General features: G+C 43.8%; 2 protein-coding genes across 8 annotated transcripts in view; both read right to left on the bottom strand.

Annotated features, from left to right (window-relative positions):
- LOC133883182 (WRKY transcription factor 22-like) overlaps positions 1-1,568 on the bottom strand; it is a 1,634-nt gene extending 66 nt beyond the window's left edge. Inside the window, exons 1-2 of the mRNA XM_062322414.1 lie at positions 1,130-1,568; positions 1-1,017 (exon numbers count right to left, since the gene is read on the bottom strand). The exon at positions 1-1,017 is cut by the window's left edge and continues 66 nt beyond it. Coding sequence (XP_062178398.1) covers positions 288-1,017; positions 1,130-1,479 — 1,080 coding nt within the window. The 5' untranslated portion in view covers positions 1,480-1,568 and the 3' untranslated portion in view covers positions 1-287. The remainder of the gene's footprint in view (positions 1,018-1,129) is intronic.
- Positions 1,569-77,957: 76,389 nt separating this feature from the next.
- On the bottom strand, positions 77,958-135,557 carry LOC133883688 (protein SWEETIE-like). Of its 7 annotated transcripts, none has more exons than XM_062323070.1 (48): positions 135,250-135,557; positions 134,628-134,835; positions 132,887-132,993; positions 131,722-131,958; positions 131,537-131,626; positions 131,385-131,472; positions 128,802-128,866; positions 128,230-128,334; positions 127,377-127,466; positions 127,212-127,292; positions 125,648-125,716; positions 124,190-124,315; positions 119,686-119,789; positions 113,935-114,067; positions 113,745-113,851; positions 113,314-113,430; positions 113,068-113,235; positions 106,351-106,437; positions 106,172-106,265; positions 105,464-105,532; positions 105,241-105,363; positions 105,089-105,160; positions 104,899-105,003; positions 101,749-101,837; positions 101,026-101,182; positions 100,411-100,560; positions 99,956-100,005; positions 99,732-99,831; positions 99,598-99,654; positions 97,482-97,549; positions 95,695-95,788; positions 94,901-95,124; positions 94,642-94,789; positions 94,480-94,548; positions 93,435-93,491; positions 93,104-93,190; positions 92,888-93,016; positions 92,572-92,772; positions 92,048-92,488; positions 82,956-83,009; positions 82,200-82,297; positions 81,943-82,036; positions 81,684-81,822; positions 80,450-80,760; positions 80,221-80,364; positions 79,971-80,135; positions 79,748-79,873; positions 77,958-79,543 (listed from the first exon to the last, which is right to left on the bottom strand). In XM_062323070.1, exons 1-48 carry the CDS (start codon positions 135,415-135,417, stop codon positions 78,722-78,724), a joined length of 6,687 nt encoding a protein of 2,228 aa, XP_062179054.1. In that variant the 5' UTR covers positions 135,418-135,557; the 3' UTR covers positions 77,958-78,721. The 7 variants fall into 7 exon arrangements, with proteins under 7 accessions (XP_062179054.1, XP_062179060.1, XP_062179056.1 ...); XM_062323076.1 differs by having other exon boundaries at positions 80,450-80,754; XM_062323072.1 differs by having other exon boundaries at positions 81,943-82,033.
- Between the last annotated feature and the right edge of the window lie 8,622 nt (positions 135,558-144,179).

Below are 144,179 nucleotides of genomic sequence, written 5' to 3'. Positions count from 1 at the left end.
ATAAAGATGCGGGAAACTAAAATAAATGTTTGATTAATTATACATTTTTCTATGAGGTGACACAAACTAGCTGACTAGCACTTAATTACATCACTAAGTAACACTAATGCTACTGCTGAGAATTAATGATGCATGGTTCTGCTGCAACACAAGCCAAGATTGATTAACAGCAAACTATGCATGGCGATGGAGATGTGTGCACAAGTGATCAGCAGTTCCACCTGCTCGCTGTCCCAGCCTCCCACGCCGAGAGGAACGATACAGAGAACTTCCCCTCGCGAGGATGTTCATGACCGGGCTGGCTCGGCGCCACCGTCCGTTCTGCTGCTGCTGCCCGTCGTGGGTGGGAGCTCATCGGGCTTCGGGAACATCATGGTGTCCTTGCAGTCGCCGCCGTTGCCCACACCCGGAGCGGGCTCATCGGTCTTAGGGAATAGCATGACCTCCTGGCTGCCGTCGCCATCGCCCTGACCGGGACCGGGTTCATCGGGATTGAGGAACAGCAGCGAGCCGTCCGCGGCCGTCATCTCCACGTGCTCGAGCAGCAGCCTGACGGCTGCGGAGTCGACGTCCTCCTCGTCCTCGTATTCCACAGACGGAGAACGCAGCGGAGTGATGGGCGACAGCCCGGCAGATGCGGACGGCGAGCCCTGCGGTTTGGTGTTGGTGTCCGACGCGGACGGTCGATCCAGCCGCTGTGGAGGTTCCTCAGCGGGGTAGGATGACGGCGGCTGCGGCTTGTTGCGCGTGGTGCCGGCGAGGGAGTTGCGGTGGAGCGGGATGGGGTGGCTGTGGTCGCCGGTGTAGGTGATTATGAGGGTGGCCGGGTCGTTGCGGCAGCGCTCCACCTGCTTCCGCGCCTTGCAATCCTTGTCGGTGCTGCACCGGTAGTAGCCGCGCGGGTAGGGGGACCCCTTGATCGGCTTCTGCCCATACTTGCGCCAAGCCCACAGGTCTGGCGCCGGCGCGCCCACCGGCACCCGCGTCACCTCCTTGTTCACCTGTCTCTTCTTGCTCCTAATTATATATACCAGGGTGATCAGCAGAAGAGCTAGCATAGGCACTTTCGGCACAAATATTTCCCAAGGAAATAATCAGTCGAGTACGTAGATGGTAGACATATACATACTTTCTCTTGGATCGAGTCGGCCCGGAATTCTTCGGCTTGCCCGGCGGCTCGTCGACTAGCGGCAGCTGGGGCAACACATCGTTTCTTGGCGACGATGGCTGCGGCGTCTCAGGCTTTGTCGCCGCGAAGAAGGCCTGGCAGAGGTCGTCGACGTCTGGGTCGACCCGAAGCGTCTGCGACGCGTCGCCGTCGATGAGCTCGTACTTCTGCGGCGTGGGGAGCCAGGAGGAGCCGTCTGAGTGTGTCGGCGGGGCGACGCGGCCACTGCCGCCGCATGCGAAGCGCACCACGGCGTGCAGGTCCCAGTTGTTGCTGCTGCTGCTGCAGCACCACCCCAGATCGCCCTCCATTAGCCCGGCTTCTCGAGTTCTTACGCTACGGAGGAGATAGGGTCGTTGACTTTCTGTCCCTTGCTGCGCGCTGCTGCAGTTTGGGGGCGGGGGGGGGGGGGGGGGATAGCTAGAGAGATATGCAAATGGAGCAGGTGGTGGCGGGGGCGGGATGGATCCGGCTTAAAAAGGACGACACAAGGAGCCAGGGCCAGGCTTGGGTTTGGTTTGACAGCCTCTGGGTGTTTGCGGTGGGTATAGTAAGCCAGGTCACTTTGCTGAAAATGTCAATGGGGCAAGAAAAAAAATCAAGGTAGAGAGAAATAGAGATTTATTCCTCTAGAAAAGTTATTCGACGGGAGCGGGATTTCTTCCTCACAAGTGATAGCATGATCCACAACCCAGACTGATCCCCTCCTTCCCGATCATATTTTCCTAGGAGCTCGTCCCTATATATTCATCAATACGATCACATCTAACCATGACCTAGAGAAATAATGTATCAGTCCAATGTTAAGGAAAGAAAGAAAATTCACATGTAACAAGAGGATGTCGCTCATCTAAGCATCAAACCAATCGCAAGTGTGGAGATAAGTTTTCCATAGATGCCGCAAATTAGCTAGGAAAACCCATTTTTGTTTAAGTTTTCTAAAGAAAAAAACGCAGCATTGGTGGAAGCTTTCAAAAATCGATATTTCTAAACTAATAACATGTGCGCTTTCTATGCTTAGCAATCAGTGTCTATTAATTCTATGAGTCTCTAAATTGTAGTTCGGAAAGGTTGGTTTCGCTTAGAGTACAGGAACAAATCAGTAAACTAATTTCTTTCTTAAATTTATCAGTTACAAAAAGGTGAAATGGAATAAAACAAGGATCTTATCACCAGGGAACAACGCACAGAACTTTTTTTTTCTGCAAGGAACACAAATCATGTACTTGGGAGAATTCAGACTTGGCTTTTATTTTGACAGTGAGATGGGTTGACCAGGTTTATGTAAATCATGTAAGTTTGAAAATAAGAAAGAAAATAAGTGTAACTCGTTCGAGCAAATAAGCAACTTTTTTTTAAATACGATAACCAGTTTCTCCAATTAAAGATTATGTGTCTTGATAACCTTTCAAAAAGAAGTACATTTTGACTAGATAAGTGGCCGTACTTCTCACCGTATGTCCACAGGGATCTTCCAACCCCCCCCCCCCGCCACAACCCTTGAGTAACACGCAGTAGATAATAATAATCAGTATTTTAGCTAATCCTCCCAAAAAAAACTCAGTAGATCTTCACTAGATTTTGTGTTCATGATTTGAAAGTTGTTTGCTTCAGCAACATGGGGCACGCACCGCAAAGAAAGTTACGTCAAACCACCAATTAACGAAACTAGCTACCTCAGGCCCCCCTCAAATTTACAATACTAGTCAAACAGAAACATCGAGAGTGACATATCTTATTGAACTTTAGCTGAAAAATTATTTTATGAACTTGGCTAGGACTCAAACGATCGTCAACAAACTATATGTGTCCTATAACTTGTCTTGTCTAGATCTTTTTATGTTTTGAACAGGCGCTGATTGATCCAACACGACCATTAATCTCTGAAATAAGCATTCTAGATCGTTAATTCTCATGCACAAGTTGGCATTAGCAATTGAGAGGGAGAGAAGCCATTTTTTTCCTTTCTCATGCATGTGCTTCAGGATACAACTTTAAGTAAGGTTATAGAAGACATCCGTATATATAAAGTTGAGGTGAGATATAGTGTTAACTTTTAGCATATATTTTAGGTGAAATGTGGCGTTAAGTGTAACTAAGCAAATAAACATATGTTAGGTGAAACAAGGTACAACCAATATTATGAATTATTACTCTCTCCGGTCATAAATACTTATCGTTTTAACTAAGATTCGATTAAATTTTTAAAATTTTGACCATCAATAACTATCAAAATATTTAGTTTAAAAATATAAAAATCACATATGTAGATTTATCGTAAAAAAATGTTCATAATATTATATTTTTATTAGATATTATAATTATATTCTAATAGAAAATTATGATCAAAATTATATGTCGAAGATTATGAAAAATTAAAACAATAAGTAGAGAGAGTAGTGTTGAACCGGGCGACAGCATGAGATTAAGAAAATACAGAGTGCACATCTCGATAAATAAAGTTCGAATCACTTTTATAGTTACCTTGACAAGATCAGTTGTCGTGCCTCTGTTTACTACCACAGACCATGGGATTAACTCTTTTGATAATCCAGTGGACGATAATGTACGGCATGTACTGTAACAGCTAGAGATTGGCATTTGATAACTGACATCATCTGTACGGCATCATGATAGAGGCCTAGCAAGATGCGTGGGAGCTTCTCCATCAACTTAGGGGTTTTTTTTTTCCGAAAGGATGGCACGAGCATTACAGATTTATTAAAGTAGGAATAAAGACGGAAAAATAAAGAATTTAAGACTTCAATAGAAAATTACAACCAGAGTGCCTTCTAGGCACCGCAACAATAGAGCTGGGAGGGCAGCCGAGGTCTCAGCTCCCAGGGGCAAATCGGCGCAGACTGCAGGAAGCAACAGAGATAAATCAACTAGACATTGTGTTTTGAAAAACTTTTATTTGTTCCTTGATCCTTTTAGCAACTTGCACCACAGTACTTTCGACATTTTGGAAGGTTCTGTTGTTCCTTTCCTTCTAAATGTTCCACCAAAAAGCAATTACCAAGTCATCAAAAGATCTTCAAAGATCTTTATCAATTCGGCGTGAAGCCGTGGCCCACCATCCTCTGATTGTATGAAAGGAAGAAAAATGGGGCAAGGGTGGAAGGTGTACCCATAGGGTCAGCTGCGTTCAAACCTACTAAGTGAAGACGCAATCTTTGCACAAGTGCGTAGGTGTTTCGTCTTCTTGATCACATAGGTGACAAGTTTGCTGTCGGGGCCACCCTCTTTTCGCCAGGTTGTCCATGGTTAGGATTTTATTTTGCAGGAGTACCCAGGAGAAGGACACTTTGGCTCAACTCTCGCCCTCCATACTGATTGCATCTTGTATTTGCTCACTTGGCCAACAAATTGGATCTTGTAAGCACTTTGGGTAGTATAGGTCCCATTGTTAGTCCATCGCCAAGAAATAGAATCCTGAGCTGTCGGTTGGAGCTGTTGGCTCCTTACCAAGCTCCAGAGGTGGGAGATTTGCATGAGCTCATGTTTCGTTTCAATCCAACTAATGTAGCGAAGCCATCTATGCTCCGGAAGCCCTTGTTTCACTGTGAAATTTTTTCTTGAGGACAGAGCATAGATGAGAGGTGTTATGTTCTTGGGCGCTTGACCATGTAACCAACTCGAGTGCCAGAAGGAGGTCTTCTCACTGTTGCCAATCACAACTGTTGTTGAGGCATTGGAAAGGGCAATGTCGGTTTGGTCACAAGGAACCGGGAACCCATTCCATGGTTTGTCATCCTTCCATTGGAACCACAGCCACCTGAGCCACAATGCTCTAGTAAAGAACTCAAGCTGCAGTATACCGAGGCCGCCCAGGTCTTTAGGCTTTGTCACAATTGTCTAATTGACCAGGTAGTGTCCCCCCAAGACTTTGTCTGGGTCATCCCCCTTCCAAAGGAAGCTTCGTCGAAACCTGTCAATCCTTTTGTGAAGCCATTTTTGCAAGGGGAGGACGGGTTAAGAGGTAAGTCAGCTGAGAGGAGAGGAGCAATTTGACGAGGGTTTCTCTGCCAGCCATGGAGAAAAAGTTTCCTTTCCATCCTGGGAGCCTATCTCCAATTTTGTCGATTAGTGGTTGGACGTCCACTCTTCTAACCCTTCTAGTATGGAGTGGAAGTCCCAAATACTTGCATGGAAGGGAAGCGACCTTGCCAGGGAATTCCTCTAGGATTTGATCCATCGGAAGATCATCACATTGAATCTTGTAGATCTCTGTTTTGGTGAGGTTTGTCACTAGACCTGAGCAGTCTCCAAAAGCCTTTGATAGCCTACAATGCTATTAGCTCCTCCTTGTCCGGGTTCACAAAAATTACTACATCATCCGCAAAAAGGGAGCATTTGAATTTTGCAGAACGAGCTAGAATGGGTTTGAGAATTCCTTGCCACTCAGCCTGGGAGATCATTCTCTGCAAAGGATCTATTGCAAGAATGAATAGCATAGGAGAGAGCGGATCTCCCTGTTCAAAACCTCTTGCATGTTTGAATGCAGGGCTCGACCGACCATTCAGGAGAATCTGTGAAGATGATGATGCAAGGACGCCCAAAGTTCAATCTCTCCATTTCTACCTGAAACCCAGCATTTCCATTACCTCTAGGAGATACGGCCAGCTGACAGAGTCAAAAGCTTTGGAGATATCTAGTTTGATGAAGAGCGTAGGCCGCTTGGCCTTGTGGAGGCAACGAATGACATTCTGCGTGTAGAGGAAGTTATCATGGATACTTATTTTCTTGATGAAGGTGCTTTGTCCTTTCGTAATGAGGTCATCAAGGAAGGGTGCCAGCCTATTGGCTAGCAACTTTGTGAAAATTTTAGATAGGCTGCCAATCAAGTTAATAGGTCTGTAGTCTGACACGAGCTACACATCTGTTTTCTTAGGGAGAAGAATGATGTTTGCATTATTAATAAGGTGCAGCTTGTCCGATCGAAGCCTAGAGAGGTTATTGATCACATCGATTAATCCTCTCTGATCATCTACCAGTAGTGTTTGAAGAACAGATCGATGTAACTATCAGGGTCTGGCGCCTTTTCTGGATGCATTCCCTTGATCGTGTTCCAGATCTCCTGCTCTTCAAATGGGGCTTCAAGAGCAGACAGGTCCTTTGGTCGATAGCCTAGAGCAGCCCAATTAGCACACCGCTATCATGAAGAAGGTGTGCCAAGCTACTGAACGAAGTGGCTAAAGATCGCCTTTTTGTTTCTCTTGATGTGTTGTGGCGAGACCGGTCTGGGTCTCAATGGACTGAATGAATTTGTTTCTTTTCCTTGCATTAGCCTTGATGTGGAAAAACTTTGTGTTTGTATCCAATTTCCAGATCCATGTGAGCCTCGAGTGTTGATGTGCGCGACTCTTCTCAATGGTAGCCAGACCCACTAATTTGCTTTTCAGGAAGCGACGTAGTTGAAGCTCATCCGTTGATAGGGACCTTGATTCTTGAGCGACATCAAGTCCGAGGATCACTTCTCTCGCAATTGCTATGCGCAGCTTGAGATCTCCAATATTCTTTTTTTTTCAGCACTTAATGGCCTTTGCGGTCCTATTGAGCTTGATGTGGAAACGTAGAATGGCGTCAGACACATAGACCGGTTGGGCCCAAGCATTTTGGACTGTCTCAAGGAAACCAGGAATGGAAGTCCAAAAAGACTTAAAACGGAAAGACAACACACGGTGTACCAACGCCTCTCCTGTTAGAAGAAGAGGCGCATGGTCAGAATCATTAGAGGAGAGAGCTTGTAGGTGAGCCTTAGAAAAGAGGAGGTCCCAACTCGCAGAGCATAGGAATCTGTCAATTTTGGTCATGGTTGACTGATCTTGCTCATTACTCCAAGTGAATCTACGGCCGTGTAGATCGATGTCCTTCAACTGTAGATCATCGATCGTTCTTTTGAAGTGCCGCATAAGGCGTAAGGTTAGCGTTTGATTATTTTTGTCATGTGCCGAGTAGATAATGTTGAAGTCACCCGCGATCAACCACTCATCTTTGAATGCCGGCGTCAGCTCATGCAGTTCCCTTAGGAAAACGAGTTTTTCCAGGTCTGATTGCGTCCCATAGTCCGATGTTAGAGACCAAGAGATGTTGTCAGCTAGCATCGTCAAGGCGATCGAGACAGTTTGTTCCGTGTGGTGCATGTGCGAGAGACTGAACAGATTTCTGTTGGCAGCAACGAGGATTCTACCGCTGGTACCGGTCGCAGGCAATTGGGCGAAATTGTCAATAAAAGCTGGACCTATGGTCTCATTAATCAAGCTATTGTTCCAAGCTTAGATTTTGGTTTCCTGGAAGCAGATGACCGTAGCCGCGGACGATGCGACAATATTTTTACACTGGAGCGTTTGGCTGGAGCGTTGAGCCCACAGAAATTCCAACATAAAATTTTGCAGTTACGTTGTGATATGATATTCACTGAAGGCAACATGTGATAGGATGACATAGCAGTAACAGAAGCACAAACACCTAAACAACATTGAGGGGCAGGACGCCTTTGGACAGGCCGGTGGCAAGGAGGCAAAAACAATAGAGTGCTTTGTAAAGTCCTCCCCTAGGCCAAAGCACATGCCAGACCAGTGGATGTTGGACTCAGGCGTAGCATGGCGCTTGCTGGGTAGTGTACTACGACCACATGAACACAGGATACACAGGTGCTTACCTAGGACACACAAGTGCATAGGTCTACAGATAACACCAACACAGACCACAAAGGAACAAGAACACGACCACAGGTTGGAGAAGAGGACACCACATAGCTTCTGGAAAGTAGGTAGTGAGCGTTCGTCGCTTCATGGCGAAGGTTAACGACGGCTAGGGTATTGGGTGAGGAAACATCACGCCGCATCACCCGCCTTCACGGCCAGCTCGATAGGTGCAACCTTGGTGGTTCCTTTCTTCTTTGGCTGTAGGTTTCCTTTCTCGACGAGTGTCTTGATGACTTCACAAGCCTCCTTGGTTAGTGGTTGCTAGAATTTCTGTATGTCAAAAATCATACGGTCAATATCAGATTTCTGAGCAGGTTCAAGGGTTCCAAGCCATTTGGCTAGGACTTCTTGAGCTAGCTGGAGGTGATATTTGCCCTGGTAGCCTTTGTGGCTAGCCTATTGCTACGTCTTGGGGTGATAGGTGTGCTTGGCTCTGTGCAGGTGGTAAGATCAGAGCGGGCAAGAGGAGCAAGACTGAGGATGGGGGCTTGTAGCGGAACTGTGACTAAAGCAATGAAGTCTGTTGCAGGGGTGATCACGGTTGGTACCTTAGGTAGGGTGCTTGAGTTTGCAACTTGGACCTGCTGGCCTTCATCTAGACCGGCCTCCATCTCATGGATGATGTATTCGTTGTATGCCCCATCTGTGTTGGCCAAACTCACATTGAAGGACCTTGGCAAAGGGGACGATGGAGGGGAAGATAGGGTGGCCGGTAGAGGGATGCAAGGGAGGCTGGCCAATTGATGAGACCTGCATAAGAGGAAGCCAAAGAGAACTCAACAAGCATTGGATCGTAAACCAAGGGAGGCGAGTTGTGAGCCGTGGTGGGGGAGACATCAAGTTGTGGCACATCACATCTAGGCGCAAGGACTCGGAGCTTCGGACGGCGCGAGGGGCAAACTGTGGCAACAGGTGATGCGAAAGTGACTTTTTTTGTGCCATTGTTTCTTCTGTACCCCTTTCTGAATATGGTGGACGGGGCTTCGCGGTGGTGATGTAAATAGCAGCTAAGCAGTGCCTTTCCTGTGACACCTGTACCTTTCACGGTGCTCTCCCACCTGGACAGTGCTGCCCTCATCGCGATAGGGCTGCGAGAGGGGCGAATAGAGGGAGTGGCTGCGATGCCGGAGGAGACTGCGCCGGTCTCGATCTTCGTCTGCATCACCATCATGATCACGGCGGTCGCTGCCATCGCGATGGCCAGGACGATGGGGGATGTGGTCTGCCTGCACGCCCCCATATGGAATGTCGTACTGCCAGTCCAAGGTCCTTTCCCAATGCCTGTTACTGTGGCGTGGGTCAGGGGACTGTCGATGAGGAAGGCCAAATCCTGGATGACCTCCAGGTGTAAGAAAAGCCTGTACCTTGGGGATGAGGCTTGGATTATTGCACCAGTCCCATAAGTTGTAGGTCCGAGTGCATTCCCTTCTCTTACACTGCTCCTCTACATAGTGTATAGAGCAGCACCTACTGATTGCCAGAGTAGCCACCTCTTCAAACCAAGCATGAGTCGGGAGTCCCTCTATGCGCAAACGAACGTGGAAGCCCCAGTTGGTGGATTCAGCACATCTTCTATCGCTCCATGCTGTAGCAAAACTCCCAGCCATGGTAGGGCAGTCGGTGGGCGTTGAAGACCGCGTCCCTTGCACGTCTGCTTCAGAAAAAGGTCAGGAAGTCCTCAGGGTGGTACTTGACAAGCTGGCACTCATGAACAGTGATGCCAATCTGTGGCAAGAGCATCGGACAGAATGTAAGGCTCTGTCTTTGGCTAAATTCTGGCTAGCTAGCTGACAGCGGCCCTATCTAGCAGCATCTCCTTTTGCCTTTCAATAATGCTTGTGGTAGCAATCGCAGTAGTCTCCTCCAGAGGCCTAGCCGCTGGGTCGCCCGGGAAGCTTGCCATTTTAGCGGTGGAAGAGGGTGGCGTGAGGTTGGAAGGCGAGGGGGTTGAAGAGATGGCCGGGGCTTTGAGGGATGGGGGTGGAGATTGGTGACTGTGAGTAGGTTGATGTAGCAGGTGGAGAAGTTTGGGGCATTTTAACCTGCAATCACTGGATTGATGACCCAAGCGTTTGCAAAGCCAGCATCTCGTTGGGTCACGGCAGGAAGCAAGCTTGTGATTCAGCAATAGGCAATTGAAGCATTTCCCTTGCATTCTTCTTAAATAGGAGGTTGACTTCAAGCTTTGCTTTGGCGTCACAGTAGATTTGCAGGCAAATGAGGGCTTTGAATGCACAGGATCCTTTCGCTACCAATATCTTGGCCTCACCATGCTCCATACCTCTGTTTCAATTGCGCTCTCCCGAGCCCAACGCCCTTCGTCAATGGTCGTAACATGAGAAGATCGTGCAAGAAGCTTCTGTCCACATCGCCGCAAGAGATTGGGCGTGTTGCTCTGAGGAAACTGAGACGAAGATTGGGTCCTGAGAGAGGAACTTTGATGGTGTGCCTAAACATCCGACTTTTGTCTGTTGACAAGTTGATTGCAAGCAAACTCTCCCCCCTTGTTGCTCCAGAGGAGATGAGCTGGCCGAACTGCTATAATTGCTCCACCATGCCACGGAGTGAAGACATGTGGCCTGGAAGTTGTTGCTGCTGCACTCGAGGGTAAAGCAAATGCGCCACTGAAGCTGGAAATCTTCATAGCAGTAGGATGCCTCACAGCCTCCGTGTCGGAGAAGCAAGCACCTCTAGGGGAGGGGGGATTTGACATAGTGGCTTGAAGGAGCGCATCCTCTAGATCTTGAATGAGGGTGCTCGAGAGAAGCAGATCTTGTTCGAGGATTGTGGCCGGAGGTGCCGGGGAGGTGGTACAAGCCTTTAACTAAATATGCATAACTGCAATGCCTCGGCGATGCAACACTTCGTTCCTGGCATGCCGAGATATGGGCGGCGGATCTACTAAAAAGGGGATCTTTGGCATGGTTCTGAATCTCGCTCGATCGGTGTGAATTGGATGAGGCGGAAGGAGCTCCAACGGCGACAAGAAGGGCTTCATCCAGCTGAGAGAGAACGAAAAGTGGGGAAAAAGGGGATCTAAGCGTTGGGAGGAGTGGATCTGAGCAATGGAAGGGGAGGACGGGGCGGATTCGATTGGGATTTGGGGATTTTGTGGATTTTTGGTGAAAAGCTTGGAGTTGGGGTGTCATCGCCAGAGCGGCGCTCAGGGGAGCCGATCCTCAGTTCTCTCTTCATCTCTCTCTCTCTCGCTGTGATCAACTAGGTTCTCTATTTCATTAGGGGATCAATTGACCCACTTTAAATAATTTAGGGAGTAAAACGGGCCATACTTTTGTTAACGGGTTGAGTGGACAAAGCGAAGTGTTCGGGATAGTACTTTTTATTTTACTACTCCCAAATATTTGGTTTGTCCGTTTAACCCCATATAAAATTTTGACTTATTTAACTCCTCTGAACTATTTAAATTACCTGATAACAAAATTTATCTTTTTTTCTTATTTTACATGTTATAATTTCAAATTTCGTGGGTGATATCTGACATCATACCCTATGTTACAAAAATATATCATATTTTTGTTATTTTCAAAGGTTGGAAGCATCTGAAACTGGTTTAATTGTCGAGATATGAAAGTGCATGAAAAATAATCACAAAATAATATTTAAGTATTGTTCTAGCAAAGGCTATAATGTCATCTATCATTGCACAAAATCTGAACGTAAAACTAAGCTTGTACAAGTTAAAACAAAAAAAAAATATGAATTTCATTATAGGGTGAATTGATCCAGTTAAAATAGCTTAGGGGAGTAAAACGATCCAAACTTTTGTTAAGCAGGTCAAGTAGACAAAGTGAATTACTCAACGTAGTAAAACAGACTATTTCTTTTATAATATAGCCGCATAAATGCTATACATATGGACCATAGGGCATTTTTGCCTTCAGGCCCATTAGTGCTAGCAAGTCTCATATTGCTCATCCAATTAATGTACTCAGGCCCCTCCTCCCCACGTATAAAGAGTGGAGGGTTCCCAAATTGTACACATAATTATCATAAAATGGAGCAATATATATTAGACTACATCTTGTATCCTTTATATGCTGTTGATTTAAACTCTTATTTAATTAGTGTGCGATAACGTGATCACCACAACATATTAGTATTAATTTTTTTGACTGAAATTTTAGGGCTGACAATGACAATTCATGGTGCCGCAGCTCGTAGCTGTACCTTCTCCTAGGGCCTCCACTCACCTTGGCAAACCGACAACCATGTTGTGTAGGTCGCATCTCGCTTTAGTGAGGCCATGCGCCACTACACCAGGACGACTAAAATCTCACATGACGAAGCATGCACACCATCGACAAGAGTCGCGCCTCGCACCATGGCATAGGAACATGCACACCACCGAGCATGCCGTCGTCTTTCGCACCTTGGTGCAAAAGACATCAAGTCGTGTGCCATCAAGGCCGACTGAAACTCCACCTTGGTGGAGCTACGCATCATCGACGAGCCACCACCATGTACGTACTCCACCGAGCTAACCACCGTCCAATGCTCCTTGGCGCACATACAGCATGTCGAGCGCCACCCCGACCATCACACCTCCTCAGACGTCGCTACGATCCAGTGAGTGGTGTCACTTGGTGTTGCCTGATTGTGATCTAGTGGATATGGGTGGACCGACGGTTGGCCAGAGCCGCCACCATGCCCTAGGGTAGGATAGCGCAAGCCGCACCGACATGCTGCACAATCATTCCCACCATGATATGAGACACTACCGCCGCACCGTGTTGCCTTGGTAGTTGGATGGACAGGCTGGGGAAGGCCACACCACCGTCACATCATCCCATCATTGCCAATGCCCGAGACAGGCAAGTGAGTAGCATATGTGCCTCCATGCTACACCATCCTAGCCTTTAAGCGCAATGAGAGGGAAGACAAGCTAGCCAAGTTGCACCACCATTCCCCATCTGTCGTCGAGCGGGATGGAGTAATGGGAGGGTGAGCTACCACCCTTTTGCGCATTTGGGCTGATGGGTGGACGGGCGGGCGAGTTGATAGCACTAGTCATTATGGTGCCTTCCTTTGGGATGGGCAGGCAAGCGAGAGGAATGACACCACCGCTACCACTGTGTTGCGGCATCCACCAGGACGGCCGAGCGGACAGGGCATCACCACCACCAAATCATGCCACCAAAGCCGACGAGCAGTCTACCACAGCTGCCACTGTGCTCAACCAAGCGAGTGCCTATGCGAAGCTGCCACGTCGCCATGCCTTTGTGCTGACAGGCAGGCAAGTCCCATAGTCGGCATGAGTCGTGCCCAAGGTTTACAAAATCGTTTGGCACCCAAAAATCGGGACCTAGCAATTTTTTAAAATTTGTGAATACCAAAAAATTCGGTGAGAATTCAGAAAATTCACTCGATCAAATTTGTAAATCAGAGATAAAAACCGATCAAATCAAGTCACCGAAAACCGACCGAATTCAACCAAAAATTGAGCAAATTCTCTAATTTACTGAGCGAATTTCCTACATTTCGAACTAATTCATCGAAAACCGGTCGAATTTGTCGATTTGCCAAGCGCATTTCTCGAATTTAAGTGAAGTTCAACAAAAAACCAAAAAATAGCTCAACCTTGTAAAATCAATAACTAATTCATCTGAGCGTCAAATCAAGTGAAACTTTATTGTTGGTTTCCTTGAAACAAGATCTACCTGATAAATTATTTATGGGAAAAATGCAAAAACCCCCCAAAAGTCACTTGAATTTTTACTTTCCCCCAGAAGTTGTTTTGTTGCAAAGGACCCCCAAAAGTTTGACTTTATTGCAACCCCCCCCCCCCCAAAAATTCAAAAAAAATAAGAAAAGATAAAAAAAATTCTAAAACAAAACTAGAGACAATTCTAAGATCTTCTATGAAATTTGTTTTTAAAAATAATGTCCTTTGCATCATATTCCATGCAGAGGAAGTTTGGAAAAAAAAAGAAAATGTGCAGCATATTTATTAACTCATGTTATTTTAACTTCATCATGTCTACCATTATTTTTTCTAAACAAATAATTGTTTAATTAAACTAATAAAAGTGGTTTCACTAATTTTGGGGGTGTTATGGACTAGTTATGAATTAATCTATCCGCAACACATTTACTCAATCCTGGACATTAAAATAACTATTTCAAGATTTCATGTATTTTTAGAAGATATAGGATCATGTAGGAAGACTAAAAAAATTGGTTTCATGATTTTTGGATTAGTAAATAATTAACTATGCATTTAACTCGAATTAATAAATGAGCTGCACGTTTTTCTTTTTTTTTTTTCCAAACTTCCTCTCCATAAAATATGATGCAAAGGATATTAGTTTTGAAAAAAAATTCACAAAAGGTCTTAGAATTATCTCTAGTTTTTTTTATTTTTTTAAAATTTGTTTGAATTTTTTGGGGTGTTTTTGCAACAAAACCAAACCTTTGGGGGGGTTTTTTTGCAACAAAATAACTTTTGGAGAGGAAATTAAAAATTCAAGTGACTTTTGGGAGGGTTGCAGTTTTCCCATTATTTATACTCATAAAAAGTTGAATATTTTCTGTGAGAAAATGTATTTGCTAAATCTAGTTAAAAGCATGGTTAATTCTTTGCTAATCCAAAAATCATGAAACTAATTTGATTAGTCTTCTTACATGATTCTATGTCTTTTAAAAATACATGAACTCATGAAATAGTTATTTAACATGCAAAATTAGTGAAAATGTTTTGCCACTAGATTAATTCATAACTAACCCATCACACCTCCAAAACTAGTGAAACCACTTTTATTAGTTTACTTATACTATGCTTTTTGTAGAAAAAATAATGATAGACATGAAAAAGTTAATTACAATATTGTTGCTTAACATGTTCGCTTTATGCTTGTGAACTTTGTAAATATCATGAAGAAATTAATGAACCTGTAAATGAAGTGAAACCAATTTTAAAGATCCTCTTAAGATACACCCTACATAAAAAATATGTGTTTGCATATTAAGCTTTTCCTTAAAATGATGTGTCAAATCATCATGTTCATACAATTTTAGCATTTTTCTTTTTTTTCAAACTTCCTCTCCATGAAATATGATGAAAATGACATTATTTTTGCAAAAAACAAAATTCGCACAAGGTCTTATGTCTCTAGTATTTTTAGAATTTTTTGTGATTTGTTTTTGAATTTTTGAATTTAAATTCGAAAACTAGTCGATTTCTAAATACGGTGCGGACCGAATTTGCCGATATTCGCGAATAGGGAGTGACTTTCAACAATTTTAAAACCCTGGCCGTGCCTCTAGGCAAACCACCTCTAGCATCTGGGGTTTGGGGAAACCCTAGCTGGCCGGTATAGGCCATGGTGGGCTGAACCACCACGTGTTGCAGCGTCCCACATGTAACACCCCAAATTTCAATTTTTGCAATAATTTAAAATTTTGCTAGAAATTAAATAGGTGGTTGCAATTTTGTTCAATAGGAAAAATTAATTTCTAAATTTAAATTGTCCTAGGATAATGTTTGATGCACTCATGCCGTTATAGATGCATATAGGTTTTTGCGCTTGAAAAATATTTGCAAAAGTTGGCTGGATTCAATGCCATAACTCCCCATCGAGTGATTCCGCCCGTTTCCCCCTTCTCTACCTCTCTCTATTGCCCAATCAAAGCAAGAAAACCGACACCATTGAACGCCATGGCTGCCGGCCGCTTCTCTTCAAATTCCGGCCGATGCTCTCCCTATCTCGCGTATTTAAGCCATCCATCATCTCCCTTGCGACGTTCCGCGCATTTTGCACCCATTGCCCCCTTCTTTTCCACCTGGATTCTTCCCCGACGCCGGCTTCTTCTTCACTGCCAGTGAGTGTGCGCCGCCGCCACCATTTTCGCGCCGCCATGTCATCTCCGGCCTCTCTAACTGCCTTCTCAGCTTCGCAGGAGAACGAGACGGCTTCTCCGCCGTCCCTTGGCGCCTCTCCACCGCCGTAGCCATCTCCCATCGAGCTACAACCCCGCCGGCCGCCCTCCTTCGTCGCCGGCCGCCACCAAGCTGTATCCAGCCACCGTGAAGCCTCGATGTGCACTCCCCGTGAGCTCCTCTTCCATTTGAAAATTGTCCCGTCGTATTTCGTGACCGTTTGCGTGATTCCGGCCATTCCGCTGCCACCGGCCAGCCGCCGCCGTGTCTGCGCCGCTGGTCCGAGCTCCCTCATTTTCCCACCGTCGGATCCGAGATGGATGGCCCAGATTAGATGCACCAATACCCCTTCGCCTAACCAATTCCGTTGCAACACGTGTGTTATGTAATCCCAGTCGGCAAAGAACCGCCACCTTATCGCCCACATAAGCCGGCCACCTCAGCCTTTTTGCCCGCGCAACAATGCCACATCATCATCCATTTACCCAGCCAGATTTATATTTGTTTTAATTCGGGAAAAGTGGTATTTTTGCACTTTAGCCCCTAGACTTCTCTGGAACCTTATAAAAGCCCTTGACTTTTTGCAGCCTAGTCCCTAAACTTCTCCATAATAACATTTAGGTCCCTCTGTTTTGCAAAAAGACCCCTAACCTCTCTATTTTTATTTAAATTAAATCATTTTCTCTTTATGATGTCATAAATCCACTTTTTCAGTATAAAATCAATTCGGTATTTCTCTGAAAAACGAGTAAAACTTGCAGTTTAGTCCCTAGAACTTCAAAAGCTTATATCTTTTTGCTCGTAGCTCCGATTTGGGCGATTTTTGCGCCCAAATGTTCGTAGCGACGTGTAGAATCTTTTTTTAGGGTTTTTGTCTAGTTTCAATACTGTTTCGTGTACTGTTCTTAGGTTTTGAGGACGTTGAGCAGCACCCTATCGAAGGCAAGTGTCCTTGAGCATTTTTATCCTGTTTTAGAATTTGCAGGTGTAGTTTTTAACCTTCAAAATGCATGCTTGTCTAAATATGAATCCTATGTTAGGGTTTACTAGTTTTGAATCAATATTTCCTTGTCGCTGTTGTTCATCATGTTATGAAAATGGGTAGTCTATGCTAGCGCAGTCTTGGTTGGGAAATCTTAATATTGATTAATAAACTATGCAACAATGTTGGGAGATGATAATTCTTTTTGTAGCAACATGGTATAGGTTTTCCCCAACAGAATGGATGGTTTGAGGTGGAGCCTATGGCATGTTTGTGTTTGTATCTGTGTGGGGTCCTAAGGACCGGTTCTTGGGCATGTAACCAAGTTTTGTCCGCACAACTATGAGGCCTATATGGGTACGGCCTGGCCAACTAATTAGTCACCTTCTAGCTTAGTGGGCACCATAGGTCGGTATAAGTGGCACAAGAGGGGGCTTCTGCAGCAATGTAATTGTCTGTTAGCGGTGAAACCTCAGTGGGTGCCTGCGGGTTAGAGGGAGCTTTGTAAAGGCCTTGTAGTGAGACCCCAACTCCACACCCCAGAAGTTTGGAGCAACAAGGGAATCATGACTCATGGGGAAAGCAGTGCAAACTCTGCAGAGTGTCAATCTGGTCGATCAGCCGTGCTCACGGATAAGAGTGAGCTTGGACTTCCTCAGCATTAGTTGGGGTCAGGGTTTGGTATGGTGAGTTAGGGTAGCCAGGTAATGGAATTATCTGGTGAGTCTTGGTAGTTGGATGGAATCCGATGAGTCAAACCTTTGGATATAGTCGTGTCTTTTCACTTAGTAAATAGGATGCCTGATGTTGGAGTCATAGGCAGATCATAGTTGCTTAGTGTTGTTAGCCAGTGTCAAAGTCCATTCCTTGACATAAGCCGCATATCATGTTTTCCCTACGCTTGCAGAGTACAATTGTTGTACTCACACTTGTTGTCCCCTACCCTGCATTGTACTGCTGTTCAGTAGCTGGTAATGAAGCTGGAGCTTTCGATGACGACTTTGACCCAGAGCTGCTGTTCTAGGCTGTGTTGCCCCCGATTGATGCCTGTGGAAGATGGAGCCGCTGGCGCTGAAGGCCCCTTTAGTTTCCCCGCTGTGTTTTCTTAAGACCCTCGGGTCCTTTTGTATTAAGTTAAATACGATGTTGTAATAAAAGCACTGTGATGATATTACTAATGATGTAAGCACATGTATGAAACTTGATCCTGGCATACATGTGTTGTGCCCGGTTTTGTTCGTTTAAAACTGGGTGTTACATCACATGTGCCTGGTTTTAGGTCCAAACCAATTAGATTGGGTATTTGCAATAAAACCCTTGGTTTTCTTTCCCCTAGCTAGCCAATACAGGCCATCCATAATGGGCCATGGTGGGCTGATCCGCCGCGTGCTTCACCGTCCCACATTTGCTTGGTTTTGGGCCAAACTGATCTGATTGGGTATTTGCAAAATTGCCATATTTTTTATGAGAATTTACACATAAATACCTAGAAATTATGAAGTAGGTCCTTTCAAACATTAAATTGCAAATGAGCCCTAGGAATTACAATATTAATTTTTTTATAGCTTTAAACACACTGTAAACTACAAGAAAAATGAGCTTTTGCTATGAAACATATTGTAAAAACACTTGAGAGAAGTTCTTGCCACCAAAGTTGAGTACATGATCAAGGCATTAGCAAAAGATAAAGGACTTGATCAGTGCTAATTTAGGCTATTGTGCACCTAGCTAGGTATATTAGTGATGCCCAACATGTGTACATGATCTTTGTAGCACTTTTCCCCAGGAGTAATTCCTAGGTTTATATAGAATCCACATGGAGCTTGCTATGTGGTGAATCATGTTTGGAGTCGTAGCATAGGGATGTGATGTAAAATAACAATAGAGATTGATAGATGTAAAATAAATAAATACAAAGATATAAACTTACCTAAAAACACGATGCGATTAAGAGAAAGACTTTATGCAAACAAAGGTTCCTCGGCTTTCGACTGATCAAGACATTTCATAGAGCAAGAAATAAGTGATTTAAACTATTACTGATATGAGGGTGAAGTCTAAATTGAGAGGGCCTTTTTCTGGCTTTTCCTTTTGAAAGTACTTGATGTCACCTAGAGGGGGGTAAATAGGCGTGTTCTGAAATTTAAACAGTACCCGAATACTCTGGTTCAATCCGGATACACCAGGGTCTAGAGTCTCCGAGTTTACCCGGATTATCCAGCCTATACAGGAACTTTGAAATCAAAGAGAACTTGAGCAAGTCTAGATATATCTATGTGTTACCACAAGTTCTAATAGAAGTCTAAAGGTCTTTTCTCCAATAACCTGCAACCACAAACTCACAAGCAAGTAGATCGGAGCAAATTGCTCAAAATCAACTAGAACAATGAAAAACAAGAAAGTAAAGGAGACAAAGATTTGTTCTCAAAGTTCAGCCACTCCACAAAGAAGTGCCTACGTCTCCGTTGAGGAGCTCACAAAGAACTGGGTTTCTTTCAACCATTTCCTCACTCAAGTGACCACAAAAATCGAGCCAGGGTTGCTTACTTCATTTGATGGGTAATACAAACTTCCAAGGCACTCCACAAGCTTGGGTGCTCTCCGGACGATGCCAACGGTCTAGGAGCTCAAGGCTCCAAGAATAAAAAATGCAAATCGAAAGCTTGGCGATGAACTCAAGTGCTCAAGGACGAGATTTAAGCTTTCTAGCACGTAATCTCACTCTCCCAATCCTAATCCCCAAATCTTGCAAGAATCAAAGCTCTAGAGGAGTTGGGAGAGCTATTGAATGACAATGAATGCTTTTGACCACGAGTTGTTCAGCAACAAATGAAGAGAGAGGTGAGGGGTATTTATACCCACCCTCTCAAAAACTAGCCGTTACTGGGCTTTTTGAACTGACCCGGAGTATCCGAGTTCACCCGGAGACTCCGTGTAACATTTAGCCCCACCCAAAAGCACAGTCAGAGCCTGTCCGGAGGGTCCGGATGCTCCAGGACACGGAGTATACGGACCAAACCGGAGATTTCGGGAAAAACACCAGAATCCATAGTATCCGGACTAACCTGGAGACTCCAGGTTCAGAAAACATTTTTCTTTTTCCATGTGTCCATGAGTGATTGCGTCTCTCATTTTTTGTTCTAAAAAGGATACTTTGAACACTAAGACATCATCAAGACTATCATTACACATCCCTTTTGATAGAATGGCATTTCTAAACTCAATTTCAAAAATAAAAGAATTAAACCCTATTGAGCAACCACATGCCGCTTCTCTATATTTTAGAGGTATGCCAACGTCATTTAACTTCTCCAAAGGGACTTAAAACCTATTCAAAACTTCAGTAAATTCATTAGTCCCTTAATCGTTTGTCATCAATTAGCCAAAACCCACATAGGGGGCCTAGATACACTTTCAATCTCCCCCTTTTTTGTGATTGATGACAACACGATTAAAGCTTACATAAAATAATTGAAATGAAGATTTTGAATTATAAGATATATGGTGAGCTCCCATAAATATGTGCATTGATTGAAATATGATTTAAAATCAAATGCACATATTTAAAAAGAATGTTTGCAAGAGCTCCCCCTATATCCTAGCATTTGTGGGGTGCAAGAGAGTGAACATGATGCATATGGAAAGATATATCACAAGACATAAGAAAGAGAGAAACAAACATTACAAGTCAAACAACTCATAGCATCAAACTAACACAAACATTGCCTTACAAATTTAAAAGTTTGACTAGAAATAGACGACCACATAGATCATCACAAATTATTACATAGGTCTTACATGTCCAAAAGGAATCGAAACGATAAAGGTTAAGACGAAACGAAAGGATATGCATTCTCTCCCCTTTTGGCATCAAGCACCAAAAAAGAAAGAGAATCATAAATGAAGCTCTACTCATCATCCCCATCATCATCATCAGAAACGTTATCTTCTTCCAGAGAGCTTTCCTCGGCTGCTCCCAAATTCTCTTCTTCTTCCTCTGTCTCATCATCATCAACCTCTTGAGCTTAGGAGGTTCCCTCTACAGCTGTTTGGGCCTTTTCACACCAAGCCTAGGGATTATCAAACACTTCCGGCTCGCTAGCTTCCTCTTCGGATACAATGGGAGAGCAAGGGGTTGAATCCCCAAATGAGTATGAATAGCCTTTTGCCTCTCCTCTATTTTCCTCAACCTCTCATTTGTCTTGTCTTTGTGCTCTTGGACCTTTATTGCATTGTGGGTGCAAACACAGAATATAGCTTTGAGAGCCGCCCTTTGAGCACTAGGAGCTGATGGAGGGGGTGATGGTGGAGGAGAGGATGATTTTATGCTTACAAGTCTCATCATGTAGGGCTCATGCTTTACTTCCTTAGAGAAATTCTTCTTTGTGACCGTTTCAATCATATGCATGATATACGGCGCATAGGCATAACTCTTGCTAGGGGTGTGAGATGTAGTGTGAATTTCTTCCCAAAGGAAATCCACAACACTAAAGGATTCACCTTCATTGGACATTCTAGCAAGAAGGTCTCTTGATATACCTTGAACCATTGTGGCGTCCCCACTTTTTGGAGCCAAAGAAAGACGGAACAAGTTTAGAGATTTGTAAAATGGTCTCACCCGTAATAGTGCCATGGGTCACCTTTCCATGATCCAAATACATGCAATCTGTATCTTCATCGGAGAGTTGATTTTCACTGTGAATCTTGGTCTTGTGGGTGTCACGGACATCAAAACTAATTAAATGACCAAAACTCTGATATGTGATCTTGTATTTTTCTCCCTCAATCATCCAAAACATAGATTGGTTATCCTCATGATCATACCAGATTGTTGCATAAGATTGAGCAATGACTTCCTCACTTCAGTCATACTTGAATGCTATGATGTCTTTGATCCTTTTATCCTCACAAGCTGAAATAACCTCATTGAAAGTTGGATCATCTTTTCTTGCCATGTAATCCCAATCTATCCACTGCATTGGGGTGACTGGCTTCTTTTTCTTTAGAATTATTTTTTCATAAAAGTCTGCTTGGAATTCGTTTCAAAAACGATGTTCAGGTGCACTCTTCTCATAAACAAAAGGATTTTCATATCTTTCCTTCTTCACCTTTCCGGCCCTTTTTCTATACACAACCATGTGTCTACCTAGTTTACCAAATCTTGCTCCTTTGTAGGGCATATGAAGCTTCAAAGGTTGCACAGTGGTTCTTTCTTCATCTTGCCTTGGAGCTCTAGGATTGGAGGCCACAGCCTTTCCTTTTCCTCTACCTCTCATGGCTGCCATCTTTGTTCTACCGCGAGGCACATTTGGGTTTTGAGTTGGCTCATTAATGTGAATGCCCCCTGATGAGATTGGCATCTTCCGAAAAACCATGCGAGCATGACCGTGTCCACTCCCTTTGCCACTTCCGTTACTACTGCCACTACTCTCAATTTGATGTGGAGAAATATCACCTTGGACAAACGGATCAAACTTGGCTTTAGTTCTCCTTTGATAAGCATGACCCTTGTCACGTCCCATCTCACCAAATTCTGAGAAAACACAAGAAAGATGTGCTTGAGAAAGAAGAAAGTTTGCACAAAAGAAAGGAATTGATGAACAAAAATCTGGCAGATACTAGACAGCCTGGAGTATCCGGGCCAATCCGGATATTCCTGGTTGCCCGACTTGGGCAACTTTTTAGGGTTTTGAAGATTTGATCAAGGCATTACAAAAACCCTAAAAATAGGTGGTTCTAGGATGGATAAGGAAAACATTTACTAAAGGAATCTGACTATAGAGAAAAATATTTAGAGATTGGGTGGATCGTTCTTGATGAGTACCATTAGGGCAAACGATGCACCGAAAGTTGATCCGGATGGAAGTTTAGAGAATCCGGGCAAGAGTTGTTGTTGATTTTATGAAGAACTCCCAAATCCCACGGTGGAAGAAGGAGATCGCTGGAGAGGAGCTCTTCCACGGTGAGAGGGAGTGAGAGGAGAGAAAGAATAGAAAGATGAGATGAAAACCCCACGGGAGAAAGGTATCCACTGGATGACTCGGAGTATCCGATCGGACCCGGAGACTTCGGGTTGAAAAATAATTTTAGCCGAGACGTTCTCCCTGGAGGGTGACCAGGACCCTCCGGGTTGAGTGACAGAACCAGCAGCACGCTAAGGATATCTAGGATCCAGATACTCTAGGCTAGGTCGGACTCTCCTGGTCCTGGAACTTTACAGGGACAAGATTATGAGCTATTTGACAAGAAATTTCAAGAGAATGATTGATGGACATATAAGACCTTTCTACCACTTGTGATCAGCCAACAAACAACAATACATAATTATGATCACAAGTAGCAAAGTATGATCCAAATATCAAAGAAACAAATATTTTTTGAAAAAGCACAAAAATGACATTTTTGTATACTTCTAGCTACTAAAACTATAAAGCTAAAAATACTCACTTCTCAACTCGCAAAACCTTTGCTCATGTAATGTCTTTGTGAGGGTATCGGCTAATTGTTTTGGTTCTCACATGACGAATATTGATATCCCCTTTTGTTGAGTGGTCTCTCAAGAAGTGATATCGGATGTCTATGTGTTTGGTTCTTGAGTGTTGAACGGGATTATTGGCTATTTTGATGGCACTCTCATTGTCACACAAAAGTAGGACTTGGGTCATGTTATAACCATAATCTTTCAAAGTTTGCCTCATCCAAAGTAGTTGAGCACAACAAGCACCCGTGGCGACATACTCGGCTTCGGCAATGGATAGGGCTATGGAATTTTGTTTCTTTGAGGACCAAGACACCAAAAACCTACCCAAGAATTGGTAAGTCCCTGAGGTGCTCTTCCTATCCATTTTGCAACCAGCATAATCGAAATCCGAATAGCCGATAAGGTCAAAAGATGAACCTTTATGGTACCATAAGCCAAGGTAAGGGGTATGAACCAAATATCTAAGAATTCTCTTAACAGCCACTAAATGACACTCTTTTGGAGCGACTTGAAATCTTGCACACATGAACACACTAAGCGTAATATCGGGCCTAGATGCACAAAGGTAAAGTAAGGAACCAATCATAGAACGATATACCTTTTGATCCACGCCCTTGTCATTTTCGTCGAGATCAAGATGTCCATTTGCTTGCATAGGTGTCTTGATGGGTTTGGCATTCTCCATGTCAAACTTTTTGAGCATATCTTTAATATACTTGGTTTAATATATAAATGTGCCTTCCTTGAGTTGTTTAATTTGAAATCTAAGAAAGAACTTCAACTCTCCCATCATTGACATCTCAAATCTTTTAGTCATGATCCTACTAAATTCCTCACAAAAAAGTTGATTAGTAGAACCAAATATAATATCATCGGCATATATTGGCAAACAAACAAATTATTATCAACTTTCTTAGTAAAAAGAGTAGTGTCGGCTTTGCCTATTTCAAAGCCCTTTTTGACAAGAAAATCCCTAAGGCATTCATACCATGCTTTAGGTGTTGTTTAAGCCCATAGAGCGCCTTATGGAGTTAATAAACATGTTGAGGATATTTGGGATCTTCAAATCCGGGTGGTTGCTCCACATACACCAATTCGGAGATTGGTCCATTGAGTAATGTGCTCTTCACATCCATTTGATATAGCTTAAAATCATGATGAGTAGCATAGGCAAGTAATATTCGAATTGACTCAAGCCTAGCTACAGGAGCATAAGTCTCACCAAAATCTAAACCTTTAATTTGTGTAAATCCTTTATCAACCAATCTTGCCTTGTTCCTTATCACGATCTCATTCTCATCTTGTTTGTTGCGGAAGACCCATTTGGTGCCAATCGCGTTTTGATTGGGCCTTTCCACCAATGACCATACTTTATTTCTCTTGAAATTGTTGAGTTCTTCTTACATGGCCATCACCCAATCCGGATCTCCAAGTGTATAATCTACCTTCAATGGTTACAAAGAGGAGACAAAAGAGTAATATTCACAAAAAATTACGATTCCAGAACGAGTGGTTACCCCCTTTTGAATGTCACCAATGATGTTATCAAAGGGGTGATCTCGTTGGACTCTTTGATGAACTCTTGGGTGTGACACTTAGGATTGGGATTGAGTGTCTTCCACTTTGTCATCATCAAGAAATTTGTTGGAGTCATCATGTTCTTGATATTGATTTTGCACTAGATTTTGACCTTGATCTTGAATTGATGTTGATGGCTCCACTTGAGTGGATGAAGATGGTTGAGTATGATCATTATTGGTCATTTGTTGCTCTTGAGATTCTTGAGGCTTTATTTCACATATTGCCATCTTCTTTATCACCTTGCTTGCAATTTCTTCATCTCCTAACACATTTGGATCAACTTGCTCCACTTGGGAGCCATTAGATTCATCAAATGTCACGTCACGCGCAATTTCAACACAACTGGTGGTTTTGTTGAAAACATGGTATGCGTAGGCATTTAATCCATAACCAAGCAAGAAATCCTCATCTACCTTAGGAGCAAATTTGAAACTTCTTACTTTCCTATTTAAAATAAAGCATTTACTATCAAAAACTCTAAAGTAGGATACATTAGGCTTGTTACCGGTTAGAAGCTCATCGGCGGTCTTCTTCAAGATCATGTGGTGATATAAACGATTGATGGCATGGCATGCAGTGTTGATCGCCTCCGCCCAAAATTGATCGTACATCTTATACTCACCCAGTATTGTCCTCGCTGACTCTATGATGGTCCTATTCTTCCTCTCGACAACCCCATTTTGTTGAGGGGAGTATGGTACCGAGAATTCATGCTTGATCCCTTTTTCATCAAGAAACTCTTCAACTTGTGTATTCTTGAACCCGCTTTCGTTGTCGCTCCTCACTCTTTTTATGTTCACATCAAAGTCATTTTGAGCTCTTCTCACGAATTTCTTGAATGTGACTTGCGTTTCACTCTTGTCATGCAAAAAGAATACCCAAGTAAAATAACAATAATAATTAACAATAACCAAACCATATTTGTTACCGTTAATACTCATGTAGGCGATTGGTCCGAATAAATCCATGTGAAGAAGTTCCAATGGCCTTGTGGTCGTCATCACATTTTTGACGGGGTGAGGAGCTCCAACTTGCTTTCCCGCTTGACATGCACTACAAATTCTATCTTTCTCAAAAAAAAAAACATTTGTTAATCCTAGGATATGCTCCCCCTTTAGAAGTTTGGAAAAATTTCTCATGCCAACATGGGCTAGTCGGCGATGTATAGGCAACCCATGCTAGACTTTGCAATTAAGCAAGTTTTAGGCCTCACTTCATCCGTTGAAAAATCAACAAGATAAAGTTAACCCTTCAACCGACCGGTGAAAGCTATTGAAGAGTCCTCCCTTCTTGAGACGGTTACACCCTCAAGAGTAAAAAGATAGTTGTAGCCCATCTCACAAAGTTGTGACACGGATAACAAATTGTAACTAAGAGATTTAACTAACAAGATATTTGAGATAGAATGATCATTTTAAATAGCAATTTTACCTAAACCAATTACCTCTTCTTTTCCATCATCACCAAACACAATGTTCTCATGTGATCCTCCATTTTCTTCAAATGATGAGAACATGCTCCTTTCTCCAGTCATATGATTTGTGCAACCGCTATCAATCACCCAACTTGATCCACCGGAGGAATAGGCCTACAAAACAAGTTTATGCTTTTGTTTTAGGTACCCAAATTTGTTTGGATCCTTTAAAGTTAGTCACAAGCACCTTTGGTACCCACACATTCCTTTTCACATCTTTATCTTTTGTGCGAGCACCAACATATAGAGCAACCACTTTACCAAGGAGGTTTCTCTTAAGAACAAAAGAATCATAAAAAGTGGATTGAGGTGCATGACCCTTGGATTGCTTCGCTTAAGCGGTGTGATCATCTTGCTTGCCTCCCTTGATGAACTTGAGGCACTCCTTTCCATTGATAATGACACGCTCACTAGCTTGCTTGCATACATATCAAATCCAAGACCTCTCTTTTGCTTGTTATCTTTGGCCTCAATGGTCTTGTATAGTGCATCTTTGGATTTGAAGGTTTTGATGCACCCATACTTAACCAAGGCATTTAGCATCTCATTTTCCTTTTATAATGCTTGCAAAGATTCAACATTAGTAGCACAAGCATTTATATCAATATTATAACACCGAGAGCAACGATTACTAGTGGAAGCATTAGAAAGTAAGATTGCATCATTAGAAGTAGGAATGCTATTCTTGAGGGTGTCAATTTGCACTTCAAGAGGTTTATGAATTTTATCTAAACATGAGAATTCCTCTTGAAGTATAGAATTGCTACTCTCAAGACTAGCAATTGAGAAATTTGCTAAATCAAGATCTTTGGACAATTTCTAAACTTTCTCCTTTTCTTTAGCAAGGAGCTCCTCGAGTTCAAGGTTTCTCTCATTTTTAAGGATGAGCAAATCCTCTTACTTCTCGAGAATCTCCTCTTGACTCTATTGTATCCATAAGCTCTTTCATTTTAGACATAGCATTTTTACTCAAACCTTTAAGCATGCTTTCACAACCATTATCACTATCACTATCTAGGAGTTTGGGTTGTGATTTTACCTTGCGACCTTTTGCCATAAGACACTTGGGAGTGTCGTCGTTGCTTATGTCACTAAAAAGTGACTTTATCAGTGTAGAGGTGCGAATGGCGATGGTGACCATCTTTAGAGTTAGAGTCGGAGTTGGAATCCCACTCTTCTCCAATATGAGCTTGGCCCAAATATTTCTTCTTGTTGGTCTTATACTTGTCCTTCTTGAAAAATTTGTTCTTTTTTTCTTCCTTGTTCTTGTTCTTCTTGTTAGGACATTCGGCGATGAAGTTACCAACTTCACCACACTCATAGAAAGCCCTCTTGGATGTTCTTCTTTTGGGTATATCCCTCTTGTACTTGCTATAGCTCCCGTTCTTCATGAATTTCTTGAATTTCCTTACAAAGAAGGCAATCTCCTCATCATCCGAGCTTTTCTCTTCACTTGAGCTTGATTCTACAGCTTGCTTGCTCTTACTTGTATTGAATACGACTTCTTTGTACTTGGAGGTGGAGCTTTGCTTGACAAGATTTTTGACTTCATTTGCTTCCTCCTCAATAAACTCAAGAGCAAGAATTCTCTCAAGTATATCACTTGGTGTGAGTCTCTTGTATGACCAGGGTGGGATTTCTTGGTGCAATGGCTCCAAGCAAACTTCTCACCACCTTGTGGTATTTAAGTTCTTCACTTCCAAGCCCTCTTATTTTGTTCACTATCATCATCATTCGGTCATACATGGCTTGGGGGGTTTCATCATCCTCCATCACAAATCTTCCTAACTTGCCTTCAAGCAATTCTATCTTGGACTCTCTCACACTCATGGTACCTTCATGTGAGACTTAGAGTGTGTCCCAAATTGCTTTAGCCTCCTCAAGCCCGTCCACTTTGTTGAATTCCTCGGAGCTCAAGGCACTAAGAAGAACACTCGTAGCTTGAGCGTTTTGATGGATGGCTTGTTCTTATTCCGGTGTGAGTTCAATGTCTTCCGCCGAAATATCAAGACCTACACACACAATCTTCTAAATGCTCGGATGGAGCGAGATTACATGTATCTTCATCTTGTGCCTCCAAGCAGCGTAATGTGTACCATCAAAGAACGGTGTACGTCCAAAGGCACGAAGATGAAATTTTAAAAGGAGAATTTAATTTACTATAATCAAAATCAACTTCAATTCCCCTTCTATCTTTGGAGCCAATTATTGTTGAAGCATCACCCAACTCAACGGGCCTCCTTGAGCCATCACTCGAAGTTTCATTCTTCGGATTCATTGAGCTCTTCTCCCCGGACGTCGACATCTTAAAATCCTCCAAGCAGTGAAGCCTTGTAGGAGCTTAGGCTCTGATACCAATTGAAAGTACTTGATGTCTCCTAGAGGGGATGAATAGGCGTTTCCTGAAATTTAAAACTTCGCAACGGATTAAACAGTACCCGGATGCTCCGGTTCAATCCGGATACTCCGGAGCCCAGAGTCTCTGACTTCACCTGGATTATCCGGCCTATACAAGAACATTGAAATCAAAGAGAACTTGAGCAAGTCTAGATATATCTATGTGTTACCACAAGTTCTAATAGAAGCCTAAAGGTCTTTTCTCCAACAACTTGCAGCCATAAACTCACAAGCAAGTAGATCGGAGCAAATCACTCAAAATCAACTAGAACAATGAAAACCAAGAAAGTAAAGAAGACAAAGATTTGTTTTCGAAGTTTGACCACTCCACAAAGAAGTGCCTATATCTCCGTTGAGGAGCTCACAAAGAGTCGAGTTTCTTTCAACCTTTTCCTCATGCAAGCGACCACAAAGATCAAGCTACGGTTGCTTACTTCAATTGATGGGTAATACAAACTTTACGTGGCACTCCACAAGTTTGAGTGCTCTCTGGGCGATGCCAACCGTTTAGGAGCTCAAAGCTTAAAGAATGCAAATCGAATGCTTGGCGATGAACTCAAGTGCTCAAGGATGGGATTTAAGCTTTCTAGCACTTAATCTCACTCTCCCAACCCTAATCCCCAAATCTTGCAAGAATCAAAGCACTAGTGGAGTTGGGAGGGCTATTGAATAGCAATGAATGCTTTTGACCATGAGTTGTTCAGCAGCAAATGAAGAGAGAGGTGAGGGGTATTTATACCCACTCTATCAAAAACTAGCCGTTACTATGCTTTTTGAACTGACCTGGTTTATCTGGGTTCACTCAGGGACTCTGGGTAGCATTTAGCCCCACCCGAAAGCACAGTCTGGAGCCTACCCGAAGGGATCGGATGCTCTAGGACCCAGAGTATCTGGACTAATTTGGAGACTCTGGGATTAAAAATAAATCTGAACTGAGAGCCCCCTCCCAGAGCTCTCCCCGGAGATTATGGAAAAACACCAGAATCCGGAGTATCCGAACTAACCAGGAGACTCTGGGTTCAGGAAACATTTTTCTTTTTTCCAGCGTCCGTGGGTGATTGTGTCCCTCATTTTTTGTTCTAAAAAGGATACTTTGAGCACTGAGACATCATCAATACTATCATTACACATCCCTCTTGATATAACAGCATTTCTAAACTCAATTTCAAAAATAAAAGAATTAAACCCTATTGAGCAACTGCATGCCGCTTCTCTATATTTTAGAGGTATGCCAACGTTGTTTAACTTCTCCAAAGGGACTTAAAACCTATTTATAACTTCAGTAAACTAATTAGCCCCTTATTCGTTTTTCATCAATTAGCCAAAACCCATATAAATGCACTTTCACCTTCGCCTTTCCTTATAGTCCTCTGTTCACAACCATAACCCAGTCGTGCAAACAAATTTAAGGGAAATATCATAATATAGCCTTAAGTGGGTGATACTTTATGATTCCCTAGTATGGATGATCTAAGAAGTCAAGGTTAGGCGACTATCACTTTGTTCACCTACTCCCATGACACCTACTCAGTCATCCCCTTATCGTTACCTAAATGTACATTTGCAACCACAACCCGGTGCTAAGTGGAACGATCTATATCAACAACTATTAAATAACCCTAATTCACATTCGGACAACCATGGAAAGATAAATAAAGATGCAACACATAGACATTTAGATCATACAAAGAGTCGTAGAATCTATTAGACAAACACAAGACACATTTTATGAATTATATAGATGCAACATAAGTGGTGTCCAGGAATCCATTGTTACAATGGAAGACTTGCTCACGATGGAGATGGTGATGGAGATCGATGTATAGGTAGAGACGTGGTGGAGATGGCGATCAAAGACCGCAATGATGGTGTGGAGATGGCGTAGCGGTGGTGTGGAGGTAGGGAAGGATGCGCCTAAGGGGAACTACCTCTGTGGGCGGGGGGAAGGGGGAGGCAATTTTAGTGGCTATGGTTTGGATATCCTTATATAGACATGTAGGTGCACTTCCAACCCTTCTGATGTGATTCTAATCTAATTCAATGGTTGATGGGTAGTTTTCTCCTTTAAAATTTCTTCCTTAAGTGCCAAGAAACCTCCATAACAAGTCACAGTTGAATTGGAGTTGAAATAGATAAGTTATGACTTAACCGAGTCTTCTTGCAGCCTCCCACATGGTGGTACAATCATCCAGTGCCGCACCCCTTCAAACTTGTTGTGTAAACCTCAATGAAGCTCGTCTTCAGAAAATCATAGAAAAATCACACAATCTCAGATGGAGACAACACTTATATGAAAATTGTAGCTCTCAGCAAGATCTACATCTTTGCTATTTTGACTTTTTTCATTTGAAGTAGTTTGATGTCTAAATAATCAAAAAATTCTTCAGGTAGTGTATTGGACACTCGTAACTCCTCCGGATCGACTCCAACTTTGGTCTTTTCAACATGGTTCATCCATGGGAGTTCAAGGACATCTTTATTCTGCATAAAAACAAGTAGTAATTTATTCATAGATGATAAAATGATAAATATGCAATGCTCAAGGTGTTAAACGTGTTTATCGATATTTACGCAATCACTATAAGAAATTTTTTATTCTATGACAAAAAAAACTTTATGGAAAAAACTCATAATGTCATGAATGATGAACCATTAGGGACGATCTTAATGTTTTTGTCATGACCCTAGGGTTGGCCGCCCTGAGCTTCTATTTCTGTGACAAAACATAGTTTGTCATCATTAAAGGTATATGATGATAATATATTTTCATCGCTAAAGGTGGAATATTTTATAATGATGTTATATTTTCATCATTAAAAGAAACAATATTTTATGACAATATTATATTTTTGTCACAAAAGATTCAACTATATACAAATATAATTTGTCATGAAAATTTTTGGCAGATTGTCCAAAGTTTTGGCGAACTATCGCCACCCTCTCTCACCCCTGCCTCCACTCTTCCCCTACATTCTTCCTCTAGCCACTATTGCAGTGTAATACTCCTCATTTAATAACATGATTTGGGCTAGACATGTAATTGGAATGACCTATAATGTTTTATAGTTGCTAAACTAACTTTATTTATCACTACACATATGCAAAATTGTAGAAAAAGATATCAATATTTTGGGACATGCCTTTTTGGAAAGATCTAGAGATGCATGACATTGCATCGATGTCATGCATGTAAAGAAGAATCTGTGTGATAGCGTTGTTGGTCTCTTATTGAACCTTCCTGGCAAAACAAAGGGTGAAATCAAAACATGGAAGGATTATGTAGATTTGAATATCGAGACAGAGCTACACCCTCAAGACAGTGGCAATGGCCTAAGTTACCTTCCCCCAACTTGCTACACTCCGAAGAAAGTTGAAAAAACTGAAGTTTGCTAGTGCTTGCACGGTTGAAAGTTTCGACAAGCCACTCAGCCAACTGGAAGAAAAAAGTTTCGATGAAGGATTTGAAGCTAAATGGCATGAAGTCTCATGATTGCCATGTATTAATGACATAGATATTTGCTATTCCAATAAGAAGTATTAAGCAAGAAAAGATCCAAGTGACAATCACATGTTTCTGTCACTTCTTTAACACAATTGCACAGAAGATCATTGATCCAGAAGGACTAGTTGCTATATAGGATTACGTATTGAGACTCTATGCTCCAAAGGAAGAAAGAAAGTTTCACTCTACTGAGATAAAATGGTCCATATGTTTCCCAAGAAATTCCAAGAGAAAGTTTCAAAGTTCCACCAGGAGTGAGAGGGAGAGGATGGTGGTGAAAGAGATAGCTTTAAGTTTAAAGTTAGCCGGTGGCACTCCATAAATTACTTCCTCGACATAAATGATATGCCTTCTCAGTGGACCGTATATTCTATTTCTACTCCTAGCACCAAACCTTGTGCCACACCAAGAGAACACTTGTGCCGTACTGCCAAATGCTAAGCACGCGTGAACAAAAAAATCACCCCAGTGCCACGCAAAAAGCTGTCTCACGCACGTGACTTGAGATTTTTCTTGCTACTGCTTAAGTACTGCACCAGACAAGTCCTGAAACTTCTCTTCCTATCCCTCTCCCTCCCGTACAACACATCCGCCTCTGTTCACATCTCCTCACCTTGCTACCTTCCATTCACCCCCACCTCCTTTTGCACGCAGCGCCCGAACCGCCTCGCCAGCTGCCCCTGCCGGCCTCCAAGGTCTGCCTCTATCAACGATCGATTCAGCTCGAGGACGAGCTGTATGCCATGGCAGGGGTGATAGATGTTATGAACCGACAAGCACTATAGCTGGTGCAACAAAGGTGGCTAATGGCACAATAGCAAGGGAGTCCAAATCAGTTTAGGTTCAGCTAGATGGAAATCCAGTCGAAATTAGGTTTTGGTGCAGTTGGCTAGGGATAAGATATAGGATATATTACTTAATATGAAAGCGCCATGGGTTCCCGGCCAGCCAGGGCGTCCACATTGGCTAGATTGTTCTCCGTCGTCCGATTTGCATCTTGCGGTCGTCCTTCCATCTGGTGTGGTCTTCATAGGAAGCTTCTAGTTCCAACGTGCATTGTGGTCAGCTGTGAAAGCGGCCCCTCTCTCCCCACCCCCCCCAGGTTGGCTCGCCACGTTGCGCTGCCTGCGGTCACCAGCGTGGGCTCCATTGAGCAAGCGTGTGCGACCCTCAAGCGGGTGGGGTATAGCTGAGGCGATGGAAACCAGGCTGATTGCTCATCTCCTTCCTTTTGCCTCTATGTTGTTTGTGAGGCGTGCTTCTTGACTGCTCAGTTTCCGCTGTTGGCTCCTCGCTCCTAACTGCTCTGGTCAGTGGTTGTGCTCGCACTTGCGGTTCCCATTGAACCCCGGTGGGCTAGGTGGTTTTGGTGGTTGCTTTTTGATTATCTACAATCGTATTCCTCGTGCTGGCTCCATTTTGATTTGTCACCCTTTTTGGGTGGTTGCTTTCCATGTCGATGAAATCGACAGGAGGTGTTGCTTGCTCTTTCACCCCCATCCTCCCTGGATCTCTTTGCGATGTTTTCTTGTGGTGGTTGGTTGTACCTATCGATTTTCCTTCCAAGGATTTTGAGGTTCCACATGGCCTTTTCAGAAAAGTCTTTGTTTTGGGTATTTGTCTCATGTGCCTTTTGTTCCATCCATCGCTTTCAGTTTCTTCATGGGGTTGGCCATTCTTCCTGTGACTGTTTATTTCTTTGTGTTCGTTTTGCCACGCATTTGTTTGTTCCTCCTTGTGATTGAACATGTGTGCCTTGATATTGCTCTTTTCTTAATGCTTGTTGGTTGGATATGCAGTTTTCCCTTTTTCAAAATTTGTTCGCATGTCCATGGAGCGGGAAAACGCTAGGCGATGGAGCACATACTGAACTCTCTCTCTCTCTCTCTCTCTCTCTCTCTCTCTCTCTCTCTCTCTCTCTCTCTCTCTTCCCCCCTTTGGTTGTGCCCCATTTCGTATTGCAACGAGGGAGTAGTTAAAGGAGATTTGTTCCGATCTGTTCTTCTTGTACCATCCTTTTTATATTTGTTTATTTCTTTGTGTTCATTTTGCTGTGAGTTTGTTCGTTCCCTTTTGCAATTGAATCTGGGTGACCTGATGCTACTCCTTCCTTACTATTTATTGGTTGGATATATAGTTTCCATTTTTTTTTGGTCTATTTGTGCACATAAAGGGGGGAAAACACAAGGGATGGAGCACAAAGTGAACTCATTTTTCTTTTCACTTTGTCTGTGGTTCCTTACCTATTGCAGCGACAGAGTGACGGAAGGGGATTCGTTGTGCTGTGCTCTTCCTCGCTGCCTGTGGTAAGCGTTGTTAGCTTAGAATCTTATTTCTTTTAAAAAATTTGTTCACAAGTACAGTTAGTGAAATCTGAGCCCTTTTTTCTCCCCCCTGCTTTCTGGGATGAGCTGTGCTTTAGTATCTATTGCAGCAAAAGGGAAGTGAAGGGAGATTTGTTGCAGTTTTCTCCTGTTTGTGCCTTCTGGTATGGCGCCGTTGAAACCTTATTTTTTCTTTGTTTTTGGGGATATAGGTAATTAAATAGCTCATCCCATTGGTGTTCTGTGTGCTTATTAGACTAATTGGTATTCTTCATTTCCATGCAAGTTTATTTCCATTGTAGTTGTTCGTATTGTTCTATCCGCAAGGAGTGTGCCAGAAGGTCGAGTTTGCTACTTTTGGTAAGATGTGGTTCTTCCTTTTAGTGTCCCTAAGCAATTCGTTCATCCCTATACTATTTGGAAATCTTATTGTTCATTACTTTATGCGTTAAATTATTACCTGTATTTTACTTGTTATCTATGTTGCACTATTATGTTATGCATACTATCGTGACTGATAGATTGTTCCCTCCTTTTTTTTTTACCTTCTTCTTGTCTCTTTTTCCTTCACTCTCTTTTCCTTTCTTCCCCTCTTGCCTATTTTTTGTATTACCCTCTCCCCCTTTTACTGGCTGGTGAAATAAAAAACCCTAGCCGGAGTAGCTTACGGTAACCACATGTTTGCCATTGGAGCCTCTTATATCTCCCTCTTGCTAGCTGTCATGGTTAGGTGCCACTTTCCATACACTTCATTACTCTGTGAAGTTGTTGATGATGGAAGTGTACTTTGTTGGGTAGAAATTGAGTTGCCCTTGTTGAACTTCCAAAGGAGCCCATGCAAACTTTTTTTCTAGTCATGCGCTGAAGTAGGATGTGCAGTTGCTTATGAGCACACCGCTCTTCAAGCTGCTGCATGTCTTCAGAGTATGTGGTTTCGTCGTGGTTGATTATAATTTTGAAAGGTTAGCTCTTTCCAAAGAAAAAAACAAAAAAAACAAAAAGAAAATGCTTGTGCTGCACTAAGTATAGTTGTTGAACCTTCATACTGTCAGGTGTGGCCGCAAGTGTTAGGGGCGGTGGTTCGTAGTGCTATGTTTAGCTAGAGACACAACCCCACTATTCCTTGAAGGACCTGTACTGCTTAAATCGTTTGCTTATTTTTCCCTTGCAATTCTGTCTCCCCCTGATTTGTTTACTATGTTGTACATAAGTTGCTTTTCTAAACATTCCACTATTTATAAATAGATACCAGCTTTACTATGCATAGCCATTGAAAAACATTCATTAATGTTTCTCCTTTGTATCATCGACTTAGGCTGCCACAACCTCTTTCCATTGCTTGTTTGTTCCCCTCACTCCCCCCCCACTCTCCTCCCCCTCCCTGATTGGTCCCTACGTGAACCTGTGTTTTCTCCATTGGTAGCTAATGGAGACACGTACGATCCAGCCGCATGATAACACTGATGCTGCGTCATGTGCGTTCGTCGATCTTGCTCTCTGATCCTATCTTTGTTTGGCATATTTAGTGAATGTTGCTTCTAAGCTTATCAACTCTACACCGTTACCCACCTTTTCTGTCTTTTCTTTCTTCGCCTCCCCCCTTCTCAACTAGCCTCCCATGGCTACTATCTCGGTAACGTCCAACATCTTCGTCTGTGCACCCCCACACGGTCTAGGAGTGGAACTCACAGAAGACAAAGTATGTTCCTTAACCATGTAATTTTTGATTTGCAAGGAAACAAATTTGCATCGTGCCTAGACATAACAGAGTGTTATTGGTCAATAGGTGATCTTGCACAGGACGCTGCACATCACTGCCCCTTAATTCTAAGCCCAGCTGAGTGCCACCGTAAACGGCAAAAATTAATAGATCAACAAAGATTGGCCATAGCAAGTGATCAGTATCAGTTTCTAGCATCATTAAGTTTCCCCTTGCCACTGGTAATAGTGTTTTCATAGCTATCTAAGCCATGTTTATTGACATGCTATTCTAGGACCATTAAATAGCAATTGACCATCATTAGAATGTGGACAGTTCAACCAAGATTACATTGACGCGTTGAAAAGTGTGTGCGTTTACCATGCTATGTTAGTGCTTCCCGTAATATCATTACATGTCCAGGTGCACCCTCCCCTTCCCCATTTCAGCTTTTTTCCCCACCTAATGCAAATAGATGCTTAATTACCTATATTAGCAGCATGCTCATTATCCAACTAATCATTTCTTTTCCTTCTTCGTGCCTTTCTATGGTGGTGCCGCACTATGTTACACCATGGCTTATACTCGAACGGAAATATATCACTATGTAGCTTCTTATCCGCTCCTATTTTGGCGGACCTGCAACAAGTGTAGATATTGACATGCTATATTTTGGCTCGGGGAGAGGGTGAAATATGATTTGTCCATAAGAAACAATAGAATAATTTACAATTCTTGCTGTAAAGGAGGCAAGATTTGTATACCGCCTTTTAGAAAGCGACCTGAACCCCTAAGTAGCTTGGCTAAATTCAGTGGTGATGCTCGTTCCAGAAAGTTTTTGAAAAATATACGCCAATAAAATTGTTTATTTGCCTTTACATAAATGGGAGCACACATAGAACGCTCTATGAACGATGGCTAGGGTCCACCTGTTTTCAAAATTAATGGTCAAGTCCACCACCGCATTGGGTCTCGACTTCCACATGACGGAAGCCCTCCTAAATTCATACAATTATACATTTATGATACTGCCAATGAAGTTAAGAATAGGTTGTATGCTTTAAATCCAGACAAAAGACCTGCTGAGCCTTTGGATGCAAAGATAATTGAAGATCTAACAAAAAAACTAGATAACCACAATCCATTTGTAAAGAAATTCAGGCTTGCAAGAGATAGGCTGATAGATTATGCCAATGAAGAATTCGTTATTAGGATCATAGGTGCGAAAGAAGGTGACCCTATACTATAACTTACCTTCGACTGATCAACTTGCCATGATTGTTGTTGGTGACTTTACATTAGACACATTCAAGTGAGACATAGTAATACAAACACATGTTGGCGAACTGCAACAAATATCTGTGTTGCATCCTGCTTACATGCCGCTTCAGTATCCCCTTCTCTTCCCATATGGTGAAGTGGTTTCCAAATTGTAGTACCCTATGCTGGTGTCAATCCCTCTCACACAAGAGTGCATGCTAAAATGACAATGCAAGATTAATTTCGCTATATATGTTACACTATAGAAAAAATCAACCAAATCCATATCTATGCTATGGTACTCTATCCAATCAGGCCAAAGTCGATGCTCATGCATGCATAGGTGAGTTGAGACTATGGTACATACTTAGAAACCAAGATAATCTTAGAGTAGAAAACTTGCAAGGCATAACTAACATCGTTAGTCATGGTTGTATATATGGCAAAGAGATTGGTAAAACTGTCTTACCAGCTTCACACACCAGCAATAGACGATACATGATCCAAAATTATCATGACAGTATAGCAATATGTAGAGTGTATGGCCCACCAGATTTCTTCACAACGTTTACATGCGATTCAAAATGGCCAAATATCTCTGAAGCATTGAGTTTTCAGCCAGGACAAAAGTCAACAGACGGAGCTGATATTATCGTGAGAGTATACAACATGAAAATCGAAGAACTTTTTGAAGACATAAAAATCAGTGTGGTGTTTGGCCCCATAACTGCAGGTGTGTGCTGCTGTTTACCATAGCATATTTTCAAATATTCTTCCTTGTTGATTCAAAATTCAAAAATACTTATATTGCTTTATCTTTACTAACACACCGAATTTATCCTCACATCTCCAATACTACAAACTATCGAATTCCCAAACGTGGGCTCCCACGCGCACACATTATTATATGGGTCTCCCATGACACCTCACAGCCAACACCTGCACTCATTGATCCATACATAAGCGTAGAAATTATAGACCGAAAGATTGATCCCCTAGGATACGCATCAGTTGTTGAACAACATGACATATGGTCCATGCGGTCAGAAGCATCAGGATAGTCCCTGCATGAAAAACAACAGATGTTCAAAAGGGTACCCTAAATCTTTCCAAGTTGAAACCACAGTTGATGAAAATGGCTTCACAGTCTACAAAAGACCTGATAATGACCAGTACATTTAGAAAGGAAATATAAGACTAGACAACCGATGGATAGTTCCCTACAATATGTACTTAACAAAAAAAATTCCAAGCACATATCAATGTGGAGTGGTGTAACAAAAGTTTTTTTTTATCAAATATCTATTCAAATATGTGACAAAAGGTCCAAATTTTGGTAAGATTTACATTGAGAGAATAAGAAATAGACATGATGCACCATACGATAGTGAAACTCAGACTATAAATGAAGTTAAAGAATACCTAGATTGCTGCTACATCTGTGAACAAGATGCATGCTGGCATATATTTGCATTCAATATCCATAGATATTTCCCATCTATTCAAAGACTACCTATTCACTTGCCAAATGAAAACAATATAACATATAATATTGATGCTAATTTAGCCAATGTCATTTATCAAGAGTTCTTGCGTAGAACCATGTTGACTGAATGGTTCATGGCAAATGAAACATACCCCCAAGGAAGAAATCTAACATACTGTGAATTTCCCTCAATGTGGCGATGGGATAAAACACTACGAATATGGAAAGCCAGGCAAATAGGGACAAGAATAGGTCGCTTATATTATGTACACCCATCTGTTGGCGAGCGTTATTACCTCAGAATGTTTCTAATGGTTGCTGAAGGCGCACAAAGCTATGATGATGTTAAGACATACAACGGTACTACACATGCGACATTTAAAGAAGCATGCAGTGCACGTGGACTCCTTAGTAATGACCAGGAATGGTACAATGCTTTCGACGAGGCAGCAACCTGGGCTACTTCTGAGCAGCTTAGACAATTATTTGTCACAATTCTTTTATTCTGCAAAGTCAATGACGAATACACATTCTTTGAAAAGGTTTGGCAAGCATTAGCAGATGATATCCAGTATAGGTTTAGAGAGGTTATCAGCAACCCAAATTACCGAATCTCTGACAAGCAATTGAAATATTACTTACTTGATGACCTTTCGACTTTGTTTGCAAAAAATGGAGGCAGAATTAGAGACTACAACTTACCAAATAAAACATATACCTTTGAAACAACATGTACCAATCGACTTATAGACGAAGAATTATCATACAACATCGAACAATTACTACTTGAATCTAATGACTTAGTCTCAAACCTTAATGATGAACAACATCATGCCTTCAAATCCATAACATGTACAGTTCTTAATAATACTCCTGCCTTCTTCTTTGTGTTCTAGTTATCAAGGTACTGGTAAAACCTATTTATGGAATGCCATAGTAACATACTTATGAGCGCGTAAAAAAAGTATACTCACAGTTGCTTCCTTTAGTGTCGCATCATTACTGTTGCTAGGTGGCAGAACAACTCATTCACGATTCAAAATTCCTTGTGACATAGATAATTGTACTATATGTGACATCAAACGAGGAACCATGCTTGCTGAACTTATAGAGGCAACATTGTTAGTGATTTGGGATGAGGCCCTTATGACACATAGAACCGCATTCGAAACACTAGATAGGACATTCCGTGATTTCTTATCATCTCAATCACCATACATACAACATATTCCCTTTGGTGGCAAGACCATTGTCCTAGGAGGCAATATTAGACAGATTCTACTAGTGGTTGAGGCCGGTACCAGGGCACAAATAATAAATGCAACAATAATAAACTCACCCCTTTGGAAACATGTTATGATTTTAACACTAAAATAATATGAGGCTCCTTTCTCCAGATTTAGATCCACAAGCTCGACAAGAAATCACTGAATTTAGTAAATGGGTATTAGACTGAGGAGAGGAAAAGCTAGAGACAACAGTGCAGGAAGATGACCACATGATCGGCTCCTTATGACCAATGGTGATAAAATTGCTTGTTTAGTAAATGCCATATACCCAAATTTAGAGACAAAATTCCTCGATGTTTCATATCTTCGTGCGAGGGCTATATTAACTCCAACTAATGAGTTAGCCAATCAGATAAATTCACATGTGATATCTCTTATTCCTGGTGAGGAAAAGGAATATCTAAGTTGCGACAAATATCCAAAGCACAAAACGTACATGACTCATACGATCTACTGTATCCTGTTGAATTTTTGAACTCATTAAATGGGAACAATTTCCCACATCATAAACTGATCCTTTAAAAGGGAGTTCCAATAATGTTACTTTGCAATTTGAATCAATCTGGTGGCTTGTGCAATGGACCAACTTAATAGTTACAACGATGGGTGATATGGTCATTGAAGCACAAATAATCGCTGGCACTCACGCAGGCCAAATTGTGTTTGTACTTGAACACCATCGATTCCCTATAAAAGTATGCTATGCTATGACCATTAATAAAAGTCAAAGTCAAACACTTGACAAAGTAGGTGTCTACCTAAAAAAACCTATCTTTAGCCATGGCCAATTGTATGATGCAATGTCCCGTGTTACTTCAAAACATGGACTCAAGATACTAATACTAGATGATCAAGGCAACTGCACAGATATGACACGCAACATAGTTTACAAAGAAGTATTGACACTAACCTTATCTTCACCTACTCAGGCATAGAATGAATTACCCCCCGCCCCCCCAACCAAAAAAAAGGAAAAAAAGAGCTATGTTCCTACTCTCCACATAAGAGAAACTTCAACGACGGCATCAAAGCATGGTAGAACTACTACCTGTAGCTGCATATTTTACTAGTACAAACTAAAAAAGCACACCAGTTTCCTTTTTTGCATATTATCTTTCAAGTAGTACAGATATGTTCAAACAGATGCTTACAAATTCCTGTGTTGCATCATTGCCTATTGTTTATACAATCTAACCACAAGTATTTTTCTTTTTTTATCAATCAATAAAATACAGCTGCTGTCACCTTACAGTTTCAATTGATATTTGATCTGCAGGTTTTAAAGATGGCATTTGATCTGCTGCCCACACTCCATCCAAAATCCAAGCACTGGGTAGTTTGTGTACGCATTTCACGCAAATGGGAATACCGTGGTGGAACCGACGATGGACAATAGCTCATTTAGATCTTGTTCTTGTTGATGAAAAGGTACTATCACACCCGTATTATACTGCTCCACCACTTTATATGGCTTCTAATTACGGTTGTGACTAAATTTGCACAAATGTTTCTATAATAGTTACTAGATAATTTAAGATACTTACCATTTGTTCTAAAAACACAAGGAGATGCTATCTATGCTGAGATACCAAACTTTGAGATAGACACTAAAATCCTTTGATACAAGAAGTGGCATCTATATAATCAGCCGTTTTAGAGTATCAAAGGCTAAGTCTCTCTACAGGCCAATTGATGCACCTTACAAGATCGAATTGACTTGCTATACCAAGATAACTTCTGGAAAAGATATGGCAGCAACATTCCCAAGATATGCTTATAAGCTCACACCTTTTGTTTAGCTCCCAAAATACGCTGGCGAAAAATAGACACTTCTTAGATAAGTATCATGACTATCTATAGTCCAATAACTTGCGTTTTTTTCTGCTGTACAAGAAATTTGACTAGGGCAAAAAAAAAAAATACACACTTGCTACAGATGTGCTTGGCATCATAACAGAAGTTTCTGACACAACCTCCCTTCAACTTCCAATCAGCCAGCTGCTACTCTAAGCAGAAATGTAATCCTCAAGGATCTCAGGTAACAAAATCATGTGTCTAAGATTATGTAACTAAAGATACAGTGCTTCATTGCAAGTACAACTTACAAAGCTATATTAAGAATTAATTGCTTTTATCTATAGCAATGTTCAAGTTAAGCTGACCCTATGGGGACAACAGGATTCTGAATTCAGCATCAATGAAATATATAATGAGGAAGAAGTTAAACCAATTGTTGTCCTCGTTGTAGGGAACCTTATGAAAACTTTCCAGGTAAATATAACATTACTCCAAACAAGTATCACTGCTTCACAATCACACGATATCACTTCTAATTCCCTGACTTAAACAGGTGAAGAATTCCTGAGTGAAAATACTACATGTCGCTAGTACTTCAATCCCACAATTCCAAAAGCTGAAGAGTTTTATAACAGGTATATAAATTTTTACCTGCTACATACCAGTACATAGTATGCATATGTAACTCTCCATACTACTTTTCCTTAGACCATTAGCACATATTTACACACAACATTCACAACCAGCAGACCACAATCAAATGTACCACTTCTCCTCCACATTAAGTAGCGCCGCAACAACAACCACTGCAACTCGAAGATAAGCATATGCATGATTTAGAAAGAATGGATCCATATGACTTCCCAGTATGTATAATGCACCTCATAACTGCTACTGTCTATTAAAATAGCTATTCTTCTTACAATAATTCTACCCCCTACATTAAAATAACACATTATAATTAGTTTTCTTTCCACCACTAACTGCATCTTTTGACAATAGATTAACAACTTCTGATCACAGCCATCTTGATGCCGTTGTATTGTTACTGTCAGAGGGTGAACTCCTATCGCAGGGATCCTGAGGGACCCCTTTTTGAGATTCGGCCGGGGGGATGATTATGAATATGTTTACGGGAGAAATAAATGGGTGTAAATGCAATGGCAGGTGGGCTGGAATGATCTTATGCAGAATGCAGTAAATGCAGTGGAGGGATTTTTAGACAGGTTCGGACCGCACTGAGCGTAATACCCTACTCCTGTGTGGATGCTATAAATGCCCTGAGAATGTCTCTCAGGAATGTTGCTGGTTACAAGAATATTTGTTTATCCTAGAGCTTTGGGCTCCTTGTTCTTCAGTGGTCTCAGCTTCTATGCTTGTACGAAGATGTTCTTCGAGTCTTGGTGTCTGTACACTCTGAGAGTCCTCCGAAAGTTTGAGCCCCCTCCAAGAATTGTCTTTGTCCGTGCCCGCCGACTCCCTTAAATACTCGCCGGCGGTAGTGTGCCCCGAAAGGGAGGGCACGAGTTCCAAGGCACCATAAATGGAAAGGCAGTCATCATGAGCTCGCTAGCGTGAAGTGAGGGGGGTGTTGAAAATGCGCCCCCGCCCTGTCTTCGGTCGTCATGATGGCGCTGGCAACGGGCGCCGTGGAGAGGGCCCACCGGGCAGCTGCAGAGCAGCCCGGCATGCCCGCCCGAACTTGTTCGTTTGACACAGCAGGGCGGCAGGCAGGGCGCCTCGGGCCTTGCAATGCTATCCCGAGGCGCGTCGGATGACGCGGGATGGGACCCGTGCATTAAATGTCCCCATGCCCTTTCTGCCAGAATGTGGCAGGGACTGACACCGAGCGTGGCAGGAGCAGTTGGAGGTGACAGGCCACGCGCCCTCTTAAATGCAGCATCGGGCCTTTCACAGGCTGACACCTCACCGCTGGACCCCTGTGGGGGCCACAAACGAAGGACTTCTTTGGCCGTCAGGGAACCGGGTGCTTAGGGGTCACTGTTGACCTCCCCGAGCACTCTCTCCCGGGGACGCCCTTTCTTGGTCCTCGGGGAACCGAGTGCTCGGAGGTCACTGTTCACGGCCCCGAGCACTCTCTTCCGGAATCGACTGTTCGGGTCCTCCGGGAACCGAGTGCTCGGGGGCCACTGTTCGCAGCCCCGAGCACTCTCTCCCGGAACTACCTTTCTTGGGTCCTCAGGGTACTCGGGTGCTCGGGGGCCACTGTTCGCAGCCCTGAGCACACCCTTCCCGGTACTTGACTTCTATGGTCTCGGGGGACTTGGGTGCTCGGGGGTCACTGTTCATGACCCCGAGCACTCTCTTCCTGGTCTCTTGGTCTTCGCAGATCATCGGGGAACCCGGGTACTCGGGGACCACTGTTCGTGGCCCCGAGCGCCCTCTCCCTGGACTTAGTCTTTTCGTACCTCGTGGAGATGATCCCCACGGGAGGGCACCACGTGGCGGTTTGCTAGCCTGGCCTCGGGATTCGGGGACCCCTGGTTCCTGATTCGCCGATAGTAGCTCCCGGGCCCATTGGCAGGCGATGGCCCAGAGACTGTGGATGGGGCCTCATCGTTATCGAAGCCGAACCCAGCACTAACGCCACATGGCGTGTTTTTAGGCGCTGGCCTCTCCGGCCTAGGCTTCTGGTACGGCCCAACGGGGAGCCGAACGGACGCGCATCCAACCGACTCCCGAGGCGCGTGATAACGAGGCAGGCGGTGCGTGATAATGAGGCAGGCGGCGTGCGTGGCAACCGCCCAGATTGAGGGTAGTGCGCCTGACGACTGCTGACATCTGCGCGGCCCGAGGGAGATTCGCATGGCATTTGCGTCGGCCGAGGAAGTTCGTCTCGCCGAGCGCACCGCGGTAGGCGTCGTTTGAAATCCCTGGGTTATAAAAGGAGGAGGGGAGCAAACCACCACCCCTTTACGCCATTTTCGTGATCGAACCATCTTCTTCTTCCTTGCGCTCCAGAGCTCTCGCCCTCCCTTAGGCGAACAGCGCACATTTCTTCCCCCACTGTCCCAGCACATCCCCCACCCTGACACAATGCCGAGAGCGGGAGGTAGTCGCCACGACAAGACACCCGACAACGTACTGCCGGAGTCACGATTTGTCAATGAGGAGGCGGCGGACAAGGTGCGGAAGATGATGATGCCCGAAGGCCAGCGGAAGGCCTCGGTGGTGAGGCCGGCAAGCTTCCCGTCGGTCACGGACCGGCCAGAGTGCATCATCATCTTCGTCTCCTTCGGCGGCCGGGCTGGTGCCGCCGTTCTCAACATTCTTCCTCCAGATCCTCGACACATTCGGGATCCAACTGGCGCACCTCAGCCCAAACTCGGTCGTCATCTTGGCTATCTTCACACATTATTGCGAGATGTTCATCGAGGTGCCACCGTCGGTGTCGCTGTTCCGCCATTTCTTCGTGCTGCGGCCGGGCGGGAAGAAGAGGGGTTTCTCCACCGCGGATGTCACCGGCTGCTGCAACTTCCGGCTGCGGGACGGTTTGGCAGAGCTGTACATCCCCCAAGTGCTGTGGAGCAAGTGGGACGACTGGCGGCGCGACTGGGTCTACGTCGACGTCAGTCCTCATGACCGCCTCACGTTGCTGGAGCTGGCGACGGAGCCCCAGAGGTCAATCTTGGAGGCGCCACCGCCGGAGGACAAGCGGATGCAGACGGTCCTGGACCGCTTTGAGTACCTGCGCCAGGCCAGCCTTACGTCAGTGATGGTGGTGGTGGACTACCTGCGCCGCCGCCTGGCGCCTCTGCGAGGGCGGGTCCACCCCAGCTGGATGTACACGGGCTCCCAGGACATCACCAGGACCCAGATCGGTGAGGACTGGGACCTGGACGAGGTGGCACTAGCGGGCCTGCTCCGGGTGGTGATCGGCGTGGAGGACCTTACCTGAAGTGCTCCCCTGGGAACAGCTGGCGCTCTGCTCCGACCCGAACCGAGTGGTGTTGCAAGCGACGCTGCCCGAGTTCGACGCTCAGGGCCTGGTCGACCAGCCAGGGCGCCGGAACCCCAGGACTATCCAGATTCCCGGGGTAGACGAGGCGACCGGCTGTGCTCCGAGGGCCTCCGGCGGGGACGCCGCCAGTGGCAGGCCGTAGGCGAGCGGCAGGGGGGCCGCGGGTGACCAGGCACAGACCAGTGGTGCGGGCGCCGCGGGCAACAGGCCTCAGGCCGAACGTGGGTCTACCGCAGGCAGCAGCCATCAGGCCGGCGGAGGATGCGGCGCCGACAGTGGAGCGGTGGCGGTGCTGGGGGACAAAGGAAAGCACCCGCGGATGTTCATGGCCCAGCCGACATCCTCATCGTCGTTGTCGCCTCCACGGCATCGGCCGTCGGTGGGTGACGCGAAGGAGGGAGGCCGGGGTAGCCAGTCGTCCAGCACGGAGTCCACGACGGAGGCAAGGTCCGGGGCTCGGGAACCCGGAGACCAAGGCCGGCGCTCGAGCGGGTCTACAGCGAGTGCCCAAGCCGGCCCACCGCCGGTGACGGGCTCCTCGGCGGAGGAGAGGCCACGGGCGCCGGAGCCCAGAGACCAAGGCCGGCACGAGAGCGCATCTACAGCGAGTGCCCAAGCCAGCCCGCCGCCAGAGACAGGCTCCACGGCGGCCCCGCAGAGCCCCTCACCGAAGAGAAGGAGGGAAGATTCCGGGCCGAAGCTGTCGGGCCCGGAGTTTGAGATCATGGAATCGCGATGGCAATACCGAAGACCAAAGACTGCGTAAGTTTCTTCTTTTCCCCGAGCATGTTTCGCCCAGAGTGAGTTGGGGACTAACCTATTTTTGCTTTCAGGCTGCCCAAGGACGCCGCCGGGGACCAAAGGCGACCGGAAGCGCCAAGGTCAGCTCCCGCCCAGAGCCGAGGGCGCCGGCTGAGCCGCAGCCACAGGCACCGCCAAGCCCTGAGCCGAGGGCAGCGGCCGCGCCCGAGCCGCCGGCGCCGGTGGAGCCCACCCCTAGTACTTCAAGGGTGGGGCAGATGGCCGCGGCGAGGGTGGCGTAGCCAAGGCAGCAGTCGGGGACCCCGAGTGCCTCTACAGAGAGGGCTCGCAGGGGACCCAGCGCCCGGTCGCCGTCCAATCAGGCCGCGAAACCCCTCCTGGACGTGCTAGGAAGCGCCCGGGAGGTGATCGAGCGGCTGGAGGCGGCCGTGGCAGGAGAACGAGCATAGCTCGAGGCCGAGCGAGCCGCCCTCATCGAGGAGAGGGGCGGCTCGAGGAGGTCGGCCATCTTTTGGAGGCCCGCATCGCCGAGTCCCGTGCCGCCCATGAGAAGGAGAGGCGCGCTATGGACACGGAGCGGGAGACCCTGGACAAAGTCCGCGAGGAGGCTATCGCCGCGCAAGAGGAAGCCACCCGCCTGGGTGAGATATCGCGGTGGAGGGCCGCAGAGCTGCTCGACAGGGAGCGGCTGGTGCGGGCTTGGGAGGATGCCATCCTGCCGCGTGAGAAGGCGGTGGAGGCCTCCCAGGCAGACTTAGCCTGCGAGAAGGACAAGCTCGAGCGGAGCCATGCCGAAGTCCACCGTTGGGAGGAGGACGTCGCGATCCGTGAGACCGATGTCAGCATTACAGCGACGGCTCTGGATGCCCAGGAGGAGCAGCTGACTCGCTGGGAAGCGAAGGCTGCCACGGCGTCGGCGGCTTTAACTGCTCAGGAAGAGCAGGCCGCCAAGTGGGAGTCGGAACTGACTGCCGGGAGCAGGCCCTCTCTGCCCTCGCCGAGCAGGTAAGCAGAAGCAAGCCGAAGCGGGCCAACGTGAAGCTGATGACCAGCGCGGCCGAGGAGCTAAGCCTTGAGGAGCGGCTGCAAATCGCGAAGGACGAGCTCGAGACCGTTACCGCCGAGCGGGCCAACGTGAAGCTGATGATGCCAGACATCCTTCGGCAAGCACGGAGGTCCGTGAGGGTGGCCGGGCTCGGGCGAGTCTATGTGGGCGAGAAGGGGATGGAGCAAGCAACCATCGGCCACATCGCCCTTGGCTTCGAAGAGATCAGCCGGCGACTGAAGGCGCTTTCTAGGGCCGTGCAGGAGTTAGCCGCCCGGGAAGGGCGTAGTCTAGCCCAAGTGGTGGCCGAGCACGTCCTGGCCTGTTACCGGAGCCGGGACCCGAACTTCTCGTTGGAGCCAGCCAGGGAAGGGGTGGTCGAGGCCGAAGAGGAGGCCGCCTGGGAGGCTATCCGGGGCGTCGCCGCCGAGGTGGCGGCTTGCTTCATATGGGAGCCACCGCCGGTGCCGAGTAGTGGCAGCAGCAGCGAGGACTCCTCGCCGCTTCCTGAGCCCGCTGACTTAGATTAGGCTTTTGTATTTTTCTTTTCTTTGACTTGATGCAAATATGGGAGTGATCCCTCTGAATAGCTGTCCTTTTTTGAATATAAAGGAAGCCTTTCCTTGGGATCGCAACTCCGTGTTCTCTTGATGCTTGATGAAGTCTCTGCTCTTTTCACTTGATGTCCCGAGGAGTACTTAGTCGGACCGAGCCCAACCTCCCCCCCCCCCCGAGAACGAAGTCGCCCCGACCACTCATCGCCCAAGTAGTGAGGCCTCTTCGCGCGTTCAGCCCCCGAGCCCTCGCGAGTCCGTAACGGCTAACTCAAGAAACAAAGGCACGAACTTCCTTACTCGGAAGATAGGTTGATCCAGCACGGGGCACGCCACGACCAGTGAACGCTTTCCCATTTTGTGACCACTCAAACAAGCAGACCGGAGACGCGTGCGGGCGAAAATGCGACCAAGAGTCCCCACGGTTTGGTGGTGCCCGGGCTAGGACGGACCAGACCGAGCACCGATAGCCCGCCCCCAGGGTCTAGGCTCCTGACCGCTCTTTGCTCGAGCGGTAGGATTACCTGAGAACCCAAGAGGCTCGGTAGTGCTCGTGGTACTTTTAAGCGGGTCGAGCACCACGACCACCATGAAGGACTTTGGTCAAAGATTGACGTTGGTACGGTACACCTTTCTACTGTCCGTTCTGTCGTTCCGTGAAAAGCGGACACGTGGGCAGGGTTTTATGCGTGAGGAGACCATCTCGCCGAACAGATTAGAATGCGAGGGTCCCGAGGATAACTCGGGAATAATAGATTGCTGAATGTAAATTCGTATGACCTTAACCACTCACCGAACAGCTGTCAGCCTTTCGACCGATCGATCAAGGAGAGGTATGCGCTCCGAGCTCGGGGTGCCCGGGAACTTGGTTCCTTCGATCGGAACACCCGAGCACTGGAAAGCATGATGGGGAGCCCGAGGCCAGACGATCCCGACCACTCATGCCCTAGCGGTAGGACCACCCGAGGACCCCCTAGGCCTGAGCAGCGACCTGGGTACTGAGGCCCTCGCGGTTGAGCTACTTTAATTCTTGGTTGTTGATCTGTAACTTAAGAAAATAGGAAAAGATTCTTTATTTGGCGCGCTCTGTTAGTGCTGTACTCATTATGGACTGCTCTTGTTTTCGACCTGAGAACTCTTGAATACCCGGACCGGCAAACTATGCAGACAGAGGCATAACCCAGAGGTCCTATGGCTTGGTGGCGCCCGGGAAGGACTGACCAGGCCGAGCACCGATAGCCCGCCCCCGGGGTCTAGGCTCCCGACCACTCTTTGCTAGAGCGGTAGGATTACCTGAGAACCTCAGAGGCTCGGTGATGCTCGGGGTACTGCCATGACACCGAACACCACAGCCTACCACAACAGACTTAGGTCAGGCGGCAACTGCCCACACGCATACCGATTGGGATTCTTTTATCAACGGGGAAAATGAGAGAGCATGTTTTTCTCGCACAGTCGAGCATCTCACCAGACAGATTAAACATATGGATTCCAGAAAAAATAAAATTTAAAATAAGACCTAGACAATGATAACACATATTGATAATTTTGTACAAGACTGGGTGACTTACATGGTTAGTGGTAGCCCCCGGCCAACTTGGGTGGGGGGGGGGAGCCCCCGGCCTGGTTGGCCCGAGCACATACATGCCACCTACGGATAGAACTTGCGCAGATGCTCGATGTTCCACGCATTGGGGAGCGGCTGCCCGTCCTCTGCAGCCAGCCGAAAAGAGCCTTCTCGCGGGACACCGGTCACGGTAAAGGGCCTTCCCACATAGGGGACAGTTTATTCCTTCCTTCGCGCGATTGAATGCGTCGGAGAATTAGATCCCCCACCTCAAAAGACTGGGCCCAGATGTGACGCTGATGATAGCGCCGCAGGCTTTGCTAGTAGCGGGCTGCTCGGACGGCGGCACGCCGCCGGTACTCTTCCAAGTAGTTGACGCCGTCGCGCCTTCGCTGCTCCTGTTCGCCTTCGGAGTAGGCACTCACCCGAGGGGAGCCCAGAGTGAGCTCATAGGGGAGGACCGCCTCAATGCCGTATACAAGGAAGAAAGGAGTCTCCCCGGTAGCGCGACTTGGCATGGTCCGATTGGCCCATAGCACAGCAGGCAGCTCATCGATCCACTCTTTCCCGTGCTTTGCGAGCATGTCATAGGTCCGGGTTTTGAGCCCCTTCAGTATCTCAGCATTGGCACGCTCAACCTGCCCATTGCTCCGAGGATGAGCGACAGAGGCGAAGCAGAGCTTGATGCCGAGGTCCTCGCAGTAGTCCCTGAATAGGGCACTTGTGAACTGAGTGCCATTGTCGGTGATGATCCTGTTCGGGACGCCGAAGCGACTGGTGATACCGTGGATGAACTGAAATGCCGTGTTCTTGGTCACCTTGACAACTGGAACCACCTCTGCCCACTTGGTAAACTTGTCGATGGGGACGTAAAGGTACTCATAGCCCTCGATTCCTCGGGGGAATGGACCGAGGATGTCCAGCCCCCAGACCGCGAAGGGCCATGACAGGGGGATGGTGTGGAGAGCCTGAGCTGGTTGGTGAATCTACTTTGCATGGAACTGGCACGCCCTGTAGCGCCGAACCAACTCAGAAGCATCTTGGAGAGCTGTAGGCCAGTAGAAACCTTACCGGAAGGCCTTCCCGACCAGCGTGCGGAACGATGCATGGCCACCATACTCGCCCTCGTGGATCTCAGCGAGAAGCTCGCCACCTTCTGCCCGGGTGATGCATTTAAGGAGTACACCGTCTGTGCCGCACCGGTAGGGACCCCCGTCTACTATGGCATAGCGTTTGGACTGACGCGCAATTCTTTCGGCAGAGGCATCATCCCCGGGGAGGAACTTTTCTTTCAAGTACCCTCGGATCTCGTCCATCCACGAGGCATCTTGAGAACTGCCAGCAAGCGCAGTGCACTCGCCGGGCGGTGACACCCTGACGAGGCTTCCCAGTGAGGTTACCACCGGGGTCCCCTGAACTAGGCTCGAGGGTTCCCCTTCGTCCTGGTCGGCAGGCAAGACGGAAGGCCGTGTGAGCCTTTCTTCAAAGACTCTGGAAGGGACGCGCACACGGGAAGAGGCCAGGCGAGAAAGGTCATCGGCCAGAGCGTTATCGTGGCGAGATATGTACCGCAGCTCTAGGCCGTCGAAGTGCCTCTCCAGCTTCCTGACTTCCGCCACGTACGCCGCCATTTGAGGATCCGTGCACTGGTCCTCTTTCGACACCTGGTTGACCACCAGCTGGGAGTCTCCTTTGACCAGGAGGCAATGAATCCCGAGGCCCACCACGGCCCGGAGGCCAGCGATGAGGCCCTCATATTCCTTCATGTTGTTGGTTGCTCGGAACTGCAGCTGCACGACGTACCGGAGTTCTTCACCCATTGGGGAGGTGAGAACCACTCCGGCCCCCGCGCCTTTCAGCGTGAGGGAACCGTCGAAGTGCATAATCTAGTACCCGCCCAGGTCACCGCCGATTCGGACGACCTGGGAAGCGTATTTTCCCACCACGACCTTCTTCGTAGGAACGGAGGCGTCGGTAGTGAGTCGGGGTTTGGATGAAGAGGGTCCTGGGCCCCCTGGACGACCTTCGACCTCGGCCCGTGCTGAGACCAAGGCCGAGTATAACTGCTCGGCGCAGGAGACGGCGCTGCCGGTCTCGGTGGACACGGAGATGGGGCCCGCTGGGCCCGGCATCTTGACCGTGAGGTACGCGTAGTGGGTGACCACCATGAACCGAGCAAGCACCGGGCGCCTGAGGATGGCGTTGTAGGGGAGGGGAAGCTCCACGACGTTGAAGATGATGTTCTCCATCCGGAAGTTATCCTGGCTCCCGAATTTCACGGGCAGCTCGACCTGCCCGAGAGGTAGAGAGTGCCCGGGCGTCACCCCGTAAAAGGGGAGCGACAGCTTTAGGCGCCTGGAGGGCACCTGCAGCTTCTCGAAGACCTCCCTGGAGAGGAGGTTCAGGCCTGCACCCCCGTCGATCAGCATCCTGTTGACCTTTACGTTGCAAATGGTGGGGGACACTACCAAGGGTAGCCGCCCCACACCTGCAGTACTGGCGGGATGGTCGGCCAGACTGAACGTGATCGGGGCATCCGACCACTTCAGGGGCCTTGCAGCCTCTTCGCTCGGGGTTGCTGAGCACACCTCGTGCCGCATGTTCTTGACGCTGTGGCAAGAGGAGGGCATGTACGCGCCTCCGTCGATGAAGGCGACGGTGTGCTTAGGCTCCTGGAAGCCGAGCTCTTGGTTGTCGGGGGCAGCTCTGTCGTCATGGTCCCTCTGGCGCTACTCGATGAGACCTTTGACTGTGCGGCACTCCGTGAGGTCATGCCACTTGGTCTGGTGTATCTGGCACCACTTCCCCGGCTCGGGCCTCGCGGGAGCAGGGGCCCTTGTGGGAGCGGGAGCTCTCGCAGGAGCCGGAGCCCTAGGAGGGGCTTGGGCCGGAGCCCTTGCGGGCGCGGACCTTCTGTCGGCGGCCGCCCAGCGAGCTAGCCGGTGGTCGGGTTCCTAGGTCGGCCCATGGGCGGGGCCCGAGGCCAGTTCGACAGGGACTGCCTCGCGCCTTCTTCTCTTTTTCTTTTCCTGCCTGTCAAAGCGGGAAGGAACTGGTTGGTCGGCGGTGGGATGCTCAGGGCACGGAACATGCCATGCCTGAGCCTTCGCCACCTTGGCGCACTTGTCGGCTAGCACGAAGAGTTCCGCGGTGGTTTTGACCTCGTGCGTGCCCAGCTTCTCGAGCATCCGCTCATCGCAGACACCCTGCCGGAACGCGACAATGATAGTGTGGGGGGTTATCCACGGAATGGTATTGCGGACCTGGCTGAAGCGCTGTATGAAGTGCCGCAGCGTCTCCCCCTTCCGCTGTTTGACGGCGTGGAGGTCGCACTCCAGGTCGAGGCGTGTGAATGTGCCCTGAAAGTTTGCCACAAACTAGTTGCAGAGATCATCCTAGGAGCCGATGGATCCTGGGGGTAAGTTCATAAGCCAAGAGCGGGCAGAGCCCCTCAAGGCGACATGAAAATAATTAGCCATCACCTTTTCACTGCCGCCAGCCGCTTGGACAGTGGTGGTGTAGATTTGGAGGAACTCGACAGGGTCGATGGACCCGTCGTACTTCTCTGGCAGTTCTGGCCAGAACTTGGTGGGCCATTTGACCTGGTGGAGCTCGCTGGTGAAGGCACAGCAGCCTGTGTCGTACCCTGCTGCGCGGGCAGCGCCCTTGGGCGGTGAACACCGGCGAGCCGGGGAGCCCCGACGGTCATGGGCCGGCAAGGAGGAGGCCTCGGCCTCATGCCGGGTCTCCCGCTGGTGATCAAGGGTAACACACGCATCTTCGACGGCCCTCCGCTCATTGAGGTGCAAGCGGAGGTCCTGAGCTCCGGTAGTGGCCAGGGGGGTGGCACTCCGCTTGGAGGCCCCCCGACGATGGGCCGGTCTTAGCTGCACCGCAGTGGGAGGTAGCACGAGAGCTCTCGGCCAACACCTAACGGCGAGCCGTGCCGACCAAGGCGGCCACCTCCTGGAGCCAGCGGCCTTCTGGGGTTTCCCCCGCCACTTGGACTGGCGGGTGCCTAAGGAGAGCTTGCGCTGCAAGCAGCGCACTCCAGGGACTGGCCTCACCGAAGGTGAGCCTACGCCGCAACGGCGCCTGGCGCTGTCCAGATGTGGACCTGGTGGCAGGAGTTTTCGCTGCCTGCTGAGGGTTAGGCGGTGCGCTAGCGACGGCGGTGGCGGCCCTGCTGGGCCCAGCGCCATGGTCCCCCTGAGAGGGGAGCGCCATGCGTGCGGACCGTGAATGTTGCTGAGAGGCAGCAGCGACTGGGGCCTCCTGCGCGAGGGGCTCCATTTCTTCACTGGAGCTGGACCCGGTGCACCGGAAACGATGGCCACCAGCCATTTTTTCTGCAGGAAAAAATAAACAAACAAATTCAGGGATGCAACCCCCCTACCTGGTGCGCCAGCTGTCGGAGGGTGAACTCCTATCGCAGGGATCCTGAGGGACCCCTTTTCGAGATTCGACCGGGGGGGTGATTCTGAATATGTTTGCGGGAGAAATAAATGGGTGTAAATACGATGGCAGGTGGGGTGGAATGATCTTATGCAGAATGCAGTAAATGCAGTGGAGGGATTTTTAGACAGCTTCGGACCGCACTGAGCGTAATACCCTACTCCTGTGTGGATGCTATAAATGCCCTGAGAATGTCTCTCAGGAATGTTGCTGGTTACAAGAATGTTTGTTTATTCTAGAGCTTTGGGCTCCTTGTTTTTTGGTGGTCTTAGTTTCTATGCTCGTACGAAGATGTTCTTTGAGTCTTGGTGTCTGTACACTCTGAGAGTCCTCCGAAAGTTCGAGCCCCCTCCAAGAATTGTCTTTGTCTGTGCCCGCCAGCTCCCTTAAATACTCGCCGACGGTAGCGTGCCCCGAAAGGGAGGGCATGAGTTCCAAGGCGCCATAAATGGAAAGGCACTCATCATGGGCTCGCCAGTGCGAAGTGACGAGGGGATAAAAACGCGCCCCCCGCCCTGTCTTCGGTCATCATGATGGTGCTGGCAACGGGCGCCGTGGAGAGGGCCCACCGGGCAGCCGCAGAGCAGCCCGGCGTGCCCGCCCGATCTTGTTCATCTGACACAGCAGGGCGGCAGGCGGGGCGCCTCAGGCCTTGCGATGCTATCCCGAGTCGCGCCGGATGACGCGGGATGGGACCCGTGCATTAAATGTCCCCACGCCCTTCTGCCAGAATGTGGTAGGGACTGACACTGAGCGTGGCAGGAGTAGTTGGAGGTGACAGGCCATGCACCCTCTTAAATGCGGCATCGGGCCTTTCACAGGCTAACACCTCACCGCTGGACCCCTGTGGGGGCCACTGACGAAGGACTTCTTGGTGCGTCGAGGAACTGAGTGCTCGGGGGTCACTGTTCACGTCCCTGAGCACTCTCTCCCGGGAACGCCCTTTCTTGGTCCTCGGGGAACCGAGTGCTCGGGGGCCACTGTTCACGGCCCCGAGCACTCTCTCTCGGAATCGACTGTTCGGGTCCTCGGGGAACCAAGTGCTCAAGAGCCACTGTTCGCAGCCCCGAGCACTCTCTCCCGGAACTACCTTCCTTGGATCCTCGGGGTACTCGGGTGCTCGGGGGCCACTGTTCGCAGCCCTGAGCACACCCTTCCCGGTACTCGGCTTCTCTGGTCTCGGGGGACTTGGGTGCTCGGGGGCCACTGTTCATGACCCCGAGCACTCTCTTCCCGGTCTCTTGGTCTTTGCAGATCATCGGGGAACCCGGGTACTCGGAGACCATTGTTCGTGGCCCTGAGCGCCCTCTCCCGGGACTTAGTCTTTTCGTACCTCACGGAGATGATCCCCGCGGGAGGGCGCCATGTGGCGGTTTGCTGGCCTGGCCTTGGGATTCGGGGACCCCTGGTTCCTGATTCACCGACAGTTACTATCACGCGTCGAATCTTAAACACACCATGGTTGTTCCCATCATGTAACAGATGCAGTAGAGCTTGTGTACCAAATGGCGACGGTTACAGATGCAACACGTGCTCCTGCACTGGCTGCCGCTTCAAGTAAGGACCACTTTATTTTCCTTTCTTATATAACTCAATCTACATTAATCAATACCCTCTTCAATTCCACTTCTACATGTACAAGCTATCCTTCATTGGGAATGATGAAACTGCTGAAGCTAAAATGATAGCTTTTGGTGAAGGTACTCGTCGTATTGTCGGTAAACCTGTACAGCAGGTCCTGAGAGCATCAAGATTCGCAGATGACACACCACCTGACTGAAGTTCACTTTTGCAATTACCTTAACAGACCAGAGCTACTATAATCCCAAGAAAACATATCAAGTCACCTCTGTCATCACTGCTTATGAAAGACAGCATACACTTCCACATATAAGAAGCAACCAGCCCAAAGATCCACTAACCTCCTAAATATCCTAGCCAACCTTTCAGCCAAACAACTATCCTACCAATCCCCATGCTGCTCTACTCGATGCTACTTTCTCACCTGGATTCAAGAGCATTGCATCTTCTTCACAATCAACATTGAAAAAACAGCCACACAAAACATGCCAATAGACAATGTAACATCATATTCTTTCTTATGGACCATTTAATGACACATAAACATTAAATGCTTCTTTACCATGATATACCAATGACATGTTGAAATTATATTGCAGACCCCTTCCCCTTCATTGGAACATGATGAATCACCATTCAAGAAAACTAAGCTTTTGTAAGTATACACAAGAAGTACACAAGAAAACAATACCCCTACCACTCTACTGTATAACATATTAAGTGTTTATTTATATAACATGCGGGGATGCCACTGATCCATTTAAACATTCAACTGCTCAAAAAAGACTATTCAAAGATACAACTGATTCTGGAAAGGCAAGTACACTTCTACTCCTTAATATCCAGTCTTTCATCCATTTACTCCTCCATAATAGATGCTATTAAGCAACTTTCACTCACATATTTTCCTACTTGTCTAGGAGCACACTGAACCCCAAAAAAAGAGCCACAATGAAACAACCAGAGGACCATCTGACCTATTGCCTCACTTGACAAGCCAAAGGTATAAAATAAAACTCTTAATATCTTAGAATTTACAAGTTGCATTCTACAACTGCACATCATTTTTCATTTAAACAAGACTACTTCCCAGCAAATCACATCTAACACCACAAAATCGTCTAAATCCAAAACTACTCATATTCCAAAAAACAACTAATGAAGGTCACTTTCACTCACATCTAGCTTATCTACATGCTATGTTTGCATCTCTACTTCCAAAATACTAACCATTCCTTTGTCTTTTACCTGCAGCCAAACAAAACAATGAACACATCTCAGCTTTCAAGCACGGATTGCCTTTTGCCGCAACAAGGAGCCTGCTCTTCCTTGTTTTTCGTTTTGTTTTCCTTTTTTTTCTTTGCCTCTTTGAAGTTGCTTTTGCACCTAGGTTAGAAGAACTCTTAGCTAACGATCCCAGGAGATGATATTGCCACTAATCCTCCTATGACACAGTAATGTATATAATGACAAACCAACAATGCTATCTAAGGCACTCAACATAACTGACTAGCATTGCCACAGACGACTCCTTAGACTACAATCTATCATCTGTACTCATATCCATGGTGCTTGCATACAACAGTTGGTTCTATTAGATCATAACACATTGATCATTTTCGCATTCTGAAATATCATACTCATCTTAGATATAACACCTAATTTGCTATGATACTGCGCAATGGTAAACAATACACATACACAAATTTGTGTATATGTGTGAAGATAATGGATTCGTCTTAATAACTGTCATATACATTCTGTTCCTTTGATTAACTACATCCTACATTGTTGTTATGAACTATAATTTCTGTTTTACACTATCATTATCTTTTTTATTATTGCCCCCTCACCCCCTTACATCCTGATAGAAGCCATTACTAAACACATTACTTTGGTTTTCACCCATACAACAGAGTAGCATAATTCACTTTGATTCACTTTACTACTCTACCAATATATTTTGAACAATAATTCTCAGCTTTTTGCTTTTCACGGTTGTCGGAGGGTGAACTCCTCAAGCGGGGATCCGGAGGGACCCCCTTTGAGATTCTGCCAGGGGATGATTCTGAATCCGTTTTGCGGGTGAAATAAATGGGCGTAAATGAGATGCAGGTGGAATGGAAGGATCGGATGCAGGGCGTAGTAAATGCTCAGGGGATTTTTAGACAGGTTCGGGCCGCACTGAGCGTAACACCCTACTCCTGTGTGCATGCTATAAATGCTCTGAGAATGTCTCTCTGAGTGTTTGCTGGGTTACAAGAATATTTGTCTAGTCTAGAGCTTCATGCTCCTTGTTCTTCGATGCTCTGAGCTTCAGTGTTTGTCGCCGGGTGTCGAGAGTTCGATCTGGTCCGAACTGGTCCTTGATTCTTTGGGGAGCCCGCCCCGCCTTTATACCCGCCGGGGCGGTAGTGTGCCCAAAAAGGATGGCGCGAGTTCCAAGGCGCTATAAATGGAAAGCAACCATCATGGGCTGCTGCGCGAGGTGATGGGGAGGGTTGAAAACACGCCCCCGTCCGATCTTGTTCGTCATCATATCGTTCTTCAACAGTCGCCGCGGGGAGGGCCCACCGGTCAGCCACCGAACAGCCCAGCGTGCCCGCCCAGTCAGAGCAAGCCTGACACAGCAGGGCGGCAGGCGTGGCGCTTTGGGCTTCGCGATGTTATCCCGAGGTGCGCCGGATGTCGCACGATGGGACATGTGCATTAAATGTCCCCATGCCTCCCTGCTAGGCTGTGGCAGGGACTGGCAGCAAGCGTGGGGGGAGCAGTTAGAAGTGACAGGCCACGCCCCCTCTTAAATGCGGCATCGGGTCTCTCACCAGCTGACACCTCACCGCTGGACCTCTGTGGGGGCCACCGGCGAAGGACTTCTCAGGCCCTCAGGGAACCGAGTGCTCGGGGGCCACTGTTCGCAGCCCCGAGCACTCTCCCAGATATGCCCTTTCTTGGTCCTCAGAGAACCGAGTGCTCGAGGACCACTATTCACAGCCCCGAGCACTCTCTCTCGGAACTGGCTATCCGGGTCCTCGGGGAACCGAGTGCTCGGGAGCCACTGTTCACGGCCCCAAGCACTCTCTCCCGGAACTGACTTCCCTTGGGTCCTCGGGGGACTCGGCTGCTTGAGGGCCACTGTTCGCAGCCCCGAGCACCCTCTTCCCGGTACTTGGCCTTTCTTGTCGTCGGGGGACTTAAGTGCTCGGGGGCCACTGTTCACGGCCCCGAGCAATCTCTTCCCGACGCTTGGTCTTCTCGGGTCATCGGGGAACTCGGGTACTCAGGGACCACTGTTCATGGCCCCGAGCACCCTTTCCCGAGACTTGGTCTTCCCGTACCTCGGGGAGATAACCTCCGCGGGAGGGCGTCACGTGGCACTCTGCTGTTCTGGTCTCGGGACTCGGGGACCCCTGGTTCCTGTGTCACTGACAACGGTACTTCCATATAACAATTTACTTCATCAGATGATGCTACAGTGCTAGCGTTCCCATGCTCAAACATCACACTGGTGTTAGGCACAATGTCTTATATCTTATTATATTGTATGCTAAAATACATAGAGTGGCACAAATCGATATCTATATGTACAGACGTTATAATCCTATTGGTAACTACCATATGCATTCTGTTGAATTGGTTAAGCACTTCATGCATTGTTCTCATAAAGGGTAATTTCTATTTCACAACATCTTAACCATTTTTCCCACCGTTTTTTCATATGTTTATCTATCTCATCCAATACTTCAACTCCTGCTTTTTCCCCTAGGTTAAAAAAGAAATATGACAAATGGCAGTTACACAACACATATTAACTCTTTCTGTTCTACTGTTTTAACTAATCGCTTACTGAATATTCTATGTCCTATAAGCTCCTGAATAGTGGTCCAAAAATTCTTCTTTTTGAAAAAAAAATACAAATAATAGCATCACTCCTTTAACATTATATTGACATCATCTGAAATACTCATAATGTGTATACTTTGCTTCTGTGATACACTGAACATAATTTATTTTGCTCCACTATATAGACTATATTATGCTTCATATACGGTTCATATGTAAACTAATATATTTGAATATCCCACTGATATAGTCATTATACTTTACCTGTTAAAGCCCCTTATTACTCCTATATGTTAAAACATGTGCACAGCAATAACAATTTCACTTTCCTTTTGAGTCAAAACAAAACACAACTTTAATGTAACATCAACTCTCAACATATATCAAAAACTCTCCGCGCGCCCTGCGCACGTAAGTCACTAGTTAGTTTAAATTAGAGATAAGAGTTAAAATAGAGTAAGCTTAAAATTAAGATATAGTTAGAGATAAAAGGGTTCGAATAGATTCTTGTAGGCCGGATTATATAAAGGAATTCAGCCACAATCGAACAGATAAATAAAGAAGTTTATTCTTCCCTTTATCTCTCTCTACCCTCTGATTGCTTTCTTTGTGCTTCCCTCTCTGTTCTCCCTCTCCACCCTGATTACCAGGGATAATCACGGCACCTCCTAGCAGGTTATTCAAGCTTAAGCTAGCTGTGAAGCACATGTACAATCTAAGAAGGCGAGGCCCTACCAATGCATCCTCTCGAAGTTCGTTGAGGCTCATTTCAAAGGTTAGGCAAGCTCACAATGAAGCAATAGTATCAAAGTATATAAACTTCTTAAACTAAAGATTCCATCTTTTTGTAAATGTTCTCGATAGATAAGAACCCGTACATCTCGCTGCTGTAAGTCCATAAGGATCCAGCTAATTTTCGTTTAAGTACTACGTACAGTACTAGCTAACAACGGCTCTCCGGCCTGTCAAATGGACAAAACCTAATCGTTTCATAAATAATTAGTGTTCCGGCTATTCGATAAGAACTTTAAGATAAAAAACGAAAATGGATGAAACTGAATCTAGACAAGTGAACCTTTTATATGAAAGAGTCAATATTGGATGCGTGCAGAGTTCTATATATCTACGCAAGCTGGGAGTTCACAAGAAGTGAAGAAAATAAGTAATTGGCGTCATATATGCAAGGAGAAAATATATATACGTGCGTCGGCCTGCATATAGATATATAGTAGTACGATAATAAAAATATTAAGCTAGCTAGGTAGATAGCTTTTCAATGTGATGGCAGCCACTAGCTAATCTGCTAGCATGAATGGCGTTAACTGCCCAGTGGATAGACGAGGTAAATCTTAATTTTATCTTAGCACATGCGTTCATTCAGATGCAGATGTACCTGGTGGACAGATGGTCGGCTGCATTTGCGTCACCACATGACAAAAATCTAACCTGTGGTGGGAAGATTAGATCTGATACATATCCGTGCGTCATCTATAGATCTAATCCCCATTAATTTGATTATGAGGGCCTAAATCGAAAATCACGAATAATTTGGAATTCACAGGTACAAAACGCCTGGATAGCTATATAGACATCATACAGAGACCGGACAAATAAAGGAATGTCACAAGCGAAACCCGTTCCTCTGAGCAGTGTTACGAGTCTGAGATAGTAAGAGGTGAACAGTTCTGTGAACAGTGTTATGAGTACGATGGAACAGTGATGTGCAGCAAAATTCTGTGTACGAGGGATGATTATAAGATTACTGTTCATAATGTAATATTCATGGGACTACTGATTATGCAATTGTTGTTCACAAAATCACTGTTTGTGGCTTCTTTATAGAGGTAAGTTATGAGTACTGTTCACCCTGTGACCCATCTCAGAGGAGCCGATTTCACCACAAGATATTGGAGGCACACAAATTAAAACGCATGCCCATAAACTGAACCACTCTAACATTAAACTTCTGTTAAAAGAACAACTCTTAACACTAAACCAAACAAGTTGTGGTATGATAGTTCATAGATCTTATATATCATTGCTGATTGGATGCTACATGGTCCATCACATGGTTTCTATCATTCAGCATGCTGGGTTCTAGTCGTTCTTCACTATATAGTTTTGACTACATTTTTTTAACATATTTAAAAACTCTATTAAATTTATAATATTATGAAAATATTTTTCAAGATAAATCTATATATATAATTTTAATATTTTTAAACTAAATATTTTAAAAGCTATTGTTAGTCAAAATTTTAAAAATTTGATCAAATATTTTTTTAAACAACATGTATTTATTACCGGATAGAGTAGTTACACTGCAACAACCAATAGATAATTATATATAAAACAGATCATACAATAGAAAAATGTCTAGGATTCCGTACAAGAGTTGACATTAGCATAGAAAACTGTATATGATGATAGTGATAGCCTATCATCTTAATCGTTTGCATCTGTACGGAAGATATTTTTCCGTTGCTAAGCTTATGTATAACCAGAGTGTCCTGGAAGGTACAGTGACACACTAGCGTACGTCATGCATGAGCTCGACCCTTAGATTTTGATCTACCTAGCTAGCTAGCCCGGTCCGATTTATCTGTTATGTAGGACATGGACGATCAACAGATTCTAATACACACAAATTTGATCATTGTTTCCGATCGAGTGTCAAGTCAACAATATTGATGCTACATATTGGTTAGTAGAAGAGAAGCTCTTACTTGGACGAAGAAACGCATGAAGAACATAACCGTTCCCGTCTCCCTCGCTCCCCACCCCACCGCCCCTCACCACCACCGGCCACCGTGGCCACAGCGCTCACATCCACACCCTCCCTCTCCCTCGATATAGGTCCTAGACAGCCAGCTCAACCCCAACCAGCCTTGCCCCTGTGTTGGAGCAACCTTACTAGTACAAAATAGCACATCAATGCCGGTTGCAAAATGGCTTCAGTATCGATTTTTCAATCGGCACTGGTAGTAAGTGACTATTAGTATCAGGTCTGGAACCGACACTGAATGTTCTTTTCAGTGTCTGACCGTGCCTCCAACTAGAATTGAAAAGGTTCCCGAGCTAAAAAATAAACGAGCTAGCTTGGCTGCCGCTCCTGCCGTCGGCGCCATGCTCCTATCGCTGCCACCGTTGTCGCCGTGCTCAAATCGACTCATCTCAATCCAAACAGTAGGCTAATAATCGATTCAACATCAGACAAAAAATTGATTCAGCATCACACAAAAAATCGATTGTACATCACACAAAAAATCGCTCGACATCACACAAAAAATCAAACTATTAGTGCTGATTTCATTATCCATCCAGCACCCATAGAACACACAAAGAAGGGCCATCCGCTCAGGGCCGCTACATGCGAACGCCACCAGCACGCTGGCTGGGTCCCCTTGCGGCGGGAGGAGGCAAAGGAGACCCCATCACAGCTTGGGACCATGAGGCACAGCATGGCTGGGCGCGTGGCTTGACGAGCCGCGCAGCGAGGCCAGCCCCGCGGCGTCCCGGCCGGCACCGAGCTCCACGCCATGGCCAGGCGTCTCGCTCCATAGATCCACCGACGCCAAGCGCCACAGCCACCCGGCCGAGCATGGCGTGTCCCAAAGGACCCCACCGCCTTGTAGCACTGCGCCCAACGCCTCCATCGATGCCTTGAGTAACGCCGAGGTGATGGCCTACGCGGATGACGGCCGGCTGCTCTGGTAACCTCGTGTTTCATCCGGCGAACCGAGCTCAAGAAACTCCATGCTAGACACAAAGAAAACTAGATCTATATTACTACTATAGAAGAGGCGGGTCTCTCCACCTTCACATCACCGGCAGCGAGCCGGAGACAAATGGGAGGGGTCGGATCTAGCTAGAGTAGAGAGAGAGGCTACTGAGAGGAGTGTCTGCTAGAGTAGAGAGAGAGGCTATCTTTTGTGGTGGAGGACACGCGAGGAAGAGATAAGGCCAGAGTCGAACGGACGCGATGGGCAAGCCAAAACGCGATTCAAGTAAAAATTCGGGTTCGGTACCTTCAGTGCCAATTATGACTAATACCTGACTATAAGTGTCGGTTCATGTTATAAAATGGCACTGACGTATCAGTACCAATTTATAACACGAACCGGAACTAATAGTCGGTATCAGTGCTAGTTCTCAATGCCTCAATCATTTTCGGGGCGCAGGAGATTAAGAACCAGCACTAATACATTTTTAGTGGTGGTTTTGTACATTGGCACTGATAAGGTGCTACTTATGACATGTTCTGTAGTAGTGCCTCTTTCCTGAAACGTGCCTCTCTTGTCAAGATCTAGATGCGCTTTTCATTGTCCCGCTATCCGTCTCGCCAATCCACCCTGCTCCACAGATAGATGATGAAGAGGTACCACCTACACCGTCAGATCAGCTCCAAAGCTAGCTGCAATCGGGGGTCCTCAATAGAGATCGGCTTTGCCCTCTCTGCTCTGCATTGAAGACGGATAGCTCCACCCCCTGCGGATCAATTAAATTTGTAAGCTTTGACCTTCCTCCATCAATCCTCAGCTACAAAGGGAAGAGTGTTTTCTCCTCTTCCATTCGAGTTGCAGCTAGCAGCAGTGATGAGGCCCCAAAATCCTCAGTGGCGGCAAATTGAAAGGCACATTCAAAAGATTTCCTGGTCTCCTCCTATCCAAAGGAAGATCTGGCATGGGAACATGTCAGAGAGCACTACTGGTGGAGAAAATCGAGGAACGAAGCGCATTCAACCTCGGCACCATTCCGAAGAGCAGTTAATGCGACCACCAGCCAAGCCAAAGAGCTCTTCCTGCAAAAAGAACTCAAGACCACTGCTTCAATTGCTTAGGAAGGGACCACTAAGCGCGCTCCTGCAGGGATCCCCCTAAATGCTTCATCTTCTCCTGTAGTGTGTCATATCCCATGGCCACCGACGATTGTTGGGACGTGAGATGGATAGATCACTGCATAAGAGTTGCTTGTGGGTAGCAACCAGACCCTGGATCATCAAGGCGTGAGAAGAAAAATCACCAAGGAGAACCTTGGAGAAGAAGAATAGCAAAGGGGAATTCCTACTTCTTTTCATCAATGCGTTGCTCATTCTGGGTTGGGCACTTTGTAGACTTGGCCTGGCCTTCCACTAGGATCCCACGGTTGGTGGACCCACTTGTCAGTCAAAGTAGTTGACCTCTTACCCTCCATCATGAATGTTACATAGTGGTCACAAGCTACTGCCTACTGCCGTTGAGGTCCATCATCCGGACCTCTACTGCACGGTCGTCCTATTGCTCCCGCCTCCCTGATAGAACTGCAACCTCCCCAAGCGAAGCATGCCAACCATTCGGCTACTCCGACCTCTGCTTCCTCCGCACTGAGCTTACAATGACATGTGGTACGGTTGGCATCACCTTCTGCTTCGACCCATCTCCATCACCAATGCCAAGCAACATTGTTCTACACCACACCACCCATGGCTAACCTCAGCACTCTTGAGACACGGCCCAAGGAGTAGTTCCACATCATTGACCCAGCCACAAGCTGGATGAGGAGATGAAGCCCTAGGAGGCCTGCTAGTTCACCGGACATCACCGGACATCATGGTGAAGGCTTTCTGCCGCTAGTTCAGCCTATGTAGCAATGATTTCACAATGCGCCAACACTTCCCCGTGGACTTCCTCGTCAAGTTTGAGCATCACTCCATGTGGCAACATGTCTCTAGAAAGCTCCATGGCAGGTCCACCTATGTCTTCCGCCACAACGAGCTTGAGTTCCACACCAGCCCCTGGAGGTTCCTGCGTCACGCTTTCAGTGCATCACTCTACTTTCACCTTCGCCTCTGCCTCAAGGGGCGGCCTGTCCACACTTGGTGCATGGAGGTAGCAGACAAGGTCATCAGCTCATACTACTCACAGCAATACTTTGAGCATCACTCTAAATGGAGTGAAGACACAAACACACTCAATCTTAGGGTGTGGAACTCCAATCCGAGTGCCATCCCAATGGTAGTATGGGTCACCTTCACAGAACGCCCTTTTTGTTCCTCTTTGTAGGACTTTTAGGTCTTGGAGGCATGGCCGGCTTCCTGGAAGAGTGGCCTCACCTATAGATGCATCGCGCATCTGAATTTCCTTGAAGACTACACGGCTGCTCCACCTCCAAAGGAACCATGTGCCTCTGCTGCTACCCCTTCGAAGCCAAGCACCAAGGACTTCAAATGGTGATATGGGATTGTGGACGGCACTCCATTGGTCGAGCTGGAGGAAGACCTTGCTTGCCAGCTTCGGGACCTACCGGTGACGGCTGGGCAGCATGGCCAGAGCCATTCATCTTCTTCTAGGCACCAGGATTAGGAGAGGGACTCCAGCAACGAACGGGAACAGTGCTATGAAAATCAAGTGCTTTTGGTTTCTCAGAAGTGGCAGTCCTCTTCTTCCTTATGGAAATCAAGTGTAGTATATTATGTTCTCTATAGAGGAAAGAAAAGGAATCAAGCTTAAGAAATCTTTGTTGAAATGAGTGTTCTCTAGATAGTGGTAGATGTGATAACATACTAATTCCTTTTACATATGCTTTGCAGTCAATAGTTTTGTTCATTCTCTTTGGTTAGTTCAAGAACAAGTGTATGAACAAGCATGCGTACACCTCATAGGTGCAGTCACGAAATAGAATTTTGGTTCAACACCGAATATGAAACATGGTGAAGCAAACATGTGTATGGTTTTAAAAGCTCAAATTGAATGGCAGGCATTGGTGAAGCAAACATCTGTATGGGACAGCGGTGACGGGGCGACGATAAATTGAAAGCAAATAGGCATTTTTGTACCATTATAACCACTATTTTACTTCCATGGTTTGGTCAAGATATATGCTTAATTGGATAGGTTGTACTTTTTCCACTTAAAGGCTTAAAGCTAATCAGTACACAAAGTGAAGCATTTAAAACACAAGTTTCTATGTGGTGCAAACTGAACTTAAACTAAAGTATTTTGAACACAAAAAGAGTTTCTCGATGGTTTGGTCAAGACATATGCTTAATTGACCTATTTTTGATAGGCAAATTTGAAGTAGTACAAAGGCAAATAGGTACAACTACAAACAAAATTAAAAAGCAATTTGAGTAATTTTGCTTGGCAATGAAACATTAGAGGCAAATTGTTGCATGTTCACACCCATGCGATCCAGTAAACAAGTTGTGTACACACCCTTGTTCTTACATGGCTTCCTTTCCACACTTGCTCTTCATCAGGTACCAAGTTATTTTGACAAATACAATGTGACACAAATACAATGTGAACAAGCAAGCAGAGGACCATTGGGGGAGGTGCTGAGATTCTTTTGGAATGCAGCATTCAACTCTACAGACATGCTAGGCTTTTGATTTAGAGCTTTCATATTCAACTCTACAAACATCAAAATTTGGATAGTAAATTATGCTTAACTCACAATTTCAGCTGCACTCACCTTATTCAATTGATCAAGGACAACCTATTTTGCAGAAAGAACTCCCTAGTCAAAACTAATAAAACAAATCTTCTTGGTTCAAAGTAACACGCCTTTTGTCAATTAAAAACATTAGATGAACTGCATCAGCACCTCCTCAGCCATAGCCTTTGCCCTACCCCTCTCCTGCTCTCCTTCTCCCTCATTTCTTCACTTAGCCGCAAGGAGCAACATACAACCTTTTGTAACCAATAATGCACCCAGTACCACCACAATGCACTAAAAGAGCAAATTAGCATTGCAAACAAATCAAAAGGCAGTACTTCCACATAATTATCACTACCAACTTCCAAGACTCCTAAAGCAAATCCAATAAACTGCTATTTTGACACTTGAGTGGCAGCCGTACATACTAGTGACGACGCCGAGGAGCATGGGGAGACGGCGAGGGTGCATGGGGAAGATGTGGCGGCATACAGCGTCGGGGCAAATGGCTGGGGCGAACCAAGTCAGGGTGGGATCCAAGCGATGACGGTGCTCCGTGTGCGACGGGGCTCCGACGGGGATGAGGACCCGAGGGTGGTGGAGAGGGTGACATCGGTGGGGGTGGCGTTAGGCTCGGGGTCGATGGGATCGGATGGCGGCGACGACGATTGGCTTGGCGGTGACGGTGACCGGCTCGATGGAGGGCACAAGGAGGCGGCGAACCCTAGCGTGTGCGAGCAAAATGACTTAGGCAAAATGAGAGGAGTGCGTGCAGAGACGACTCAGCCTATATACACATATAAGTCATAGGTGACAGGTTAAGAATATCACCCGTCACATTTTACTTCGACTCGACCCTTACATATAAGTCATAAGTGACGGGTGATATTAATCACCCATCACCTATTAGTATCACTCATCACTTATTGTAAGTAAAAGGTGACAGGTTAATAAAATCACCCGTCAACTTTTACTTCGACTCGGCCCTTACATATAAGTTGTAGGTGACGGGTAAATAATATAACCCGTCACCTATTAGTTATAAAAGTGACAGGTTAATAATATCAACCATCACAATATATAAATTCAAATAATTTGAAACCTAAATTTTAATTTTGAATTAATGTTACAAATTCAAATAACTTTAAACCTAAAATTCAAACTTTAAATTAATATTAAAATTCAAATTTTAAATTAATATTAAAATTCAAATAACTTGAAACCTAAAATTCAAATTTGACATTAATATTAAAAATTCAAATAACTTGAAACCTAAAATTAAAATTTGACATTAATATTAAAAATTCAAATAACTTGAAACCTAAAATTCAAATTTGACATTAATATTACAAATTCCAATTACTTGAAAACAAAAATTTAAAATTTGACATTAATATTTCACATCAAATTCAAATTCGACATTTTCGTGCTCTCTTGACATGGATCCCTTTGATATAGTTGGAGCACACGTATGGAGTTTTCTCGGTCAGCGAAAGGCGTGGCACGATTGCAGTAGCAAAATGGGGGATTTCATCGAATTGATTGAACTCCTCCTCATAAACGACGTTTGCAACTCCGACGATGCGTCTTTTCCCAGCGAGAACCACATGGCGTTTCTTCTTTGTTGTGTTAGTCACATAAAAGACTTGGCGAACATCTTTAGCCTTGCGAACCTTAATTGGGAGGATGTTCCTAATAGCTACCATAAGCAGTGACATCATCATCACATGGCAATCATAGGACTTCATCAAGGCAAAATTCATTTTTAGCTCTTTCACCGAAACAAGTCTTGCGATGTTGGACGAGTAACCAGAGCGAACTTTCACACTATGCAAAAACTCGCATAATTCTTTTCTATCCTTCTTGGAGAGAGTGATAGCTATTGGTGGTAGGTGTATTCCTTTATCCGTATCATGTGCATGGAGCTCCGGTCTTAAGCCCATTTCTTCAAGGTCAGCTCGTGCGTTCTCATGATCGTTTCTTTTTCCCATCATTTGGAGCAATGTACCGATCAAACACTCGCAGATATTCTTCTTTACATGCATGTTCTCGATAGAGTGGCGAACATCTAAGTTTTCCCAATACTCTAGCTCGAATAGTATTAATTTCTTGTTCTACATTCCTAACTGTTCATAATCCTTGGAGGATTGTTTTCTCTTGCCAAGGGCAACATTGATATTCTTAACTTGATTATGGACATCATCCTTGCTGAAATGCCTCGGAGGTAACGCTTTCTCCCTTGTGCCATCAAACTGCTTGTCCATGTTTCGGTACGGGTCCTTCCTGGGAAGGAAACATCGATGCCGCATGTACACTATTTTCTTTGAGTTGTTCAACCTCAAACTGCATGTGTCATCTAAGCAATATGGGCAAGCTTCACCTTTTCTTTTGCTCTGACCTGACAAATTATGAAGTGCCGGCAGATCATTGATGGTGATGAACAACATGGCATGCAACGTAAAGTACTCTTACTTGTATTGATCCCATACCTCGACGCCTTCCGATCAGAGTGGAACACGTCAACTCTATTTTTCTAGAATTTTGGTTAGTCATGATCATAATTGCAACACATATACATGCTCGTTCAATTCTCAAACCAACAAACCAAAATCACAACATTGTCAATCACTCATCATATATAAACCAAGACATATTTCATCTTGGTTTCTCAGTCTCCCCCTTGATGGGTGCATCGACAACTCTCAAAGCACAAAGATTTTGGTTTGAAAACTTTCAACAAGAGAAGCTTATCCAAGTGACTAAAAACTCAAGAAAAAGCAAAAAATGACACTTGGCATAAGAAGGATCACAAAAGCTTGAAGACAGGCAGAGACAAGCCAAAATGCAAAAGCTCCCCCTTGATGAATGCATACATTTCAAGATTCTTCGTCTTTGTGATTTAGTGCAGAAGTTCTCCCCCCTTTGGCAATGCAACCATCAAGGACCAAAAAGACAAAGCAAGTAGTGTTCCTATCCCACTGAAACAAATAGCAAGACAGGGCCCAAAAATGCCAAGTAGGCATGAATTCCCCCAATTTGCGGACATAGGATGCTACTCTTTAAAATGAAAATAAGGAGTAATCAGCTGTGACACGAAAAAATCCTATGAAATGCATAAATATGCAAACCTAATGAGCTTTTACAAGTATACCATAAATCATTTGCACAAGTTAGGAACATCAAAGGGCTATGGAGAGTACAATGTGGAGCTCACAATCGCATAAAGGCTCAAAAAGGGATAGTGACATAAGAGCATGAAACTTTACAAGCTAATCCTAAAGAATTTTTGGCGCATTTAAGTTCAAATAGTTGAATCATATTAAAAGTGACCACCACATAAGCATCCACTCATGCCGAGGCAATACAAACATAACGAACTAGCAAACATCAATCTCAAACTAGGCAAATAAGTATTCATGATAGTAGGTTTTGCAAACGCTCACATATGAAACCAACACTTAGTTAGATCAAGTGATTAAAACAAAATTGATCATTTAAGCACTTTCCATTGTAATTCATTTTATCCTCAAGTTGCTCCTTATCCAAGCGAAGTGTCGCACGACTGGGTATGACAAACACCTCAAGGCCTCAAGGCAACCGTATTGGATCAAATTTGAATGCAAGAAACTTTAATCAAGATTATTCAATTTACACAAGTTATCAAGTTTTTTACAAGATTAAGTCAAGTAATATCTTTGCGACACAAGGAACACATGTTCCCCCAAGATTCTATCATAACCTAAACATGTGACAAAGAACATAGTGATGTTCCCCAATCCATTATCTTGAACCAAGAAGCTTAGAGTAAGATTTTCATCAAACTAGCCTTAACACAAGCATTCACTAAGCCAAAATAATTACGAATATAGTGATTAAGAATGTAGTATTTTATAGTCTACATGATTCATAAAATTATCAATTTCATCTTTAGAAAAGCTAACTTGTTTGAAATATTTCATGTCAAAGCATCAAGACAAACCTAAGATTTAAAGCTTGCTCCCCACAACTACTCAACTTAGTCTAAATTCAAGTCTAGAAACAGAAAATACTAAAGACATACAAGTCAAAGCTCAACTACTATGATTATCTTAAATGATGAAATGCAATGCAAATGACACATAAGTAAGATAGAGTATGTACAGTTATAACTCTCCCTCTCACAATGCCATAGGGATGGCACACTCTAAGCTCTCCCCTCAATAGGCAAATCTTGTTGCATCTAGAGGCTTGGTAAAGATGTCGGCAAGTTGGTATTGGATATCTATGTATCTCAAGTCAATATCTCCCTTCTCATTGTGGTCTCACAAGAAGTGAAATATCACATCTATGTGTTTAGTTCTGGAGTGTTAGATTGGGTTATTGGCTAAGCTGATGGCACTGATATTGTCACATAAAAGTGGCACACTCTTAAAGTTTAACCCAAAATCCCTCTAGGTTGCAACCATCCACAAAATCTGAGAACAACAGCTATCGACAGCAACATATTCAGCTTTAGCTATTAACTACACAGCGCTAGACTATTTGCGAGAAGACAAATACACAAGAGAAGTACCTAAGAAATGACAAGTACTTGAGGTACTCTTCTTATCAATTCTACAACCAGCAAAATCCGCATTCGAAAAACCACAAAGAGAGAGAATAAGATACAGAAAACCAAATACCATACTCAAAGGTGTGCTTGAGATACCTCAATATGCGCTTCACCGCTTGATAGCAAGATGTCCTTGGTTGCTTGGAAGCAGGCACAAAAGCAGACAATGAAGTGGATGTCAAATCTTGTCGTCGTCAGGTACACAAGGTGTAACACCCTAATTTTCAACTTTTTGAAAATAGTAATAATTTACCTTTTCTTTAGAATTAGAGTGTTCTTCTTCTTCTCAAAATCCTAGGCGGAAAACTTATTTTTTAAATTAAATAATTAATTTAGGTTATATTAAAGTGTGTTGTATTCGTGCCGGAATCGATGCATTAGGGTTTTTATTGTGTGGAAAATAATTTTTGAAATCATCAAGGTGCATCGTTTAATTTTTGGAAGAATTTGAAAAGAATTTGCAAAAGAAAAATCTCTTTTTCTCTCTAGGCTGGAATCTTCCTCCCCCTCTTCTCGTTTTCTCCTTTTGCTTTCGGGCCATCCTTTTCTCCCTCCCGGGCTGAGCCCATTCCTTCCCTCCCTTTCACCTTGCTTCCCGCCTGGGCTAGCAGAAGGCTAGGCCCAGTAGCCGCCCTGGCCGCTCCCCCTGTTAGCACCCCGGCAAAAGCTGCCTCCGCCCTCGGGTGATGTCCGCACGCCGCCTCCTTCTTTCTCGCACCATGCCTGCCAAATCCGATCCGGATACGAACGTCGTGCGCCACCTCTCCAAGCTCAAATCCCAATCAACCTTGCCTTATCCGAAAGCCCACGCTTGTCCCCGCCTATATAATGGTCTGCACCCCCTCCCTTTTCATTTGTTCTTGCAAACCCTAGCCACCACCACCCTCCTCTATTGCCGTTCGGAAAGGCTTGCCACCGGCCGAATCCGCCGCCTTCTTCCATCGCCGACCCGCATGCAAGCTTCACCACCGCCCGTTGAGTGCGTTGGTGCTCTCACCTTGGCATCTCCGTCACCAGAGCTCCTTCCCTGACACGTTCCGTGAGCTGCCACCTCCTCCATCACCGTCAACCGACTTCCTGAGCCACGCAGTCGAAGGTATGCCATCAAACGGAATCCCCGTGACCCTCCTTCCTTCTCCACCGCTCAGCGTCGTCCCTTGTGCTCGACGATGAGGTCTCTGCCCCTCTCCAGTGAGAGTGCCGCTACACCCGAGCTCCCACCACCATCTTCTCTCTACTACTGACCGTTTACTCCCGTCCTCTTCTTTGAGCCATCGGATCCGAGATGGAAGGACACAATTAGATTCAAAATACCCCTTCGCTCGAGCCAATCACATGCCGCCACGTGCCCCTTCTTAATCCTAGTCAGCCTAAGCTGCCATGTGAGCGTCCACCTCAGCCTTATCCGAAAGCCCACGCTTGTCCCCGCCTATATAATGGTCTGCACCCCCTCCCTTTTCATTTGTTCTTGCAAACCCTAGCCACCACCACCCTCCTCTATTGCCATTCGGTCGGGCTTGCCACCGGCCGAATACGCCGCCTTGTTCCATCGCCGACCCGCATGCAAGCTTCGCCACCGCTCGTCGAGTGCGCTGGTGCTCTCACCTTGGCATCTCTGTCACCGGAGGTCCTTCCCCGACACGTTCCGTGAGCTGCCACCTCCTCCATCACCCTCAACCGACTTCTCGAGCCACGTAGTCGAAGGTATGCCATCAAATGGAATCCCCGTGACCCTCCTACCTTCTCCGCCGCTCGGCGTCGTCCCTTGTGCTCGGCGATGAGGTCTCCGCCCCTCTCCAGTGAGAGCGCCGCTCCACCCGAGATCCCACCACCGTCTTCTCTTTGCTGCCAACCGTTTACTCCCGTCCCCATCTTTGAGCCGTCGGATCCGAGATGGAAGGCCACAATTAGATACAAAATACCCCTTCGCTCGAGCCAATCACGTGCCACCACGTGCCCCTTCTTAATCCTAGTCAACCTAAGCTGCCATGTTAGCGTCCACCTCAGCCACCACATCAGCCGTAAAGCCGACGTGTCCCGCCACATCACTACCTCATCATCAGAGCTTTACCGAGTCATTTTCTATTTACTTTAATTCAGGAAAAATTTCACTTGCAAACAAACCCATGTATCTTCCTGTAATTACCAAAAGCCTTATATTTTTACAGTTTAGACCCTAAACATTTCCTTAATTACAATTAGTTCCCTATATTTTTACAAAAAGTCCCCTAAACTTTCTGTTTAATTCAAATCAAGTTCTTTTCTTTTATAGATTTAACCTTAAACTTTTTAGTGTAACTTTCTCGTTTTAACTCTGTTTTAAGCAATTTTTGCTCTCTTGTGTTCGTAGCAGGGTGTACTATCTTTTAGTACCTTTTTCATAGATGTCAGCTATTGTTTGGTGTAGTGTTCTTAGTTAGTTTGGTTGTATGCTTTTCTGGTGTTTTTCAAGAGCAGACGATGAGCAATTCGAGAATCTTCGGGACCAAGTATTTGAAGAGTCTGAGCAGCAAGTTGGAAGTGGCAAGTGTCCTTGAACATTCTGATCCTAGTTTATTTTTTAAATGCATTCTTTATTTCAAACATACATACTGTTAATCCTGAATCATATTTACTTATAGTACCCAGTTTCATATATTCCTTGTCGCCTAGTTGTCAGTAGTAGTTTGGTTGGGTAGCTTATGTTTTGCTTTGCACAAGGGTATGGATGGGTACTCAGTATGACTAATGAGTTATGCAACTATGAAGTGGGAAATTTTTTTTAATGGTATAGCAACATGGAACCTTAGGCTTTAAGCAAAGAGGTGTTGGTGATGGTGATCATAATCATGTTGTTGCATTAGTGTTCGGTCAAGTGATCTAAGTAAAGACCGGTTCGTGTAGCGATAACCCAAGAAGTATGATACCAACCACAAGACCTGGTATGGGACACGCCAGACCTATTAATTAATCGATTCTAGTTTTGTAGGTGACAAACGGAAGAGTGGATGTGTGGGGACGGCTAAGGCCAAAACTATTTGGTTAGTGGTATGAGATGTGTATAGGAAGAGAAGGGCGAAAACTTGTTGGAAACTACAAGGTGCAAAAGGGGGCTTATGGGTGATGTGAAAATCACTTTGACGGCGATGAAACCTAGCGAGGGTACACATACTGGATGAAACTTTGTAACGGTTTTGTAGTGACTTTCCGAGCGACACACCACTGGTGTGTGTTAAGTGTTTCACGGACACGACAACAAGGGAAATCATGACTCGTCGAGAAATCTTTACAACCTCTGTAGAGTGAAAAATCTAATATATCAACCGTGCTCACGGTTATGAGAGACTTGGATCCTCACATGATTAGTTGGATGGGTTTGGTTTAGTTCGGTTGGTTTGGGAACCTGATGTGATTTTCAGGTGGTTGGGAAACGTGTGTAGATGTTTCTAGAGGATGGAAGTTTAGTGGTGATTCACCTAGTTAAATAGAATGCTTTTGTAACTCTTCGTTAGCATAGTTGGCATTTATGCAATTTTAACCTGTTAGCACGTTCCTTTATTTAAGCTTGCATGTCATTTATTTCATACTTGCATAGTGCGATATGTACTCACACTTGCTATTTTCATACAAATGTTCATCAAACGCTGCTCAAACAATGAAGAAGAACTAGACTACTACGTCGATGAAGATGAAGATTGCTAGGCTGGTGGACCCCCTGTCAATTGCCTGTGGAAGATGAAGATGTGAGCTTCATTGTATTTATTTTGTGTGCTTTAGTTAAAGACTTTGAGGTCTATCTATTTTGTTTAAGTTAAACATTATAATAATGGCACTGTATCTGATACAATGATGAAGTTGCTGCATGTATGAAACTTGATCCTAACATACATGTGGTTTACATCTGGCTTTATCCCTTTATAAAACTGGGTGTGACAGGAAGGAACCAATCATGCTCCTGTACTCACGCTAGTTTACCCCCTCGTTGTCTTCATCCGGATCAAGCACAATCGAGGTAGTCATTGGTGTCGCCAGGGGCTTTGCATTGCTCATGTCAAACTTTTTCAGCAAATCCATGGTGTACTTATTGGACAGATGTATATTACTTGCATTGCTCTATTTGCAGTCCAAGGAAGAAGTTGAGCTCTCCCATCATTGACATCTTAAATTCCCTGCTCACAGTTTTTACAAACTTGGCTACAAGAGTATGAGAAGAGCCACAAAAAAGATATCAACCACGTATATCTGAACAATAGGAAGTCATTACCTGTCTAAAGGTAAATAAAGTTTTATCAACCGAGCCAATCACATACCCATGCTCTAAAAAGGACTTAAGCCTATCATACCAAGCCCTAAGCGACTGCTTAAGCCCATATAAATTTTTTTGAAGCTTGTATACTCTATGTGTGTATTAGGGTGCTCAAAGACGAGGGTTGCTTGACATAGAGCTCTTTCTTTATGAATCCATTTAGGAAAATGCTTTTGACATCCGTTTAGTACAACTTGAAACCTTGAGATATAGCAAAAGCAAGGAGGACCCTAATGGCTTCTAGTCTAGTTATCGGTGCAAAGGTCTCTCCAAAATCTACCCCCTCTATTTGAGTGAAACCTTGAGCCACAAGTTTAGCCTTGTTTCTCACTACAGACCCATCCTCCTCCTGTTTGTTTTTTAAAACCCATTTGGTGCGTATGATGTGAACATTTGGGGTGGCTCTACAAGAACTAAAACTTGGTTTCTCTCAAAGTTTTCTAGTTTTTCATGCATGGTATTGATCCAATTTGAATCAGAAAGAGCATGTCCAACATCATAGGGCTAAAAAAGCAATGAATGCAGAATCAATAAAATAAGCATAGTGAGCATATTTGAATCTTGTTACCCTCTCACCAAGGTCACCGATCATCTATTTAGAGGATGGATCCGCTGAATGTGACGAGGAGTCTCACGTTGTGAGACCACCTCCCCCTCAAATGTAGCTAGTGCAGGCTCGAAAGCAGCAGAAGTAGAAGTAGAGGCTGCAGGATCCACTACCATTGTAGAAGTAGGAGCCAGCGCGGGAGCAGATGTGATGGTAGGGAGTAGTGGATCATCCTCATCATCACCGAGAGCTGGAAGGTAGCCATCTACGAAGATGCTTTCGCCCATGTCTTTGTCACCTGCACACTTGAAAGCAGAATTAGCACACAGGCTAGATTCATCCGAAGTCACATCACATGATTCCTTGATAGTGTTAGTGTTAAGATTATTGCTCTTTCCATTCTTGCAGTCGCATGGTGATCTCCTTCCATCTTCGGGCATGGAAACAGTGCAATTTCAGATCAGCTATAGCGTGGGGGAAAAAGGAAGGCGGGCAGAGGTAGAAGGTAGGTCTTTCGCATGGGGCTGACGCGAGAGAGGTGGGCACGCGCGCGAGGGAGAGAGGAAGGGAGGGGAGTAGGCCTAGGTGGCTAGGTTGGGATGGCACAGTGTAGAAGGCGCGCTGGCTTGGTGCAGCTGAGCAAGAGGGAGAGGGAGGGAGGCTGAGGAGAGGCAGGTCGCAGAGGGCGTGAGCTTAGGGGGGATGAGAGAGCGCTTTGAGTGCTAGGTTTTAGAGAAAATGAAAGAGGAGAGATTAACTTTTGTAATATTGAGGGTTTTTGTGATAAAAATATCTTATAATAAAAAAAAGACCGATCTTTGCATGAAATAAAGTGCATATTTCCTCTGATTCTTATGTTCACCTTTTTCTTTCTTTCTTTTTTGTGACTCTTGCTTGGTTACAAGTTTTTTCTTTTTAGTTTTGATTTTTAAAGTATAGAGAAGGTTGCCACCCTCATTAGTGAGGCAAGTTGCACCATGAGGAAGTGAAAGGAGGAGCAAGGGAGGAGAGGGGTTAGCAGAACTGTTGGCACAGGGCAGCATGGGTGAGGGTGAGCTCGGGAGCAAGTATGGGCGAGGCAAGGTAGAAGACAGGGTATTTCTCTAATTGTGCTCATTTTGTAATAGCATATTTCAGATTCTGGAAGTGCCAGTGGTATATCTTAAAACTAGCAAAATATGCATCTAATTAACCCTAAATATAAGCACGACAATTAATTAATTTTATCCACACAAATGACCTGGCATAAATAAACAAGTCGTATGTCCCAAGTCCAGGTGCCTAAAGAATGTTTTGATCTACATGTTTCACAACACAAACATGAAATTAGTCAGCATCATGCATCCAATACAAACATGAGATCAATCATTCGTACCCAACACAAACAAGAGATAAGACATTACATACAGATGTACAAACCGTCTCTAGTGTCTCGAGTATCCAAAGAATGTTTTGTTCTGAATTTGTACAACATGCAACCCAACACAAAGATGAGATCAAACAGTAGTTACAAGTGTATAGTCTGTGTGGCAAGTCTAGAAGTCCATCTTAATGTACCGGGAAACAAAATTACACTGCAACTAGCTCTTCATTGCTGCCAATACAAATAAAATCTGCACCATGGAGCATGGCTGCTTATGCTGCTTGCCTCACATCACAGTGCAAACGGTTCTTTCGGACTGCAAATGTGCGCACTCATATTTCAACAGTATCACTTGAGTTCAAGCAATGAGGTCCATATACAAGGAGCTTTCTTTATGTTTATTTCCTGAATTCTAATACGCAATTTCCTTTACAATTTCTCAAAGGATCTAGGTTGGTTGCAAGTAAGTTCATCTCAATTATGACCTAGAATCTGACATTCCATCCTCAGACGATTCTGGGTTGGTGTCGACATCCACAGGATGCTCATTTCCTTCACTCTTGCTGATCAAATTTCATGACATGCTAACATCTGTTATGTTAGCATCATGAGAGCAACCTGACAACACTTCTCTGCAATCCTTGTTGTCAACCTTAGAGAACTTGTCGTCAACCCTCAATATATTATTGATGCCTACCCCCAACTTGCTTGGGACAAAGGCTGCTGCTGCTGTTGTTGCCTTTGTTGGCCTCATCCTCCGTAATATCTGACAGATTATTTGAACCGCTTATGGAATCATCTCTAGAAGCAATATTTTCATCAAGGACATCTCCCTCAATCCCTTGAATTTCTACAGAAACACCTTTGTTCGCTTCACTTGCTAGATCAGTGCCTTCATTTGGTAAGTCAGGGTCGTTACTCTTTATTTCTTTAGTACCGAATTGGTGGTCATGAACCTGCTGCAGTTCATCTGGCATCTCAATATGAGCCAATGGCTCTGTGCAATCAACTGTTTGATATCTTGCTGGTTTGTCGCTATCTTCATGGGATAACCCTGGGAAGTCACATTTGGCCTGTTGTTCAGTACTTGAGCATTGCAAATCAGAGCGTTCCTCGAGTTCCTTATCAACACAAGTTCTGCCTTCCATAGCATCAGCTGCAATGTCCACATCACTACTATCCTGAGTAGTGTTTTCCTGAGGAATCTGTTCATGATGACTACTTGCAGGAGAGATCTCTCCAGACACAGGTGAAACAATTGTAGCAGAATCAACATCATCATTGGCAACAGTTGCTGGAAGAGATTGGAAAGTATCCCAGTCGTCATCCCAGTCATCATCATTAACTTCTTGTTCATCCTTCTCTTGAGATGCATCAGCATGAGAAACTTCGGCAACGGCCCCAGGTTGTATACTGATACTATCCTGGACACTCTGCTCTGAGTGTGCACTCATATTCACCGGCACCGTTGTCTGGCCTTGACTGACTGAAGCTCGGACCATGTCCTACAAAATATGCAAGAGTCTTCAGGATGAGAAGGAAGAAACAATGTGAATACAGGAGTTCAGCGGCAAATGTACAGAGTAAGAACCTCAGACCTAAAACACACCAACATTCATTAATACATGTGTGTACAATCGGCACATACTAACTTCCTTCAAAAGAGAAAAATCTACACACAGAAAAATCTACACATTAATGGACAATACCTGAAGCTGTTCTCTCTTTTTAGGTGGTGCAGAAAGCATCATATCTTTCATCTGTATAGCAGAAGACGGAATCTGGATAAAATGGGAGAACAACTTCTTGGAAATGATGTTTACTTCAGCAAGTTCCTGAAACAGAATGTTGTAGAACAGGATAAACAAAACCAAACTGTTCCAGTAGATTTTCTGGTCGCATTATGCGAGAAACAAGCAAATCCAATGCTACCTGTGAGCCAGTATCACTGGACAGAAAGAAAACCATCAGTAAGGCCTCCAGCAAAAGAGTCGTAGCATCTTGCTGGTATTTCTTAGATTGTGCTAGTGTGTGGAAGAGGAGAAGTAGTTTCAAACATTCATCAATAATACTGACAGATTCCTTGTTTGAACATCCCTGGAGTAAGAAGTTTGTCAGAGAATACTACCCTATGTTGCAAAAAATTCAATAATATCATAATTAACAACATTCCAAACAGTACCTTCAATGTAGTTTGGATCACCGAAAACACATCTCCCAGTAATTCCCCAAGGAACATCATAAAAGAATGTGTCGTTGTTTCTGAACCTTCAGTTAGCTCTTTCTGTGCACAGCTTCTCAGTACATGTATACCCAACATTTGCACCTGCTTTGTGAAATCAACTTATTAATTACCCACTATCACAGTGTGCAATTCTGAGTGCCAACAATAAGCAAAGCCAGTTTTCTACCTGTATATTGTTGCTATGAAGTGAAACCTGAATAACCTGTACGCAATGCCTGAAGCTGCCCCAAATGAGCAAATCATTACTACTTCCATTTTCACTTCGATAACCAATCTCATGAAGAAGTTTGGCGAGAGCAGTGGATTCTCCCAAACAGAAAAGTAGTATCCTTGCCAACAGCTTGTAGGAATCAGAAATCTTGTTTTCGAGCAACGAGATCCTTTTATCACATTCTGTACAGAAGTATGCCATTAAGCTAACCAAAGCTTCTAAGACAACTTTGGGATTGGTGCCCTCACCATCTGATTCAGCTGTTCCTACAAAAACAAATAGATAGCCAATTCTTAGACTAGCATGATTATTCTTCTCGGCAAACTACTGTTTCATTTTCATAAGGAAAGAGTTATTTGTTAGTCCTGCAATTTTCTGGTAGGTACCTTTAATCTACTTTTTAGGGTCCCTTTCAAGCCTTCAGCTTTCAGGTTTGCTACTCACATTAGGAGCTGTGAGCCAATGATGGGGCACCAACTGATAGATAGGCCCTATTGTTAAGTGGCCAAGAGACCTACTGGAAACAACGTTCGATTACAGAAAATTTTGTTCTGAACCTATTCCTAAAATACAAAGCTTAAAAGAAACGATGGAAATGCCGAAAATGGTCATCTCAGTGCTTAACTCTGTTGATGTGGAAAAATGGGCACTACGCGAGATTAAGTGGGTTTGGTAAGTTATAGGGAAAAACATGGGGAATAATCCAATTCTGCTATAGCCTTATATCATTAGATTTTGTTTGAAGTCTTCATAAGTAAAACACAGATCATAAGATTAACAGCATGTTCACAACTGGACCAATCTCTAAACACTTCTAGATCTGTTGCAGCATTTCCAGTGATTTTTTATCAGCTTGTTTGGCTTTTTTTGGGGGAGTGGGAACACTGAGTTCAGTTTTTCCCTAAAAAATGCTTTAAGGTCATACTCATACGTAACAAGCACAGAAACGCCTATTTTCATACTAGTTCGAATGATTTTTACCGGTTTACTAAACCATGAGAGGTTTTAAAGGACTTTAATTAGTTGCCAACATCACTAGATATGTTTATTCTTTTTGCAAGGGAAATTCTGAAATCAGAAAAATTTAGGACAATGGCAAAACTTTCTCGTCAAAATAAGTGGATCAGGACAGGTGAACATGTTTGGAGAATAATAAGTAAAATCAAGAAGAGAAAAAAGAAGCTGATACCTCTAAAGCATTTCCTCATGAAAGGCAAGATATTTTGGAGGAAGCAGATGATATTTGACAGGCATAAATTAGATGACACTTGTTGAAATGATTGGTGTGATGTGGATACCAATAACATCATCAGCTTCCACAAATGCTGCTAGATGAGATAGACAATTAGATTCCATAAGCAAAAGGGGTTCAAGGAAATTTTGCACTAGATAAGTAGATATAATCAGCAATAGTAATATCAGAATATCAGAATGCCTGGTATCACTACCTCTTTTTTCATTCGACAAGCCATAGACTCACTTGCAACAGACAATTCAGAAATCAAAGTATTACTAGAACATTTCTGAGAACTTCCATCCCTGCTGCAGTAACAAATACAGAATTCATTGCCAATATTGTGTTTAAGGAACAAAAGGTTATAACTGGAAGTCCAACAATGGATTTGGAAATTAAGTACATTTGCAGCAAGAAAGTTTGAAATGAAGAATATGCAGCAAGACTAAGGTAAATTGCGGCAATTATTACCATTGAAGGATCATGGCGAGATACTGAGAGTAGAGCTCTAATGCAGAAAAGACAAAGGCTTCCACCTCAAAAAAATTGTCAGGGCAGAATCTGATAATCTTCATGATGAAAAAAAAAGTTAGGCACTAGTCTCATTAGAAATAAGCAACATGCAATGATGCCACGAAAGATTTAGCTTATTAATTTTTTGTTGCATTAGCCATGAATATTACTGAACAAGGTACTGGAGCCATTATTAATCCTACTAAGAAAACCATTACTCACGCCAATACAAGTCCATACCAGTTAATCTATTTATAGCAATAACAACCCCAAGACTCGAATCATTGTTACATTTGTTAGAAGCTAGAGCACTGCAGCTCCAGCTCCCACTGGTAGACACAGTGAGACATATGAAGTAAAAAACTGCCAATATTATCTACTTTCAACTTTTCATCTTCTATTATTTCATGTTTTATTCTCGCCACTCTACCTTCTGCAAGCGCTAATAATCACATGTCCTCAAACATACTCTATGATCAACCAAATTATGTCCAGTTATAAATATATTAGCTGAGACCAGTAAGTCCATTTTGGCCTATTGCCACAAGTTTTTGGAATCATGTTTGTCCCTACCACAGAGCGTTCACATTTAGGACTATTAACAATGCAAGGGCATCCCAATGTATGTGTTTCCTGTTCTAAAAAAAATAGCACTGAAATGTGATTGATAGATCTAATACATGCTGCAAGTAATTATGACCAGAATGACTTTACCTGCGTGAACAGACGTACAATAGGAGCACTTGAGCAATCAGCATATGTAAGAGCCTGCAATGACACAAAAATCCTGTCAACATAGGAATGGTTTTCGGAGTAAAGGATACACAACAATTGAATGGGATTTCCAAAAAAAGACTTTTAAGGGTTGCAAGAGTAAGTTTCAAGTTAGATTTAATCAGACTGTGACATCAAACTTAGGATAGTATTTTACCATTATTAGAATAAAGATGGTAAAGTAGTAAACACTCATTATGAAGCACAATGAAATATCACAGTTGGAGCATTGAAGGTATTAGCTAACGTAGTATTCCCACTATTTTGAAATGGTTCTCCAGCTACCGTATGTGTAAAGATAAACAAAGCACAAAATGTAAGTAAAAATAGTGGACCAGGCTATGCTACCCAATTACCCTATTGATGACTTATTTCAATTACCCAACATCTTTTACATTTTTGAAAGAAATGGTAGATAATGGTAAACTGCAATAATTAAACTCCTAAATCCCTCAATGGAAAATTATTTTGATACGATAAATAACTATTTTGAAATGGGATAAGCATCTATAATTCTATTTTTCCAAGTGAACAAATATTTTGAAACGATGAACCCAAACTATTCTGAAACATACAGAGTATCTATTAATTTTTTTCTCGAACGCGCAGGACAGCTACGTGTCATTTCATTAATATGAGAGGAAAAAGACCAAAGTACAACACAAAAACACATACACAAAGAAACGAGCAAACACCCTAAGAACAGGTACAAAAAAATACAAAAGAACCAGAACAAACACAAAGAAAAAGGCTAAAAAAGAGCCAAAATACACAATCATTTTGAAGTTTCCAAATTGCCCAAGACACAAGAATGATGAGGGAATTAAGACCCTTCCTGTGTTGCTTATCGACCTGCTTCAACGCGAAATACCCATGGTTATCATGGCGTCGCCATATCGTCGCCATAACGACGATATGGCGGCGTGGCGGTATTTTGGGCCTCGCCACGGCGCCGGCGTCTATGGCGTCCGCCATATCAGCATGGCGTCGCCGTGGCGCCGATATGGCATCGTGTGGTGTCCATTTTTCGTGTGGCGGGCGCCATACTGGTTAGGCGGAGGGGATTAGAAGGGGAGGAGAGATCGAATGGGTCTAAGAGGGAGGCGGACTTCCATACTTTTTCCTTGCCGCTGCTACCGAGATCGCGCGTCATCCGCCGTCTCCGAGACCGCGCGCTGTCCGTGCTCCTCGCCGCCCTCAGATTCGTCCGCCTGCCCGTCTCCGTCGGCCCGCCTGGAAGTCCGTCGACCTGCTTGGAAGCCGTCGACCTGCACGTCTCCGCCTCCCCCACCTGGAAGCCGTCGGCCTACCCCTCCGCCGCCCCCGCTTGGAAGTCCGCCGACGCCCCTCTGCTCCAGCTGCCCTCCGCCACCGCTATGTCCGGTTGGTCGCTGCTCTCTCTCCTCTCACTTCTCTCTGCTGTGTGCTGACTGTTGATGTGCACTGTACATGTGTGCTGATGTGTTCTGTACATGTGCTCTCTCCTCTCACTTCTCACTTGCACTTGCACTGCTGGTAGCTGATCAGTGATAACACATTGCACTAGCAGAAGTGTTGAAGTAGATATGTCAGCACTTGCACTTTGCACTTTGCACTTGCAGAAGTAGATAAGTTTGCTCTAGCTCTTGTACTCTTGCTGCTCTAGTACACGTGTGGGATGACCGGATGACTAGGATCTTGCTGCTTCTGTAGTGTTGGCTTGCTGCTCTAGTACATGTGTGGGATGCCTTGCTTCTGTAGTGTTGGCTTTGCATCTTGCTCGCTGGGAAGCTAATATTCACTTGAAGCATGATATCCTGTTAGTGTTAGCACTTAGCAGTGGCACATATCCAGTATAGCACAATGGCTTTGCATCTTGCTCTAGTACATGTGTCATGTGTGGGATGCTTGACTTTTCAGCTAGACTTTTAAGAGCTGTCTGAGAGCGTCTTTGTTGCACAAACTCAATCCTGTTATGGTGCATTTCCTTGGGGGTTTGGTGTGGAGAACGTGAATGCTTCTAACATCTCGATGAGTTTGTATTGGATGACTTTTGAGAGATGAGAGATTTGAAATTTTGAAAGATGAGAGAGTTCTATGTCTTTTATGCTACATTTATATTTCCTAATATCCTAGACTATAACTGTCGAGCTACATTTACATTGTCATTTGATAATATCCTAGACTATAATGTGTGTATTCGCCACGTGTGTATGGCATTGCCACGCCACGCGCCACGTCACTGTAAAGTTGTGAAGGTGGTGGGTCGCCACACCTCGCCACGCCGACGTCACAACCATGGAAATACCACCAGCTAGTAAACGCAGACCAGCCTGGTTGAGGAGCAACAACTTTGCAAACCGACCAGAGAAAGAATGCTGAACCAAACTTGTCTGGAGAACACACAAGAGACTAGAAGATGTTGGATAGTCTCATCATCTTGATCGCATAGAGGACAAGAAGCAGGATGAGGAAGGCCATGTTTGGCCAATCTATCTACGGTCCAACAACGATTGAGAATCACGAACCAAAGACTTCGTAGCGCAGCGGTGCCCAAGACTTCCAAATACGCTTCCAGGGAGCGAACCTTATAGAGCCAACCAAAGAGGCATTATAAACTGACTTACTAGAAATCCTCTAAACATGCTGATCTTGCACCCCTTGTTGCAGAATAAAACCATCAAGCAAGTTCCAAGCTTGGAGATACTCCGTAATAGCATGGATCGAGAGAAATCCTTTGATGTTGGAGACCCAAGTCAGGTCGACCAAAGGCTCAGCCACAGTCCTTTGATTAACAATTCTACATGGTATTAAAGCAAAGAGGTGTGGAGCAATCCCACTAAGGGACCGACCAGGACCGACCATGAAGCCAACGATCCAAACAAAAACAAGTGTTAGAGCCATCTCCAATTAAGGTCACCATGGCAACAGAAAATAAGGCTCTAGAGTTTGGATGAACCTGAACCTGCAAACGTGCCCAAGGTCTAGAAGGTTCCGTTTTCTGAAGCCAGAGCCATCTCATGCGAAGAGCCCAACCGAGAGTCGAAAGATCCTGAGTGCCAAGGCCACCTTACTGAAGAGGCCAACAAACCTGTTTCCATGAGACTAAACAACTTCCACCTTTAGCATGTTCTTGACCCTTCCAAAGAAAACCACATCACAACTTATCAATTGCCTTAAGAACCCATTTAAACAAATCCGTAGCAATCATTTGGTAAATAGGAGTAGCCGACAAAACCGTGTGAACCATAGCTAAGCGCCCAGCTCAGTTCATCAAAGAGGCTTTCCAGCTTGGAAGATGGTCATCCACTTTATCAACAAGTGGGTGCAACTCAACTTAGATAACTTTCGGACTGACAGGGGAAGACCCAAGTAAGGACAAAGGAAATCTTTAACCTGACAAGGCAAGATGTCCTAAACAATAGCCAAATCCAAATCCTTACAGTGAATAGGAGTTACAGAACATTTGAGAAGGTTAGTCTTAAGACTCGAGGCGTCCCCAAAAATCTGCAGAATTCCCTTGATTAAATTCAAGTCCTCGGCGATCGGCATGATGAATAGCACTACATCATCCGCATATAAGGAAACCCGATGTTAAAGCCCACGAGCAGACAAGACTCAAAAGACGAGAAATTAAAGAGTTCAGCACATCCATAACCAAAAGAAAGAGCATGGGAGATAGCGAATCACGCTACCTTAGACCACGATGGTGTCTAATTACTTCACCCGGTTCACCATTCAACAGAACACGAGTAGAGGAACTAGATAACAAACTGCATAGAAGATCGCACCAATGATGATGAAAACCCAAGCTGCTAAGGACCTCAATCCAATTTAAGGAGAAGATGAGGCTCCTTACTCCTGTGCAAACATCTTGCAGCTTGCTAAACCAATAGAAAGTTATCATGAATACACCTTCCCTTAATAAAAGCACTTTGGTTGGAAGAAACCAAAGAAGAGAGATTTGGTGCCAACCGATTAGCCAAAATTTTAGCCACCGATTTCCCAAAACTATGAATCAAACTAATCGGACAATAATCTTTCACATGAATGTTGAATGGCATCCACTTTTTTTGGAAAAAGGGTGAGAAATGCAGAATTGAGATATCTCATATTGGCACATCTTCCTTACTGCACAACTAACAATGGAATCATCAAATCTTGCGGGAGGTCTTTGATTGTTGTCTAAACTTCCTCCATAGAGAAAGGCTCATCAAGAGAACCTAAAGAATGTTGATGCTGGTGAAGCATACAAAAATTGAGAGTGAAAGTTCTTTGCTTCGGAGAACCCAACAATTTGGAATAGAAATCAAACACAGCTGATTGCTTATCAACTTGAGATGTGGAAGTAAGATCATCTACCTGAAATTTAGCAATGAAATTCTTCCTTTTTCGGTACCTGGCTTGCTGATGGAAAAAAGAAGTATTGGCATCTCCTTCCTTAAGAAAAAGAACATGAGAATGCTGCCTAGCAATAGTGCGGTCAAGAGAAGCCAAGCCAACATAGTGCTTCTTTAAATTGACCCTCAGCCAATCCTCGTCAATAGCGAGAGGGCGACGATCCTGAGCAATTTCAAACTGATGGAGAATTTCCTTTGCCATGGCAAGCTATGATTTGATATGGCCGACCTTCCTCAGACTCCAACTCTAAAGAACCTTAACCATTTCAGTTTTATATGGAAATGTTCAAGAGGGCAGAAAGCAACTACTGGGGCTCCCAATTAGAGCTAACCACATCTTGAAAAATGTGTGAGGAGGGCAAAAAACATTCAAAGTGAAAGTGTCGCCTACCCCGAATGTTAGCCTTGAGACTAAGCAATAACGAACAGTGATCCGAGACTGAGAAAGCCGCACTTTGGAGAAGCGAATCCGGGAAGATATGCTCTCAGTTGACCGAACAAAAGACTTGGTTCAACCTTACTAAGGTTGGAGAAAGCCACTCATTCGACCATGTATACTTGCGGTCCAACAAATTGATTTCCTTGATCTCAGAATCACAAATGAAACGACAAAAACGACCCACCTTTGGCCGATTAAGATTCTCGTTATTTTTATCCTCGACTTGATAGATCAAATTAAAAGCCAAGGACCATCACAAAGTGTGCGAACGTCATGAAGCCCCTGTAAAAACAGAAGCTTATCATCATTCTCTTGAGGCCCATACATGCCAGTGAACCACAAGTTATTGCTTTCATCTTCAGCAAACAACATTGAGACCAAAAAGTTGTCAAAGCTAGAACCCAATGCGTGACAAACAGCCCCCTTCCACACAATGAGAATTCCACCCCTTGTGTTATCAGGAGGAAAAGCAATTTGTTGGTCAACATCAGAACCAAGCACCTCCAATAGCAAACGAGAAGAAATGGAAGACAATTTGGTGTCTTGAAAACAAACGATATCCACCCTTGAAGAAAGCACAACATCACAAACAACATCTTGACGAGCGACCATGTTAAGTCCTCTCACATTCCAAACTAAGATATTTGAAACATTCATTAGAACAAATGAAAATTGAACGACCAAGACCGAAGAAGACAAAGCATCAAATACATGCTGCTAAAGAATCAATAGCCCTGTGCTGATCGGCATCCCCGGCCACCCAGCCAAAGATAGCAGCCAAGGCAGATAAGTGAGCACTTGTAAGAGGTTGATCGAAGAGGCTGCTGTAAACGTCTTGTGCCTTCTAGACCACATGCGCGATATCAGAGATAATTCCAAGTTTCTTCATGACATTCCTTTGAGTAGCACCGACCTCCAGACCAGGAGACCAAGGACGAGCACCAGCCACCCTCCAATTACGCCTCGGTAAAGAACCAGAAGGAGGTTGCTTACATCTTCTCTTAGCGATTTTTGGCGGAGAGAGGATAGCGGAGATCGACTTAGTCATCAAACAAAGGAACCCCTAAGCAGGTGGCTATGATTGAGAGGGGGGAGACAATCTGAGACCAGGCTAGGAGCTGGAGCAACGAGGTCAGCAGTCTGGCGCCGTTGTCTAGAGTACACGAGCAGGCTTCGGAGTCACCAAATTGAGCAGAGGACAATCCTACCTATGAAGCAGCAGGAACAGAGTCCCTAACTCCAGACAAATGGACAATGGAGGCAGGTCCAACAACAGCGTAACGCCGACGCCTTGCGTACACGAGAAGAGGCTTCGACAGGCCGGCACAAGCACAGATCGTCAAAGGCTCAATAGCCGTAGGAGGATCCACCGAAGCCGGGGTCGCAGCATCCAAGCAAATCGGCCCACAAACCACCACTGGCCTAGGAGCCGAAGGAGACAAAACCAAAGCCTGGTCCACATCATTCAAAATCGCTGAACTGCAGCCGAAATCCATTGGAGGAATCACCAAAGCTAGGGCTACAACTTTTAAAACCTTTGATCTACCGCCGAGAACAGCTAGAGGAGAAACTTCCGCGGGAAAATGAAGAGGCCTTAACACAATCATTTGCTGCAGAATCGCGTTGAATCTACAGTGTCCCGCCCCATCCTTGAACCCAACACAGTCAAGATCAATTGAAGAGGTGCCGGCTTGAAGCTGATTAAAGTCCCGCACAGGAAATGAACCAGCACAACTCTTCCCAAAGGTTCGTGGGCCTAGCCTTGAATAAACAGACACACAACCCACACATTTATCAAAGTCCACCAGACCGCTGAAGGAACCATGGCCATCAGGCAAGGATCCAGTGCGCCAACGACGACGCCAATCGTCGTTTTCACTACCATCTAGAGGGCCTTGACCGTCAAGTAAAGAAACGAATACCTCATTGACCGTAGAAAGAAACACATCAACTCTATACATCAGAAACTTTGTCGCCAACGTCCCAGCGCCAACCTCGGGCACCACCAACTCAGCAATAAGGTCGTCCAAAAAGTGGGGAAATGACTCGGGATGGAAGGACTAAGTCGTAATACAGAATGAAGACAAGTTCGGTCGATCATTAGTAGCAGGATGCAAATGAGAAATCCAACATCAAGAACCAAACAAATGCTCCACCATGGCCAATTCCCAAGTGTGTGGCGGAATCTATCATTAGTAGCAGGATGTAAGGTATGGAACTTTCGACCGCATGAGCTTGACGTGTCCAGCTCTTGACGAGCAATGCAATCCCAGAAGCACGAACAGGCAGACCACCGTTAATGACCATCTCCGTCATCGTCTCACCAGGGAGGAGGAAATCCTCTAGAGCAGATGGGTGGATAGACAACGCACCAGAGTCTAGACCGAAGTTGTCCGCAATCGCCTCCAGAACCTCCAGCCGAGAGACCGAAAGCCTAGTGCCGACGACTGTCACGAACACCGCCTGTCGCAGATCATCCTCACAGCCCTGACGATGCTGCGAGAACGACCGATCACACAGAACCTTAGAGGGTAATCAAAAATTGTGGAGCCCAGAGACCTCAGCATCCTGTTAGACTAGAGAGCCTGGAGGAAAGGGAGGAGCCCCGCCACTGGACCCCGAAGAAGGTTGGTGTTTGCGCGGCCTTCAACTGGAATGATGACCGTCCTGAAAATTGTGATCATCTGCCCGAACAGGACCAACCACAACAGACCCACCATCCGCAGGAGAAGCAGAAGGCGGCGGCTGCGCAAAACCGAAACCAACACACGCAGAAGCCAATGGAGGCGAGATACATCGCCAATCGAACAGATGTTTCTCCACAGGTGGACGGAGGGCATCCATTGCGACAACCCTCTTCCTTGGATCAACACGAGAACAATCAGACGAACGGTGCCATAGCAAGAGACAGCGGAAGCAACGCGTTAGCCAACGTCATGCCGCAGCGCAATGGCTCCTCGAGAAGCAATTGAAGCATTTGCCTCGGAGGTCTACCGGGACAGGCCTGTGAGAAGGGTGAAGCCACGCTTGCCAAGCACGCCGTCCTTCAACTAACTGCCAACCATCAACCTTGAGACCACCAACTCCAGCGAAAGGACGTGAAGTCAGACGGACCAGAGCGAAGGAACGTGGTGGATCAGAAGCAATGACAACAGCAGGACGACGAGAGAAAGAAGGATAAGGAGCAATGATTAGCGCCGCCAACAAAGGAGCCACCAATAAGGAGGCGACCGAAAAGGCCAATGCCACCACATAGCGATAAGAGCTGGCATAGCGAAGTTGGGCTAGTATCACACTAGCGATGCCCCTTCGGACAACCACCGGGAAGAAAAGGTTGAGCAAGAGGTGATAATGTAGGTGAAACTAGTGTGGGAGGAGAAGGGGAGGTCTGCCTTGGGGGTGGAGGGGAGGCGGAACCTTGCAGGTGACAACCGGAACCAGGAGTGGCGCCGACGTGACGCTGTGGAGGAGAGAAGCACCGGGGCGGCAGAAAGAGCCATTTCACGAAATTTTTACTTCTGTTAAGATGTCTTGTGAGAGTATTAGTGTTAAGGGTGTGATCGCCTTCTTTTTTTTTAAATGAAGGGTGCAATCACTTTTCTTTTTTGGAAATGAAGGTGCAATCATATTAGTCTAGTAATATTCTATATTTCATTTCACTTGGATTCATGGGCACTTCTATTTATTAATATTGCCCCCTACAACAGTATATATAATTCCATGACATTGGAATAAAGATCTTAAACCCTAATCCTAGCATACACCAAGAAACCGCCCGAGGGTTGGTCGATTTGTTCTCATAGGTGCAACACTAAGGAATCCATTATGAGATTGTTTCTTACAGAGCTATACTTAACGAAACAACTACTTCACAGGTCTGAATGAAAAAAGATGCATTGATCAATCAAGAACTACAGTGTTTCACAAATGCATGTTGTTTTGGACATACATCTGATTCAACTTTCAAAACTTTGAGCACCAATACCTGTTAAGATATTTTTTTATATTTGAAACATGAAAACCGTAAATATAATATTAGAATATAAATTAATGGTCAAAGTTACGTTTTGGAGAACATGTCAATATCCAAAATGACATATTTGATATTTTTGTGACCGGAGGGAGTATCTTACATTAATATAGGAGGTGTAACAAAGTAGGAGTCAGCAAGTTTTATAACTTAGGAAACATGGAGGTAACAGTAGTAAACTGACCTGGAAGAGTTCCTCGCAAATATCCACTGATAGGAAATTCTTGCTGAAAAAGACTTTTGTTGTGAGAGATAACAACACAGGTAAGACCTGATCACATGGTTTTGGATCATCTAGTCCATGAACAATAAATTCCCCAAACATTTTATCTTGACTATAGTCAAGATTGATCTTTAAAGCACTATTCTTCACTGATTGGCGTCCATGAAATAGCACAAGGACGGATAGTCCCCAAAGAAACTGGAATTCAATCCTTTCCAGTTTGACCATGCTATGCCCAGATATAAATGACTGTTCAAGTAAATCTTCAGACTCCATGTCAAACTCCATAGGAGCAGCATCAAGCGCTGTTGCTTGAAGAATTAATGCCCAAACTTCATCAAGATACTTCAGCACCTTTGACGAGACCAATAATGACTGAACCCCATCAAGGAATGGCTTGTACTGTTTAAAAGAAGACAATATGAATCATTATATAAATATATAATCCTTGGGATCAATATTTGAGGCTCGATAGATGGCCCTACATTAATTTTTGAGTGCAAACCAAAGCTTATAGAAATATAATCCTTGAGGGCTCCAACCCAATATTTTCCTAATAGAGTTGAGCTATTTGCTAGTAAAGGTGCTAATTGCTGATATTCATCAGGAGCATTTTCCTTCATCCTCAAGAATTGATAGGTGTAACACTTGACTGCAGCATGGGCAGTAAGAAGGCGAACTTTTATCTGTCAGATACACAAAATAAATTAGATACTCAGGAGTCAGTACACTACCATATATCCAATACAAAACTTGATGAGATACATCGCTACAAAAAGCAATCTAGGAGAACTGAAATACCTTGCACACTACCCAGTCAGCAAAAGATGGATAAAATAGGCCCTCTATGTCGCTTAGTGGGCGTGATATCAGCAAAAACAAACGATTTAGAGCTACTTTGTCCCCGCCAATTATGCTGCTTGTCATAACCTGTTTTTTCTCAAGCATAGATGCATCAATGACAATGTATAATGAATAGTTTTGGTGTGAAAAACAGGGTTTTCTTTTTATACCGACCCTTGTAGCGAGTTCAAGTCCAGCCTCCAAAAGAAGTGGACCAGAAGCAGTACTTATAGCTGTTCTAACAGCGGAAACAAGTTGGGCCTGCATTTCAATATACACAATAGTAGCATAAAAAAAATCGGTCCATTAAATAATTAAATACTTATACAGTTAGCTATTATCTGTATTAAATACCTATACAGTTAGCTATTATCTGTATTCATAAGAAGTCTCAGGCAAATTTTCTTTTCTCTCAATCATGCAGATATTTAATTACACACCAAGGCATCAGATTTTCCTTTTTGTACCAAAAAAGGGTTATTAAGAAATGAGATCTGAGAATTACCTGAAATTGTTCCAACAAGATATGCCCAGGAAATTCAGGATCCACTGCCATGCCAAACTAGAAAAATAAAATAAACAAAATAATTAGAATATATTTGTAACAGAAGACAACGGGGACTTGAAGGCTGAATATACTCATAGCAAAAAAAAAAAAAAACTATATACTATGCCCCCAAAAACTAACAACAGAATATCAATTGTGAACATCTCTCTGTTCATAATCCATAGCACTACTTGAACAATCATTAGGACTACCACGTGATTTGCGAAAGCAACTTTTGGCCAAGACACATAGCTATGACTTGGTAGACAGGTCGGCCAGCCTGACAAATATATGAAATAGCACTACTTGAACAATCATTAGGACTACCACGTGATTTGCGAAAGCAACTTTTGGCCAAGACACATAGCTATGACTTGGTAGACAGGTCGGCCAGCCTGACAAATATATGAAGCCTATCAAGGAAAGAACATAAACCAACAAACTGAGTCAATGAGATGAAGATAAACAGTAAGCGTAGATGGCCTGGACACATATGTGTGCATGCAAACAGGCACAAAAGAACAAGGGATCCCAAAGGTCAAGAACATATATTGTGGTTTGATTCCTTAATACTCATGTCACAAAGTCTGACAATTTCCATGGTCTCAGAGATGCAAGTTTGACCATTAGATCTTCTCACAATATATCTGTACAAGCCATAAAAATATAAGATTTATAAATTATTATTTATGATGCATGTACTTAACATTTTCATATTACCAATCTAAATATTCAAATAGATAATTTTGTTAGATTTTTTTAAAATAAAAGATCAATAACAAGAATTTGTGTTCACTGAACATATATCTTCGGTGAAATTACATATTTTATGTCCTGAACTCCCGATGCAAGTTTCAGATGTTTGCCTCATTAACAATAGACGTGACGTCCCATAAAAAAAAAGATAGATGTGACTACGAATTATGTGAGTGATTAACATCACATTACATAACAATACTACGTAGCTATCTTCAGGTCACATTCTCAAAAATAGCTGGGATACCTTGTCCATAATCAAACATAAAAGCTTAACACCTATCGGTTGCATCCCTTCAAACTGTCCAGTACTTATCTGCCACCAAAAGTTAGTTGTCAGACTTTAATTGGATGAATTTGACCCAATAGTTCTACGGTCAGAATGTATAAATCTTATATAGGTTTAGACCTGATATGACAGTGAGACCAACTCCTGCAGCTTAAGCACTAGCCAATCATTTGACAAATAAGTCCCTTTAGCTATTGTGCTCCTTGCCAACAAGAGGTCAAAATGAGCTGGTTCTGCTCCAACTGCAACTGGTACATGGCTAACACATCTGTTTTCATACAAAAAGGAAATCATTGCAATAATAAGTGAGAAACAATGCACATCTTCAGCACAAATTGGACTTGATTGAGGCAAAAAAATGCATCAGTCGCAAACATACTCTGCTGCAAAAACCCTGGTGCGGTATCTGAGGTGCTTATTTCTTTGAGGAAATTGGCTGACTATAGAAGCAGACTGGTGTACTTTCTCCTGCTTTGAGCTGGAAATCATGTTGTCTTCATCTTCTCCGTAGTATACATCATTCTCAGATGTACTATCAAGTGGATTATGTCCAGAACTGGACAGACTTTCATTTGTGTTCCTTGAAATTGATGTAGCAAGAACCTAAATGATATCGAAAAATAATGACGTAAGTCTACCGACTCCAAAGCAAAATTTCCACCTGAAGAATCATGTACTGATGGAATGAAGGGACTAAAAGACTGATCCTCGTGTGCACTAGATGCATTTTTTAAGTTCAGAAAGTCACCAACACGCAGAAAAGATCAGTGTAAAGGCAACAATGTTCAAGGGGCATATATGCCAAAAGATTTTGTCAATTGATGATAGTAAACAGACAGTATATAATTATCCAGTTTAATGTAAAGAGGGTATACGAGCCAAATAGAGATGCTAGAATTAAGTAGACAAAAACCATGCTAGTTAAAACAATCTAAATGAATTGGCATGAAAAAACAAACGACAATAGGAACATGCATGTCAAATTGTCCCAATTAAGATATGATATCTGATACTCATCACAAAATTAATCATTGGAACTCATAATTGCAATTTGTATCCTGTGTAGCTGCATCTATGGCAGGAAATAACATATGCAAACCACTAGAAGTTACACAATATAGATGTTCAACAGGAGATACTGAATTCGCAAAGCTAAGTGTGTACTAAACATACCATATTCCGCAAAACTGCCAACCACCGAGATGGACGTAGTGGGCACGATGTATACAATAAGCGAATAATAGTTGTACGAACCAACATCACTATTCTACACATTGGAATGTTTAATCATTAGCATCATTTCACAATTCATAATAACTTTTCACAAAGGAAAATTAAACTGGACAATTAAATCAAATTTCTTGCACTTTAGAAGAATCAAGCATGGGAATTTGCCTCACTTCCAGCTGGAAAGCGAGTAGTTGGATGTAAGTGGGTGTTCACGGTGAAACAAATCCCTCAGGGAAAGGTGGATAGGTACAAGGCCAGATTGATTGCAAAAGGTTACAGTCAGACACATAGGATTGCCTATAATGATATCTTTGCACCAGTGGCGAAGATGAGTACAGTAAGAACACTAATATCACATGCGGCTAACTTTGGGTGGCCTTTTCATCAATTAGATGTCAAGAATGCTTTTCTTCATGGTGACATGAAGGAGGAGGTTTACATGGAAATTCCTCCCAACTTTATGAATAAGCACACTATTGGGAAAGTATGCAGACTCAAGAAATCTTTGTATAGTCTGAAGCAGTCACCTCAAGCATGGTTTGATAGGTTTAGGCACGCAGTTTGTGACATGGGCTACTCACAGTGCAAGTAACCACACTATCTTCTATAAGCTCAAAGGTTCACATATCACTATATTGGTTGTCTATGTCAATGATATAGTGATAATAGGGGATGATGTTGAAGACATCGAATGCTTGAAGGAAAGGCTGGGAAAAAAGGCTTTGAGATGAAAGATCTAGGACATCTGCGATACTTCCTTGGGATTGAAATTGCTCGGCCCTTAAAAGGTATAGTTATTTCCTATAGGAAGTATGTCCTTGATTTGTTGACGGAGATAGGAATGTTTGGGTGCCACTCCATAGCATCACCAATGGATAGGAATCATAAACTTTGTTATGAGTCAGGTGATCCAATTGATAAGTAATCTTATCAAAGACTAGTTGGGCGTCTCATTTACCTATGCCATACAAGACATGACATCTCGCATGCAGTGAGTGTGGTGGGTCTGGTACATGCATGGTCCACGAACTAGACATATGGAAGTTGTATACCGAATCCTAAGATACTTGAAGAGTAGCCTTGGGAAAGGTCTTTGGTTGAAGAAGAACCAACACTTGGATGTCGAAGGGTATTGTGATGTTGATTGGGCAAGCAATTGTAGGAGGCAATCTTGTGTCATGGAGATTGGAGAAGCAAGAAACAGGAAGTTGTAGCTCGATTAACAACAGAAGCTGAGTATAGAGCAATGGCATTAAGCCTAAGTGAGATGATATGGATGAAGAGTATTGTCAGAGCTTAAAGTGTGAGTTATGAGACATTGTGACAAGTCTGCAATCAGCATAGCAAACAATGCAATGCAGCATAATCATACCAAGCACATTGAGATCGATAGGTTCTTCATCAAGGAGAAGCTCGATAGTGGAATGCTGAAACTGAAGTATATAAAATCTAGTGAGCAGTTGGCTGACTGTCTCACTAAGGGATTAGGTCCTAGTGAGGGCATGATAATATATAACAAGATGGGCATCGATATATTCAGCCTATCTTGAGTGGGAGTGTTGGTGTATGTGTGTTATTATGTAGCCTTGCAAGGACCTTTATGCATATGTGCTAATAGAAGGAAGAGGGGAGTGTATGCACAGGCAACACAACTCGCTCGATCCCCAATTCCACATTGTTCTACTAAAAATAATATAGTATATACCATACACACAAATAAAATTACATACTCAGAATCTGTTTCCTCATCAAGCATACTGAACAGATTCTCCTCAATGTTTTCATTGATCATTGCAGCCTGTTAAAGAAGATTCAGCGATAAATAAGATAAGCAAATTATGACTGCATGAAAATCATCCATAACAGAAAATCTAGTTACAAGATGCATAACATTTAGCCCATAAAATGTCAGAAAAATTATATTAGAATTTAGAATAACCAAAAATACTGATATTTACAAGTTGAATAGATAAATTTAGTTGATCAGTAAACTAGCCGTCCATCAAAGATATTAAAGAATGATATGATACCACTGATTAAATCAAGAATTAAAAAATATGATGACACAATGACATTTAACGTTAACCAAAAGAACCCAAATCTTACCGAATACCAATGTATAGACTTGTACATAAAGTTATTGGGATCCAAAATAGTACAATTTGCTGAGAAAAAGCATGTTAATTTTAGGACAAAAGAAAATTATCTATATATGTTGTATACACAAGAGGGTAGTTGGCATGGGCCTTATCTGGACCAACTCAAGACTAATGAATCCATAAATATACTAAGGAAACACTATTACTCAATCGCCGGAGAATTTCATACCTCTCAGAAACCTAAAACTATATATTATAGCCTAAAATAACAGTACTAATAATTACACTTGTAGAAATAACACTTGTGAACTCTTGGATTAGAGTAATTTCGTTTTCATACAACTGACAACAAGTCGCGCCCATATAAATATGCTACACTTAACACCCCACTCAACTCATGGTCGATAAGGAAGATCCGAAAAATGAAATTTAAGGAGATGAAACCAATATTGCTCCTGAGATTGACCTTGCTGAAGAAGCTCAAAAGGGGCATACCGAAGAGCAACATTGACTAGTAAAAATGACAACGGGTAAGGAATGCATCCACACCGATGCACTTGGTAAGCTCATGCTTCACTAGATTATCAGTAATTTTTATAGCAAAAGTGATATCATAGAGGAGATGTTTGGGCATCACATCGAACACCAAAATCAATCAATAGATATTGAAGCCAAACAACCACTGATATCTTTCCTCCACATTGATGTTTTACATTGGGCCTTTAAAGGATAACTTTGACGAGGCATATGAATGGTGTCGGCAACTGTGCAACGATAGTGCTATGGAATAGTTCCTTTAGGTGTTGAAATTAACCTAAACCGATGAGGCAGGTTAGTATTGTAGCCTCACAAGGCCTTACTTGAATACGGAAGGCCTGTCTGCATGTGCGTGTGTTTTCTGGTCTAGGTTGGGAACGCAACCATCACTAAAAAATTCCGCAATATGCAGCGACATATTTTGTCCATCAATATTTTCTCGTGCCATGATTGTATATTACTGTGCCTACTGTACCTTTTCTTTCTTTATGAGCAAATTCCAGTGACATTTTCCAGAATTTTCAATAAGTTTGAACATTTTGTCTTATTGCATGCACCAGTTATTTTTACAACTAAATCAAAAAATACATCTGGACAGTATACATGGATGTCAAAAAAACGGGGGGAATATTTCCCTTTTACCATTGAGAAGGGCCTATTTCTAGGTTATGTCATCATTTTTTGCATGTTTCGTTTTTGCCACTCTTCCGTCAAGTGATTGTTTCTTTTTGCCATAGTCATCAGTTTGACCATTAAATGACTGTGTTTGAATTAAAGCATGCGAAAGTTTGCTCACTAGGTCCAAGATATCCTCCGCATGTGACAGAAGGACCACCCTAATATATCATTGCTACTTGCGGCCATTGGACCCATCTTCTCTAAGTTAAAAGTGCCCCTAACTGACAGCATTAGGCATGGAAAAAGATGGCAAAAACAAACAAGCACCTAATGGGGGGAGTGGCAAAAACAAAACATGCAAAAAGAAAACAGAGGCAGAACAAAGAATCAGGTCCGGTAACCGGTAAAAGCATAATTTTCTCCAAAAGATAATACAGCATCCAGAACTAATATTCCTGTTTCAGCATTATGTGATTATTTAGGCATACATGAGCAGAAGTGTCATACATGAGAATATGCCGACTGATATTAGTGACTATTAGGCATTTGAACTGAAGTACAAAAATAAAATAATTAAGTTTGCAGGCCTTACCGGGTCTCTTTCAATCAGATGACGCAGAGTCGACACTGCCAAATACCTAAGACTCGGCTGTTACCAAAAAAGAAAAATTGCCACTATGAGACAGGAAATGCTAATAAGAAGATAAATAACAACAGCATCTCTACCTGTCTTGAGTAAAGTGTCGGGACAAGACCTTGAACATGGGAGTGCACAGGAACAGCTTGAGGAGCAAAAAGAACAAGCTGCTGAGCAAATCTAACGGATCTGCAGGTTTCATTAGATTTCATGTAAAACATTACAGAAAATGTTCTCAAGACAACTTATTAATTTGACCTCTAAACAACTGCTTGTTAAATAAAAAGGCAAGTTGTTTATGTCCAATACGTACTCTAAAAGTGTAGCCATTTCATTCGAGGAACTTATCTCTGCAATGACAGACTGAAATAGGGGGAAAAAGAATTACATGAACCAACTTTTTACAGATGAAAAGGAGAAAATAGTTGAAAGATTAGAGTTCATGTCTATCAAACACAATGAGTACTACCTCCATTAATAAATACATGTCATTCAAGCCTCGACTACGAGGCTGAGGAACAAGGAGAATGGCAAACTTTTACCTCGTATAGCATCCTCTATATATAGTTCGCAAAAACTACGGCCACTCATTTTTGCTGAGGAAAAAGTGATATAGTCTATTGAATGATGGAATGAAATATATTTAACAGTAACACCATGAAGGCTAGAATGATAAATATCCAGTAATGAAGAGTGTAGCAGGATCTTTTGCAAAAGTATGTTGGGTCTTTTTCTTGTGGAATAGGGGTTACAGGAGAGTAGTCCAACCTTGCAGCGTGAAAAGAATGTGCTACCAGGAGCAATCTCAGGACCAAGAACTGCTACTATTGCATTGATAAGATGACCAATTCCCTGTCTAAGATCCACGTATCCATTTTCTTCCAAGAGAAGAATCTCCATAGCAAGGAAAAGTGTCCCCTGTGTAACAAGATAACAAAACACCCATAACAAATTTACAATCATCAGTACAAGGACACATGATGTTTCAAGCTTGTCGCAACTAAGATACAAAAGGTGACATTAAGAACTTATTCCAAGAAAATGAGGCTTTCAATCTGTATGCTGGCAAGAGCGAAAAAGATGCTTATGTGCCTCTTTTAGTATCATCGAAGGATGCCTCCTGATTAAGTATCTAGGGTGTTAACCTCAGTAAAAGAAAGTAGAGCAACGATTTGTAGGAAATTAAGGAAAGATAAAATATGATGATTATGTGGCTTTTTACAGGGTGGTCAGATAGGAAGGTAATTAAGACGGTTATAAGAGCACCACCAATGTATCTGCTATTATTTCCTCATATTTACAAATGCTGAGCTCATACAAAGCACGGTTTCAGAAAACTAGTGCGTGTAAAACTTTAAAAAAAAACTTTTTTTAGGGGTATACCTGAACTTGGGAGACGTAAGACAAGCCAGCAGCTTCAATGGTTAAAAGAAGAGCATGCAAAGACCACAACTGCAGATTGGAATTAGCACTTTTACTCAAATGAGATAGCGAGCTCACAGTTGGGGTAACCAGAGTAGATAAAGCCATTCCTCCAGCACTGCATCCACATAAAGTACATCACTGCAATGACCTCCATGTGTCAAACATACAACACTAGAAATTTTCAAGTCTCACAGGCACAAAATAGTCATCAAATTAGATAAACAGTGGAATGAAACATTATTTGTTATATCATGGTTTCAAATTCAAGAAAGGTGTATGATCAAGTATAAATACATTGAACAATTGAACAAGATAATTCACTTCGAAGCTAAATGAGAATAGCCGTCAACCCTAAGAAAACTCGTTTCCATAGCGATCAAAGTTGCTTTTGCTTCTCAGTAAACGCACAGTTGCACAGATGAATGGGTAATCCAGACTTATCTCAGAAAGAAAACAAGAGACTTGAGATAAATTTCAGCAAGTATGTTAAAAATATTCAACTACATTTACAAGGATGTAAACTAGTATATCAGGTGATGTCAACAATAGGACATAATTAACGTCTTCTTAGTGAGCAAGCATGCACATATACACATGCGCCCTATGGAGATATAAACTATAATTTCAGGGAGACTCCAAAGTAATACAACAAACAGATCTCTTGAGATACTGACAACTTACCTTCGATGGATGCAGCCCAGTGAAAGGGCAACAGATGCTGTATAGCTCAGATCTGTTGCTGTTATCAGCTCTCCAAGAAGAGAACGAGCCTAGCAAATTGAAAAATTACTTCCATCACTAGCAAGAAGAGACTGGAAAGTCTATCAAGGGAGAAAATCAAATGTACCATCTGATACAGATGAAGCATTAAGAGTACAAAATATTTTGTATTGATATAGAAAGTGTGTAAATTACATAACAAGATAAAAGTGTGTAAATTACATAACAAGATAAGAACATACAAGATTTGCTCAAATTCAATTAAATAAGACGAGAAAAGAAAGGAATTGATGCTAGAAAACTGGATTACAGTTTTGAGAATTCTCCACTCTATAGAACATGCTAGAAAACTGAATACAGTTATGAGAATTTCCACTCTATAGAACATGCAAAAGGACTGATATAAAGATGTGCATAATATAACAACACAATTTTTTTTTAATTGCAGTGCATGTATATAGAGTAACTTGGCCTTGCGGCCTATGTAGTCTAAGGTTGGCCCACAATGCCAAACAACTCTCTTGTATGTACACCTAATAGCTAATAGAACAAAGAGTTGAGTTCTAGATAATCTTGACTCTATAACATGGTATTAGATCACTAGGAAATCCTAACCCCATGTAGGCACTACCAACACTGATATTGCCACAAGCAAGGTTTTCGAGATCAACACAACAACCTACTACCTGTTAACTTTGTATAGATTGACAAATGATGGATGGTTACATTGAGGCCCAATGGGCACTATATATAGAGGTAGATGAGGAAAACCCTAGGACTAGGAGATGACTCTAATACCCTTGACTAGTATACCCTTAACACACACCCCCTCCCCTCAAATGCAACGTGAATGCAAAACGTTTGAAGAGTTGACATCACTATACTTTAAAAAAAATAACAAATTCGAGTCCGATATCGAAGATGTGGTCGAAGCGTACAACTCTTGAACAATGCTGATGTACGAAACGATCTCCTCCACAAGGGGGTATTGCCTTCACGATAAGTACTTCAGCAAATACCTCAAATATGAATCTTGCTTTGGAGACTTTGAACACGACGAGAATATGAGATGTGTCAAATCAAGCCAAAAAGGAGAATAGAGAAATGACTGCGGCAAGACGACGAGCAGTGAGACAATGTCATGATGACGGCTACGAAAGGACCAAAAAGGCAAGGTCGCATAAACGATGACGACGACGGGATTAGCTAAATAGACGGAACTCAGCTAACCACAAAACAAAAAGAAGCAATTTGTTGCCTGACAGAATTTGTGGACACGCACGGCTAAGACAGACTGAAGGAATGCAACAGACTTGGATGGACACAACGGATGAACCGACTCAAAAGATTCAAAGAGACTAGCAGCGAAAAACAAATACAAAAGAAAAGACCCAAGATCGTAGCAGATAGCAGCGACCAACAAGCAAATAGATAGCACCACCATAGTAGACAAGCGGCGGCAGGATGACGAGGTCACGTGCAACGTGATGTGTCCGCCTCCTTTGACGATGGGTGGTGAACCATGACGTGGTTGGTGAACAGCACGACGACGCACAGAGAATCGATGGTGATGGCGAAACCGCAACGTAGGGAACAGCCGATGGCTAACTAGCGACGTGGAAGGCGGTCTGGATCTGACAAAGATGACGACGATTGTATCGAAGATGACGGACATGCTGCTCGAAGATTGGATCGGGGTCCAAGCCGATCGTGTTGCTGCTATTGCTTGTTGATGATGGCTGCAAGATGACCACGAGGAACACACCAAAACAAATCGAGGAAAGGAGACGATCATGTCCTCCAGTCTCACTTCCGCCTCTGGACCGCGACGCGACGCAACATAGGGTTGGCAGTTGTTCCAAGACATGAGCTTATGGACGAAGTGGACGATGTCAGGGCCGATCAACGCATAGAGGACGTCCAGTGGTGGGGCGCCGACGGAGTCCGTGGCCATGTCGCCCTTAGGGGCTTTACAGAGACCAGGGATCGAGCGGTACGTGGCAACACGCAAATCCGGCCAGCCTCGATGTGGATCTGGCCGAGACTACCACGGGCGGCGAGAGGTTGACGGGCCGTGAAGGATGTGACAGGCAACGAAGGACAGGGAAGAAGGGCGGTCGCGACGAGAGGGCGAGACAAATCCAGCACGACAGCACCATATGAGTAGCACAAACAATGGGCGACGACGGGCGAGATGGGGGCGGGTCCCAGCGACGACGACGAATTGGATGACCGGATCTACGATGGCGGACAGGCTTGCAGAGAGCTACAACACCTTTGCTTTGTCGTGGCAACGGTCGAATCCCGTGACGGAGGCGACGAGAGCCCCATCTGGACCAAGCCATCGAGGAATCACCCGTGTGACCAACGAACTGAGGCGAAGGAGACCTGGGCACACGCGACCCTAGCTGATCTGGTGCAGAGTTCGTTATTGGGGAGAGATCCAGTGAGCTAAGGTCCCCGATGCGTCGTGGCCAAGAGGTGGGCGGCAGCGGCCGAAGGAGAGGTAAGGGAAGGCGAGCGTGGACGAGTCTGGCGTGGTGGCGAATGGATGGGAGCGGCATGGCGACGCGATGGAGATTTAGGATTGTGGTTAGTGGATTAGACTAGGCCTAACCCTAACCAGGCTATGATGCCATGTTAACTTTGTATAGATTGACAAATGATGGATGATTACATTAAGGCCCATTGGGCACTATATCTAGAGGTGGATGAGAGAAACCCTAGGACTAGGAGATCACTCTAATACCCTTGACTATTATACCTTTAAAACTACCTTGCCATCCAAGTCTTTCTTCAAACATCGCATGACCTCTCCTGTCGTCATCTAGGAAAACTACAGGCTAGCTCCTATCGCTACCAAACTCTTTCTCACAAGTGCATTTGAAATCAACAAAGAAGCATGGTTTGAAAATTGTAGGCATTAGACAACTGAAAAGGTGAAAATTTTGATAAGAGTAGAAAAATGGATTTTTCAATTTTCAGAGAAAAATGGAAACGTCAAAAATCTAGTGACAAAGGAAAGGATTCAATGTGACGTAGTAGAAGATAGGTATGTAAGGCAAATAAATATAAACACAACAAATATAAAACCATAATAAAGAGACAAACCATCCTTCCAGTGAAGAGATCATTCCCAACTCGTGCTACTAAACCGAGACCCTCGCATGCTGCTCGCCGCTGTGCTGTAGAAATTTCAGTCTCTGCTAAAATGCCCTGAAGCAGCAATCGTGTTAAATTTCAAACAAACAGGTGGGGGTGTTCGCTATTAAAAGTTCTGAAATATTGTGAATCACATCACCTTGAATATGGACTGGATCATACTTAATATATCTATTGGCAATGATTGAGCACCACGTAGAGTGAGCAATTCCTGGAACGCAGCATGTATAATATTAGAAACTAAGGGACTAACTGATATAGCTCATTGTACATAACAAATATGGGAAATACCTTTAACCCTGACAATAGAGCAACACATGCATTTGTAACAAGAAATGTAAACCATGAATGCTTCTTCCCAGACTTGAGACACTGGTCAAGATTGTTCAGGAGTCTTATCTTGACAGTGTTGTCCTGTCAGTGGATGTGTTAACATATAGTTATGTAGAACCATACAGCAGAGGGGAAATTTTCGAATAAAAAGGTGAGTGGATCCCAGGAGTTAAGAGTGCACCTGACATGCAAAGATGGAACCATAACAGAGAAGCATCTGATTGACGAGCACTTTGCTAACTGATTCTGGCTTCATATAAGAAAAGAAACATATTAATTAAAATCTGCTCCTGACTAGTGAAAGTCAATGGCATACATATGGACAATTGTTCGACGGTAGGAAGCATAACTGAAGTTTGAATTAATATAGTAAACGTCACTAACTATTAATCAAAATTCTTCGTGACATTATAAAGATAGTGCAAATTGGAAAATTGACATCAGTGTGTAAATGACAGGTGTTCCTAGGGTTCACTAGCATCGTCAGATAGGATGCTATTTTCTAACCACATATCTTTGCAGTGTTACCAGGTCAATTTTCCCGTAGTATGCTATCGCAAGAGAAAAAAAATGCAGTTAAGGGAAGAATATTAGCCTTTTTCAGAATGGTAGTGTACTCCTAGAGGGGGTTCGAAGTGCATCTTTGTTAAAATATATAAATAAATATATATATATATATATATATATATATATATATATATTACACGCACAGCATCCGTCCAATTCTAAATAGCTTCTTCCAGAACCAGATCAAATTAGTTCAGAACTGGCCTAGGGTAAGGATACTGTTCCTCAATCTAGATGCGTAAATCAGTTGTATAAATAGTTTTAAGCAAGTATAAGCATATTGACAATTGGGCTAAAACAGAAGATATCTTTGCAGTGTTACCTGAGGAAAGTTGCAGATTTCATCATCCCACACGCATGGTAGAAATCCATTGACACCACCATCAAAAGCTCGTAGTTCATCCTCAAATGAATCCCTGTTAGCCAAAAATCCGTCAAAGATATAAAAGAAGACCAGAAAAATTCGCTACACCTCAGCACGAACCCATCCTTGACAAATACCTTCCAGGTACCCACGGGCCCAGCGAAGCATCTCTCTTATCCAACAAAAACTTCAAGCATGAGCTTTCTTCCCATCCAGAAGGATCACTAGTTTCATCAACCATTATGTTAAATAGACAGAACAAAAATTACGTAATACAACATTCCAGAATGGGATAAGGTAGTTTAATATTAGCAGGAAAATGTTCAAAGATTAAAGATAAACTCATGCCAATGGGTTCCAATGTTTTTCATCAAAACAAGAAAAAAATATCATCAACGAGGCAATCATGCACAGATGTCCTATGATCTCAGGACTTCATGTGGGTAGGTTCAGATGCTGACGTGGATCTGAATAAAAGAAAAAAAGCCTCACATGGAGTAACTGAAAATCCAGAACTGAACCAAAAGACCACAGTAGTGCAGGTCCAAAGAAATTCCTCTAGCACACAATAATCTAACTTCTTGGCAATGCTAAGGAAAAGAACAATCAGGTAAAATTGCATTATACGCCTTTGAAGATATGAAGTTGTGCAACAAAGGACCAAAATTTCTTTTTTTTTAATTCGAACCATCTGTTGTCCATTTATGTGCATTATGACCTCTTAGCCATATTTTGTTCATCTGAACACATCTACTAGCTAAGTTCATTCAGTTAAACCTCAGTAATTATTGCTGGCATAGACGTTCCTGAATCAACAAGGATTGCTAACTTAAACTCAGGTCTAATTAGTAAGCGTGCAAGTGCAGTACAATTCATCACAATTTCACATGCATATTGAGTTCCTGAATAGATGCAACTTGCAGGTGATTCCTTCAAGTATGCATCAATAAGCATGCCCAGCGTGTTCTAAAATTAATGCATTCTAAAACACTTAAAATTCGGTTGCCATATTCAATAACATTGGCATTTTAGTGGTCACATTGCAATTATTATGAAGCGTCTATTGTCTTATTCATTGAAATAGTTAATGAAAGTTACACCAGCAATGATGTATTTACGCATAGCCTGCCAACCCCAGTTGAAGTTTAGTTCGTCCTCTTGTAAGTAGGTTGTGTTAGATGTATATGTACCTTCCGTATTTTCCCCTTTATACAGGGGTCTCTTTGCATAATACTCAGCTTGTATATCTCCCCGCTTAGGGTTATGGAATACTTGAGCTGCTCATTTGTTACATGGTAACAGAGCCTAGGATTGCACAACCACCGCCGTCGTGCCGTCGGCGAGCCTCCACCAGCTGGCAGTTCCATCTCCCTTTCCCTCCCTCCCCTGCTTCTTCTCCGTCTCCCTTTCCCTCTAACGCATTGGCTGCTCCTTCTCTCGACCGGCAGCTCCAGACCTCCGCCCCGGCCACCTCCGCCCCGAACCGAGCAGCCCCTCCCGAGCTCCAGCTCCTGCCCCGTCCACCTCCACCCTAGACCGAGCGCCCCCTAGCGCCGCCAACCCGTCGCCAGTCCCTATCGTCTGCAGCGCCGCGCTACCGCCCTCATCGTACGCTGCACCGCCACCGACCGCCCCTCCCTGCTGCCTCTCTCTCTCTCTCTGTGTGCTAAGGCCAAAAGGGGCACAAACCTAGGCAAAGAAAAAGGGAAAAAAAAGTCTTCATCGCGTCCTCCGGAAGGATGGGTGCCATTCATGTTCCGCAGTGCCTGATCTTTTTCAATGGCATCAATTGGGAGAAGTTCGCGTTTCACATGGAGATCCACATGGGTGGTCAGCAACTGTGGGGCTACCTCACATGCGAGCAGGCATGTCCTCCTTGTCCCGCTCTTCCGACTCCACCCACTTACCCGCCAGATGCTGATGATGATACCAAAACTCCTCTGATTGATGCTTTCAAGGCCGAGATGGCGACTTACCAGTCAGATATTGTTGTCTATGCGACATAGTTGCGTGAGGAGGCCTGTGCCAAGGCCATCTTGTTTGTGAGCACGGAGGTTGATCTCTAGATGTCCCTCAAGGGACTCAACACTACACAGCCGATGTGGGCTCATCACCACCGCAGCTATGAGATTCGCAACAAGACGTTGTACATTGATGTCGTGACGGAGAATCAGTCGCTTTCACAGCTAGACTCCACTGTGGATGAGTTCCACTGCCAGATGTCCATAGTTTGGCAATGTCTGGACAACTTGGGTGCAGAGTTCTGTCCTGCTGGCACCTGCAGGTGCTGTGACCACCAGCGGAGTTAAAGGGTGACTCTTCATCTTCACGAGTTCCTTTCCCACCTTCGCCCCGAGTTTGAGATTGTGAGATCGCAACTGTTGACGCATCGTTCGTGCCCATCGCTTGATGAGGTGATGCCTAAGCTGCGGGCTGAGGAGACACATCTTTGAGTAGGAGGTGTGAGCCTGGCTCAGCAGTCCACCTCTATCCTGGCTACTCGAACCCCTTCTTTGGCTCTCACACCTCCCCAAGTGCCTCCGCCTCCTTCAACGCCATAGCCCTCCCTGGTGGTGGCGGGGGCCCCTTTTGGTGTCGTCCGCGACTATAGTGACAAGCCAAGGCACACTGCTCAGGTGTGTTTCATGAAGCAACGTGACAAAGCACAGAAGAAGACACAACGCAACGAAAGGTCCTCTCAGAGCCCAAGAGGTGGTTCTAGTTAGTTGGGCTCTCGTTCTGTGTCTACCGCAGAGCAAGAGCTCCTTGCGTTGTTCCGCCGCCTCACCAATGCAGCTTCTACCTCAGCACTCGGGACTACTGCTCAAACTTCTGGTTCCACTCCTCCTTCCTACCAAGGTATATCATCCCTATGGTTTCTTGATTCCAATGCCTCCTTCCATATGACTCCGGATTCGACTCATCTATCTTCTGTGTCGCATCTTAGTTCACCACTCATAGTTCAGACAGTAGATGGCACCTCCCTTCCGGTTGTAGGACGAGGCACTCTCTCTACTTACTCTTTTTATGTCCCTACTATCTCTCATGTTCCTAGACTCACAATGCACCTTTTGTCCGCCGGTCAAATCACTGATCATAGATGTTGTATCATTCTTGAGGCTGACTCTTGTATTCAAGATCTTCGTATTGGGCTTCTGGTGAGGACTGGTCCTAAGCATCGTGACTCTCAGCGCCTCTAGGAGCTTGATTGGCTACGCCTTCCTTCAGCCACTCCAGACAGCCGATCATCCAGTTCTCTTGCCTCCGTGTCAGCTACTTCCTCTGCCACCACTTTTGCACAGTGGCATCGTAGTCTAGGTCCTCTCTTTGGTCCCATGCCTTCCACTTTGGTGGGTAGTGGTGTCTTAGATCCTATCTCTAGTGACACTGTTCTTCATTGTACAGGTTGGAAGCTTGGTAAACAGTTACATCTCTCTTATCCTTTTATAGCCTGTTTGGTGGGCTAGGCACGGCCTGGCCAGGCCCCGCGTGTGCATGCAACCGGCGTTTGGTTGCCTAGGCGCACGCGCTGGGCAGACCCCGCCATGCAAAACCACTATGCCAACCAAGCTCCGCGGAAAAGGATTTCGAATCCGTTTCCGCCGGGCCTGGCTCGCTCGGTGCGAGCGTGTACGTGGGTGTAGTTGTGTATTTTTCATTTAACTCTCAATTTTATTTAGGGGTAAAAGAGTGGTCCAAAAATTCTAACGTTTTCATGAGCAAACTAGAGCTCACTAGCAACTCATTTTTAATTAGTTTGATCCAAAAATCCTAAACTAATATTTAATTAAAATTCTCCAAAGAAACCAACTTTTATAAGTTCTAGTAATTCTTTATGCCTGAACTATATTCCCAAAAATCAGAAAAAATTCACTAATATTCTTATCATGTGATGTACTAATTTATAAAAATATTTCCATCCCTAGGTTATTTAGTGAAAAAAATAAGTACTTTGTAATGCAACATATACTCATGCGAACAACCAAACACAATCTTTTCTCAGTCAGGCTGAATATATGCAGCCAACCAAACAGACTCTATTATAACTCCTCAACCTGACTCAACTCAGCCTGTCTCATGAGATACAAGTCAAGCTGAGCCATGCGAGCAACCAAGCGGGCCCTTAGTGATTCTGTCTCAGCGTCCCTTTGATCTTGTCCACTCTAATGTATGAGGGTGTGCTCCCTTCATTTCGAAAGGGGATTACTCCTATTATGTAATCTTTATCGATGACTAATCAAGATTTACTTAGATCCACCTTATGTCTTCTTGTGGTCAGTTCCTTTCCATTTATCAACAGTTTATCACTATGATTCGCACTCAGTTTGACTCTTCCATACGAGCTTTTCGTGCCGACTCTACTGGTGAGCACATTTTAGATGCGCATCGTCACTATCTAGCTAACTAGGGAACTCTTGCTCAGTTTTCCAGTCCTGGTGCCCATGCTCAGAATGGTGTTGTTGATGCTCTTCTAATCTCCTCTAATCTTTCACCTCACTTTTGAGCTGAGGCTGTCTCTACGGCTATCTTCCTCATTAACAGGCAACCATCCTATGTTATGCTTCCTTCTCGTGAGCACACCAAGGTGACCGCTTAGTCCGTTGAGTGTGTTTTTCTTGGATAAGGGTTATCGCTGTTATGACCCTATTGCTCGTCGGATGAAGATTTCACGGGATGTCACCTTTGATGAATCTCGTTCCTACTATCCTCGTTCTTCCACCAGTACTCCATCCATCACAGTTGAGTCTCTCTTTCCTTATTCTTGATCCGTATTTTCCGCTGCCATCCTCTCCTTTTCCATTGCCTTCATGTTCCACACAGTCAGCTCTCATGCCAACTCCACAACCAACACCATCTCCATGCTCACCACCGCCTTCCGCTCCACCTTTGGTTGCTTCTCCACCTCCACCGAAGCTTCCTCCTCGTGAGATCACTCACTACTACACTCGTCGATCACGCCATATTCCTTCACATGACTCCTCTCCGTCTCTTCTAGGACCTGCTCTGGAGTCTCCACCTCCGCAAGATATCCGTGATCGTCGTACTATTCGACCACCTGAGCGCCTTGGCTTCACAGCTACTACTCTTGTTGAGCCCACGACCTACCGAGAGGTTGCTATCCACATGAGTGGCACTATGCTATGGCTGACGAGATTGTTGCTTTGGAACGTACTAGTACTTGGGATCTTATTCCTCTGCCAACCCATGTCACTCCTATCACTTGCAAGTGGGTCTACAAGGTCAACACTCGCTCTGATGGCTCTCTTAAGCGCTACAAGGCTCGTCTTGTGGCTCGTGGTTTTCAGCAGGAACACGGTTATGACTATGATAAGACTTTTGCTCTAGTTGCTCACATGACCACTGTTCGGACTCTTATGGTTATTGCCTCTGTTCATCAGTGGTCCATCTCTCAGCTAGACATCAAGAATGCCTTCTTAATGGCGAGCTACGTGAGGTCATGTGTCGTCTGGGTCGCTCTCTTTACAACCTCAAGCAGGCTCCTCGAGCCTGGTTTGAGCGTTTTCCTTTGGTTGTCACTGACACTAGCTTTCAACCCAGTGATCATGATCCTACTCTCTTTCTTCACACTTCCTCTTGTGGTAGCTTGTTTCTTCTTCTCTATGTTGATGACATGATTATCACCGGTGATGATTCTCAATTCATTGACTTTGTGAAGAAGCGCCTCAATGACAAGTTCTTGATGTCTAACTTGGGTCCTCTTCGGTACTTCCTTGGGATTGAGTTCTTTGCCACGCCTAACGGCATCTATCTCTCCCAAGAGAAGTATATTCAGGATCTTCTTGCTCGAACCGCTCTCACCGAATAGCGCACGATTGATACACCTATGGAGCTTGGTGTTTATCTCCGCTCCACTAATGGTGAGCCTCTCGACGACCCCACTCGTTATCGTCATCTTGTTGGGAGTCTTGTCTACTTTGGATGACTCGTCCGGATATCTCTCACTCTATTCACATCCTCGGCCAGTTTGTGACTGTTCCCTCTCAACTCCACTACCCATACCTCCTCCGTGTTCGGTTATACCTTCGTGGCACCATTTCTCGTCTTTTCTTCCCTCGCTCCAGTTTCCTCCAGCTCCAAGCGTATTCGGATGTGACCTGAGCTAGTGATCACTCTGATCGTCGCTCTCTATATGCTTATTTGTTTTCCTTCGATCCTCCGCAATTGCTTGGAAGGCCAAGAAGCAGACAACAGTTTCCCGTTCGAATGCTAAGGCTGAGTTGCGGGCTATGGTGACGTTGACAGCTGAGGTGACCTGGCTCCAGTGGTTCCTTTGTTGGTCCTTTTATTGACTTGTAAATGCACTTTTTTGTAATACTCATATGTACCAATGCCATTTGTTGAGTGACAATTCATGCTCCCTCCAGGAGCTGCATGAACTTCCAAAATAGGAAAGAAAACTAGGATCTCCAACTTGCTATTTCAACAAGAGTTTACTCGTACACGATTACACACTAGCAAGTTTCGATAATGCCTCCGAATGATTTCAAATTTCAACTAGCAGTCCAGCTTGGCACAAATTTGTAATCACATCATCAATCCGTTAGTTTTACAAATAAAAGGACAATCTAACTAGATATTACTGAGTAGTAGATCCGATAAAAGAGCAATAAGGTTTTAGTTTCACAAAATAGTTTAGTAGGCAGACTCAAATAAACAACTAGACTAGCTTAGAGTATAATTTTTTCCCAAATAATCACAACATGGTTTTGATTTTCTTTCTATAATAAACAGGTCTAGGTGCTCACTATATTTAACTATTTCAACATTTTAATGCATAATAACATGTCAAGCCTGAAGACAACAAAACAAAGAGATCCAAGAGGTGTACCAACCTGAACGGGCTTGAACATAGCTGAAGCATCTGCTGGTGCTCGGATTTATATACCGCTGGATTGGAAAGGGACCGATATGCCATCAATGTTCTAGTTGTGAATAGGTTCAGTGCAGAATTGACATTTGGCACTTGCTTAGAGCTCAACGAAGATACAAGGGATAGAGCTCTGGATGATATAGGTCAAAACTTAAGCATCACAAAAATACATATCAGAATTGGAATTCAGGAGTAAATTTTTACGCACCCACCAAGGTAGGCCAGCACAGGGTTAAGCAAGATTCCACCATCCGCAGTTGTGATAATTGGATAAACAAAACTTCTTATGAAGGCAGTAAGCGCCTCGACTGCAACTGATAGAACCCTGCAGCAGCCATACTAACAAGTCGTTAAACCTAACATCAATTCGAAGCAAGTGATATACGATGTTGTCCAATGCAAATTTTATCTTCATGTCAACATTTTTAATACATCGTTCTATTTGCCTAGTGCTGACTGCCTAACATTTAAGTGGACTACATACTAAAGACAAAGTGGTGTCAGAGAACTAGATCTCTAGAACCGGCATCCAAGATTACGAATGTTATTGCACGGAAAAAAAAGGAAGCTGGTATCCTATTAATTAGTAAAAGCATGCAATGATGCAAATGCAATCCACAGGCAGTTAATGAAACTGACCTCAGCTCTGAAGCCCAATCCTGTATATGACGAAGGTACGATTCAGGATTTCCAGTAAAAGGACCAGCCCATAGCAAAAGAACATCAAATACCTGGTCTTCCAGCTCCTGCATACATTTGTATCATAGAAAGAGTCATCAGTACCAAAGTATCTACCTATTTTACATACATGACAGGTTATCTCTAATACCTCTTTCGGCATGGATGCTAAAAGAGAACCTAAAAGCAACCACCCAGCTTCACGCTCTGTGGTAGCAGCCACTGGATTTCGACTGAAGACATTCAGCATCTTTTTGGACAATTCGAGTACGGATTTGGGCAGCCTGTACAATTTATTCAACAGGGAAAATAAGCAGATGTACAGGAGCATCAAATCATTAAAAAGAAAAGTTGAAGCTTATTTATATCTGATAACAGAGCATTGATCCATTAACAAAAGAAGGGTCCTATGAACCCAAATAATAATAATAATAATTTTTCAGACATTCCTGCATCCGTAACAGAAAGGGAAAATACATTACATGCCACTCCAAGTTAGAGAAATGTTCCATCTACCACAAACATTGCATATAGAAACATACACCACTAATGTTCAATGCCACTTTCAATGCTCAATTTGGTAAAGAAGACCAAAGTATCCTAGTTTGATGGGGACTCAGTGGAGATCTCAGCTTGATCTGGTGACAGCAACAACAGCCACCAGAGCCAACCTCACCTATGCTCCAGCCATGCCTTGAGACTTACTGGCCTACACCCATGCTGACTTTCCTAAGATCGCACTGCACTGTTGCCAAATAAGGGTATTTTGCCCCCCACCCGATTGGATGTGGCACAGATCATTAGTGTCATATGTTATTTCCAACAGTGTGTTTCCGGTAGCAAATCCAACATTACCCAAACTCAGGTGGCAGATGCAACATTTTGCGAACACGGAGCGGTATATAAGATATTTCCTCACAACAACCAACTAGAAGACTAAGTGCACAATCTTCTAGCTCTGCCATAAGGCTACATAATTCAAGCATTGTTGACAATGTCGATGTTATGGACTGGGCATTGGCCTGGGGCCACTGGTTCAGCAGAGCACAAGGGTAGCAGCAGCACACCATCTAGAGAAGATAAGGGCTAGTCGATTGGTTAGTCAGTAAGTCAGTTTGTTAGGGTCTATTAGATAAAATCATTTAGCTAAATCTGTTAGCTAGTTATTAGGAGCCGGCCTATAGAAGAAAGGCATACGGCAATCTGTTTGCTCGGTGTAACGTTGGCCATCACCTCGCCGTCGTCTTCGTCTACATTGTCCTCGCCTGCAGTCACAGTGTAATGCCCTAAAATTTTGGAAGGAAATTAGAAGTCGTCGTTTCCGGTTTTTTCGGTATTGAATCGCTCTCGCCGGGAAAGAAAAGAAAAGAAATTGAGGTAAATTGCAGCAGTGTATTTCTTTTAAAATAGAGAAGCTTTAACCATAAGAGTGGGCTGAGCCAACCTAGGCTTGGGCCGGTTAACCTAGCCCCTTCCGCAAAGGCCCAGGCGCCTCCTTCTTTTTCCCCTCCACCCCGCCAAACCCTAGCCATCCCTCTTCTATACCGCCACCCCCCCCCCCCCCCCGTTGTTGCTCTTGTGCAGTAGAGAGAAGAGAAAGGAAGAGGAGAAGAAGGGGAAGGGAAGGGCAGCAAGGAAAGCAAGAAGAAGAGGGGAAGAGGAGGTTTGGAGCTAGGGGATTTTGGGGTTTTCTTGCTGTGGTGCCCTAAGGTAACAATTTTTCTGCTGTTCTTCATGTTTTGGTTGATGATTATGGCCGGTAGATCTTGGTTTGAGAGGTTTTGGTTAGGGGAATTGGTGGTTTGGGGTCGAACTGAGTGTTCTGCGCACAGGCAGATTGAGCAGTGTGCGTGTTCTTGATGTTTCGGTGACCTAGATGATTTTTCCTGTGGAAGTGATCAACTAGAAAGTTGTAGCTAACGTCGAAACCTAGCTACCAGTGAAATTTCAGAATTTTTGGCTATGTGGTTTAGGAGATATTGCTGTCTGAATCTGACTGTTGTACCTCTGTCGAATTTCTGTCAGTGTTAGATCTATTCTGTTTTTGGGCATCTTAGTTGCCGAGCCAATTGTTCAGAATGCTAGAAGGTTGTAGAGGATTCATTAAGCTTTCCAATGGTATGAACAATGCAATTTTTTATTGGTTGTAGCTCTAGTTACGCTGTTCTGAACTTTTCTGCAATTAATGGATGACAGATTTCGTTGTCGAAGTTCAGAACTTGATTAGGCCTTGTTAGAGATGTTTTATGTAGATCCGAATGATACAAAAGTTGAAGCTTGTGTTATGATATACATGTCAACAAAATTTTAGAATTTTTCGTTGCATATTTCTGGAGATAAACAGGTTTGGGTGGCTATTGTCTGAAATTGACGATAGGTTTCTAGGCTGTTTTGCTACATCATTTAGGAGACCTTAGAGGCATGAGAAAATTGTGTCGTCTCAACGAAAGTTGTAGCCCTTGTTCTGTAGTTTCTGAAAATGTATTCGTTTGCTATTATATCTGTGGTAGAAAAATAGTTACAAAAAAGATAAGTACTGCTGCTCCTGTCAAACTAATACGTGTGTGCTGTTTTTGATCGATATGTCTTGATTGAGGGTTTCGGGCGTAGGAACGCTTTGTTTTATGTATTTGCATGTTATGAGGAGTGTTGGTGCTGAGTTATGATTATGTTTAGGTGGTGATTCTTCGTCTCACACTTGAAGTTGGCCATTATCGTCGGTAGAAGGCAAGTAAACGTAGCTATGTTGTTGCTACCGTTTATTTTCATCACCTACACCTTTATTTCAAAACCATGACAATTTAACTGTGATCTGAACTTTATGTTATGCTTTATGTTTAAGCATGTTTAATTATTGACTTATATCTATCCTTACATTGCTACAATTCTTGTGAGCTATATTGTTATTTGACTTGAGGATGAAGTTGAAGTATTATTGGTAGTATACTTTAATACAATTGCAGCATATTTCTACCATGTGCACTTGCATTTGCATATGCATTGAAAGTTATGTCGTAAAGATCACGACTGTACCGGTACACATCGTACGTTGCCCGAGGAGGAGTGCGATGTAAAAGAAGACATATCATTGCATTCATATGCATTCTTGGAAATTAATAACATTTATATGTTATTGTGGATATGAAGTTACACATGTGGTTGTGATCTCTATTTGAAGTAATTCTTTAATGTTGTTAATACTATCCTAACATATCTTATGTCTTGAGAAAACTGTATTAAATCGATGCTTAATCAACTTGTGGTTTAAATAACTTGTCAAAACAAGTTTGCTTGCTAGGATTTTATATCTCACCCTTGCATTACTCCTTCCAGGTATTTGATGCATGTCGTGAAGAGACGGGAATGTAGCAGCACGTTTTGCACTTCATGCCTATTTTTTTTTATCATTGTGCTGTAATAATAAATAAAGTTTAGTCCTTAGAGTCGTACGTTTGAAGTTTAAAGTGTAGTGGTGAAGTTAAACTTAATATTTTCCTTTTGGTTCATGTTAGGATGTTTTTATCCGTTATTGTGATAATCTGCATATCTTGTTTATCTGTGTTAATGCTTCCACAATGCTTATTTTCATAGAGGAAATGCTGCCATTTTTTTATTATGGCTAGTTATATGTTGCGTAGTTTAGTGGCATCCCAGGTTTTTGGCGACCCTGCGGTGTTACACACAGTGGCACGGACCACTCCTCCGGCTGCATCTTCGTCATCACCATCGCAGGCATCGCCAGCAACTCCAGCTACTCCACTAGCATCTTCACTTCTCACACCAACTTCATCAACACCTCCACCACCAGCAACGCCATCTGCTCCGCTAGTTTCGTCGTCGTCCGTGCATCGACTGTTGCATACGGCGGTGCATCCGCCATCCATGTCTACCACAAGAACTCCGCCCTATTTGTCGCTCCAACCCCGGTGACCTTGCTGCGAAAGACCATTGTTGCATGCAAGCCATCGTCGGCCGCACTTCCCTGTTTAGCATCGCGTGTGACACCGGACGTAGCCAAGTCGTCGTCGGCCTCCTCACTCTCCGTCAACTAGGCCGCTTTCGCCTCACGCCACCAACCGCTGGTGATCACCCGTGGATTCCACACGCGGCATGTCACTTGGGTCGAGGGGGTCCACACAACCTTGGGCTAGAACCGAACCATCACCATCGGGCCGTTCTCTGTAGCCCCTTGCCTACAAGATCCAAGGCGGCCTTGGCGCCGTGCCTGACCTTATGGCGCACACTACATCCTCGACGGCCAGCACTCGGCGACCATCACGACAGCCGCGACTGCGACGCCAACGTAGCCCGATTCCGCTCTGCAACCACAGCCATAGCTACCCGACCACACACGGACCAGATCAGGGACGGATCAGGTGTGCTCCGCCTTTCCCCTGGTTCCGTTTCCGCCATCCATGCCTGTAGCACCTCCCCACTCCGGCTCCGTCCTCACCGCCGTGTCTCCGGATTCCTGTGGCCTTCCTCCATCGCTACTCCACCTTCCACGGAGCACAACCCCTGCTCTCCTTCAACATCATCATCCAATACCCCAGCGTCGTCCCCGTCCGTGATATTGCTCCGCAGCTTCCGTGGCCCGCTTGGCGGCGAACCGAAGTGGCAATGATGCGGCTGCGGTGGGCCCATGCGTCCACCGTGGCATCTCTCGCATGAGGTCGTGTTCTAGCTGTCATGGCGGCAGGCATGCACAACAACGGCCAGTTGGGGTACATGTTCACGTTGCATATCTCAAACATCTCGTGGTAGACCGTGTCCATATAATGTACCACATGTGCTGCTATCTGCACCTACTCCGGGCAACATCAACCTTCTTCGATAGCTTGCTGAGCACGTACGAGAGACATCGCATCCATCACCACCTTTGGTCTTGCAATGCATACAGCTAGGGCCACCACCACAGCTCGAGGACGAGCTATCTTGGAGGGATGGTATAATGTTATGGACTGAGCATTGGCCTAGTGCCACTAGTTCAGCAGAGCTCAAGGGTGGCAGCAGCACACCATCTAGAGAAGATAAGGGCTAGTCGGTTGGTTTGTTAGCATCCTTAGTTAGTCAGTAAGTCAGTTTGTTAGAGGGTTTGTTAGATAAAATCATTTAGCTGAATCTGTTAGCTAGTTGTTAGGAGCCAGCCTAAAAAAGAAAGGCATACAGCAAGCTGTAGGATTAAGCAAGAAGAAACCTAAAGAGCAGTCAGAGCCTCCGAGATGAGAACGACTAGCCAATTTCTTCCTACTATTCCATCTACCCCAGTCAATCCATATCAGTCGAACACCATAGCTAGGTTGCATCAATGGCAAACTAACATGCCCGATAGCTCAGGTAGGTTGTATCAACACAAGCACGCCAATACATGCATGCATGATAACTTATATACATCAGCTACAACCCTACAGCCATACATAATGTTCTCTTTTCCATGCCAAATATATGGTTCAGACTTCAGAATATTGCCTTTATCCGTTTTGTGTCTTGTCTTCATATGATTCACAACCTCACAACATAGGTTGTGTATTCAGTATCAACTACAGAAAGTAAAGCTCAGGTACTAGGTGTGTAAACAGAACTCGTGCTCTGCTGCAGGGAAGTTCCTCTGGCATGGTGTCGACAAGCTGACACAGTATTAATTCTTGATTCTAGGGATATACTTTTTTTATCAAACATATCTTTTTCGAGCATGTGCATTCTTTATATTTGGCAGTGGCTCCACCAGGCTGCCAGCATTTATCCTATTTTTAATATGTTTTCTTTACATTTTTGCATACTCTGGAAACTTCCTTCCAAAGATGTTGTTAGATAAGATAGCAGCCATGTTAGGGATGCTGTTGTTTAATCTACAATCAAGGATAACAACCAACAAAGAATGACGAGGTATAATGAAGTGAACCTTGCAGGATAACCAAGAAGCAACTTTGGCGAGATAGCAACAAGAGCAGCTAACACCGTAGCCTGTCCATGTAGTGAATCGAGGTCCAGGTTCAAATTTTTACCCTGTTAAAGCAAATTTGGCAAGAGCATAAAGGTTAAACCAAAACTGTATCATGAAACTGTGAAACACAAAAGGAATAAAATATTGGTAAAAAAGATTATTCAAAAGCCATTGACAAAAATAACTAATAAGCACTGGATAATATGTTACATAGCTAGTGCGGAGGACGAAACCATCCAACACCTCCTGTTGTCCTGCGTCTTCCCGCGTCAAGTATGGTTTGCCTTTCTGTCCAGTGTTGGCTTGCAACATATTTCACCGGTGGGTTAGTGAGGTCTCTACGCTGACAAGGACCGGCGAAAGGGCCTCAATTCCCTGCTCATCCTGGGTGCATGGTTCATCTAGAAACACCGCAACGCATATGTCTTTGAAGGTGTTTCCCCGGATGTTTCGACGGTGGTGCACGCTATTCACGGAGAGACCGAGCTTTGGTGTGCGGTTGGTGCCAAGGGTCAAGCGCAGCTACTGCTCTGATCCTAGTCTCCTCCCTGGCCGTCCCAAGTCTAGAGCACCTAGTTGTTTTTTTAGTTTTTGTTCCTTTGTTTTTTGTTCTTTCTCGTTTAATCTTTGTTTTGATTCCTTTTTCTCTGTCCCGTTTCTTCCTTCTATACGGGTGCTCTCACCCTTGTAGCTGTTTTTATTCCTTCTATAATGCAATAACATGCAGTTCTCCTGCGTGTTAGAGAAAAACATAGCTAGTGCCACTTTCGTTCATATGAATTGTACATATGGACTAGGATAATGAACATTTGTGTGACGAATGAGAGAGTAGAATGAGCAAAACAAGACCCTGTCCATACCGTACACAGTTTAAGAGGTACTTCTGCTGTATGGACAGTGCGTACACCACTTTTTCTTATTTTGGAGAGAACAGAAAATGATTGTGGAGCTGCATAAGAGATACAGTTACCAATAGTATAACTTGCTAAAACTTCAACTGCAAAGAAGTAGTACTTGCATTGATTTACTTCATTCGTTTTAAGATCAATGATTAACTTCACAATGTTTGCAAAATATAGCCGAGCATGTTGCGCCCTCGATTGTAACCTCTAATACACTAATTGCTATAAACAACTTTGCTGGTACCTTCTCCTGCACGCTATTTAAATATTAGAATAAACTTCAGTTTCAAAGCATAAAGCCAGGACTTAGGAGTCCCATGCAGTTGTGACACCAGTGAGCATAGGGAATCTTGGAAATATGTTGCTTATTAGAATTCTCTTAGTGCATAGAGAAACAAACGCACACGAACAAGCACGTGCGCAAAGGCAATAGGACATGTCACGTCCCGAAATCCATAATTGCGTGTTATATATTAAACATGTGTCATTTGAGTCATATTCGAATTTGGATCGCTTTCGATCGCCTGATTGGAATTTGAGCTGCAGTTATGTGATCAGATGCCCCTAAGGAATTAAATCGCGACAACAAAATTTTCGGGATTTTTGGAGCACAATAGCACCTCAATTTGGATTAATGAAGTGAGCGGGAAAAAAAATTAGAGAGAGAATTGAATTAGAAGCAAAATCGGACTTTTTCTCTAACTTGTGGGGCCCACATGAGGGAAATCTCTCTCTCACTCAAAAGAGGGCAGCCCACCCTCTCTCTCTCCTCCCTCACTCCCCATGTGCTCCACTCTCTCTCCAACTGGCCACACCACAGAGGAGCCCCCACTCTCACTCTCCCACCTCTCTCTCTCTAGCTCTCCCTTTTCCCCTTGGTTCCCGCCACTACAAGCGCAGCCGAGGTGTATGTGGTACCCTCGCGATCACGCGCTCGAGAGCTACTTATCCGTCCAATTCGTTTTCGTTTTCCCGAAGGATTCGAGCCGGTTTTGATCGTTTTAGGTGTTCTAGGTTAAAACATTTAGAGCACCAGAGTTCTTCGTCCCGAGCGTTTCGCTTCTTCCCGAAGGTCCCAAAGCAGGGCAAAAGCATCCTTGGTGAGTCTCCTAGGCTTGCCATGGCATGAACTTGCATTTGGATGGTCGATTTGGGTTTTGGATCGCTTTTTGAGAAATCAAGCGTTCTTGAGGTTTACAAGAAAAGAGAGGATTTTAGATGAGATTTGATTTAGGAATTGAGTTGCTAGGTGGTTAAGTGAGTTCTAGACTCTCTAAACTCTCCCAAACGTATCCCCCTTTGGGTTGGAGAAGATCGCAAATCGATTTGGCAAAGTTTTATCCCAAATAGGGGAAGTTGAAAGTCCAAAACCTCCGGACAATTTTTCGGAGGTTCCGCAGTGCAGAGTATCCGCGAAAATGTGCGGATAGTCCGGAAAAATGCGGAGGGTCCGCAGTTACTATTTATCAGGCGTATAGAGGCTTGTAAAATTCATAATTAATTCATCCGAACTCCAAACGACGTAAGACCAGTTGCGTTAGCTTCGTATGAGTATGAAGTACATGTTAAAAGTGTTGGAATTCCATAAAATACTTTTGATAATTGATGAGTTAATTAAATGTGTTTCCGCTTGTTTAAATCACCGATAATCAATAGCATCTCCGAAAATTGTGAAACCACTTGGGCAATTCATGTTTTGCGCATCTTATGGCATGCATTGTTGCATTTCATCCATACTTATGGCATTGCACACGTTATTCCTTTTAGAGAACACCGATCTGACGATCTCGACGAGTGAGAGCGATCCGAAGGTACCCCACCTTTGTGAGCCAGGGCAGCAAGGCAAGCAACTAACATATTTCACCCATGTCAAATTTGGAAGTTTCAATTAATGAATATGCTTATGTATGTATGCATGCGTCGGGTACTCTTGGGTAGAACCTATGCCGATTGCATCTTTCTACCTTGATCAATTGTTCAAGTAATTTGCTTGTAGCCTAGAGATGGTGTTATGTCTAGGTACGAGTACAATATACATGCTTAGCAATGCTTAGGTCTTTCGGTAGAAGTCGAATGATGGTGTCTTCCGTTGTTCGCGAGTATAAGGATTACTATTGCTTACAAATACATGCTGATGGTGAGATGGTTGGTGAGTGGTGAGTATGAGACGAGACGTGGGCGGTGTTAGGGGTGTCGTTTGCCTCGGAGGAAAGTCCTGGGGCAGATCGGGAGAGGAAACCCGAGCACCATAGACCGCTTGCATCGTTTAAAGCTGTCCGTCGGTACCGTTGATTTTAGCACTTACCTTACTCACCATATGTCGCAGCTGTGGCTTTGTGGGCGTGAACATCGACGGTGTGACCGGACGGGCTTGTAAGCGGTACTAGTTTGCTTCGGGAATAGTTCTAATATCGCCGTGCCAAGCGATGCATGTCCCACACGGTTGGGGCTGGTTGGGAAAGGTTGACAAACTCTTTTTAAAGAGGGATAGACTGTGCCTTTCTTTTATTTCTTTTTTGACTGGTACCCCTTGTGTGCACTTTAGCGGGTGGCACAAGCCGTATAGTCCTCATGTCGTGTGGGTCCAGGAGTATCCCCCTGTATGGTGTATAAACAGTTCGAACTGCCACGCTCTTGGTCATAAGCATGCTATTGTTTCATCCATATCGGTCGTAGAGGTTCGTTGTGGATTTGTACTTTTGATATACATGTTGATTACATTTACTTATGTTCAGTTGGTGGTGCAGGGTAATTTCATATATGTTGGTTAAGTTAGTTGCACACACATATGTTTAGGTTGCTTACCGCTTTAATTCACTTAACCGCATGTTTAATCCTTACTACTAGCTAATGCGTGATCTTTGAAGTCGAGCTATGTATATGTGCTCTCTATTTTGTAAGACTTGCGAGTGCCTTCGTACTCAGAGTGCTGCCCTTAAGTTGATGCAGGTTCATAGGTCGGCGAGGAAGAGACGGTGTTCGGCTATTTTGTGCCTGCCGATCAAGGTGGCAGGCAAGAGTAGCACACTCTATTCCGAACTCAGTGTTTTGGTATGGAGTCTAAGAGCATGTAGCTCCATATCCTTTTGTTATATAATTTTCTTCCGCTGCTTAGTTGTTATTTTATTTTGATATAAATTGTGGAAACAGCTACATGTTTAAATACTTGTAATATAATATTTAATTACTCACTCTTTCTTAAGTTTTGTTGTGATGCTATATGCTGATAAGGCATGTGTTCCAATCCTGGGCACAAAACACGTGCGGGGACTACCGGAGCGGTATTCTAATTAATCGTTGAAGTCATGATTAAGTAAATGATCGATTTAAGAATTAATTAAAATACTGTTTTGACGGTTCCTGACAGGACACCTTAAGTTTCTTGGTACCTACTCAGATTTTGGAACCAGTAAAGAGTAAATGTAGAGAATACCAGTTGCAGATGAAAAGAATCACTGGAATAAGACTAAACATCAAATACTAGCTTTAATACAGTAAAGATTAAATCAATGTAGCAATTAGCAAGGCTAGGCATGTGACTGATAGGAGTAACAATATACCTTATCAAATGATACGGTCTCTCTAAGAGCATGCAATGTAGTGACACCATATGAAACTAAACCACCCACACATGTAGGGTCAACCTCTGCTAAAGCACGCAATGTTAAAGCTGCCTCAACACGAACCTATAAAATGTCAAAAGTAGATATCAGGGTTGATCAACAACTTCATACAACAGGATGAAAAAAATGATAACATAGTTAACAAAAGAATATATCATGGAGTAAGTTTCATGTTTTCATTTCAGGAAACGAAATGCACATTGCGCACAGCACAATTGCAGCAATAGCAGGCTGTACCAAAAAAGACTACCACTGCATTCAATGATTCAACTTTCAAGTCATCCACATTAATAAATAAATGTTTCAGAAAATAACAGAAGATGAAGTAGCACTCAGTTTGCCTCAGCACCCAGCAAGATTAGATGCACAGCAAATGTTTCTCTGTAGTACGTGCTAACCAAATAGTATGCTGAAGCCTGCATATAAACTTTGTATCTAAAGACAGGACTGATCAACTGTGGGTTCTCTTTTCTTTACAGGGGACAGAGTTGTGCACTATGTAATGCAATCAGAATACCAGATGCTGGAACCAGAAAAGAATTATTTGTGTAAGTTTCTCATCATCAACGGTTTACTGTTCCCTCCAATCAAAATAAGTGCCCTCCTATAATACGTGCAGATATAATATTTTAAATTTGATCAATCATGTCTTTATGAATATTTAGATCGGCAATAAAAAATACCATGCATAGATTTGTCTCAAAATAAAACACTTCCATCATTTATAATTATATTACTCCCTACATTCTTTTTTATTTGACGTCTTAGAATCCGTGCCCTCAAACCATCAATATGTTTAAAACTATCACTATTTGTTATATGAAAATTATATTAGTAGATTTCTGTCTAGAAATGTTTTCATAAAAGTACCATTTTATTATTATATATTGACATAAAAGTTAAAAAAAGTAGTGGTCAAAGTCGCTTTTTGGAGACCGTGAAAAGTAAAAACGTCAAATAAAAAAGAACTGCGGGAGTAGGTATGAGAAACATATTATAATATAAATGGGCGGTCAAATTTCTACTTTTGATTCCCCTCAAAAAAAGTTATGTTTTCAAGACCATGTCAATACGCAACACAACCCTTACTTGTGACTAGAGGGAGTGTTTCATTGCTGTTTCCAAAAAAAAGAACAAGATGCATTCAAGATACTAGATAGATTATAAAAATCGTAACTACCATTGCACAAGCAATTTTTTCCTGTGCCTGTGAAACTAAATGGTTATTTAGTCTACCCATGAGCGTTGAAAAGGCACAATTGAATAGTATATACCTACAGTGGATATTTAGTTGGATATAGCATGTATTTAATGACAATTCAAACTATAATGGTTTGACAGCACAATTCAAACTACAGTGGTTTTATTATAGCTGAGATTGTGTGCACAACATACGTGAGCTGAAGAATGAGATAATGCTGCGACAACTGTGTTATCAAGAACCTCCTTGAATTCAGCCGGAACCTGCAGGACAGCACATGTCATGTATTCGAAGCATTAGCGAAAGAATCTGTCCATAGAAAATTTGAACATTTCCCAGAGTGAACATAAAACATAAACACATCCTACATTTAACTGGAAATGCACTCAGTATGCTACAGTAATTGTCATGTGAGGGCGCACCAATACAGGCACCGGCACACACCCATAGCCACACCACCCCCGGCTTAGAGACAAGCCAATTAACATTTGATTTGTTTCCAAGTTCATTGGAAAGAGTTAGATACTTAGATTGAATGAAAGATAAAATAGATAAGGGGGGTTTCGGAACAAAGGATTCTTGAAGAAATTTTGTAAAAATTGAATCATATATAATCGAGCGAATTGCAATTAGCCCCATAAAAAGGGACGTGGTTTCAGAAAACCGCGTATAAAGCACCTTGTGTCACTTTACCCTATATAAACATTCCAAATTGTTTCACTTTACCCCAACTCTATCTCTAATCCTCCTCAAAGCCCTCCTCAAATTATTTTAGTTCTCTTACTGCTAGATTAGGGCATGATCCTCCTGAAGGCAACTGGGGTATTGGTGTCATCATTCTTGGTTAAATGTGGGAAGACTTCGGATATTTGCATGATCATGCAAGATTGATATAGACTCATTTTTGCTGTGTTTTGTGTGTATAATGCTAGATAGCTGGTCAGGCTTGGATATTGTATTATTTGTTCAAGCATGATCTTGTGAGATCAGGTGGGAAGATAGCTTGAGGGGGCATTAAGCAAAATGCTATTACGTGGCATGTTTATATGGGGTTAAGTGGCACAACATACTTTTTATGGGGTTTTCTGAAACCATGGCACCTTCAAATGGGGCAAAGTGCAATTTACTCTATATATAATTTGTCCTATGGTGCCCTTCGGTTTCTATGAATGGTGCAAAAAAATCCTATGGGAATTTTCCTTTCCACAAATATTTAGGGGATTATAAACATGAGTGCAAACCGCATGTTGAAATTCCTCTGGTAACTCCAAAGCAACTTCACTCTTTCTCTCTCATTCCTCTTCATTCATGAATGTCCTTTCAAAATTTGTATAGTACATTCAAACACCCCTCTTGTACAATTTCTGCATTTTTCAATTCCTATGAAATTGCACTACGCATGACAACAAATTCTTGTGTTTCCTATTCCTATGTTTTCTTTTTTGTCAATATGCTTCCAAACAGGCCCCAAAATTGATTCAAAATCTCAGCTCGAAGAGGTGAGACAGTACATTTGAAGGCAAGCAAGAAATTCTCTCCAGTCCTCAGCCCCCCTCCTTCTCACCCCTCTGTATCCACCCAATAAAGGCACCCAGCTGTCAAGGTCCTGAACCTCGGACGCCCATGGCACACAGTTACCCATTGTGTTCCTTACACGAGGGATATGACAGTAATTGTTCTAACTCTTCCTAATGGAAACTGCAAATAAACAGGGGAAATACCATGCATGGAGTGATAAATTTCTGTAAGTGCAAATACCTCACCCAAGCTTCTCAAGAGGTAAGACAGAATACGTAATGTTGCCACTCTCATCGGAGCAGTGTAGTTCGGAGACTCCAACTGTACCAACAATGTACAAATTATGTAACGTAGTAAACCCACATTTTCCGTAATGGTTTTATGACCACAAAGAATACGCCAAACCTTTCTTCCCAGAAATACCAAAAAATCACGCTGTGTCGGCTCAGTCATCTGATCCGCAATACCAACTCGAAGAACATATAAAACACATGCCTGGCATTTAGATAATGAGCAATAAGAAACTTCCAAATTAAACAATGGTTGTGCAACAAAATTTCCTTCCTGGTGTCTAGTTTCTTCTTTAAAAACTAAATTTGTAAATCTAATACTATTGATAGAAGCTAACTGGAAAGTAAGTACTATTGATAGAAGCTAACTGGAAAGTAAGTATCAAACTGCTACTTCCACTGTTCCCTTCTACAGTTAACAAATACTTTCGCTCGAAAAGGGTGCAAAATCCATTCGAACTAAATAATAGGATACTAATACATGGCTCATGATGTAATACCTCGTCCCATTAGCGTTTTTAGTTTCGGCCTGTGTGGCCCAAGTGTTCCGGTATTGTGGGTTTAGTACCACCTTGGCAGTTTAAATAGGTTGGGGCTAGCCTATAAGCCTTCGTGCTCCAAACATAGCACCTCCGAGTTAATCCTTTTACAGGAAACAAGGACGAAAGTGTAGATGTGCTACGCGTATGTGGGCCCACCCCACAGGGAGACTGGGTTGTAAGCGAATTTTGGAAGCAGGGTGTTACACATGAAATCTTGAATCGTAAGTGCAACCAAAATTAACAAAACAGGATACCAATACATGTGGATCAGGAGAATCATTCCCTCGGAGAATTCTCTCCTACTTATGACAAATATTTTCTCTCGAAAAGGGTCCAGAATTCATTCGAATTAAATAATAGATACTAGTTCATGGCTCATGAAATCTTAAATCGTAACTGCAAACCAAAATTTACAAAACAGGATACCAGTGCATGTGGATCAGGAGAATCAAATCCTTGGAGAATTTCCATCGCTTGTATGGCGTAGTTTTGAAGTTCACTATCTGGGGTGCCATACTTCATATGAATCATCTGTGCCAAATAACCATTGCAAATAAAGGAGCAAAATGAAATGAATATACGCCGTAAAAGTCAGTCAAACTAACCAATGTAGACAAACTATCAAAACATAAAGGAGTCTATGCAATGAACATAACCAATAATTGGCTTGCAAGGGCTCCTAGGAGACGCATGTAATGGATAAGGAATAGGGTAATATAATCCCTACAGACCTTTCATATAAAACAGATAAAGGTGGGAAGAAAAGAAATATAACAATAACAGCTTCATGTTGTATCTTCAGAGCAAAGCATGATAATCAATTAGGTAATAAATTAATTTACTTTTGTTTGCATACTATCGTATAGCATCAATAGCTCACTGTTGTGCTCTTCTAGCTTAAACTATGCCATGTTATTTTTTACCATGGTTCTTTCAGTCTTTGCTCTTATTCTTTTTCACATCCTTGTACTTACTCTTTTTTTCTGAATAAAACTTACCTGCAGAAAGAGCACCCACGATAAAGCCAAACCAATCCGAAGTTTCTTCCCGTTAGCTCCATTTGCTGTAATTGGAAAACAAGAAACATTGCACTCAGTACACATAAGAGCGGACTATTCGTCGTACACTCAAGCTATCTTGAGCCCTGCAGGAAGAGTCCCTATATTCAAATTTGCAATATCATTGAAACGGCACCATACCACATAGACTCAGCATTACAGAACACAAAAATGAAGGCTCAGATTTCAATCTTCTCTAAGGCTGATGCTATGTGTTTGATTTGGAAATGTTAGATGGGGACCAGGCACTTGGCTTGAAAAATCCTTCTACTTCTTGCTTGAAATAGCGATTACAATAGGAATCCTTATATAGTGGGACCCTCCAAACAATTATGATAGAATCAATCTAAATAATAACCCACGTAACTAATAGAAAATATACAAATAACTAACTCCTATCATAGGAAACTAATTAACTATTTAAGAAATAGATAGCTTGGATAGAAGGAGAATTAGTGCCTAAAAAGGATACCTTTGGATATTTGAGATAAATGCTTTTTTTTTCTCGAACGCGCAGGAGAGTTGTGTGTCATTTCATTAAAGGAATAAAGAGTAACAAAGAAAAACAACCAAAAACACCACACACACACTACACACCCACACACTAGACCATTAGAAACATTCGCGCCACAAACAGGAAGATGCGACCTCTAACTAATCTAATCGAGGAGGGAGACCTAGACTAATCCCATGACCAAGGTTCTGAGGTCCTTAGCCCCGACAGCGCATCAAATAGTCCCTTCATCAACCACCATCCTGACCACCAGATTCATGGATGGTGCGATATTGTTGAAGACGCAGTCGTTAAGATGCTTCCACAACTCCCATTTGAGATCAATGCTGCAGAGTGATGGTGATTCATGATGATGTTAACCATAGAATCAAAGTGGGTGGATGAAAAGTGGCATCAAACATCTGGCATCCTATGACTGAAAGTTAGCCGCAGAATCGAAAAGATAAGTTCTCTAGAACTACAACCAAGCCTGCGATGATGTATGACACATAATGTTGGCCTACTACATGACAACAAATCCCGTAGTTAGGTGTAGCGAGACACACATGCTACGGCATAGCCGAGACGTGTATGCTTTAGATGGTTTGAGCATATTCAATTGGAACCTCCAGAAGAACCAATGCATAGCGGAAATCTAAGGCGTGTCGACAATACAAGGAGAGGCTGGGTTCAACCTAATTTAACATCGAGATTCTTTCACAACTATTATTATTTCGAGTATTATATTACTAATTTTATATTATTACTATCTTCTTTGGTTCGTGTGGCTTTTGATGGATTTCATCTCTAGCCTACCCCGACTTGCTTGCCATTAAAGGCTTTGTCATTGAAGGGAAGGAGATGCCTTCGTAATCCCTGCCTTGGGCCTGCAGCTACAGTACCATAACAGCTGATAACAAGAGAAACTTTAGGAGAGTCCCATGTTATCGATATTTTGATAGCACATAAGGATTACATATGCCTCGTCTAAATCTTGACCTCACTACATAATTCTGGACATGAAAATAGTCCAAAAAGCAAATGCTGGGCAACAAAACTGAGGTGAACATTGTTCTGGAATGATGTGCTGAAGAAAGCATCGGTTGAAAAAAAAAATTGTTCCGAAGCTTGCAAACCGATTTGGGTTCCACACCCCTCACCATTTTTCTCATACAAAAACCGACAACCTTGGTGTCCAATAAAAAGGCAGTTGCAAAAATCTGAATCTTTCTAGTCCAACCAGAATTAGTCTAAGCACCAGGAAAAATTCCATCAAGGAGGCCACAGGATCATATCCTAAAACTGCTAGCAACTGAGAAGATAACCAATAACAACCCTTAAATACTGTTCACCAGATTTAAATTTTGGACAACACCAGTTGAACTACTGATGGTTGGTTACTCAAATTTATCTTGATTCGAGGCAAGGCAAGTGCAGATAGGATGGGGCACGGAAAAATTTTAAAAAATGATAGCAAGTTGTTTTACATTCTCTGTTTCTCTGATAACACGCAATTAATTTGAAATTTTCATTCAAGAATGATAATCCAAGTGTAAACCTTGCTTTGCTTGTCATGGAACTACATAGACAATACCAGTCTAGATAGCCAGCTAAAAGCATTACCGCCAATTATTTATAAACATAGAAGTAATGTACTGCAACAAAGTGTGGTTCATACTCTAGTATATGACATACCCAAATATTGAGAATACTAGTTGCATATATTAAGCAGTTAAACAAAAAAATCAATATATATTTTTGGTATTTGTGAACTTGTGGTGATCAAAGTTCAACATCAAGTTTAATAACTGATTTCAAACGTGTTCAAACAATTAGTAAACCTATAGCTTCAAATGTCTCTCTTTCAAAATGCTGACAAATTAGTTTCTCTGTCTGAATGAAGGTAACAAATATGCATAGTAGTTAAACCATAAAAGATTCAGCATTTGAGTTGAGTTACAATGGCAGCCCATTCATGTAATTAGATGTATTTGATCATACAATACGAAAAGGGCAGAATTTCGCTTCACCTTTGACAAATGGCAAAATTAAATGCTTCTGTATGCCATCTTCAAATTTCTTTGCAGAAGCACTTTGCTTTTTTCCTCCTTTCTTTACCTATCAAATACACTTGTATCTAAATTGTAACAAGTAAACCGTTAAGAATGTGAAATTTATATACCTGGGCATCTGGGTTTACTGAAAGAGCAAGTATGGCACCAAGTGCTTCCGCAAATGAATCTCTAACTGACGATACATCATCTTCCAAGCCCTATGATATATCATCAATAAAATGAACAGATTCAGCAACTGGTTTTCAGCTAGGTGAGTTGCACTAACCATGAGAATAAGGGAAATAAGCAATACCTTGACACAATAAAACATAGAAGTATCAAGTTCAGCCATCCCCAACCCAGGCCCACCGATATTAGCAAATGCCTTCAAGCATCGGGCTGCCGCTACTCTGACAATGAACGATTTATCACTTACACCTCCTCGCATGATGATTCGGAAAGCCTCCAGATAAGCTGAAGCGCCACCACCACCACCAAAGCCATCCAATGCATTCTCAAGCAAGAGAAGTGCATCTTGTCTCACGAAATCCTGATTTTTTTTTTTTTGTTTGAGAAAACTGTCAAAATTTCTTTTACTGGTAGAAAATGAAGCAGGACCCATGAAATCTTCACCAAAACGAAGAAGGCTAGACATCACAAGGAACAGTTCAAGAGCATCACTGCTCCATGAGAAAGAAAGCATTGAATGAAAAACCCCACAAGTAAATCTATTACAGTAACTTCCCCTATATTGTAGAAATCATTGTTTCTTGATACTGAAACATATATCTTTCATATATCTAAACCAAAATGATGTATTGCAAGAGAAGAACAACAAAGCCTTTGTCCCAAGCAAGTTGGGGTAGGCTAGAGATGAAACCCACTAGATTCAACTAAAAAGATGATGAGAAAATAATTATGATAATAAAAGGTACTAATAATAGTAAAAAATAAAAGTAATAACGGTACAAGAAGACTGATGTATAAGTTATGGTTCTAGCACGTGAATTGCTAACTTCCATGCGCTTCTATCCATGAATAGTTCTTTGGAGATATTCCATTCTTTCAAATCTCTCTTTACAAACTCCTCCCATGTTATGTTTGACCGACCCCTGTCTCTCTTCATATTATCAGCACACCTCAGTATCCCGCAATGCACAAGTGACTCCGGAGGCCACCATTAGATATGTCCAAACCATCTCAACAGATGTTGGACAAGCTTTTCTTCTATTGACGCTACCCCTACCCTATCACGTATATCATTATTTCAGATTCGATCCTTTCTTGTATGGCCACAAATCCATCACAACATACGCATCTCTGCTACACTTAACTGTTGGACCATCGCAACCAATGTATTGCAAGAGAAATTTTTGAAAAAATATACAGGAATAAGAAAGAACACTAAGATTTCTGAAAGAAGACACCGGAATGAGGAAGGAAAGAACAGTAACAAAACTGTAGGGAAAGCATACAACCTCATGATACTTCATGAGTTTGGCTACAATGCTTGATGTCTCGATCAAACCTGAAGTAATCTTGCGCCCGAATAACCGGTAAATTTCTCCCAGACATTGTGCTGCACCTGTTAGGAAATTATTGAGTTCTATAATATTGAAAAATATCAAAATGAATAAGCAGATTACAAGATAATATATATCACTGTAGTCTGGCCTCAACAACAAATTACAGAGACATCAGCAGCTCATTGCACCACACACACCAGAAGAAAATGTGTTACTTCATTCTTGCTGGTGATCAATTCATTGCAATTTTCATAAATATATTTTGAGGAGCTTTTACTTTTTAGCAAAACTTCGCTGTAGTGATTATAACTATTAATACTTGCCACAGGCTGGGTTTAGTCTAGGGTTTGAGAAAACTTTGACATAAGGCCAAGGGAAAGGAGATGTCTAGGCATGTTTAGGTCTCTCATGCACCAATCAAAGCTCAGATTGCAATATTGAATACCCTTAAGACTTGGCCGCTAAGAGCAATCAATTGAGAGCTCACTCGATTGGTTTTCCATCCCATCGCTTCCGGAGCGAAAAATATCAGATTTCAGGATTATTTCTGTATTTCACGCATTTTATCCATTTCATCCATTCGTAATCTTCATTGACCATAGAAAGTTGAGAAAAACAGTGTGCACATCTTTCGTTCATTTTTTATTGAATTCAAGAAAAAGTTACAGGCTTACTAAAATGGAAAATAATGCTGCATGAACAGCTCAGGACTTCCCTGATCTCCACTGTTCAAGGTTATAGGTGACGTCCATAGAAGCAAGGGCCAAGGGGTACAACAAGTTCATGAATATTTATGTCTTTATGAGTTAAAGTTTGAAACTTGAAGCCCATTAAGGATAGCTTACTCCAGAACAATTTATATGCATCATCTAAAGCCACTTACAAAGCTTATGTGTCTGATAAGTCATAAGTGTTAGTAGTAGTCTTACCATAATACCACCCCGTTGTGCCATTTGATTGTTTTTATGCTGATCATGTTTAGCAAGAAAAATATGCGTATTCTCAAACTCAATAGCTACCTAAGTTATTCTTCTTTTACTTCCCAAAATATTCACTTTTCTCCCCTTTTTCGTAAAAGAGCGAGCAAGGGCATAATGTTGGGGGCTACAGTGGCAACTGTTGACAATAGCAATAGCTTCAATGGGTAAAGGCGGTGGTGGCTTCAATGGAAAAACAAAGCTAAGGTGGAAATGGTGGTCTCTTCAATAGGCGAATTGAGCTAAGATGCCTGCAGCTTCGCGAGATGGTGTCTTGGAGGCAGTGAACCCATTGGCTGTAGAAGCGAATAGAATGGCGGCAACAGCTTCAAGAGTCGGTGGCCCATGATTGGCTAACCACCTGTGTTACATGGACACGGGTGCGGGTATCAGAGTTCGACTCGTATCGGCGCGTCCGATTCGGCAAAAGAATTTGGGACACGCCAAATACCACTCGGAATCCGACACAGATACGCGAGTATCCGACTCGGCAAAACTTTTTGGACACGGGTGTCCGGGTAACACAGCTAACCACAAATTGGTGCACTGTAGGAGTGCATTATACATGCTCATTTGCAAGATTAGTCAATTGATGTGACACAATTTCCCTTAGTCATTAATAGAATGTCAAATGAGCGCGAATTTCTAAACAGATGATAACAGTTTCCAATCCAGTTTAAACAAGAAATCTAGAAAGATGAATTGCAATTCCTAACCTGCACATGCCATGGGCTCTGCTCTTTTCACATCTACCAACCATCCCTGTAGGGTACTCACCCTTGAGTATACCGATATCACATCACCTTTCTCAATGATTCGCCCCATCGCTGATGACGCCAGGCGCCGAACAGGGCGGCGGGCCCCAAGGACGAGCAAGGATTGGAGAGCATCCTCGCATTTCCTTTGCCAAAGCTGTATGGTCTCCTACATAGCAACACCAAAACACACAATCAACCAGTGTTACCCAGCCGTTCTTCCTGCTGCATGTTCCGAGAATGGGCGTAGATCATGAAGCCTGTCTGTTCTTCTGTTGCCCCCTACACTGCAGCTAAATCCAACAACATGAACGAAGAAGCGTCTTCTAAACTAGAGATCACTATTGCTTTGCTAGGCCAAGTACAAGAACTAGCAGCTAGTTGCCTACAACACTCTCCGCCACGAGCCAATTCAGGCAGATCACGGCTGAGCAGCACCATTGGGAACTCGCTAGAGATCCATGAGGCGAGAACCCGCACAAGCACAGTGACAAGAGAAGACGTACAGGCACACCGCACACGCATTGTTCTAACGGGAGGGATCTGCGCGGTAGGGGTGAGAGAACGGGAGAGGAAGACGGACCTTGGGGGCCTCGTCGATGGCAGAGGAGAGCTCGGAGAGGAGGTCGAAGCAGAGGAGCGCGTCGGGGGGCTTCTGCCTGGCCGACGCCACCACGGACTCGAGCTGCGCCACCAGCGCGCCGAACCGCGACAGCGGGATGGGATCCCCGCCGCCGCCGCCCTTCGCCATGGGAGGGAAGGAGGGAGGGGTTGAGAGCGCAGGGGATGGATGGTAGGAGCGGGAGCGCGTGACGGGCGTTTGGGGGCAGCGAGATCTACGAGTGCCGGGCCATGGGGTGTCGCGATTTCGGAGTTGCTGATGGGTGCTGGTTTTTAGTGCTGCGGAGCGTTGTAAATGGTACTTACGAATTAAATATGGAACGTAAGAATGATTATCCGATATTATTAATACTATTGGTATCCGACTTTAAATCTCAAAATAAATATTGTATTTATCTAAGAAATCATGCTAGTCAGTGGCGGACCCAGGGCCCGGCGACCCTGGGCGCCCGCCCGGGCTCCGTCTCAGCCCGCCTCTATACTTCTATATAGGTTATGAGGAAATTCGTAAATTGAGCCGGTTAAATTTTGGGCAAAATCTAGCCCGTATAGGCACGGCCTGCGCTCAGCCCAGGCTCCCTGAAATCTCTGGGTCCGCCACTGATGCTAGTAGATTATAGATCATTATCGTTCGACGTGTTGTAACGGAAGAAGAGTTGGAGTAGACCGATTTAACATCGTGCACATCAAACTCCTCGAGTAGCTTCTCGATCAGATCCACGATCAGCCTTACGCAGGTGGTCACGCTCCTCAATCAACTTCGAGCAGATAGTCGTGCTCCTTGACCAATTCCGAGCAGGCGGTCGTGCTCCTTAACCAACTCCAAGCAGACGGCGACTAGTCCCGAACACGTCGCGTTTAACTCGCCGAGAAGATCAGCACCGCAATAGTAGCAGCACCTTTACTGTATCCACATGTACTGGGCAAAAAACGATGAGCGCTGATGTGCTAGTACGACACGCGCTGCTGGGGTTTTGGGAGATCGTGTGGAAAGCTGCAGCTAGGGTTTCGGAGTAGCTCAATCTAAACACGCCCTACCCACGTCTCTCTTTATATAGAGCTCATCAATAGGCTCCCACGTTATAAGCTCTTTAAGACTCTAACTTCTCACAAATCACAATTCAATCAAAATTTATATACGAAACAAATTCGCATGGTTGGTTACAACCCATTAAGTATGTGACCCGTTAAGTTTATGTACAAATAGCTACGACTCGAAAACCCTTTCTAAACTGAAATTAATAGCGATCCTTAGCAAAACATGTTGACTCCTGAGTATATACAAAAGATCATATCGACTGAACATTGATATACATATGCACCGATCCCTTCAAGCTCAAGGTGAGATATGTGCCACTCTTGTGATAGCCCGACCATTCACTCGAGCAAATAGTTGATTCATTATGACTAACTCTTTAATCATATTGGCATGGCTATACACTTTCTCGATCCAACTACATCGAGAGGCACAGGGATATTTCTCTTGTTATCAAGCAGGGACAAAAACACACCCTATGACATATTTCATGATAAACCCGAAAGCTACCTTTATAACTATCCAGTTACAGAATAGCATTTGGTAGCCTCAAAGTATGACACTATACATTCTAGAACCAATGACAATCTCATGTCTAAGGATCCTACAGTTACACCATTTGAGATAACAACTGATGACACATCATAAATAACAATCCCACCAATGACAATAAGTTTTCCAACTCATTGCTCCTCCATTGAGGCAAAACATAAAACCAGATTGCAACCTTAAATCGTTCTTGTCAGTTTGGAAGCTAGCATCTGTATAACTATTTATAATGAACTCCTCCTCATCTCTATAGACTAGGAACATATCCATAGTTCTTATCAAGCAATTGATGATATTCTTTACTATTACCCAGTAAGCTTCACCCGAATTTGATTGGTATCTACTCGTAACACTTATAGCATAGGAGATATTTAGGTGTATACAAAGCATGGCATACATGATGGACCCAATAGTAGAAGCATACGGGATCACACTTATTCTCTCAAGCTCATCAATGGTCGAAAGACACTGACTCTTGCTGAGAGTAACGCCATATGACATTGGCAAGAAATCTTTCTTGGAATCCTGTATATTGAACATTTTCAATACCTTGTTGATGTATATACTCTGGTTTAATCCGATTAGCCTTCTTGACCTATCTCTATAGATCTTTATACCCAATATGTATATTGTCTCTCCTAGATCTTTCATTGAATAACTCTTTTGCAATGAAGATTTGACAGCATCAAGCATCAAAATATTATTCTCGAACAATAATATGGCATCTGCATATAATACCAGAAACACAAGTGCACTCCCACTAGCCCTTTTGTAAACACAAGGCTCTTCTTCATTCTTGATGAAACCAAATCCTTTGACCACTTCATCAAAACGAAAATTCCAACTCCGAGAAGCTTGCTTCAACCCATATATGGACTTCTACAGCTTGCATATCTTCCTAGCATTTTTCGGATCGACAAAACCTTCATGTTGTATCATATATACATCCTCACTTAGGTTTCCATTAAGGAAAGCCGTTTTGACATCCATCTCCCATATCTCATAATCATAATATGCGACAATTATTAGGATGATCTGGATAGACTTTATCATTGCGACGGGCAAAAATGTTTCATCATAATCAACATCTTGAATCTGTTGAAACCTTTTGCCACCAATCATACCTTATAAATGTGAACATTTCTATCAACGTCTATCTTTTTCTTCAAAACCTATTTACACTCAACTACTTTGAAACCATCAGGTGGATCAACCAAGTTCCAAACTTGAATATCTTGCATATATTCTATCTCAGATCTCATGGCTCCAAGCCATCTCTCAGAGTTCGGTTCCACCACCGCTTCCGAGTAGGTCTTAGGTTCATCATTATCTGCTCCGTGGTTAGGAACATAAACCCATCAGGTGCGCGACTGATCCTTTCCGACCATCGTGGGGCTGGTGTCTCCACATCATATTCTGTAACATCCAATTGCGGTTTAGTAGGAGCTAAAACACTTTCTGATGGTTCTCAAATCTCTTCAAGTTGCACCGTGCTCCCACTGATATTCCTTGAGAGAAACTCTTTCTCCAGAAAACACTGTTTCGGGTGACAAACACTTTGCTTTATTTCCAGTTATAAAAGTAATATCATTTGGTTTCCCTAGGATACCCCACAAAGAAGTATTTATCTGATTTGGGTGAGCTTATCTGACGTCAAATGTTTTACATAGGCCTCACAACCCCAGATCTTAAAGAAAGACAACTCGGGACGTTTCTCAGTCCATATCTCATATGATGTCTTCTCTACAACTTTAGAAGGAACCCTATTTACGAACTGACAAATTTAACCCTGAGCTATTACGAACTAGCAATGATAGTTGATATCACTGCTGGTTCTAGTTACGAAAAGTGATAATTCACTGTCGGTTCAAAAAAAAAGAACCATTAGTGATAACCTTATCATTGCCGGTGCATAAGCTTGCCGACAGAGCAATAATTGATCCAATTTGAGCCGACAGTTATAGTTCTTATCATTGTTGGTTCATAAGCTCACCGATAGAGCAATAATTGAGCAAATACGAACTGACAATGATAATTCTTCTATAAATCGAGCCCATCTCCTTCAGTACATTCTTGTAACAAGCCTAATTCTAAAACCAAAATAAATAAAAACTTTTATAAAGAAAATCCAAAACTTTTGCAAAACTAAGTAAAACCCTAAGTATGTGTATGCATATATGTATACATACATGCATATGTGTGTATGTGTACATATGTATAAGCATATATATAGAAAGGTCTATTTTCTTTATATAAGAATCTATATATATATATATATATATTTTGAATAATTGTTTGATTGCTTGTTGTTTGTTTATGTTAGCTATATGTATGTATAAGTGTATATGTATAAATATATACATGTATATACAAGAGAATACATGAAATAGAATAGAAAGGAAAAAGAAAAAGGAAATAGAAAAGAGGGTGTGTATCTAGGCTAGATGGATCTAAACCTAGTCGGCGACTTCCTTGCTCAACTTCTATTGGCTTGTGTTGCTATGTCTTGGTTGTGTTGCTCTAGTTCGACTTGTGTCATTTGTTGGCTTTGTATCGCTTGTCTCGGCTTGTCATCCATAAGGTTCCCTGTCTCCATATATATATGGGGGTGGCGTATGCCATATGGAGTCTTCCTTTCTGTTCTTGGAAATAAACCTTCTTGTTTACAGGGTACCTGCGGGTAATTTTCTTTCATTCAAGGATCCCTTCCTAGAGATAGAGATATGCCACGAGAATTATGAGAAACCCTGGGGTGTTCGGATATAGTAATTATCCAATATTCATCGTCAAGCATGCCATCAGTACGTGAAATGAGTCTTCGACGAATTAAGTATATGGCCAACAAAGATAAGCTTTTTGTCCGACCATTTCAACGTGTAAGATCTGTGCGAACCAAGCTGGGGTTCGGGTGGTTTGCTCCGACGGATGTTGTGCAGCCCGTGCTGGTTCGAGTCCTAGGACTCGCTCCCTCATGTCACATGGGGTGGGTGAGAGAGCTAGTGAGCCGGGGCCTCCTATAGCCAGCTCTTTGGTCTGGTGGACGATCCGGGTTTGAGCCCCGTTGTTCACCCCCGGAGGCACCCCTAGCCCTATGTTGTTGAGGGTGTGTGCCTCTTTTGTGAAAAAAATCTAACTGGGTTCTCCGGGTACTCAAATCTCCTACTCAGGATTTCGAACACCTCCGAGTGTCAAACAAGATCTCAAGAAGGTGTTCCATCTATGTAGATTTTCTAGTCGACTCGTAAATATCATCCCATCCTTGCAAAGGTACGATGGAGATAAGGCTTATCGCTGGCCAGACTCGGAAGTTGGACTGTTGCAGCGGAAGTTTTACATGGTGGTGAAAAGATTATTTCCTCCTTTTTGGCAAAAAGATTATGATGCCGTTTGGAAACTGAGCGTATTTGTCGATGTAGTGCGCTAGCTCTGCTGGTATTTTGTACTAACAACCTCCATGTGTGTTGTAAGATATCCTGAATAGAAAATGTGATGGGACGCCAGCTCAGAAGGTCATAGCTCCGGGTAGTATTCCAAACTGCCATGGTGGCTAGTTGGAGAATTGCCAAGTTCACTAAGGCTTTCTTCTATAACCTATGCTTGGGAATAGAAACTTATTCTTTTGTTTGTAAAAAATAAAAGGAATGTAAAAGAAATCGGTGGAACTACTTAGGAACTTGATATCGAGGAGATAATGACAACCTAACGTGCTTAGTGTTCTCTCTTCCTCCTCCGTCTAGGGTAGGATGACTTCGTCACTAATCGGGGAGCTTAATTAGGTCAGCCCTAGGTCCAGCATGAGTGGGGGGAGTCTTAGCCCCTGAACACCCAGGGACGCAATAAGGAACCTTTATCACATCCCACGAGGTTGTAACTTAGAACATCGTCCCCACGTGAAAAAGTAGCTTTGGTGCGCACACACGCAATATGTTCTTGTTAGCTCTTAGTATACTATATTCATCCAGTCGTGACTGGTTATCTGGGAAAAAACTCAGATAAACAGTCAAATATAATAAGATAAAAACTACCGACCAGCCATTATGAATTAGCTAGCTGAGGTAAGAGAAAAGAAATGAACGCTCATACTTCCCCTCTGGTAGTAGAAACTATTTCCTGAAGTCAGTTCCCGTATGACCTTGTTCGGGCTTATCCAGGTGCGTGCAATCGGAAAAGGTCCCCGGATTATGGCTTAACGCTAGTGTACCCGTCTTTTGGGTGCCAGATATTTAGTTTAGGGAAGACAAAAAAGAACAGAAAGAGATTCAAGCGACCTTACAGGAAATATGAACCTTTACTATTGTAAACCTACTCATAGTACTTACACATAAAACTTTTAGAGTTGTTCAACATTCCAATAACTATCAAAGACTCATCCATCCTCCATTACTAACAGATCCAAGGCGAGTAGGCTCAACCACCGTGCAGAGACCCTCTCACTTCGGGGATAGCTTGTGGCCATTATGTTAGCTTTGAACAGGTCGTAGTATCAGGTTCTCAGATCGAAGGATCTTTTGCAGATGTTCTTGTCATGGTAGTGCTGGAGAGCTTACTGGTACAACGCTGATCTTATCAGCACTTGTGTCATATTTTCTTCAAGACATTGAGGTCGTCTCGCCTTAAAACTTTACCATGCAATCTATAATAAATAACATGGTAGATTTTTTTGACGAGAATACTTTGTGTTGGATGCATTCGACATCATTTCGTGCTCTACTTACTGACTTCTTCCTTCAATTAATTTAGGACACATTAATCACTACTCGTAGCGCTTATTATGATCAGCCTTAGGTCCACTTGAGTTTGAGGTGTCGTAGCTCCCGGTCACTCGTGGAACGCGATAAGGAGACTTTTTGCAACGTAACAATCCTTCCATTCTCATTGGAATTTTCTTTTAGAGGGTACACAATATGTCATTTTTATTTTTTAGCACCCAGTACTTGCTAAGCCCCAGACTGTCTACCTGAAAGAATTTTCTAAGTATGAAGTCTAAATAGAAAATACAATAAAGGAAAAATAGCTCATATTGCCTTTAGGTCGAGAAAAGCTTTTTGCTGCCCTGGTTGCGCATTTGGGATGAGGAACCTAAGAAACGACTTATCCCATTGTCGGGCAAGAGGATGCACAGAAAGACAAAATAACAAAAGAATTCAAACGACTACCTAAACAATATGATCTTTATTATTACGAATGTACTCTTAGTACTTACGCTTGGGACTTACAGAGCTTATTGATGACCCATGAGCTATTATAGACCTAAAATCTTAAACCTAAATGACATATTATAGATTAAGCCAATAAACAGTGACCCTTATTACTTCGGGGGTAGCGTAGGTGCTATTATTTGAGTTCCGAACTAGTCGTGGAATCCAACCCCTAAGTTTCTGGGTTTGCATCTTGAGATGCTGTGAAAGCGATAATGATTGAGGCTTCTTATCCACCTTGATCTTGAGCTCCTAGGTTTCTCGCTTGGTTGGTGTTGAGCTGTCATATCGAGACTCTGCTTGTCGCAATGGAGACCTGTCTTGGGACACCCCGGACAATGATGACTCCCTCAGATCCTAGGATGGACATGGCTCCTTCGGATATGAGTGACATTGCTAATAATCCTCAAATCATACAAGAGCCAATTACAATAGCACATGCATGATAATTAAACCCCCAGGGGAACTCGTTCCTCACTGTTCATGCCTTCTTGAATGGATTAGTACTAAATTCTTGTGTTGTTTTATGACTTAGGAACATGGGAGAGGCATCACAAGCTCACCTAGATGCAATCACTCGAGTGCCAAGTCTACTCAAACAACAAGTCAAGCTCAACTCGGACTCCAACTTTGGCTTAGAATCTCAGGATAGCATGTCGGTAAAACTAGTATAATTCTCGCATACGGAGTTCAATTGAGGAGATATTGGAATTGCTGGAAAGATCATGACTAGCCCTTTCCAATGGATTTGGGCTCGACCAAAATTCCTTATAGTTTAGTCAAAGTCAAAGGAATAAGGGTCAAAGTTCAGGTTGTGTATGTCTCTTCTTAGGTCCACACAACTATAACACCCTAATTTCCAGTTTTGTGAATTATTAAAATTTTGCCCACAAATTAGTGATAGCATCACCATTAGCATAGTGTTAAAATGATATTTTCATAAGTCAAAATAAATAACATAGGTTATATTTTGATCTGTTGCATTCATACTGGCTCTGTAGTTGTAGTAGGCCCCTTTTTCTGCTTCTCTAATTTTTTTGGTTGAAAAATGTTTCAAAAACTCATTTGAATTCGATTTAGATTCAAATTAGAATAAATTTTGAAAGAAATAAAAAGAGAAACAAAAGAATCATCAACCGGTCCAAAACCCCTTCAAAATCTCGGCACAAACACCCTTCCCCCTCTCCCTCTCTCTCCTTGGGCCAAAGCCTGTTCGCCCACTCCCTTCTTCTCAATTCGGGCTGAGCCCACCTCCCTAGTGGGTCTACTGCTCCTGAGCCACCCCCACCCTCACTGGCCAGTGGGCCCGGCTCAAACCGTGTCGAGCCAAGCCGCCCGCCCAGCTCCTTTCTTCTTCCTTTGGACCGGCCCCATCATGATGCCTCTCGCCATTTCCCCCTCATTTAACCCCCTTTCATTGCTCTAATTCGTGCAAAAACCACCGGTCATCAAAGCCATGGCTGCCACCCCTTCCCCTTCGATTTCTGGCCACTTCACTCATCCTCTCCTCTATTTAAGCTGCTCTTCTTCTTCTCAGCAAGGCTCCACACATTTTGCACCCTCTCATGCCTTTTTCCCCACTCAAATCACCGTTGCTACCACATCTTCTTCAGTTCCGGTGAGGAGCTCCGCTGCCACCACCATTTCGCACCACCGTGCCATCTCTGGCCTCCCTGACTGCCCCTTCGTCTCTGCAGGTCTCCCCGAAGTTGATTCTTTGGCTCGTTGTCGCCGTTTGGTCGCCGGAGCACCCCTCCCGCCGCTGTTGTCCTCGCCATCAGCCGGCCACCCTGACACCTCTCCGGTCTCCTTGTTGCTCGGGGTGAGCTCGGTGGCCCCTCCCTGTTGTTTTTTGTCGCTCGCTAGAGCATTTCGGCCGTCAGAGCCCCTTTTCGGCTTACTCCGGCCGCCTTCCAACCGTCCGCTATCGGTATGAGCCCTCCAGAGCTGTCGGTCCATGGTGAGCCTGGTCCAACCGAGGCCTTCTCTCAGTTCAGCGTCTAGTGGACCTGGTCCACCAGTTTTCCTATAGAAAAATAATTCTATTTTATTTTATATCATCATCGTTGTGCAATAATCTAGTTTTACAATATAAAAATAATTAGTTTA

The sequence above is a fragment of the Phragmites australis genome, chromosome 10, assembly GCF_958298935.1.
Source record: "Phragmites australis chromosome 10, lpPhrAust1.1, whole genome shotgun sequence".
NCBI classification, from domain to species: domain Eukaryota; kingdom Viridiplantae; phylum Streptophyta; class Magnoliopsida; order Poales; family Poaceae; genus Phragmites; species Phragmites australis.
The sequence above is the reverse complement of the archived record's forward strand: the minus strand, read 5'-3'. Positions and strand labels throughout refer to the sequence as shown.

Coding starts and splice junctions, on each gene's coding strand:
- LOC133883688 (XM_062323070.1), bottom strand. CDS start 135,417: ATGGCGAAGGGCGGCGGCGGCGGGGATCCCATCCCGCTGTCGCGGTTC. Junction 105,161..105,240: donor CTCTATTGTCAGGGTTAAAG/GTATTTCCCATA, acceptor GCTGCGTTCCAG/GAATTGCTCACTCTACGTGG. Junction 92,773..92,887: donor CTGACTGGGTAGTGTGCAAG/GTATTTCAGTTC, acceptor TGTATCTGACAG/ATAAAAGTTCGCCTTCTTAC.